This window comes from Muscardinus avellanarius, assembly GCF_963383645.1.
Source record: "Muscardinus avellanarius genome assembly, chromosome: 7".
Taxonomy (NCBI): domain Eukaryota; kingdom Metazoa; phylum Chordata; class Mammalia; order Rodentia; family Gliridae; genus Muscardinus; species Muscardinus avellanarius.
Genome location: NC_137793.1, coordinates 4,210,343 through 4,349,426, shown reverse-complemented (window position 1 = coordinate 4,349,426; position 139,084 = coordinate 4,210,343). Strand labels below are relative to the sequence as shown.

Below are 139,084 nucleotides of genomic sequence, written 5' to 3'. Positions count from 1 at the left end.
AGGAGGAGAGAAAAGCACCTCATGGCGACAACAGCCGCACAGGGCCAGACAGAGCCCAGGACAAAGCTCGATACTCCCCACGCGGGTTCCAGGAGTCCCCGGCACTGGAGAGCCTGTCGCTGGCGATGGTGCCAGAGAAGCATCCGCTCCCCGCCCGCCTTCCGCTCTTAGATCCCGACCCCGCCCGCCTTCCTCTGCAGGACCCCGTCTGTCCCCTGCCCACCCCGCCCGCCTTCCTCTCTAGGATCCCGGCTCAGCCTGGGCCACAGTAAGCGGCTTCATTCATCCATCCCTCAGCTGGGTCACGGAGCCCTTCCCAGGCCGAGCTCTGCGGCCCTGGCAGCCCAGAGCTTTTTTTTTTTTTTTTTTTTTTTGGCACTAGGGGGTTGAACCCAGGAACATTCTACCTCTAAGCTACATGAGCTACACCCCCAGCCCGATTTTTACTTCTTTTCCTTTGCAGTACTGGGGGTCGAGCCCAGAGGCATTCTGCCTCTGGAGCCATGCCCCCACTATTTTTTATTCTTTATTTTGAAACTGCGTCTCACTAAGTTGCTGAGAACTCACTCAGTAGCTGAGGCTGGCTACAAACCTGCGATCCTCCTGCCTCAGCCTCCCAAGTGCCGGGATGACAAGCGCGCGCCCCATGCCCGGCTCCCACGTAGCCTTCTTGTTCGTATTTATTTGTTTTATTTGTGACACAGCCCCTGTACCCCGCGCAGTCAGGAGGGGAGCGGGGCTTTCCGAGGCCCCTCGCAAAGCGCCCACTCTGGAGAAACACTTTCTTGTTCTTCCAGCCGTCCTGGAAGCTGATACTGCCTGTGCTTTTCTGGTGGCTGGGCTGAGACACACAAAAGGGTTTGGAGGTAAAACGCCCCAGCGCACTGGCCTGTCTTCCTGGTCATTTATTCATGTGACCGTGACACGAGTCTTTGGTTGGGCTCTGAGCAAGGGACAGTCGGCTACCCGCTCTCAGGATACTGGCGTTTACCCGGGGTGGGGCTTCCTAAGGAGTGTCACAGGCTCCGGCCAGCCAGGGCTGACGCAGGCAGAGCCCCCGACCCTGCTCCCTGAGCTGCTTGCAAGGTGCCCTGGTCTGCGTACTTGGCCCGTGTTACTCTTTCCTTCTCGGCCCAGGGGTGCGATCAGGTTGCAGGGGATTGACGGATGGCGGGAAGAAGGCAGTGTTCTTTCTGGTCACCCGCCCTGACCGGGCTTTAAATAGCAGCCCGCGCCCACGCGTGCATACCTCGGAGGCGTGCGCCAGCCTCCGCGGACACAAACCCAGGAGCTGCAGGTGCCTGGCTGGCCCCGGGGACTCGAGGGACGGTCGGTGGCTCACCCTGGGCCTGTCCAGGGTCACTCCCTGTTCTTAAGGTTTTTTTTTTTTTTTTTTCTGTACTGGGTTTGAAATCCAGGAGCATTCTCCCTCTAAGCGGCACCCCCAGCCCTATTTTTTATTCTTTATTTTGAAACAGGGTCTCACTGAGTTGCAAAGGGCCTCACTAAGTAGCTGAGGCTGGCCTCAAACTGTGATCCTCCTGTCTCAGCCTCCCAGATGCTGGGATGACAAGCGTGTGCCACCATACCTGGCTTCTTAAGGAATTTATCACAAGCTTTATGTTAACTTGTCTGCTCATCTAGCTATGCTAGATGAGCACTGGGCTGGGAGCTCAGGAAAGTCAGGGCTGGGGTTCGCTGGCTCCTTGAGCCTCCAGCTCCCAGCTCTGCCCAGCGACAGCCCTGCAGCCTGGGCTCACAGTGTCTTTCGGGGACTCTAGACTCCTCAGCTGCTGACCCACATCTGACTCCTCTGTGAAGCAGCCATTGTGCATTGAGGTTTAGATCCAATGTCTGAGATCCCCTGGCTCACCGCCCTCCGCTCCCTGCCTGCGAGGACCTGCCAGCTTGTCCTCAGACGCCGGTTCACAGCTCGGTTTACGGGACCCGGAGGGGCAGCCCCTTGTCTTGGCGTTGGACCCAAGATGGGGCAACAGTAGCTGTTGGTGGGGGGGGGGGGCCCGGGGCGAGGCCACTTCCTAGGGGGCGTTCTTTCTTGGTGCCTGACTGCCTGGTCTGTGATCATCTGAAACTGACCCCTACGGTTGCCCCTTCACCCAATAGAGGAGGTGAAAGGCTTTGCAAACTGTGAAGTGCCGTGAATTGGGAGGGGCACTGCTGCTCTTAGGAGCCATTTCCATCAGAGTGACAGGCTGCGGCCGCGGCCCAGCCGCCCTCCTGGGATTTCCCACAGCAGGTGTCAGCGGTGGTCGGTGGTCGATGGTTGGGCCCAGGGTCAATTCTCTGGGGAAGGAAGGGCCTGAGGCAGGGTCAGGTGTCTGACCCGAGCTGGCTCTGGGCCCTCAGTCCAAGTCCAAGGGCACCTCACCCTCTGCTCTTCTCTCCACAGGGTGCTAAGTACCGGGGCTCTGTCCGTGACTTCCCAGACTTCGACCCTGGCCAGGATGCTGAGACTCTGTACAACGCCATGAAGGGCTTCGGTGGGTCCTGCGGGAGAGGAGCCGGGAGGCTGAGCGGGCTCCCGAGTGGGCACGGCCAGGGCTTTCTGGTGTTGGGAGGCCTGGGAGATGGTGGATAGATTTTTCTTTTTTCGGGAATAGGACTCTGGGCCTCATGCTTGATAGGCAAGTGCTTCCTGGCTGAGCGACATCCCTGGCCTGCCTATCTGTCTATTTATTCATTCATTCATTCATTTATTTATCTACTCTTTTTACTCTTTGTAATTTTATTTTATTTTATTTTTTAGTGGTACTGGGGTTGATTCCAGGGAACTTCTACCCCTGAGCCACACCCTTAGCCCTATATTTTAATTTTTATTTTGAAACAGTGTCTCATTAGGCTGATGAGAGTCCTACTACTTACTGAGGCTGTCTTTGAACCTGCGATCCTCCTGTCTCAGCCTCCCAAGTACTGAGATTATCAGTGTGCACCTCCACACGCGGCTGCGAGACCCTATTTCAAAATAAAATACAGTCAAAAGGGCTGGAGGTGTGGTTTGAGAGTAAAATGCCCCTAGGTTCAATCCCCAGTACCAAAAAAGATAGATAGATAGATAGATAGATAGATAGATAGATAGGGAGAGAAAGGAGCGTGGAAATCCTCTGAGGACAGCCCCACCTTCCTGGGGCGACCGCCACCCTGTCTGTGGTGCTTAGTGGTGTTTTTGCCTGTTCCGTGACTAAGAGCACCTGCTCCAGATGTTAAGACACCTGGACTTGTACATGGGGCTGCTCATGAGACCCGGTGAGCGCTGGCCTCTCTGGGCCTCCGTCTCCTTACTCATGCAGTAAGGAGCTAAACCCAGGCCCTCTGAGCTCAGATATTTTGTGTTCCGTGACCTCTCCCAGTGGGGACTTAGGAAGCCCCATTAAGTACCCCCCTTCCTCCCCTGTGAGCTGAAGGCGCACACTGGCGTCTGCAGGGCCACGAGGCTGGACCAGAATGGAAGCGGCCCTGGAGGGCTTCCTGGAGGCAGGGCGGGTAGGGTGACCAGCATCCTCCCTTCCAGGCAGCGACAAGGAGGCCATTCTGGAGCTGATCACCTCCCGGAGCAACCGGCAGAGGCAGGAGATCTGCCAGAGCTACAAGTCCCTCTACGGCAAGGTACGGCGGCAGCTGGCGCGAGGGACGCGGCAGGAAGGAAGCGTGACCCCGGGCAGGTGAGCTTACCAAGTGTTACTTCTTGTTCTAACGGCGCTCCCCCGCCCCAGGACCTCATCGCTGACCTGAAGTACGAGCTGACCGGGAAGTTCGAGCGGCTGATCGTGGGCCTGATGAGACCACTGGCCTATTGCGACGCCAAAGAAATTAAAGATGCCATCGCGGTAAGACGCGCGGTGTGGGTTTGGGGACAGGGACACGGGTGATGGGGAGATTCGGGGTCTACAGCGAGAGTCTGATGAGCCCTGCACCCTCCCCAGGCAGCCTGCTTCAAGAGGCAGCTTGCAGCCGGGTGTGCTGGCACGCACTGTAATCCCAGTACTTGGGAGGCTGAGACAGGAGGATGGCAGGTTTGCAGCCATGCTCAACAATTTTGTAGGCCCTCTACAACTTAGTGAGACCCTATTTCAAAATAAGGAATAAAAAAAAAAAAAAAGCTGGGAGTGTAGGTCAGAGGTAGAATGCTCCTGGGTTTAATTTCTTTGATATTGACCAAAGAAAAAGAAATAAAAGAAAAAGAAACAGGGTCTCATTAAGTTGTAGAGGCCCTCACTAAGTAGCTAAGGCTGGACTTAAACCTGCAATCCTCCTGTCTCAGCCTCCCAAGTACAGGGATTCCAAGCATGTGCTACGACACCTAGCTGAAGAGGCCATGTTTCAAAGTAAAAAATAAAACAGGCTGGTGGTGTAATTTGGAGGTAGAATGCCCCTGGGTTCAATCCCCAGGCCCACAAAAAAAAAAAAAAAAAATTAAAAAACCTCTTAATTGTACCTGGCACTTAGCTTTTAGAGTTTATAAAGTGCTATGATGTGTGCTACCAATAAGCAATCAAGCATGAAATCATTTAAGAAACTGATACTTGGCTACCTGAGAGGCTGTGACCATCTCAGCCACCCTTAGCATGGCCCAGTCATGAACACCATCTCCATCTTGCAGATGAGAAAACTGAAGCCCAGAAAGACAGTCCTTTTCTCTCTCTCTCTCTCTCTCTCTCTCTCTCTCTCTCTCTCTCTCTCTCTCTCCCTCTCGTGCTGAGGATTGAACCCAAGTGCCAAGTGTTCTACCTCTAAGCTACATCTCTAGCCCTTTTTATTTTTTACATTAACACAAGGTATTACAAGCCAGGCGTGGTGGCGCACCCTTGTAATCCCCGCTCTTGGGAGGCTGAGACAGGAGGTTCAAAGCCAGCCTCAGCTGGCTTAAGAGACCCTGTTTCCAAATAAAATATAAAAAATAGGTCTGGGAGTGCAGCCCGGAGGTAGAAGGCCCCAGGGTACCATCCCCAGTACCAAAAAAAATAAACAAGGTATCACTGAATTAAATCTGCACTCTTTCTTATTTAGTTTACCAAGTGCTGGGGTTACAGGTATGGGCCACCACACCTGGGTGTGTGCGCGTGTGTGTGTGTGTGTGTGTGTGTTTTCTTTTTTGGTACTGGGGATTGAATCCAGGAGCATTCTACCCCTGAGTTACACACCAGCTTTTTTTTTTAAACAGGGTCTTGCTAAATTGCTGAAGCTGTCCTCAAACCTGCAATCCTCCTATTTCAGCCTCCAGTGGACTACAGATGTGGGCCAGTATGCCTGGCTCTTTGGAGGCTTTTAAATTTTTATTTTATGCACAAAGAGTTAGTATGGATTCTTCCATTGGGTGGATGATGTCTTGGATAACCCATTCACGGAAAATCACATTGTCCAGCTTATTAACGCCTGTATCCTCCTCACACTAAGAAGCAAGATGGAATTCCTTAATAAGTCACAGCTGGGCATGGTGGTACACACCTGTAATCCCAGCATTTGGGAGAATGAGACAGGAAGACCTCAAATTCAAGACCAGCCTCAGCAACTTAGTGCAACTTTGACTCGGAATAAAAAGGCTGGCCAAACTTGGTGGTGCACGCTTATAATCCCGGTATTTGAGACACTGAAACAGGAGGATCGCAGTTCGTGGACAGCCTCAGGTACTTAGCGAGGCCCTTTGCAATTCAGTGAGACCCTGTTTTAAAATAAAGAATAAGCCAGGCGTGGTGGCGCACGCTTGTAATCCCCGCGCTTGGGAGGCGGAGACAAGAGGATCGCACAGGTTCAAAGCCAGCTGCGCTGTCTTAAGAGACCCTGTTTCCAAATAAAAATATAAAATAGGTCTGGGAGTGTAGCCTGGAGGTAGAAGGGCTTCCAGGAACCCCAGTACCACCAAAAAGAAAGGAAAGAAAGAAAGAAAGAAAGAAAAGAAAGAAAGAAAGAAAGAAAGAAAGAAAGAAAGAAAGAAAGAAAGAAAGAAAGAAGTGAAAAATAGGGCTCGAAAGCCGGGCATTGTGGCGCACACTTGTAATCCCAGCATTGGGGAGGCTGAGACTGGAGCATCGCCGTTCGCAGGCAGCCTCAACTACTTAGTGAGGCCCTTTACAACTCAGTGAGACCCAGTTTCAAAAAAAGAATAAAAACAGGGCTGGGGGTGTAGCTCAAAGGTAGAATGCCCCCGTGTTCCATCCCTAGTACCACAAAAATAAATAATAATAAATAAAATTAAGGCTGGAAATGTGGCTCAGAGGTAGAACACCCCTGGGTTCAATCCTTAGTAACACAAAAAGGGTGAGCTGGAGATGTAGCTCAGAGGTAGAGCACCCCTGGGTTAAAAAAAAAAAAAAATCCCACCAGGCATGGCGGCACATGCTTGTAATCCCAGTGCTTGGGAGGCTGAGACAGAAGGATCCCACCGGTTCAAAATCAGCCTCAGCTACTTATTGAGGCTCTCAGCAACTTAGTGAGATCCTGTTTCCAAATAAAGTATAAAAAAGGTCTGGGAGTATAGCCTGGAGGTAGAAAGCCCCTGGGTTCCACCCCCAGTACCACACACACACAAAAAAAAATAGTCCCAATGCAAGTTACTGACAGGTAGGACTAGAATTGTCTTTTGAGCCCCAGGACTTTGAACTCGTGTCCAGCCACCAGTCCACACTGCTGAGGCGGGAGCCCCTGAGTGGCTCGTGGCCCCCCACTCCCCTGACCCTGCGCTCCCCTCCCCAGGGCGCGGGCACCGATGAGAAGTGCCTCATTGAGATCTTGGCTTCCCGGACCAATGAGCAGATCCACCAGCTGGTGGCCGCCTACAAAGACGGTGAGCTGGTGGGTGGGCAGGCGGGCGGGCGGGGGCAGCTCGGACAGTCCCAGAAAGGAGATGGATTCAAGGGTGGAGCTGCCAGACTCTGCCTCCTCTCCTCCCTCCCTCTGCTCCGCCCATCCACCTACCCAGCTAGCCAGTGAGTTTCAAAATAAAGGATGGGCTTTAAGTCACTGACCCCCGTCACTGGGGAGAGTCTTAACCGCTGTCCAGGTGGAGATGCTGGTCCACGTTAGGGCGGTGCAGGGATGGAGGGAAATGGATAGATTCCGTTTTATCAAGTTACGGCACCAACAACTAAAAGAATGCACCCTGGGTCTGGCCACGGCGGTCACATGGACTGGATGTGGGGGGCAGTGAGAGACCTCGATCCTGGATCCCGAGTCCTTGGGGTGAGGCTAGAGCTTGTTCATTTCTTCCTGCAGCCTACGAGCGAGACCTGGAGGCTGACATCATCGGCGACACCTCTGGCCACTTCCAGAAGATGCTCGTGGTCCTGCTCCAGGTTAGCCCCGCCGGCCCGAGCCCTCCCTCCTGAGGACCACGGCCTGCCGCCTGCTCCTCACGCAGCAGCCTGAGGGGGCAGGAATAAGGCCCTCTGCAGCCTGCCGTGGCTTCTCAGGCTCAGAGAAAGCTCTCAGGAGGCACGAGCATAGGAGCCTAAGCGCAACTTAGGGCCTTGCTCCTTCTGCAGCCGACTGCGTTTCTCTTGGCACCGACTCCTGTCTTGTGACCAGGATTCTCCTCTTCCTCCTCTGTTGCATTTCTCGGCCAGGGTGCGTGCTCAGCTCACCCGGAACAGGGGGATGGATGGCAGGGGCTGCCCGGCCCACCTGAGCGGTCCATCACAGAGACGAAGGCCGCACGCCATGTCCACGGCCGAATCCAACCTGCCGAGTTGGAACTTTTTTTAATATATATTTTTAAAATATATATATTTTTTATTTTATTTTTTTGCAGGTCTGGGGATGGAACCCAGAGGCATTTGACCTCCAAGCTACACCCCCTGCCCAATTTTTTATTCTTTATTTTGAAACAGGGTCTGAGTTGCGGTGGTTCTCACTAAGTAGCTGAGGCTGGCCGCAAACCGCAATCCTCCAGTCTCAGCCTCCTGAATGCTGGGATTACAAGCGTGCGCCACCACACCCGGCTTTAATATTTTAAATATATAATATATCACTTAAAAGAAGAAGCAAAATAACAAAACACAAAAAAGTGTTAATTGCTGACATTCAAAATAGAAAAATGTTGGCCAAAAACTAGATTTCTGAGCCAGGTGTGGTGATCTATACACCTGTAATCCCAGTACTTAGGAGACTGAGACAGAAGCATTACAAGTTCAAACCAGCCTCAGCAACTTGACAAGACCCTATTTCCAAATAAAAATAAAATTAAAAAAATAAGGCTGGGAGCCAGGCATGGCAGCACACACTTGTAATCTCGGTACTTGGGAGGCCGAGACAGGCAGATCGCAGGTCCAAGGCCAGCTTCGGCTATTAGTGAGGCCCTTTGCAACTTAGTGAACCCTGTTTCAAAATAAAGAATAAAAAATAGGGCTGGGATGTTGCTCAGAGTTAGAATGCCCCTAGGTTTAATCTCCAGCACCACAATAATAAATAAATAATTTTGAAAAGGGCCAGGGGTAGAGTTTAAAGGTAAAATGACCCTGAGTTCCATCTGCAGTGATACAAAAACAATTTTTTTTCAATTTCCAGCCCTATTTTTTATTCTTTATTTTGAAACAGGGTCTCACTAAGTTGCAGAGGACTAAGTAGTGTCACTAAGTAGCTGACACTGGCCGCGAACCTGCGATCCTCCAGTTTCAGCCTCCCTAGTACTGGGATTACAAGCAGCACGCACCACCACACCCAGCTCAATTAAAATTTTATTTAAAAATTAGAGCCAGAGCCGGGCGTGGTGGCTCATGCTTGTAACCCCAGCATTTGGGAGGCTGAGACGGGAGGATTGCAGTTCATGGACAGCCTCAGCCTTAGTGAGGCCCTCTTCAACTCAGTGAGTCCCGGTTTCAAAATAAAGAATAAAAAATAGGGCAGGAGGTGTAGCTCCGATGCCCCTGGGTTCCATCCCCAGACCTGCAAAATAAAAAATAAAAATTAGAGCCAGAACTTTGCCCCCTTTCCCACTCTTTTCCCTTCCTGTTTCATTTCCGCCCTTCCCGGCTCTCCTCCTGTCATCTTAGCTCCCCATCCCCCTGTCTGAACAGTGTTTAAGCCAGCTGGGGATTCCCAGGAGGAAGGCCAGGATCGGGAAGCATGGCCCATGCCCCATTCAGAGCTGCTCTCTGGGCAGGGGGTTCCTGCTCCCACCCCCGCCCGGGTCTTAGAATCACGAATGTTGCTTCCTCCACACCTGACAAGCGGCCCTGATTGTAGCGGCCCCGATTGTAGCGGGCCAGCTGCCTCAGGGCCAGTCCCAAAGAGACCCCAGCAGGGGAGCTCTGCGCGAGGTGGAGCCGGTGTGTGCCCTGTTCTCCTGCAGAGCGTCCTGTTTCTAAACTTGGGGGAGGCCACAGGGCTTGGGCGGAGCAGTGGGAGCACCAGGAGGATGTACGACCTTGGCAGCTTGAGCTCAGATCCTGGAGCCCGAATCCTCACTGGTGTGTTCTCTGGGCCAAGGCACGGGAGCCCCTGGTAATAGAATGTAGGTACACGGAGCCGGGCGTGGTGGCGCACGCTGGCAATCCCAGCATTCGGGAGGCTGAGACTGGAGGATTCGGGTTTGTGGACAGCCTCAGCTACTTAGGAGGCCCTGTGCAACTCAGTGAGACCCTGTTTCAAAATAAAGAATAAAATATAGGGCTGGGGGGTGTAGCTCAGAGGTAGAATGGCCCTGGGTTCCATCCCCAGTACTGCAAAAAATAAAAATAAAAATAAAAATAAATAAATAAATAATAATAATAATGTATATGTGCAGCCTCCCGCTCCCACGCTGGGCTATGTCGTGGCAGGGCCGTCCTGAGCCAAGTCTGAAGCCATCTTTGGAGAGGGCGTTAGTATAAGGCTGTATGCTTGCTTCCTTTGGGACGGGGCACCTAGAGAAACCGTGGTTACTCTCAGGATCCCCCTTCTTGGTCCCAGGCCCAAGGATGAAGGGAGGAGAGGTGAAGGCGAGGGCCCCGGGATTCCCCACGAGGAGATGCTGCAGGCCTGGCCCACCAGCAGCTCCTGGATATTTCTGGACCACGGCTCCCCTGACCTTGCCTGGCCCCACCTCTGGCACCGGGGCTCCTGGTTCAGTGGTATTTGAAACACCTGTTTCCTGTGTCTATTCAGGGAACCAGGGAGGAGGACGATGTGGTGAGCGAGGACTTGGTACAACAGGATGTCCAGGTAAAGAGGCACCGATGGCGGTCCCCAAGGCCCAGCAGAGGAGCCTGGAGAGCGGAGACGCGGGGCCCGGGGAGGGCCGGAGGGGAAGTCGTTGGAATCAGTCCCCGAGATACCCAATCACAGCCGTCAGCCATAGTGCTTTATTGAAGAAGAGATAAGCTATCTTTCCAAGGCACACAGCCTGCAAAATTAGTGAGGTATATTTCAGACCTTTAATTGTTTATTCATGCAATTATAGGCATAGAAGGAAAACACTGACTGTGCTGGGCACTCTGCCAGGCATTGGGTAATCACCAGTGAGCAAATCAGACAGTCCTGAGCCAGGCGTGGTGGCACGCACTCGTAATTCCAGTACTGGGAGGCTGAGAAAAGAGGATTGCAGGTTTGTGGCAGCCTCAGCTGCTTCATGAGGTCCTCTACAACCTGGTGAGACCCTGTTTCAGAAATAAAGAAAAAAACTAGGGCTGAGTGGAGCTCAGAGGTAGAATGCCCCTGGGCTCAACCCCCAGTACTGCAAAAAAAAAAAAATATATATACAATCAGACAGTACTGGGAGAGACTCCCGTCTGTTAATCCTGCACACACCTTCTCCATCAATATCCCACACGGTCCAGGTGTTTTAAGCACTCAGTGTGTGTCAGTAACACCACAAGTGCAGCTGCTGAGAGTGCCAAGACACTGCCCCTGTCCTTGAAGAGCCCAGCGACAGATCAAAGCAATAAAGAAGCAGAAAGTCGGAGGAGCGGGAAGGGTGGGTAAAAGAACTGCGCCTGGTCCAACGGGGAGAACATTGAAAGAAAAGGGGACATCTGCCGGCCACACCCATAATCCCAGTACTTGGGAGGCTGAGGCAGGGGGATCGCGGTTCGCAGCCAGCCTCCTCTGCTTAGTGAGGACCTCCACGATTAGTGAGACCCTGTTTTAAAAACAAAGAATAAAAAAATAGGGTTGGAGTTGTAGCTCAGAGGTGGAATGCCCATGGACACACAGAGAGAGGGAAAGAGAGAGAATATGAATGGGACATTTAATCTGGGTCATGAAGATCCGGTAGGGGCTTCTTCCAAAGGAAAAAAAGAGAGAGGGAGGGAGGGAGGGAGGGAGGGAGGGAGACAGGGTGGCATCCGGGTGTGCGCAAAGGCCCAGAAGCTTCCAGAAGGCTCAGTTCCTGATACATTTTTTTAGGTTCATTGCTAGAGAAAACTCAATTTGAAAAATTGTTTTACAAAATAATCCCAGCATTTGGGAGGCTGAGACAGGAGGATCGTGCAGGTTCAAAGCCAGCCTTGGCTACTTAGTGAGGCCCTTTGCAACTCAGTGAAACCCTGTTTCAAAATAAAGAATAAAAAAATAGAGCTGGAGGTGTACCTCGGAGGTAGACGATCCCTGTGTTCCATCCCCAGTACCGCAAAAAAAAAAAAATTTATTTTACTACAGACCAGGTATGGTGGTCCATGCCTGTAATGGCAGTATTTGGGAAGCTGGGACAGGAAGATCACAGGTTCAAGCACAGCCACAGCAACTGAGGGGATCAGGAACAGTGCTGGGACGGGCCAGCGGCTCCTCCTGTGTCCTGGGGTTGCTTCTTTCTGCTGAGACCCACCTCTTCCTCTTTAGGACCTGTACGAGGCCGGGGAGCTGAAGTGGGGCACGGACGAGGCGCAGTTCATTTACATCCTGGGAAATCGCAGCAAGCAGCACCTGCGGCTGGGTGAGCTCAGAAGAGCCCCCCGCTGCCCCCGCGGGGCTGCCCCAGCCCCGTCTCCTCCTTCTCCTCTTCTGCTGATGAGCGCTATTGCCACTTCATCCCGAAGGCTAGCCCCAATTTGATCGGACAGTGGTTTGTGTAGCCCCTCTCCCAAACCAATAAATGACGCTCCGCCCTTCCACCTAAGTACCAGTCCAGGCTCCACCTCGGAGACCGCGGCACACACAGTCCTTCCCAACGTACTGTGGCTGGTGAGGCCTTCACCTCCCGGCACCAAAGCCCCAGTCCCGGCTCACCCTGGGCAGCCAGGTCCGGCCACCGCAGCCTCCCCTCGTGAAGTCCCTGCTTCTTCTCGGTGCTCGGCGCACTCTGAGACCTCCTGTCTCTCGTCACTCAGTGTTTGATGAGTACCTGCGGACCACTGGGAAGCCGATCGAAGCCAGCATCCGCGGGGAGCTGTCCGGCGACTTCGAGAAGCTCATGCTGGCCGTGGGTACGTCTGATGTTGCTTCCCCGGGGCCTCTGGGGGCTCTGGGAGACCAGCCCGGGAACAAAGGGCGGGGATGGGAAAAGGGAAGCAACTGTGGAGCTGGGAAGAAGAAAACCAGATGGTTACGAATTCTAAAGGTTTAGCCAGGGCTGCGGAAACAAGGAGGCCGAGTCGGCCGGACTTCCTCCGCTCCATCGCTGATGGGGGAGGGGTGAGAGTGCTGGACTTGGGGAGGGGTCTGATCATGGCCAAGGGCTTTTGTGGACAGGCTACTGAACCACGCACCACGCTGAGTGTCTAGGCTTTAAAAGGAGCCTAGGGACGGTCACCATCACCCCAGCAGAGGAAACTGAGTGTCAGAGGCTGAGACACTCGCCAGTTTTGTTATGAGCCGGGTGCTCTGAATGTGAGCTGTCTGGTCAGTGGTGGAGCCCAGATGCAAACCCAGGACTTGTCACAGATTTGCGCTGGACCTGGGTGCTAAGTCCCTTAGACACGTGGATTGCTAGGCCTCAGTTTCTCTACCTGTTACTTGGGGCAGGGAGGATGGCTCAGCCGACCCGAGTCTCGCACAAGTGTGGCAGGACGGGGTTACAGCAGGCTGGGCGTGGTGGGGCACGCTTGTAATCCCAGCATCTGGGAGGCTGAGACAGGAGGACCGTGGTTCGCAGACAGCCTCAGCCACATAGCGAGGCCCTCTGCGACTCGAGCCCCTGTTTTAAGATAAAGAATAAAGCAAAATAGGGCTGGGGGTGTAGCTCAGAGGTAGAATGCCCCTGGGTTCCATCCCTAGTACCACACACACACAAAAAAAAAAAAAACAGGTCTTTGACATTGACTGCTCACATGTCAACAGGCTCCTTTTCTTCTTTTTTTTTTTTTTTTTTTTTTTGCCAAACTGAGGATGGAACCCAGGGGCATTCTACCTCTGAACTACACCCCCAGCCCCACTTTTTATTCTTGATTTTGAAACAGGGTCTCGCTGAGTTGTGGATGGCCTCAATCTGTAGCTGAGGCTGGCCACAAACCGCCATCCTCCTATGTCAGCCTCCCAAATGCTGGGATTACAAGTGTGTGCCCCCACACCCAGCAACAGGCTCCTTTTCTGATGTCCTTATCCCCTGAGTTTGTGATAAAGGCAGGTGGGAGCCGGGCATGGTGGTGCACGCCTGCAATCCCAGTACCTGGAAGGCTGAGACAGGAGGATCGCGGGTTCGCAGCCAGCCTCAACAACTGAGCGAGGCCCCCTCCAATTTAGTGAGACCCTATTTCAAAATTAAAAAATAAGCCGGGCGTGGTGACACATGCCTATAATCCCAGCATTCGGGAGGCTGAGACAGGAGGATGGCACAGGTTCAAAGCCAGCCCTTTGCAACTCAGTGAGACCCTGTTTCAAAATAAAGAATACAAAATAGAGCTGGCAGTGTCGCTCAGAGGTAGACTGCCCCTGAGTTCCATCCCCAGTACCGCAAAATAAAATAAAATAAAAAATATAATAGAGCTAGAGTGTAGCTCAGAGGCAGAGTGCCCTGAGTGAGCTCAGTCCCCAGTACCAAACCCACCTAACCAGACCAAAGGCGGGGAGCCAAGGACCACCAGAGGCAGGACGTAAAGTAGTTGACCCCTACTTTAAGGAGATGGAGACCAGAGGCTGGGATATGGCTCGGTGGTAGCGCGCTTTCCTAGCATGCATGAGGCCCTAGGTTCAAGCCCCAGCACTGCAAAAAAAAAAAAAAGAGAAAAGACAGGCTTGTGCAAAAAGGGGGTGGGGGAGGAAAAAGGGACTAGAAACCCCAAAGGGCCCCAGGCACCCTTCCGCGTCCGAGCACCGAGTGACCTGTTCCTCCCCACAGTGAAGTGCGTGCGGAGCACCTCCGAGTACTTTGCCGAGCGCCTCTTCAAAGCCATGAAGGTACGTGGGGGCTGGTGGGCCCCAGGGGAGGGCGGAGCCTCTGGCGAGTCATTCACCAACCCAGGAGGGTCCTTTGGGGATCGGCACAGGACTGACCCTGGCGATGGCACTGTCCTGAGGGAGCCCCGGAGCCTGCGACGCCGCCTGGTCACGTGTCCTACCACCGTGGACCTGCTCTGACCTCGTGCTCAATCACGGGGCTCAGCAGCAGCCTGCATCCAGTCCAGACAGCAAAAGGCTTGGCAGCTCCTGCTTCTAAAAAATAGTGAAAAGCTGGGCGTGGTGACGCCTGCCTGTCATCCCAGTACTGGGGAGGCTGAGACAGGAGGACCAGAGGTTCAAGGCCAACCTCAACAACTTAGAAACTCAGCAACGAAGACCCTGTTTCAAAATAATAAATGAAATAGGGCTGAGGGTGTAGCTCAGAGGTAAAATGCCCTGGTTCAGTCTCCAGTACCACAAAATATAAGTATTAGTTAAACAGAATGCTTATGTCCAGTGTACATAGGTAAGAACACTTCAGCATCACCCGCCAAGGCTCGAGATGCCCACGCTCAGGACCGGCAGCTCCGCTCCACGTTCCTGGGAGCGCTGCCTCCTGCGTGCTTGCACGCAGGGCACGCGGGAACGGACAGTATCTCCAGGCACACCAGAGTGTGTGCATGGAGCCCCTGGCGACCCGAGGCCCAAGGCCTGCAGCTGCGGCAGCCTGCCCCGCTGGGCCATCCTGTCTACCTGTGTCCACGGTGGGGGCAGCTCAGTCCTAGAGATGTTTGCCTGTACACACATGTGTTCCCAAGGATGCTCACGACAGGCCACGTGTGGTAGCACACGCCTGTAATCCTGGTACTTAGGAGGCTGAGACAGAAAGATCAAAGGTTCGAGAACGGCCTCAGTGACTTAGACCCTTGGCAATTCAGTGAGACACTGTTTTAAAAGAAAAGAAAATATTGGAAGGCTGAGACAGGAGGATCACAGTTCGTGGCCAGGCTCAGCTACTTAATGAGGCCCTTTGCAACTCAATGAGACCCTGTTTCAAAATAAAGAATTAACCAGGCATGGTGGCGCACGCTTGTAATCCCAGCGCTTGGGAGGCTGAGACAGGAGGATCACCCAGGTTGGAAGCCAGCCTCAGCTACTTAGTGAGGCTCTCAGCAACTCAGTGAGACCCTGTTTCCAAATAAAATATAAAATAGGTCTGGGAGTATAGCCCGGAGGTAGGAAGCCTCTGGGTTCCACCCCCAGTACCACTAAATAAATAAATAAATACGTAAATAAATAAATAAAAATAGTGCTGGGGCGTAGCTAAGAAATAGAATGCCCCTGGGTTCCATCCTCAGTACCAAAACAATAAATAAAAGTACAAAATAAATAAGTTTAAATATAAATAAGTAAAAAGAGCTGGAATTTGGAGGTAGAATGCCCCTGGATTCAATCCCCAATACCAAACCAAACAAAAAACCCAACTGAGATGCTTACGATAGTTATTGTCTGTATTAGAAAGAAACTGGCCCCGGCTGTCCAGAGCAGCATAGAAAAATGCACAGTGGTGTATTTGCAAGATTGCAAAATGCACACATCTAATATGTCACTTGGAGTTACAACCTTGTGGTAGAATTATAGGTAAATCAACATAACAGATGCACGAGGGCGAAGACAGGTTGGTCAACTAACAGAAAGGAGCGCACCCGCGGCTTCCGTGGACGTCAGTGCCTCGTTTGTTCTTATTTTCACTTTTTTTGTGCAGATAGTGCTTTTGCGTACGCCGGGGGCTGTCAGCCTTCCAGCCTCCTCTCAAGGCTCTGCTAACTCAAACCCTTCCAGGGCCTGGGCACGCGGGACAACACGCTGATCCGCATCATGGTCACCCGGAGTGAGCTGGACATGCTGGACATCCGGGAGATCTTCCGGACCAAGTACGAGAAGTCGCTGTACAACATGATCAAGGTGGGCAGGCGCGAGGGGGCCGGGGAGCGTCTGCCAGGTCAGGAGGTGGCACTGCGCCCACGAGAACGGGGCTGCCTGGGAGAGTCGGGAGTGTCGGAAATTCCAGGAGCCCTGGTTTTAGGCCGTTTTCAAGGAAATTGAAGCATCTGGGCAGCTTGTGAGAGGTGAGGCTAAAATGAAGAGTAGGGCTGGAGCGTCGGGGGCTGCAGTTAGATGTCGGGGTGTGGACTCTGGCCCAGGACAGTGGGAGCTCAGATCTGATGGGAGGAAGGGGCCATTGAAGAACACACGTGAGCCAGGTGCACCCTGTAACCCCGGTACTTGGGGCACTGAGCAGTAGACAGCAAGTTTCGGGTTCATCCTTTTTTGTGTTCCCTGAGCATGTTTCCAAAGAGGAATTATCAGAGGTATTTTGTGCAACACATTCCATCAGAAAATGAGTTGAGAAAAAACTAGAATAAGCAAAGATAAGTATCTTTACCTCAGAATTCCCCACAGCCTCAAATACGTTGAAGTGTATTATGAAGCCCCAATAGGGCTGCGGAATATGACACCTCTGTCAGTGTATGTCTTTATAAAGTATAAAGACCCGGGAGTGGTGGTGCACACCTGTAATCCCAGTACTTAGGAGGCTGAGACAGGAGGATCGCAGGTTCAAGGCCAGACTCGGCAACAAAGGAAGCGTCTAAGCCACCATGCCCGGCTCTTCCTCTCTCTTTCTCTGCTCACACCCATTTGGTGGCTTCATCTGCCTGCAGAAAGGGGTGTCGGGCCACCGTGTGTGCAGGGCTTTCCGCTCTTTCGGGCTGAGTGGAACCTTCCCTCCTGTGTGAGAAGCCCCCGGGCTGGTACGAGCCCTCCGTCCTCTCTTTTTCTCCCCAGAACGACACCTCTGGCGAGTACAAGAAGGCGCTGCTGAAGTTGTGCGGGGGCGATGATGAGTAAGTGACCCTCGCCCGGCCGGGGGGCCTGGGACCCTCCTGGCTCTTGACCCGATGGGGGTCAGTTGAGCTGGGAACCACACGGCGGGAAGGTGGCCTTGGCCAGTCCTGGTGTGTGTGTGTGTGTGTGTGTGTGTGTGTGTGTGTGCGTGCGTGCGAGAGAGAGAGAGAGAGAGAGAGAGAGAGAGAGAGAGAGAGAGAGAGGGAGAGAGAGAATGTGGTGTGGCCTTTGGACAGTCAGTCTGGGGTTTGGTCCAGCCGGGTGTCGATGGCTCATGCAAACTCCAGCTAGTGGGGAGGCTGAGGCAGGAGGATTACAAATTGGAGGCCGGCCTGGGCAACTCAGTGAGACCCTATATCAAAACCAAAAAGGTCTGGGGATGTAGCTCAGTGAGAGAGTGCCTAGCATGGGGAGACCCTGGGTCCAATCCCCGGCGCCCCCAAAAATAAGGGCAGGAGGAGGGTCCCAGCCAGGGAGGAGGGTCCCAGCCAGGGAGGAGGGTCCCAGCCAGGGAGGAGGGTCCCAGCCCTTCTCTGTAGCTGCTTCCCGCTTTTGTCCTGTTTTATAGGAAAACTCCAAGTCCCTCTCTGCCTGCTCAATAATTAGGATATTGCCCTAATACCTCCCATGCGGGCCACTGTAGAGGCTCCCGGGAGGCCCACAGCCTAGAAGGGCAGACACGCCCGTGTGCACCCCACTGCGGGGGGGGGCAGACACGCCCGTGTGCACCCCACTGTGGGGGGGGCAGACACGCCCGTGTGCACCCCACTGCGGGGCAGCCTGCGCGGGGAGCGGGCACCACGTCCCTAGCCGAGATGGAGGCAGGTTCGGGTGTGCTGACCCACACCAGGAAGCCTCCACCAAGGAGGCCGAGACGCAGGGAGGAGAGAGGAGGTCGCCTCAGCGACCGTGTTCTGGGCAGAACTCGCACACAGAGAGGCCAGGAGATGAGACGGGATGGCCTGGTTTGCTTCCATGTCTGAGGTCGCGCTTCTCTGCCGCACTGGAGGGAGAAGTGGACCAGAGAGGTGTGGCGGGGCCCCAGGGCCGCTTAGGGCTTGAGAAAGTTGTAGGAAGGGAATTCTGGGTGCTCCAGCTTCCTTCTCTGGGGCCCTTACGGGTCAGTTCAGGACAGAAGAGCCTCCCGTTCGCTTTTCTGGGAGCCATCGGGCCCCCGCTCTATGCACCAGGCGTTTGCTGGCCCCTGGTACATCTGGTACTTTGCAGGAGGCGACAGGGACATCGTGGCCACATCCCACCTCTGCCTGTTTGAGAGGCACGGGGTGGACAGAGTCGCTCAGGTTATAAAGGGGAAGGGAAGCGGGCGTGGGGCGCACACTTGTAATCCCTGTTCTTAGAGGCTGAGGCAGGGAGGGAGAGAGGCAGGGAGATCGGAGGTTCACAGCCAGCCCCAGCTACTTAGTGAAGTCCTCCACAGCCTAGTGAGACTCTGTTTCAAAATAAAAAGATAAAATAGGGCTGGAGATGTAGATCAGGAGCAGAATGCTCCGGTTCAATCCCCTACACCACCAAAAAAAAAAAAAAGAAAAAAAGCAATAGAAAAGAGGAGGAGCCAGCCCGTGGTGCACACCTGTAATCCCAGGGTTTGGTTGTCTGAGAAAGGAGGAGCGCAGGTTCGAGACCAGTCTTAGCAATTTAACAAGATTCTTAGTAACATAGCAAGACGCTATTTCAAAACAAAATAACAGCCGGGCGTGGTGGTGCAGGCTTGTAATCCCAGCATTTGGGAGGCTGAGACAGGAGGATTGCCGTTTGTGGACAGTCTCAGCTACTTAGTGAGGCCCTCTGCAACTCAGTGAGACTCTGTTTCAAAAAATAAAGAATAAAATACAGGGCTGGTGGTATAGCTCTGACGTAAAATGCCCCTGGGTTCCATCCCCAGTACCACCAAAAAAATCAATCAATCAATCAATAAATAAAAAGGGCTGGGGGGGTGTAGATCACAGGTAGAATGCCCCAGGGTTCAATCCCCAGGACCCCCCCCCAAAAAAGAAAGAAAGAAAGAAAGAAAGAAAGAAAGAAAGAAAGAAAGAAAGAAAGAAAGAGGAGGAAAGGGGAGATGGAGGGGTGGGGAAATACTAGCCCATGAGCCTGAAGCCAGGAAGGCTCTGGGCAGAGCAGGATTTCAGGAAGCAGGAGCGGGGCGTGAAGACTGGGGAGCGCCAGGGCTCTGCGGAAGGGTGAGCCCTGAGCGTGTGTGTGCGTGTGTGTGTGTGCGTGTGTGTGTGTGTGTGTGTGTGTGTGTGTGTGTGTGTGTACACATGGGGCGCTGCCTATAACGACCTCCCTCCTCCCCTCCCCGCCCGTCCTGTCCATTCCAGCGCCGCCGGCCAGTTCTTCCCGGAGGCAGCGCAGGTGGCCTATCAGATGTGGGAACTTAGCGCAGTGTCCCGCGTAGAGGTCAGAGCCTCCCCGCCGCCTGCTTGACCTCCCGACTGCAGCCTCCACTCTCCCGCTTGCCCTCTCCGCGGCTCGGGCCGGCTCCCGGCTGCCCCCTGGTGGCCAGCCCGAGACGCGCTTCTCACGTCTGGAGCTTTCCTTCCTTGGAGTGAGGACGGGTGGGGCGCCTGCTTCCTGCTCTCACCTCTAACTCCCCGGGTGTGCTACTAACAGGGCTGGCTCAGCGGAGGCCTGGCTGGATCCATGGCGGCCTTGTGTCATCCTGGACCCGGCAGTTAGGCTTCACAGGCATGCATGCCGAGAAGAGATGGGTACCCCTGGGTGCCTGGAGGAGTCAGGCATCCTCAGACCGGGTCCACGAAGGACAGGGGTGAAAAGCTCACAGAGAAGCCGGGTGTGGTGGCGCACACTTGTAATCCCAGCATTTGGGAGGCTGAGACAGGAGGACAGCGGATGATGGACAGCCTCGGCTACTTAGTGAGGCTCTTTGCAACTCAGTGAGACCTGTTTTAAAATAAGGAAGGAAAAAATGGGCTGGGGATGTAACTAGGAGGTAGAATGCCCCTAGCTTCCATCCCCAGTACCACAAAAAAAAAGAAAAAAAAACCTCCTCACAGAGGCACCTGGGGCACGCCATCCCAGAGACCAATAACCCTTGGTCCACGCAAACATTCAGAACCTTGGAGTCTCTGGTCCTGGCTGACCTACTTTTGGCAGATCCCCACCTCTCTCTGGGCTCTGGGCCTGTGTATCTAAAATGAAAGGCCGTCTTGGTGACCAAGGACTCACGAGTTCTTGCTATAAGCAGCTGATCTTAAGTCACATGAGAAATGAGCTTGGTTTTAGCTTGCCCGTAGCGGGCCCTCCCTGCCACGAAATAGCACTGAGCCCCACAGAGTGGGCGAGATGCTTCTCGGCCAGGCCCAACCGCCGATGAGGGCAGAGGCCCGGCTCGGTGCCCTGTCGCCCCAGCGTTCGCGGAGTGTCCTTATCCACCAAAGAAGAGAGGGAAGGCCTCAGGCTTGGAGCTTGTCAAACGTCCACATCTTGTGGAATTCGAGGATCCGTAACAGATTTTTTATTGTCTTTATTTTCGTGGATTATTGTCTGTGTGGCCTATGATACTGACTTCCTAATTCATGGTAGTCATAAAAACTTTTTCATCCATTGATTTATTTAGCAACTAATTTCTGAGCAACTCGTGTCAGACACTGTTGTGGGTACAGCAGGCTATATCTAAGGACAAACAGACAAAAATCCTTGCCCTTGAAGAGTATTTAAATGCACGTCAAGCTGGGTGTGGCGGTGCACGCCTGTAATCCCAGTACTTGGGAGGCTGAGACAGGAGGACCACAGGTTCGAGGCCAGCCCCAGCAACTTAGCAAGGCCCTTCCAACTTAGTGAGACCCTATTTCAAAGTAAAAAATAAAATAGGTCTGGGAATGTAGCTCAGAGGTCGAATTCCCCTGGATCCAACCTGCAGTACCACAAAAAGAAATGCACCTTAAAACAGATGTGTTGGGTCTGGGGTTGTGACTCAGTGGTGGAACATGTGCTTAGCATGTGTGAAGCCCTGGGTTCCATCGCCAGCACCAAAATAACAAAACAAAACAAAACAAAAAACTCTCTCCAAGACAGAAGTGTCTAAGTAAAAAAAAAAAGAGAGAGAGAAGTTGAATTAGAAAACATTTTTTAGAATAGCCTCGGGTGTATACAAGTAGGGGACAGAACAAGATCCTGAGATTCCAGAACATTCTGGCAACCTTTCAGGGCATTGGCTCTAACAGGCTGCGGAGCCCCAGAGACAGGCTGAGGTTCTGAAGTATGGGGGCCCCCAATAGAATAAGCAGCCCTGGGGACTGGACAGTGTGGAGTCCTGCAGCAGGAGTCCCTACCTGTCCCTTGGCCAGCTCCCACCTGCTCCTGGCCCGAGGCCCGCGCCCTCCTGGCTCCGGGGCGGGTCTTCTCTGCTGGGCCTTCTCTCAGCCTCTCTCCCCCAAGCTGCTTGGTGTGGGGCTCCTGGAGATGCCTCTCCACTCCGCATGCGCCTCTCCTGGCCCCTGGGGGCCTCCAGACACCTGCTGATGCCCTTTCTGCATCCCACAGCTGAAGGGCACCGTGCGCCCGGTGGATGACTTCAACCCCGACGCAGACGCCAAAGCCCTGCGGAAAGCCATGAAGGGAATTGGTGAGGGGCAGGGCGGGGCCGCCTCCTGGGCAGCAGCTGGGCAGGGGAGGGTCCACAGGGAGAGAGGGATGCTGCCCCGAGTCTTCACCCCTCTGGGGGCCTCCTGGAGCCCAAGAGAGCTTGTAAGGAACTTACTTGGCAGGCATCTTTCCTGGAGACCCAGGTCGGCCCCCCCAACCCCGACCCCACAGACCCTGCCGGGCAGTATTAAATATAAGATCATAAAACCCAGGCTCTTGGCTCGGCTTTGCTGCTGGCTTGCACTGTGACGCTGGGCACGTCCTTCAGTGATTCTGGATTTCAATGCCTGCTGTGTACAAATGTGGGCCAATGATCCTGTAGCCCAAGAACCCTGGTGCTGGGCTGGGGGCGCCCCCTGCCGGTCTGCCTTCCCGGCCAGCCTCTGCCCGCAGTGGAGGGAGCCTTCCTGGTGGGTGGACTTCACCCTGCGTCCAGCTGGGGACTGAGCGGCTAGGGCTCGGCTCCCTGGCTTTTCCTCCTCCCACCTGCCCAACAGCAGCTCCCAGGGGCCTTTAGGACGAGTTGAACTCGATATCCACACCTCCTGGGCCCCATTTCCATTTGCCTCATGGGAATGATAAGACCCACCAAGCGGATCTAAGACTATTAGATGAAAATGTAAAGCGGTAGAGTCCTGTGCCAGATCTGAGGTTGATAGCACAAATCTGAGCCACGCCAAGAACTCAGCGTCCCTGACTCCCAACACAGTGCTCTCTCCCGTCCTAGAGACACCCCATTTGCTCTACCAGTGACATGACAGAAGGAAACAGGGAGAAATCCAGGGGTGTCGTGGCTTGGGCCAGAGGCGAGGAGCCTGCAGGGCTCCGGAGCACACGGCCGCCCAGCCAGATTTCCACCCTGACAGAATTTGATGGGGACCATCACTGGGGGGCCATGGGCAGCCGGGCTCCAGGCCTTCCTCTGAGGTATGTGGCTTTGGTGACGCAGGAACCGACGAAGCCACCATCATCGATATCATCACGCATCGCAGCAATGAGCAGCGGCAGCAGATCCGGCAGACCTTCAAGTCTCACTTTGGCCGGGTAGGTTTTCCTCCTGAGCCCCAGGCCGTCTGCACATCTCCCTTGATGAAGCGCGGCCCACCACCACGAGCCCTTCCCCGTTGGGCACCAGGGTGGCAGGAGGATGCCATGTGGTCTTGAGACCTTGGAATGCTTCCAGCGCTGGGTGTGGGCCGTTGAGACATGCCTCTTGGTTTCCTTGGGCTCAGCGACACTGCGCAAGTTGGCCGCGTGGAGTCGGAGGCTCACCGTGGGGCCAGCATCGGGGACAGGAGTTGTCTGGGGACAGTGTTTAGGGAGACTTGCCGTTCCTCCGCACAGAAAGTGTGAGCTAAAGCCCCAAGGCAGTCATGACAATTGTACCTTGGCGGCAGCTGGCTTGGGCTGATGAGTTTGCCCCAGGGGGGAAGTGGAGCCCGTCAGCAGCCACCTCAGAGAGCAGGTCCACCTCTTGGCTGCTTTTCCTCCCCCGTCTTTGGCTTCATCTGAATGTTAAGTTCAACATCAGCAAACACACACACACACACACACACACACACACACACACACACACACACACACAGGCTCCCTGTTTCCTCTCTGTATCTCCTACGGGTCCTGGGTCGCGTGTGGCAAGGACATGACCCTGGCCCTGCACCTTGCAGGACCTGATGGCTGACCTGAAGTCTGAGATCTCTGGAGACCTGGCGAGGCTGATCCTGGGGCTCATGATGCCACCGGCCCATTACGATGCCAAGCAGTTGAAGAAGGCCATGGAGGTACAGTGTGGGCGCCGAAGGTTGGGTCCAGTCTATGCTGGCAGGGACACCACGGGTGGGGACGGGAACTGTGCTAAACTTATCTCTGGTCATTCTAGGGAGCCGGCACTGATGAAATGACACTTATTGAAATCCTGGCCACTCGGAACAATGCTGAAATCCGGGCCATTAATGAAGCCTACAAAGAGGGTAAGTTTGGGTGGGCTGGGTGCCCAGCTTTCACCCTCAACACCCAGCTCTGCCTGGCTCCTTTCAGTCCATGAGGCTTTTAAAAGGCCTGCAGAGCTGGGCATAGTGGCGCATGCTTGTAATCCCCATACTTGGGAGGCTGAGACAGGAGGATTGCGGGTTCAAGGACAGCCTCAGCAAGTAGTGAGACTCTTAACCTAGTGAGACCCTGTTTCAAAATAAAAATAAAATGGGACTGGGGTTGTAGCTTGAAGGTAGAATGCCCTCAGTTCAATCCCCAGTACCATAAAAAATAAATAAAACTTAAAAATAAAAAGGTTTAGGGATGTAGTTCAGAGGTAGAATGCCCCTGAATTCAATCCTCACCACCAAAAATAAAATAAAATAAATAAAAAGGGCTGGGGATAGCCAGGCGTGATGGTGCATGCTTGTAATCCCAGCATTCAGGAGGCTGAGACAGGAGGATCGTGGTTCAAGGACAGCCTTAGCTACTACTTAGTAAAGCCCTTTGCAACTCAGTGAGACCCAGTTTCAAAATAAAGAATAAAAATATAGATATACAAGTGTGGTGGCGCACACTTGTAATCCCAGCATTTGGGAGGCTGAGACCCCGATTCACGGCCAGCCTCAGCTACCTAGTGAGGCCCTCTGCAACTCAGGGAGACCTGGTTTCAAAATAAAGAATAAAAAGTAGGGTACAGGGTGTAGCTTGGAGGTCGAATGCCCCTGGATTCCATCCCCAGACCTGCAAAAAAAAAATAATAATAAAAATTTTAAAATAGGGCTGAGGGTATATAGCTTGGAGGTAGAAATACCCCCTGGGTTCCATTCCCAGGACCACAAAAATAAATAAATAAATAAAAAGCCTGGGGGCATAGCTCAGAGGTTGGTCGAACACCCCTGGGTTCAGTCCCCGGTACCCCCCCTCCCCCCCGCCAAAATAAAAAAGAAAAGGTGGAATTTTTGAGTAGGAGAGTGACGTGGTCAGATCTGTGCTTTGGGGCCCAAAGAGAAGAAAGACGGGAGGTTTTTCAGAAAAAGTTGGCAGGCCGGATGGGACGCGTCCTCCGCCAGGACACAGAGGGTGCGGCCGGGGGGGTGGAGGGGACACCAGTTGTCTGACAGGTGGCTGCCTGGATGCCCCTGAAACCAGTGCAGTCCCCGCCCTCCCCACCAACGCCGCCCTGGCTCAATTCTGAGCTTAGGGCTCCCCCCAAATCCCGCCGGCAGCTGCCCACACCCCTCTCTCTGTCTAGACTATAACAAGTCGCTGGAGGATGCCCTGAGCTCAGACACATCCGGCCACTTCAAGAGGATCCTCATTTCGCTGGCCACGGTGCGTAGACCCGTGGGTGACCCGCGGGTGCTCGCCTGTCTGGAGGCCGGGGGTAGGGGAAGAGTCGCCGAGCGCAAGAGGGGATGTCTCCCCACCTGCCTGCCCAGGGTCCCACCGCCTGCCCCCATCGCCAACTTTCCAGAGCTGGAAAGTGCCGCGTGCTCCCGGCCGCCCTCCTCAGGGGCCCTCAGCCTGGCTCTTTGGACCCCCGCTCACAGGACAAAGCCACGTGGGTGACCCGACCTGTGTTGCCTGGTTACGCCCTCCACTCTCCCTGAATCCCCAAACCCAGGCTCTTGCTCCCAGGCATCGTTGGTTGGGCGGGGGGTCGCCATACCCTATGCTATAGATGCGGACTTGGCTGAGCGGGATCTGGGGGCCGAGGGGCAGGGAGCGTGAACTTTGTGGGGCTGACTTTTCTCGCTGGTCCTGCTGCAGGGAAACCGTGAGGAGGGAGGAGAAGACCGAGACAAGGCCCGGGAGGATGCCCAGGTGAGCCCCCAGCCCCGCCCGCGGCTGCCCCGCAAGGCGGCTCCCGGCGGTGTCTGTCCATGCCAGGCTCTGGCTATGTAGGGGAGGGGCAGGCTACGGCAGGGCCATGGCCGGCTTGATTGGCGGATTCTTAGGCTCTGGGCCCTCTACATCCCCCTGAGAAGTGAGACTCTGAGGATTCTGAGTGAGATTTAAGAGCGTGGTGCCAGGTTTACTGACATTTCCTGTATGAATAATAGGATCCTCAAAACCAGTAGGGACTTAGGGGCCACTCAGGTCCAACCCTCAGGTTGCCATGGAAAGGCAAAGGTGAGAGAGGGTAGGGACTCCTGGGAGTCACACAGCAGGCCAGTGATGGCCCAGGCAGACTGACCCCGAGCGCTCAGTCCTTGCTGGGAGAGCTCTGAGCGCTAAAAGCCTGGGCGTACCATGTATAAAACGTGACCAAGCGTGCCGGGCATGGGGGTGCACACCTGTAATCCCAGTACTTGGGAGGCTGAGACAGGAGGATTGCAGGCTCAAGGCCAGCCTCTAGCAACTTAGCAAGACTTTGTTTCAAAATAACAAAAAGGACTGAGGATGTAGCTGGAAGGTAGAATCCCTCTGGGTTCAACCCCCAGCATCAAAAAAGAAAAAAAATAAAAGGACCAAGCTTAAAGAGGGCGTCCTTAGAGAAACTCCTCCGGGGCTGGCACCTGTGTGCTCGTGACGTACCCAGAGCGGCGCATGCTCAGAACGCCATAAGTAGCTGTGGCGCCTGCGCCTACTCCATTCGTAGCTGTTGAAGGTTGTGAGAGCGGGTGGGCTGATCGGCTGCCTGGCTCCTTAGACTGGGAGCTGAGGTCTGGAAATGGTTTCTCCGAGTCTGGACAGCCCTAAACTCATTTCCCCTGAGGTAATCCTCAGGAGAAGGCTTCCTGGTCCCTACTGAAGCATCCGCACTGTGCCTACTTTTTTGTATGTGATACCAGGAATTGAACCCCAGGACATTCTACCTCCAAGCTACACCCCAAACCCTAGTTCTTTTAATTTGGAAACAGTCTCCCTAAGTTGCTGAGAGCCTTGCTAAGTTGCTGAGGCTGGTTTTGAACCTGTGATTCTCCTGTCTCGGCCTCCCAAGAACTGGGACTGCAGGTGTGCGCCATCTTGCCCAGCTGGCCAGCATCCGCTGGCCGGGCCCAGAGTCAGCTGTCCATCACTCCTGCCTGCCCCAACCCCACGAAAGCTTTGTGTCCAAGGGTTGGGCTCAAGACTGTGAATCCAGCCCCCTTATTTTGTAGTTGGTGGGTAGCAAAGAGGTGTAATGAAAATAAAAAGGACCAAGGTTAAAGAGGGCTCCTGAGAGCAGCTCCCCCAGGGCTCGCCCTTGTGTGCTCGTGACGTCACCAGAGGCGCGCATGCTCAGTACAGCGCACAAAGCTGCGGCGCGGGCTCAGTACAGCGCATGCTCAGTACAGCGCACATAGCTGCGGCGCATGCTCGGTACTGCACACGTAGCTGCGGCGCATGCTCGGTACAGCGCACGTAGCTGCGGCGCATGCTCGGTACAGCGCACATAGCTGCGGCGCATGCTCAGTACTGCACACGTAGCTGTTGAATGGCGGTGAGCGAGGACGCGGTCCCGGCTCCCCGGCAGACCCATGGTGTGTCGCAGTAGCATCTGAACCGGAAAAGTCTTTAGCCTTCACCCCTGACAGATGCAGAACTGTGATGGCGATGATCGGACCGCGTGCCCGTACGAGCGTGGCGCGCAGAGTGTTCCACGCTCTTCTGCCCTGTGTTTACTGGAGGGACTGACGCTCCTAACTGCCCCGGGGTCGTTTCTGAGCGGTGCTGGCTGGATTCGGACTCAGGCTTGCCCGACACCAAAGGCCATCCTTGTTACCAGCTAATATCCCAGGCCCCAGTGCCGTCATTCCCCTGCAGACGACAGGTCAGGTGTCTGCCGTCCACTCGTCCAGCCCTTGCTATGGAGCCCAGGGATCCGGGTTCCAGTGCGGGGCGCCAGGTGCATTTCAGGCTCATTTCTGGGGCTGGCCGGGGAGCCCAGCCAGACCGAGTGTGGCCTGGGGAGATCACATTTTTTTAGTACTGGGGCTTGAGCTCAGGGGCAGCCCTACTTTTTATTTGAAACAAGATTTCACTAGTTGATGAACGTCTCCCTACTTGCCGAGGCTGTCCTCGAACTTGCGATTTTCCTGGCTCAGCCTTACTGGTACTGGGCCTCCAGGTCTTGCCAGCTCTCCCGGCTGGTGAGATCACATTTCATTCACTCACTCAGGAGAGGAAGTAAACATACTTGATAAACTACTACACAAGGAGCCGCCTCTTTGTGCTGTGGGGGGCTTTGGGATGGAACCCAGGGGCGTTCTACCTCTGAGCGACACCCCCAGCCGTATATATATCCCCAAAAGAAGCCCTGCACACGTCAGCGGTCACTCGGGCTCCCTGCCAACCACCAGCCCCAGGCCACCGCTGGTCTCTGTCTCTTCAAGCTTGCTTATTCTGGACGTGGACGGGAGTAGACCTGAACAGTGTGTTCACTGTTCAGCCGTGACCGTCTTCCTTCGCTTGACCCTCCCCCGCCGCGTTCCCAAGGACATTCCATGTTGCAGCCTGCGTCAAAAGCCACTCCTCTTCATGGCTCCATTGTCTGCAAACACCACGGTTGTTCATTCATCCACTGACACACACCTAGGTTGCTTCCTCTCCCGGCTGTAATGAGTAAGGCTGCTACCAACATGTTTTGGGGTGCACATATGTTTTCTTTTTCCTGGGGTACCCACCTACAATACCCCAAGAGTTGCTTGGTCTTAATGATCGGTCTATGTTTAACCTTTTAAGAACCTGCCCAGATTTTTTTTTTTAGCAGGTCTGGGGATGGAACCCAGGGGCATTCGATCTCCGAGCTACACCCCCTGCCCTATTTTTTTAGTCTTTATTTTGAAACAGAGTCTCACTGAGTTGCGGAGGGCTTTACTAAGTAGCTTAGGCCATCCGCAAACCTGGATCCTCCTGTCTCAGCCTCTCAAATACTGGGATTATAAACGTGCACCACCACGCCTGGCCTTTATTCTTTATTTTGAAACAGGACCTCGCCGAGTTTCAAAGGGCCTCACTAAGAAGCCGAGGCTGTCCACAAACCCTGATTCATCTGTCTCAGCCTCCCAAATGCTAGGATTACAAGCGTGACTCACCCCACGCTTTTATTTTATTTATAAAATAAAAACCTTGGGTCTCGCTAGGTTGCTGAGAGTCTATTTGCCGAGGCTGTCCTCGAACCTGCAACCCTCCTGCCCCAGCCTCCCAAGTGCTGGGATTACAGGCTTGCGCCCCTACACCCGGCTGGACAACTGAAATCTGAGCCTGCTAACCAGTAGCTCCCCGCTTCCCCTTCCCAGCCCCTCACAGCCACCAATCTCCTTCCTGCCCTGAGAACTCGGCTGCTCTAGGTCCTCGCACAGTGGCAGCACGCGGTGTTCGCTCTTTTATGACTGGCTTCCTTCAGTTCTCAGGATATCTCAAGGTTCACTAGGTTGTTTTTCATACAGAAACATTTTTGAGTTTTTTTGTTTTTGTTTTTGTTTTTTTTTGCAGTACTGAGAGTTGAGCCCTGAGCATTCTACCTCCAAGCTACACCCCCATCCCTATTTTTTTTTTTGAAAACAGGGTCTCACTAGGTTGCTAAGAGTCTCACTACTTGCTGAGGCTGGCCGCAAACGTGTGATCCTCCTGTCTCAGCCTCCCAAGTACTGGGATTACAAGCCTGCGCCACCATGTCCAGCTGAGAAACAATTTTACAGAACAGAAGCAGCCCATAATCCCGGAAACCCTGATAGCACCTGTTTGACATTAAACATAAAGTGAAATGATGCACCTGCGGGTCGGGAGTGTGATGTCAGAGTTCAGGGTGAACAGAGGAGAATGCAGGCCGGGCGCGGTGGCCACGCTGGTCATCCCAGCACTCGGGAGACTGAGACCGGAGGGTCGCGGTTCGTGGACAGCCTCAGCTACTTAGTGAGGCCCTCCGCAACTCAGTGAGACCCGGTTTCAAAACAAAGAATAGCCGGGCGTGGTGGCGCGCGCTTGTAATCCCCTTGCTTGGGAGGCGGAGACAGGAGGATGGCGCAGGTTCGAAGCCAGCCGCGCGCGCTGGCTTAGGAGACCCTGTTTCTAAATAAGAAAAATATAAAATAGGTCTGGGAGTGTAGCCCGGAGGTAGAAAGGTTTCCAGGAACCCCAGTACCACCAAAAAAACAAAACAAAACAAAAAAAAGACTAAAATTTGGACGGGGTGTAGCTTGGAGTTCGAATGCCTCTGGGTTCCATCCCCAGACCCGCAAAAACAAACAAACAAACAAACAAAGCAGAGGAGAATGCGCAGGTTGCCCCGGCCCTCCTCAGGGGTAACCAGTGTCCACTGGGCTTGGCCCCATCTCATGTCCTTCCTAGAGGCTTCGAAGGTGAGTGTTCATTTTTCTGCATCTAGATAAAAGGAACAATAGCCAGGCCTGGTGGCACTGGGCTGCGGGGCTGAGACAGGAAGATCGCAGGTTCAAGGACGGCCCCAGCAACTTAGCGAGGCTCCTAGCAACCTAGCAAGATCCTATCTCGAAACCCAAAACAAAGGACTGGGGTCAGCCGGGCGTGGCGGCGCACACTCATACCAGCAGCTTGTCATCCCAACATTTAGGAGGCTGAGACAGGAGGATCACGGTTCACAGCCAGCCTCAACTACTTAGTGAGGCCCATTGCAACTGAGACCCAGTTTCAAAATAAAGAATGAAAACTAGGGCTGGGGGTGCAGCTCGGAGGTAGAATGCCTCTGGGTTCCATCCCCAGTACCGCAAAAAAGAAAAAAAGAAAAATAACAAGGGCTGGGGGTAGAATGCCCCTGAGTTCAGTCCCCAATACCACACATACACGTGCACACACACACACACACACACACACACACACACACACACATACACACACGTTTAGGCTGCTGTGAAATTGATATAGACCAGGGTGTCATTCTGTCCAAAAGGGTAAGTGGCCGGCAGGGCTAGGGAAGAAGGAGAAGGTGACGTCCCCTCTGGGCACTCGAGGGCCGTAGCGTTTGGTTCCCAGGCACCCCAAGCCACAACTATTTCCCTAACAAAATCAAATCTTTTTTTTTTTTTTTTTTTTTGGTGGTACTGGGGTTCCTGGAAGCCCTTCTACCTCCGGCTATACTCCCACAGGCTACACTCCCAGACCCTATTTTTATACTTTTTTATTTGGAAACAGGGTCTCTTAAGCCAGCACAGCTGGCTTCGAACCTACGCGATCCTCCTGTCTCCGCCTCCCAAGCGCGGGGATTACAAGCGTGCGCCACCGCGCCCAGCAACAAAATCAAATCTTAGCCGGGGAACACTGCATTCCGCTTTACAGAATGCCATGATTAAAGCAGACCCGTGTCAATCTGCCCACCCCAGCTGCTGGGCTGTGCGCCCCACGGTGAGCCACCCCGCCGGGCCTCAGCGCACCTGTCAAAATGAGCGCCTCCGACCCCCCCACTCTGAGCGCACTTGTGGGCACAGAGAAGTTCGCACCCCGCACATTTTCCCTGCTCAGTGGCTCTGCAGGGAAGGGATGGGGTTTCTTCCCATTTTCAGACAGGTAAACTGAGGCCTGGAGCCTGCTCGAGGATCTTGAGAATGAGGGGCACCCTCCCCGCTTCTGTGTCTTTCTCGTCCCTCAGGTGACTGGGTTTTTAATTATTCTCGAACTTAATGAGCCGGCCATTCTGTGGCCCCTGCCCCTAGTGATCCAGGGGGCTCAGGACCCCCAAAGCCCACCTCGGTGGCCTCCTCTGACTCTTGCCTCCCTCCCTCTCTCTCTCTCTCCCTCCCGCTCGCAGGTGGCTGCTGAGATCTTGGTGAGTGCCTTGTTCCCCACGTGGATATTAATAGTCTCTCCGGGGAAAGACGGGCTGTCCCTCTGGGCCGGGCTGAGGGGGCCGAATCCGACCACACCGGGGCACTTGCCCTGTGGCTTCTCGCTCCCTTCAGGGCCCCTTGAGGACCCTGCAGGGAAAAAGGGCCCAGCCGAGTGTTTCCCCGGCTTCAGATTCATCCCTGGCGTGACCTGTGCTACATAACCACCAGCTGCTATGGCTTCTCCTTTAAACCAATTCTCTTTATTCTTTTTTTAACTGATGAGTTATTTTAAAGGGAATGTAATGAGCTGGGCGTGGTGGCGCACGCTTGTAATCCCAGCATTCGGGAGGCTGAGACAGGAGGATCAGGGTTTGCGGCCAGCCTCAGCTACTTAGTGAGGCCCTCTGCAACTCAGTGGGACCCGGTTTCAAAATAAAGAATAAGAAATAGGGCTGGGGTGTCACTTGGACATAAATGCTTCTGGGTTCCATTCCTAGTAATCAAAAGAAATAAAAATTTAAAAATAAAGGGAATGTAAATGGATGGAGCCAGGCCTGGCGGCGCTCACCTGTAATCCCAGTACTTGGAGGGCTGAGTCAGGAGGATCACAGGTTTGAGGCCAGCCTCAGCAACCTAGCGAGACTCTTACTCCAAAGACAAAAAATTAAATGAAATATAAAGGACTTGGGATGTAACTCAGAGGTAGAAATCTCCTGAATTCAATCCCTAGTACCACAAAAAATAAGATAAAGACTCCAAAGTGATATAAAAAAAATAAATAGACTCCTAATGGCTATAAATAGACGTGTAGCTGGCTGGAAGAGAACTGTAGAGACATGTATGTGGTGTGTTCCGGTCTGTTTGCCCATGCCCACTTGGAGAAACTCAGGCCAGGCCGTTCTCCTTCACGTGTGCTTGTCCGCATCCCCCAGAAGGGCTCTCGGGGGCTGGAGGAGGAGGAGAACCAAGTCTTCATGCCCAGTGCCAGCTTGGCCCCTTGGGCGGGCCCCAGTCCCCGAGGCCAGGGTGCAAGTCCCCGCACCAAGCCCAGCCACACGTGGCCAGGGGGTCTGGAAGCTGGCCAGAGCCAGGGAGGAAGGGGCCACTCTCAGCCCCCAGAGGGCTGCGGCGCCCACAGGAGGCGGGATGGTAACCGGGCTCTCTTCGTCTCCCTTGCCCACCCCGCCCCACCTGCACTCTCAGGAGATAGCAGACACTCCCAGCGGAGACAAAACGTCCTTGGAGACCCGGTTCATGATGATCCTGTGCACGCGGAGCTACCCGCATCTGCGGAGAGGTGAGGCTGCCCCCTCCCGTTCCCGTTCTGTAGGAAGACCTACAGGTCTGAGGAGGGCCTCTCACCCCTCCGTCAAGAGCCTCTAGTTCCCCTCCACCCCAGCGATGGCCGCCGCAAGCCCTGGTGGCCCTGGACAATCGCCAGCCTCCAGCCAACTCCCTTCTCCCCCTTAGGGAAGCAGGCGGGGTGCTCAGGTGCAGGATGGCAAGTGGATTTCACCCCAGGGCCCGACTCTGGTGGCTTGTGAGGAGCTGCCCAGACTGCTGTGTTGAGAAGGATTCTGAGGCTCACTGTCACAGCTTGTCTGCGATGCTTGGTAGGAGCCAGGCAGCGAGGGGTGGCGATGGCACAAGACCACAGGCCACCACACAAGACCACAGTGGCCCTGACCTTGGGAGATCATGAAGTGCCCTTCACACTGAGACATTACAGTTTAACCTGCCTTCACCTGGCACTTTTCTTATCTTTCTTTTTTTTTTTTTTTTTTTGTGGGTCTGGGGGTGGAACCCAGGGGCATTCGACCTCCAAGCTACACCCCCTGCCTAATTTTTATTCTTTATTTTGAAACAGGATCTCACTGAGTTGTAAGGGGCCTCACTAAGTAGCTGAGGCTGGCCAAGAACCACGATCCTCCTGTCTCAGCCTCCCGAGCGCTGGGATGACAAGCGTGCGCCACCGCGCCCGGCTCCACTTGCGCTTTTCAGTACATGACGTCTCTTTACTGTAATGGCTGAAAGGATGGACTTGGACCCCGTGATTCACATCCTCAGCCACGGCACATGGGCAAGCGCCGAATCCGAGCCTGCGCGCTCTTTCCAGGAGCGGGGATTCGCGTTCTACGCCCATGATTGTGTGAGCATATCAAAAATATAAGACACAAGCCAGGCAAGGTGGCGCACGCTTGTAATCCCAGCATTCTGGAGGCTGTCACAGTTCCTGAATAGCCTCAGCTACTTAGTGAGGCCCTTCACAACTCAGTGAGACTAAAAAATATCCATCCCCAATACCTCAAAAAAAGGAAGAAAATAATACTCCTGGGTTCCATTCCCAGTACACCACCACCACCACCACTACTACTAATACTAATACTAATAATACTAATATGTGGTGGTGCATGCTCAGAATCCAGCATTCAGGAGCCTGAAACGGGAGGGTGGCATTTTGCGGATAGCCTCAGTTCCTTAGTGAGGCTTCTTGCAACCCAGACCCTGTTTCAAAACCAAAGAATAAAAATTAGGGCTGGAGTCGGGCGCGGTGGCGCACGCTTGTCATCCCAGCACTCGGGAGGCTGAGACCGGAGGATCGCGGTTCACGGCCAGCCTCAGCTACTTAGTGAGGCCCTCTGCAACTCAGTGAGACCCTGTTTCAAAGTAAAGAATAAACAATAGGGCAGGGGGTGTAGCTCAGAGGGTGAATGCCCCTGGGTTCCATCCCCAGTACCACAATAATAAGCAAATAAATAAATAAAAAGACACAAAGCCCTGGGCACCCACCACACCTCGCCATGGCACCTCCTCTGAACCACGTCACCCTCATCCCCTTTAGCACCCTCGATCCCACTCGACGCAGCAGGCCCAGGAGGCTCAGGTCACTCAGCCGGGGCAGAGCTGTGGCCAGGACTCCGGCCCCCTCACTACCCAGCCTCAGTCCTCAGAGCTTGTCAAGACCCGGGGCTCCTGGTGGCTGGAGGCTCCGGCATGGCCCGACCTGGCTGAGCCCAGGCCACCGCGGTCAGCCTCCCCATCCCAGTGGTCCAGTGCCACGTGTCTGCTGGGCTGCGGCCACGCCTGCCCTGCGTCTGTCCATTGCCTGCAGGGCCTGGGGCGGAGGGCAGCGGCACCCTCTGGACCCGGCCCACTGCTCACCTCGGCGTCTCTCGCTAGTCTTCCAGGAGTTCATCAAGATGACCAACTACGACGTGGAGCACATCATCAGGAAGGAGATGTCTGGGGACGTCAGGGACGCGTTCGTGGCCATCGGTAACTGGCGGGGACCCGGGGAGGGCCAGGGCCGGGGGTATGGCCGGGTTCCCTGCGAGAGGACAGCCTTAGCAGCTGCCTGCGCTTCTGGTCAGCGAGCGAAGACCGCCACAGGTCGCCTCTGGGGTCCCACGTGTGTGGCTACTGGACTAGCATGGCCACTGTTCCGGGCTGCAGGGCACAAAGCGCCGCTGCACCTGTGCGATAGATGTGTGTGTGCTCACACACCTGGTACTAGACACGCCCCCACCTAGCACACTTTATTTATTTATTTATTTATTTATTTATTTATTTATTTATTTATTGTGGTACTGGGGATGGAACCCAGAGGCTTTCCTACCTCCTGGCTATTCTCCCAGACCTATTTTCTATTTTATTTGGAAACAGGGTCTCACTAAGTTGCTGAGAGCCTCACTAAGTAGCTGAGGCTGGCTTTGAACCTGCGATCCTCCTGTCTCAGCCTCCCTAGAATTAGGATTAGCAGGCGTGCACCACCACGCTGACTTGAACTTGTTTTATTAGTATTTTGTTACTGGTATCTTATTACTACTATGGAGTCGATTGGACTGATGCACACGCTCTCTTTGTCTTACCAGGAAGTGTCAGTGTGAGGCTAAGGTTTCCATCCATTATAAATAGCATCTCAAGCCGGGCGTGGTGGATGGCTCATGCTTGTAATCCCCGCGCTTGGGAGGCTGAGACAGGAGGATGGCACAGGTTCAAAGCCAGCCTCAGCTACTGAGTGAGGCTCTCAGCAACTTAGTGAGACCCTGTTTCCAAATAAAGTATAAAATAGGTTGGAGGTATAGCCCAAAGGTAGAAGGCCCCTGGGTTCCATCCCCAATACCACACACAAAAAAATTAATTAATTAATTAATTAATTAATAGCATCTCGGCTGGGCACTGTGGCGCACACTTGTAATCCCAGTTCTTGGAAGGCTGAGACAGGAGGATCACAGGTTCACGGCCAGCCTCAGCTACTTAGTGAGAGTCTCATCGGCCTAGCAAAGACCCTGTTTCAAGATGAAAATAAAAATAGGGCCCCACCCCGCTACTAAGGCCTGCCTCCTGGCCCCAGAGAGGGAGGGAGAGAGAGAGAAGTAGAGAGAATCCTGCCCCGGGGAGACAGACATTCAGGAAAGAAAAGAGATGGCCATCCTGAGAGCAGAAAGGCCAGCGGGAGGGAGGTCCTCTTAAGGGGGTAGAATGCCCCTGGGTTCAATCCCCAGCACCGCCAAAAACTAACTAAATAAGCAAACAAACAAATCAACGCAGTGGATTCCAGAGATAGGAAGATATCTAGACGAAGATGTGTAGAGGGGAATGGCTGGGGAGGGTGCCTGCTGTTGTCACTCTGTGCCCCCAGGAGCAGCCCCAGGGGGCCAGGGGGCTGTGATTAGAAGCAGGGACCCCCACTGCCCCACTCTCTAGCGTCTGTGTCCTTGGGCAAGCCATCACCCCGCGTCTCGGTTTCCTCTGTAAGTAGTACTACCAGCAGTAGTACCCAGCCCCATAGGGCGACTCCGTAAGACGTAAATTAGTTAAGGGTACGTAAAGCACTTGAAATAGCGCCTCCCGGCACACATACACCTTTCTTGTTTTATTTTGTTTTTTGTACTGAGAATTTAACACAGGGGCATTCTAACTCACAGCTATACCCCAAGTCCAGCCTTTTTATTTTATTTTAAGTAATTAATTTATTATGTTTGTGCTACTAAGGACTGAACCCAGGGCCATTCTCTCTCTGAGCCACACCCCCCAGCCCTATTTTGTTTTTTTATTTTTTTTATTTATTTATTTTTTTTTTTGGTGGTACTGGGGTTCCTGTAAGCCCTGCTACCTCTGGGCTACACTCCCAGACCTATTTTTACATTTTTATTTGGAAACAGGGTCTCTTAAGCCAGTGCGCGCAGCTGGCTTCGAACCTGCGCGATCCTCCTGTCTCTGCCTCCCAAGCGCGGGGATGACAAGCGTGCGCCACCACGCCCGGCTGTTTTTTTATTTTGAAACAAGGTCTCACTAAGTTGTTGAGGCTGACCTCAAACCCGCAGTCCTCCTGTCTTAGCCTCCCAAGTACTGGGATTACAGGTGTGCTCCACCACACCCAGTTTATTGGCTGCCTTCACAGAGGAAGACTCAGGTTCAGAAAGTTTATTGCTAGTCATGGAACCAGGGGCTGCTTGAAGAAGCCCACGCTCTTAACACCAGAATAATCAGCCTTTGCAAGCTGGACGTGGAGGCACACCCCTGTAATACTAGTATTTGGGAGGCTGAGAAAGGAGGATCACAGGTTTGAGGACAGCCCAGCAGGTAAGAAGACCTAGCAAGATCCTGTCTCAAAATAAAAATAAACCCAGGCATGGCGGCACACGCTTATAATCCCAGTACTTGGGAGGCTGAGACAGGAGAATTGTAGATTTGCAACCAGCCTGAGTTACGTAGTGAGGTCCTCTGCAACTTAGCAAGATGCTGTTTCAAAATAAAGAATAAAAAAATAGGGCTAGGAGTATAGCTTGGAGGTCTAATGCCCCTGAGTTCAATCCCCAGTACTACAAAAAAGAAAGAGAATGAGAGGGAGCGTGTGTTTTAAGTGAGCCCTTCGCCCTGGCTTCTCATGCATCGGGAAGGTCGCGGCTCGGTGTCCTGGGTCCTGAGGGCCTGGGTCCCTGCGATTCCTACACCAGCCTGGCTTAGCTCAAGCAGGCACGCAGGGGGGCAGACCAGCAGACCATGAGGAGCTGGGAGCAGCCAAAGGGCAGCGCTGGGAGGGGACACGAAGGAGCCAGCCCCGGAACGTGACCCGGGCTTGGCCACGACCCGCGGACCCGGGCTGAGGGCAGAGGAGGTGGGGGCAAGCCGGCCCGAGCCTGGGGTGCCGCCTCTGACCAAGCTCCCTGCCTCTCTCCCCTCTCCCCCGCAGTTCAGAGTGTCAAGAACAAGCCTCTCTTCTTTGCCGACAAGCTTTACAAATCCATGAAGGTAAGACATCTTGCTAGTTTACCCCTTTGCCTTCAAGCGCTGACTTTTATGCACCCAGAGACACAGGTGCACCCTCCCTGGGTGGAGATTCTGCCCTCTGAGCCTTCCTTCTGTGATTTATCCGCGTCGGCCCTGGTCTGGCTCTGGGCTTAAAGTCCTCAGTCAGGAGCCACCTTGGTTCCCAGGGAGTATTCAGCAGAGGCGACATATTTTCGGTTGTCGCAGTCACAGAGGGGAGTGTTGCTGTGGGCATCCAGTGGGAGGAAGAGGCAGCTGTCAGACACCCTTCAAGCCTCAGGGCAGCTCCCCTCAAAGGATTACCTGGCTGCAGGTGCTGGAGTCGAGACGCTGGCTCTGGAGACACAGCACTGAGCTGACAAGGTCCCTGCCCTCTCTGAGCTCAGGACACATGGCCGTCCAAGGTCACAAGTGCTCAGCCCTGTTGTTCTGAAAAATCACAAGCCACTCCCTGGCTGCCCCCCAGCCCCGCTGCTGATGGCGATGGGAAGGACCCGGGGGCCCCTCAGCTCAGTCCCCAGCCGCAGCAGCTGGTCATTAGGTAATTGCCCCTGCGGCCAGGGTCCGCCTCTGCGACGCGGCCATCGCGTGAGCTCACGGCAGCGTCCTCCTTTGATGGAGCCCATAATCCGGAACAACTGACCACGCCATTTAGAGGGAGGAGGACTTATTTGCTCGGTGTTTGGAGATGTAGAGGTTGAGTCCACGTCGGGCTGGGTTTGCAGAGCACAAGGGCTCTGCTCTCACACCATGGAGCCAGAGAGAAAGCGGGGGAGGAGGAAGGGTGCACAGTCCCAAGGCCAGCCCCAGGAACCCCAGCCGAGCCCCGCTTCCAGCACTGCTGCCTTGTCTCCAGGAGAGCCAGGAGGACATTGGAAATCCAGACCGTTTTACCCGGTTATGCTAAACTTCACCCACACTGGCATGGCCCCTCAGCAGCAGAGCTGGGGCAGAGGCGGCCCGGCGGCCTAGTGTGCCACGCCCTGCGCCCGCTCCTCATGCCTGTGTTTGTTTCCTGGCACTGCTGTAGCAGAGCACTACTACGACAGGTGACGACGGAGACACCGTCTCACATTGGGTCTGCAACCCCAAGTCGATGTTTCCGCAGGGTCGACCCCCTCCGGAGGCCTCGAGAGAAGACCTGTCCCAGGCCTCTCTCCCGGCCTCTGGCGGTGGCCGCGGATCCTTGCTGTTTGTGGCTTGTGGTGCATGGCTGCCATCTCTCCTCTGACCGCACATGGTTCCTCTGTGTGGGTGCCCAGGTCCCTTCTCTTCTTAGGGCCATACCTGGTCCAATATGACTTCATCCTAACAAGTGGCCATGCCAAGACTCTCTTTCCAAATCAGATCTCGTTCTGAGGTTGTGCCTGGACGTGAGTTTAGTACGGCTCACGGGCAGCCCACGCAGGCCCCTGCCTCTCCAGCTGGCAGTCCTAGGCACAGGAGAGTTGGGTCAGGAGATCGAGGCGGAATATCCCACCCTGGTTTGGGAGGACACATACTATTTTTTGCCTGACACTGCTCTGTCTTTCCTCTGCCCCGTGTCTCCCTCTTTCTCGGCTCCAACAGGGTGCTGGCACAGACGAGAAGACCCTCACCAGGATCATGGTTTCCCGGAGTGAGATCGACCTACTCAACATCCGGCGGGAATTCATTGAAAAATACGACAAGTCCCTCCACCAAGCCATCGAGGTAAGGGAGAGGTGGCCAGGAGGGTCCTTTTCTTAGTGGGTCACCTTGTAGAACAGACAGGGTGTTGCTAAATGAAGGGAGGCCTGCCTTATTGTTTATGCTAACATACATTCCAAAAGAACTCAAAGTTTACAACTAAAAATAGCTAAATAAAACAAGAGCCTGAAGCCGGGCGTGGTGGCGCAGGCTTGTAATCCCAGCATTCGGGAGGCTGAGAAAGGAGGATCGTGATTCACGGCCAGCCTCAGCTACTACTTAGTGAGGCCCTCTGCAACTCAGTGAGACCCTGTTTCAAAATAAAGAATAAAAAATAGGGCTGAGGTTGTCGCTCGGAGCTAAAATGCTCCTGGGTTCCATCCCAGTACCAAAAATAAATAAATAAAACAAGAGCCTACTTCTTAGTGTTTAAAAAGAACTTTATTGGGAGCCAGGCATGGTGGCACACACCTATAATCTTAGTCCTTGGGAGACTGAAACGGGAGGATTGCAGGTGCAGAGCCAGCCTCAGCAACTTAGCGAGAACCTGTTTCTAAATAAAATAATAATACTAAAATGGGGCTGGGAGCCTTAAGGGAGAACAGAATTACGGCATTTACAGTGAAATGTCACACACGCAAAAAAAGAAATCAGATGCTTTTCCTAATGTGCAAAAATTAGGGAGAAATGGGTAACAGGAGGAACTCTAGATGAAGAAGGGACCCTCTAGAGGAGAAATTAAGGTGACATACCTGAGGGGAGAAGAGGGAGGACGAGGGAAACTCTTTAAAGCACATGATGTACTTAGACATATCAGAGTCAACCAGGAAGCCAAGCGTGGGGAGGAGGGCAGGGGAGGAAGGGTTAGGGATTGGGTAGGGGCTGATTGGGTGTGTGCATGCATGTCTCCACAAGTTTTTATCCCATTAAGATGTATGACTATTGCCGGGCGTGGTGGCGCACGCTTGTAATCCCCGCGGTTGGGAGGCAGAGACAGGAGGATCGCGCAGGTTCGAAGCTAGCCCCGCGCGCTGGCTTAGGAGACCCTGTTTCCAAATAAAAATGCAAAAATAGGTCTGGGAGTGTAGCCCAGAGGTAGAAGGGCTTCCAGGAACCCCAGTACCACCAAAAAAAAAAAAAAAAGATGTATGACTACAATGCACCAATAAAAATTTATTAAAAAAATAAAAAATAAGCCGGGCATGGTGGCGTAAGCTTGTAATCCCCGCGCTTGGGAGGCTGAGACAGGAGGATCGCACAGGTTCGAAGCCAGCCTCAGCTACTTAGTGAGGCTCTCAGCGACTTAGTGAGACCCTGTTTCCAAATAAAATATAAAAACAGGTCTGGGAGTGTAGCCTGGAGGTAGAAAGCCCCTCGGTTCCACCCCCAGTACCACCAAATAAAAAATAAAAATCTGGAAGAAAAAAAAAAAACGGGGCTGGGAGTATAGCTCAGAGGCAGAATGCCCCTGGGTCTGACCCAAAAAAGAGAATTTTTTAAATTAAAACATAAGTTACATAAAATTCACCTGTTTTATGGTAACAGTAAACTTCCTGAGTTGGGCAACAAGCACAAGAATACAGTTTCTAAACTTTCCTTCATCCACTAGGATGTCTCTGGTGACCCATTTTCGCCGGGCTGTAGGCAGCCCTCAGGTGACTCTGTCTCTAAACACTTGCCTTTTCGAAGCGTTTCATGTAAATGGGCTCGTGTCCCGTGGTGCGGGACCTTTTGTGTCTGGCTTCTTTGACTAATGGAGCCCTGTCTTTGGTCTTCGAGACTGGGAAGATCCTAAAGCTTGCGGGGGAATCTAAACCGGTAGCGCCTCATAGACGGGAAACTTGGCAGTTTCAAGTTTCCACGTAGCCGGGCGTGGTGGCGCACACTTGTCATCTCAGCGCTTGGGAGGCTGACAAAGGAGGATCGCAGGTTTGCAGCCAGCCTCAGCAACTTGGTGAGGCCCTCTGCAACTTAATGAGACCCTGCTTCAAAATAAAGGATAAAAAATAGGGATGGAGATGTAGCTCAGAAGTAGAATGCCCCTGGGTTCCATCCCTAGTACCACAAAAAATAAATACAATAAAATCAAGAGGCCAGAGCTGCCCCTGGAGGGAGGGAGGCCCTGCCGTGCAGAGCCCCAGCAGCATGAAGAGCCCAGGAGCCAGGCGGCACGCTGGCTCTGTGTGTACGGGAGGCCTCGCTGGCCTCTGGAGCTCCCTCTGTGGCCCGGAGAAGCCCAGGAGAGAGGCCCAAGCTAGGAGGGAGGGGCGTGGCGACCGGGACAGCTGTTACTCACTCTGTTCTCCTTCCTCCCCACCAGGGCGACACCTCTGGAGACTTCCTGAAGGCCTTGCTGGCCCTCTGTGGCGGTGAGGACTAGGGCCGCCCCTCTGCCAAGAAGCGGTCAGCACATCGCTGCCACAGCCACGCCGGTGTTCCAGCTCCAGAGACTAGGGGGGTGGGGGGCGGGGGGCTCTTGTCTTCAACCCAGCTCAAGATGGCCCAGGGGCACTCCGGGGCCTACACGGTCACTCCTGCTCGCGACAAGCACTGAAGGACCGTAGATGGTGCCCCCCTGCTCCGTCTCCCTCCTCTCCAGCCCTCCCCTGCCCTGTCCCTTGCACCCTGCCCTGGGTTGGGCTTTGTCAAATCCTACAACATAATGAACCTCTGTCTCTAAAACGAGTGATGTGTGTGCTTTGAATGGCGGAGGGGAGAGGGTGGTGGGTGCCAACTGAGTGTGCTGGGGGTAGAGAGGTAGGAATCAATGAGTTTGGGCAAACTGGCAATCCCTCCCATGTGCCCCACCCAGCGCTGTGCAGGCCCAGGGGTCAGGGCCCAGGCTCCTTAGCATCAACACACTCCGCTTTCTGGGGCCGTGCGCTCTGTATTCTTATCTACAAATTCAGAGAACTGAGTCAGGCATGCGATGCACACCTGTAATCCCAGGGCTTGAGAGGCTGAGACAGGAGGGTCACAGGTTTAAAAGCAGCTTCAGCAATGTAGAGAGGCAACCCAGTGAGACCCCGTTTCAAATAAAAACTTAAAGCTGGGCGTGGTGGCGCACGCTTGTCATCCCAGCATTCGGGAGGCTGAGACAGGAGGATCTCGGTTCGCAGCCAGCCTTGGCTACAATAGGAGCCTCTGCCTTCTGCCTGGGACCTGGGGCCCAGCAGGCGTCTGAACTGCCTACACCTGGGAGGTGCCCTGCCCGCTCTGGGTCTCAGTCCCCTCTCTCCGTTCTACTTCCTCCTCATCCATTGCAGCCAAGCTTCCTTTTCTGAGCTCTGCAGGGGTGCCATGCTAATCTGGGTGCGAGGCTAATCTGGGGAGGAGCCCTCGAAAGTTTCCACTTGGCTGGGGTGGCGATAAGAGGACAGGCTCAGCGGCACTTTCTGTCTTCCCGTCCCCATCCTGCATCTACTTGTGACTTGGACCTCAGATCGTCCCGTGATGGTGGCGTGGGGCTGCCAGCTGACTCCAGGGCTCCGCTCCCAGCCGGCTGGCCAGGCCCCTTTGCTGCAGCCCAGCATGCATACTCCGGCGGTCTGCCCTCGTCCTTCCCTTGCTGTGTGGCCTGGGGCAGGTCATCCTGGTCTTCACAGGCCTAAGGTTCCCCCTTGCTACAGTGAGGGGTGGATCACACAGGCATCCAGAACCAAAAAGGATAGTACAGTAAGATAGAGAGCAAGGCGTGGTGGCTGAGACAGGAGGATCACAGGTTCAAAGCTAGCCTGGACAACTTAGCGAGGCCCTCCACAACTTAGACCCTGTTTCCAAATAAATAAATAAATTGGGCTGAGGGTTTTGCTCAGAGGTAAAATGCCTCTGGGTTCAATCCCTGTTACCACCAAAAATAAAAAAAGATAGGAAGGTAGGCAGGCAGGCAGGCAGGAAGGAAGGAAGGAAGGAAGGAATACAGAGTACCCGGTGCACACTTGTCATCCAGTACTTGGGAGGCCGAGAAAGGAGGATCACAGGTTCGCTGCCAGCCTCAGCTACTTAGGCCCAAGTCAGTTTAGTGAGACTTTGTTTGTTCGTTTGTTTTGCAGTACTGGGGATTGAACCCAGGGGCATTCTGCCTCTGAATTACACCCCTAGTCCCGTTTTTTATTCTTTATTGTGAAATAGGGTCTCACTAAGTTTCAGAGGCCTAAGTAGCTAAGGCTGGAACCTGCAATCCTCCTGCTTCAGCCTCCCAAGAACTAGGATTACAAGCGTGCGCCACCACGCCTGGCTTATTCTTTATTTTTGAAGCAGGGTCTCACTAAGTTGCAGAGGGCCTCTTTAAGTAGTTGAGGCTGGCCGCAAGCCTGTGATTCTGCTGTCTCAGCCTCCCAAGTACTGGAATTAACAAGTGTGCACCACCACGCCCGGCTAAGTGAGACCCTATTTCAAGATAAAGAATAAAATAGGGCAGGGGGGAGGGGGGGCTCAGAGGGAGACTGCCCTGAGTTCCATCCCCAGTGCCCCCCCCCCACACACACACACACAACGAAGGCAGGGTGGCCCTTTGGGAGGGATTGTGGCCACCCCGCTGGCTGTCACACCTACACAACAATACTTTTTCTTGGAGTTGGAGGAGAGGAGGCAGCAGACACCTTCCGCTTTCTGAACCTGTGCCTTGTGCCCCGCGGCGAGCTAGATGCTACAAACCTGAGCCCGGGTCCCGAGTCCCTCCCACCCGCTCTCTCCAAAACAGCCCTGGAGATTGCTTCTGCCTGCCAAGTTCAGCTGGGAGAAGGGCGGGGAGGGGAGTTTCACAAAACGGAAAGAGAAAGCGGAAGCTCAAACCGCGGCCGGCTCAGAGGGAGAGGAGGAGGCTGGAAGGGGCCTTAGAGTCTTGGCTCCCTCTGCGCTAGGATGAGACAGCTGTCACTTCCAGGAGAGAGAGGTGGGGCCCAAGGTCACGGCGAGGTCACCGGGAGGGCCAGGAACTGCAGTCCAGGCTCCCGGAACTTTATAAGCACCCGGTACTTTCTGCAATGGCGACACCCTCTGAGGTGAGCACCAAGGCCAGTGCTCCCCACCGCAGGCTGGAAATCTCTTCTTCTTCTTCTTTTTGTTTTTTTTTTTTTTTTTTTGCAGTACTGGGGTACTGGGGATGGAACTCAGGGGCATTCTACCCCCAAGCTACACCCTCAGCCCTATTTTTTGAAACAGGTCTCGCTGAGTTGCAAAGGGGCTCACTAAGTAGCAGAGGCTGTCTATGAACTGCGATCCTCCTGTCTCAGCCTCCCCAATGCTGGGATAACATGCATGCACCCTCACGCTGGGCCCCTGGAAATCACTTCTGAAGTTCCTGGTACGGAGGGGCCACCCTTGGTCTTGGGGCCGCAAGGGGGCAGCTGCTTAGGAGGGGCTGCTTTTTAATTTTATTTATTGATTGATTGATTATTTTGTATGTGGTAGTGGGAATTGAACTCAGGGGCATTCTTACCCTGACCTACACCCCCAGCCCTATTTATTTATTTATTTATTTATTTATTTATTTATTTATTTATATCTGTGGTACTGGGGATGGAACCCAGGGGCATTTAAGCTATACCCCCAGCCGAATGCTGGGATTACAAGCTTGTACCACCACGCCCGGCTCCTTTTATCTTTTGAAACAGGATCTCATGCCAGGCCTGGTGGCGCACGCTTGTCCCCGCGCTTGGGAGGCAGAGACAGGAGGATCGCACAGGTTCGAAGCCAGCCTGGCTGGCTTAAGAGACCCTGTTTCCAAATAAAAAATATAAAATAGGTCTGGGAGTGTAGCCTGGAGGCAGAAGGGTTCCATCCCCAGTACCATCAAAAAATAAAAAGAAAGAAAAGAAAGAGGATCTCACTAAGTTGCTGAAGCTGGCCTCAAACCTGCAATCCTCCTGCCTCAGTCTCCTAAGTGCTCGGATGACAAACCTGGACCACCATGCCCGGCCCCTCCTCTGCGCAGTGCCAAGTGGCCTAACCTGAGCTTTAGAACCTCTCCTTTCCCTGCCAGGCCTCAGGTCTCCTGAGGAGACTTCCCCATTTTACAGCTGGTGTGAAGCCAGTGGGAATTCTACTCGCTTAGCGGCTCACACAGTGGTAGATCTTTTGCAGCAGGCAGGCCTGGGATCAAATCCCAGCTGGCCCCTGGTGACTGTCGATTTTATACCTTGCTTTTTTTTTTTTTTTTGCAGGTCTGGGGTTGGAACCCAGGAGCATTTGACCTCCGAGCTACACCCCCTGCCCTATTTTTTCTTTTATTCTTTATTTTGAAACAGGGTCTCACTGAGTTGCAGAGGGCCTCACTGAATAGCTGAGGTTGTCCGTGAACCGCGATCCTCTGGTCTCAGTCTCCCGAATGCTGGGATGACAAGCGTGGCCACCACGCCCGACTTATACCTTGCTTTTATCATCTGCAAAAGGGGAATGTTTGGTGGCCCATACCTGTGACCCCAGTACTTGGGAGGCTGAGACAGGAGGATCATGGGTTCAAGGCCAGCCTCAGCTACTTTACTTAGGGAGGCACTCTGCAACTTAAGGGGACTTTGTTTCACAATAAAAAAAATATGGCTGAGGGTGTAGCTCAGAGGTAAAATGCCCCTGGCTTCAATCCCTAGTACCGCAAAAAAAAATAAATAAATAAAATAAAATAAAATAAAATGAAGGAAGGAAAGAGAGATTCCCTTGGGAGGCGTGGACCCCCTTCCCCCCACCTTTCCCAGGGTGCTCAGGAGGCTGGCGGTGAAAGGGTTAACGGTGCCAGCCTATCGCTGGCCCCTGCCCCTGAGGGGCCTTGAAGAACCAGAGTGCTGGGATTTGCCCGAAGTGAGTCAGGGTCTGTCCCCAAGACAGAATTCCCCCAGCGAGCAGGACAGGAAGCTGAAATGAAACTGCTAGACTTCTCCGGAGCCCCCTGGCTATCGCCGACACCAGCAAGAGGTCACTGTCCCCCGGGCCGACCCCTCGGGGCTGGAACTCTGCTTCCTCCCTGGCCATGGAGCCTCTTCTTGCGGGCTGTATGAGTTTCCCACACTGAAGGATGGGACAGGACCCGTGTGCCAGGGGGCCTGGCAGGACACCAGGAGAGCGTTCAGGCCCTGCTAGCTCCCCTCACTCCTCTGTCCCTCTGCGATGGGTCCCGGAGATCCGGGGAGGGAGGGAGGCCGAGTTAACTGGGGTGCTGTATTTGCATAGACGTGAGACCTCCTCCACCCGGGGAAATTCCCCCTGGTGACCAGACTTCCTTCTGAGGTTGGGCCACACGGTGGGGCTGCGCCTTCCTCTCCACACCCCAGCCCCAGCCCTGCCAGGTGCAGAGCTAGGCACAAGCCCGAAACCGGTCCTTTGGGCCTGGGCGCTGCCCAGAGGCACAAGCTAGGGGCTGACCAAGGACCAGGCACCGGGATGGCCGGCGCTGAGGACCGGAAGTGAAGGGCAGGAGGCCAGGAAGCCAGGAACTAAGGGCGCCCTCGGGCCGCCTCAGACGGGCACCTGCCTCCCCGGGCTGGCCTAGCTAACCCTTCTGTCCAGAGAGCGGTCAAGCAATCTGCACGCGCGTCCCAGGTCTGCCAGTAAGAGGCGCTCCCTTGACAGCTCAGTCTTGCACCATCTGTTCTTGGATCCTCTTCCTCTGACAAGAATCTTGCAACATACCACCGGTTATCTGCTTCCTTGGAAAGCACGATTTTGCAAAACGCGTTCCTGAATCCCAGTTTTCAGATGCTGGCAGAATGACACGAGCCTTCTTTCCACTTCGTGACTCCGAATTTTTTGTTTGTCATTTTACTTTCTTGATTTCTTACTGGGAATTGAACCCACAGGGCATTCTACTCCTGAGCTACAATCCCAGTCCTATTTACTGATGTGTGTGTGTGTGTGTGTGTGTGTGTGTGTGTGTGTGTGTGTGTATAGTACTGGAGATTGAACCCAGGGGCATTCTACCTCCAAGTTACACCCCCAGCCCTATTTTTTATTTCTTTTTTTTTTTTTTTTTTTTTTTTGATGGTGGTACTGTGGATGGAACCCTTCTACCTCCAGGCTATACTCCCAGCCCTATTTTATATTTTATTTGGAAACAGGGTCTCTTAAGCCAGGCTGGCTTGAACCTGCGCAATCCTCCTGTCTCCACCTCCCAAGCATGGGGATTACAAGTGTGCGCCTCCACACCTGGCTTTATTTCTTATTTTGAAACAGACTCTCACTAAGTTGTGGAGGGCCTCACAAGATGCTGAGGCTGGCCACGAACCTGGGATCCTCCTGTCTCAGCTTCCCAAGAACTGAGATTACAAGTGTGCGCCACCACACTGGCTTATTTATTGATTTTTTTATTTTTATTGTTTTTGGTACTGGATATTGAGTCCAGGGGCATTCTACCTCCGAGCTATACCCCTAGCCCTATTTTATGTTTTTTTTGTTTTTTGTTTTTGTTGTTGTTGTTTTGCATGTCTGGGGATGGAACCCAGGGGCATTCGACCTCCGAGCTACACCCCCTGCCCTATTTTCTATTCTTATTTTGAAACAGGGTCTCACTGAGTTGCAGAGGGCCTCACTAAGTAGCTGAGGCTGTCCACGAACAGCGATCCTCCTGTCTCAGCCTCCCGAATGCTGGGATTACAAGCGTGCCCACCACGCCCGGCTCCTATGTTATGTTTAGTTTGAAACAGGCTCACCAAGTTGCTAAGAGTCTCACTAAATTGCCCAGGCTGGCCTCAGACCTGCCATCCTCCTGTCTCAGCCTCCCATATACTGGGATTACAGGAGTTTAAATTTTTTTTCTTTTGCATGCACCATATATTATGTTCTGTGACCCAGAAAAACAAAAAAAGGGAAAGCGCCCTCCACCCTCCAGATTCTAAGCTTTGTTGTTATCCGCTGTCTGACCTGGTTCTGAACGGAACCTTCCTTAGTACAAAATGGGACAAGTTGAGAAAACAAATGAGCCCAAGGACAGTAAAGTCCTCAAACTACCTACATCAGAACTGACCAATAAAGAAGAGCTTCTAAACTACCTACATCAGAACTGACCAATAAAGAAGAGCTTCTAAACTACCCACATCAGAACTGACCAATAAAGAAGAGCTTCTAAACTACCTACATCAGAACTGACCAGCACTTCCAGGAAGATGGCGACCGAGAAAAGCGAGGCTTAAGAGCCCCGCTAACAACTAATCTCCATTACCACAAAATCAGCGCCTTTCATAGCCAGAAAACACCATCACCAGAGAAACAAAAAAATCACCAGGCTCCAGAGAGAAAGCGGACTGAGAACAGAGCTCAGAGCCACAGAGGAGATACACCGGCCTCACGCCCGAGACCGGGGCAGCAGCGCCATACTGCTAGCGGCAGCGGCAACTTCACCGGACGGCTACAGCAAGCCGAGGTGAGCCGCTGCGGAACAGACAGGCAGGATTTCTCGCCGCAGGTAAAATCTAAAGCTCCCAGTGGCTGAGCTCAGCACACGCTGCAGGGATTCAGAGTGGAAATCAAAACCAAGAAGAAATACGCCAGCCTCACGGCCGAGGGAGTAGCAGCGGCGCCATATTGCCACCGGCGGCAGCAGCAGTGAATTCACCGAATCCAGTACAGCTACATCTGCGTACTCAAGAACAGTGAGTCAAATTGCGGGCCACAGAGGAGAAATCCCAGTATTGTGCCTCCTGGGACTTGACCCAGTGAGGGAGTGGCGGTGGCAGAGATATCACACCATAGGAGAACGTGCAACCTGGCACCCCCCACAGTCTAAAGCAGCCTCTATCGACTCTCTGGGTCGGAGACTCTGTGATACAACCCAGTAAAGGAGTAGTGGGGTCTGAGATACTACAGACTCGAGATCCAGAACACCTTAAGTGAAGTCATAGTGACCCAAGGGAAGAACCCAGAGAAGGCACAAACTTCCTGAATCATGGGAAAGAGAAATAATACTGGAGCAATGAATTCCCACAACCCCACAACATCAGAACCCGATAAAACAGAAAATCAGAGATTTCTAGAAGATCAAATCAGGAAAATAACTGTAGAAATAATAGAGGTGCTTCGAAAAGAACTCAGAGAGAGCCAAAAAGAGATAAAGGATGCAATTAATGAAGTAAAGGCCTCAATTCAAAGCACAAGCAACCGATTAGACCACATGGAGAACAGAATCTCGCTCTTAGAAGATGATCATTCCAAAAATGAACGCATAGTTTCTAATCTAGGAAAAAATATCCGACAGCAGGAATCTGATATTGAAGAAATATGGGCCCATTTTAAGAGAGCTAACCTAAGAATAATTGGAATAGAGGAGGGAAAAGAATGTGAAACCAAAGGGATCAACAATCTCTTCAAGGAAGTAATAGCAGAAAATTTTCCAAACATAGAGCAAGAGGTTGATACACAGATCCAGGAAACTTATAGAACTCCCTTTAGACAGGATCGGAGAAGAGGATCCCCACGCCACATAATTGTCAAAATGACCAATGTGGAAGCCAAGCAGAGAATCTTAAAGGCAACAAAAACAAAGGGCCAAGTGACATTCAGAGGCAAACCAATTAGAATCACTCCAGACTTCCCAAACCAAGTCATGAGAGCCAGAAGGGCTTGGAGTAACATATTCCAAACTCTGAAAGAAAACAACTTCCAGCCAAAAATTGCCTACCCAGCAAAACTTTCTATCAAATTAGATGGAGAAATAAGAAGCTTCCATGACAAACAGAAACTGAAGGAATTTATGTCTTCAAAACCAGCGCTAGAGAAAATACTCAAAGAGATTAACTACAAAGAAGAAATAGGTAACACACACCAGAACCAGAGAAACAAGAGTTTCCATCCAACAGACAACTAAGACTGGTTATCTGTGGAGATTCATTATTTATGTTAGTCTTTTACCTATCTCTAAATGGTATTGTTTGCCTTTATTGTTGTTAATTTTTAGGATTTCTAGTTGGAATATTAATATACCTTCAGATAGAGCATTTGGAAATATTTTATCCCATTCTATTAGTAACTTTTAACTCTGTTTACATTGTCTTTGGATATACAATATTTTTTTTTTTTTTAGGGAGTTTGTATACTCTTCTGTTGCCTGTGCCATTGAAATCATATCCAAGAAATCACTGCCAATTTCAGTGTTGTGAGGTTTATGACCCAGATTTTCTCCTAAAAGTTTATAGTCTTAAGATTTATATTTAGGTCTTTTATCTATTTTGAGTTAATATTTGTATATGGGATTAGGTAAGGGTCCAACTTTACTCTTTTCCATGTAATTATTATGTTTCAACAATATTTAGTTAAAAGATTATTATTTCCACCACCAAATGTTCGTGGAAACCTTATCAAAAATAACTTGACAATATAGGGAAGAATTTAGCTCTAGGCTTTTATTTAACTCCAATGGTTTATATATCTGCCTTTAGAATAGTACTACACTGTTTCAATTATTGTAGCTTTATATGGTTTGAAATCAGAAGATATATATCTTCTAGCTTTGTTCTTTTTCAAGATCGTTTTGGGTATCTAGAGTCCATTTTCCATATTAGAATAGATTTTTTTTTCTGAAAAATAAATATATAAATAGATGATAGTTTCACCTAAAAAAATAGAAAAAAAATATTCTCTGGTAAGAAAGAAAATAAAAAGAAATATTGAAATGTTATCTTTAAGTCATCAAAAGCTTGGTATCAGACAAATGAAACTGTTATGTGAGATTATCATTTTTAATTTTGGATAAATTGCTATAATACTAGATGTCAACCACTAAGCCAAGCATGAGAGGGAGGGATGGGGAGAGAATGGGGTGGGGATCAGGTGGGGGCTGACTGGGCGATGTGTGCATGTATGTCTACAAAAGTTTGTATCCCACTATGATGTATGAATACAGTGCACCAATAAAAAAAAAAGAAAGAAAAAAAAGAACTGACCAATAAAGAAGAGCTTCTAAACTACCTACATCAGAACTGACCAATAAAGAGCTTCTAAACTACCTATATCAGAACTGACCAATAAAGAAGAGCTTCTAAGAACTACCTACATCAGAACTGACCAATAAAGAAGAGCTTCTAAGGACTACCTATATCAGAACTGACCAATAAAGACCTTCTTCTTCTTCTTTTTTTTTTTTTTTTTTTTGGTGGTACTGGAGGTGGAACCCAGAGGCTTTCTACCTCCAGGCTATACTCCCAGACCCATTTTATACTTTGTTTGGAAACAGGGTCTCACTAAGTTGCTGAGAGCCTAAGTAGCTGAGGCTGGCTTCGAACCTACGTGATCCTCCTGTCTCAGCCTCCCAAGCGCCAGGATTACAAGCGTGCGCCACCACGCCCAGCTAAAGAAGACCTTCTAAGAACTACCTACATCAGAACTGACCAATAACGAAGACCTAAACTGGCTGAGGTGGCCAAGCCTATAATCCCAGTATCTGGGAGGCTGAGACAGGAGGATCGCAGGCTCAAGGTCAGCCTCAGCAACTTAGTGAGACCCTGTTTCAAAGTTAAAAAAAAAATAGCCAGGCGTGGGGGGACACACCTGTAGTCCCAGTACTTGGGGGGCTGAGAGAGGAGGATCGTAGGTTTGAGGACAGCCTCAGCAAGTAGTGAGACGCATCAACCTAATGAGACCCTGTTTGCAAGTAAGAAAAAAAATTGGGGCTGGGGGGTACAGCTCAAAGGTAGAATGTCCCTGGGTTCAATCCCTAGTAACACACACACACACACACACACACACACACACACACACACGCAGTCAGCTTCTAGGGCAGAGGTAAGAATTTTGACTACACCTTAGAATTACCTAGGAGCTTTATAAGCACTTATACCTGGCCACACCCACAGAGAATCTGAGCTAATTAGTCTGGGGTGGGGCCTGGACATCTGTATTTTTACAAAGCTCCCCAGGCAACTCTAGTGTGCGGCTGACGTGAGGCCCCACTGGAGACCAGCGGGGTCAGATAAAACTGACAGTTCCCTGGCTGATGACAGTCCAGTGTGGTGTGTGTGTGTGTGTGTGTGTGTGTGTGTGTGTGTGTGTGTATGTGTGTGTAGATTGAACCCAGGAGTGCTCTATCTCTGAGCTAATCCCCCCAGCCCTGTTTTGTGTTTTTCGTTTGGAAACAGGGTCCTGCTAAGTCGCTCAGAGCCTTGCTAAGTTACTGAGGCTGGCTTCAAACCTGTGATCCTTCAGCCGCAGTCCCCCAGTGGCGTGTGCCACCATGCCCGGATTAATAATATTCTTTTTCTTTTTCTTTTTTCTTTTTTGGTGTGTGTGTGTATAGTCCTGGAGATTGAACCTAGGGACAGTCTACCTCCAAGTTACAACCCCGGCCCTTTTTATTTTTTGTTTCAAACAGGGTCTCACTAAGTTGTAAAGAGCCTCTCTATGTTGCTAAGTCTGTCTTTGAACCTATGATCCTTCTGTCTCAGTCTCCCAAGTACTGGGATTACAAGTAGCAAGACCCTATTTCAAATTAAAAACAAAAAATAGGGCTGGAGTTGTAGCTCAGAAGTAGAATGCCCCTGGGTTCGATCTTCAGTACCAAAAAAAAAAAAAAGAAAAGAAAAGAAAAGAAAAATATATAAAGTGCTCAGGGTGCAGCTCAGAAGTAGAGTGTCCCTCGGGTTTAACTCTTAGTACCTCCCAAAAAAGCTTAGTATTGTAGCTCGCACGTGAAAAGTTTAATATTAGCCATGTTTAGTGTTACTGTTTTCTATTGCTGTGGGTTGCCTGCCCTGATTTCTCCTTTCTCTAAACCTTCGGGCTCCTTACCGGGTCAGACTGGAGGTCCCCAGTGCCCATCCTCCATGTTGGACTGAAGCCAAGGAGGAGAGGGGAAGGTACTTGCCCAGGGCCACATGGCGGAGCCAGAATGCAAACTTGCTGTCCTGAAGCCCAGCGGAAGGGCCTCTTCTGGGTTTCTATCTCCCGGCCTCAAAGGGAAGACGATTTCAGGAGTCCCTGGCTGGAAGGGGGGAGAGGCGGAGACGCTGATGGCCTCCAGTCCAGCAGGGGAGCCCTGAGCAGACCTTCCCCAGCGTGTGCCAGCCACGTGCTCCTACCTCTGACCCCTGTGCGCGGGGTCTGCTCCCAGTTGAGCCCTTCCAGCCCCCAGACACTTCCAACTCCCTGAGCAGAAGCGGTCGGACGGGCTCTGTGGGCCCACAGAGGGTCGATTGCTGTGGCCTCGTGTATAGAGAGAATATCACAGCCCAGGAACATCAGGCCTGGGTGGCACAGATTTTTTACTCCCTGCGAGAAGAGTCTACCCGCGGGGGCGCACCATCCTTTGCCCTGGTCAAGGTTCAAGGGTTGGAGTCGCTGGTCCAACAGACGGTTCCCCGATGTTGAAAGTATCAGCGTAACCAGGCACAGCAGCCGCTCCTGGCTTCTGAGCCCTTGAAAGGTGGCTGGTGTTGTGAGCCACTGAGCGTGGTGTGGGTGAGCGCTGGGCTGGGAGTCAGGAAGCGCGGCTATTACACGCAGGGAAGTCATTCCCCTGGCCTGGTCTTTACTTCCTCACCCCTGAAGTGAAACGTTGGTCCAGGAAGTTTCTGGCACGCCCATGCAATCCCGGTCTGAAGGGCACAGAGGGCTTGGAATGAGAGGACCCCGCCCCAACGCTCCCTTCCCTGGTACATGCAGCCCCTGTGACAGGCCTGCCTAGCCATCCAGGCCATGTTGTCCCCCTTGTCTACTTCAAACCCCAGGACGGCCCAGACCAACGCGACCTCCTGGAGCACTCTCCCTCCCTCCCGTCTGCCTGTCGGGCCTCCCTTTGCTGAGAGCAGTCTGCCTCCCGGTCTTTCTTCGCTGTGTAGGTGAAGGGTCCTGGGGATTGAGCCCAGCAGGGTTCTGCTCTGAGCTCTACCCCACTCCCACCCCCGCCCTTTTGTGTTTGTTTGTTTTTTGAAACAGGGTCTAAGTTGCTAAGGCTGGCCTTGAACCTGGAATCCTCCTGTCTCAGCCTCCAGGTACTGGGATTACTAAATTGTAAAGAGCCTCTCTATGTCTCTCTATGCCACCACGCCCAGCCAGCCTTAAGCTCCCGCTTGGCTACTTTCAGGTCTCAGCTGAGAAGTCCCTTCTTCCAGGAAGATTTACCAGGTCCCCAAACCATTGGCCCTAGCATTTCCCCTGCCAAGACCCATCTCTACCGCTCCTTCCTGTAATCGCCTATGCATTGTGCAGCCCCCAGAGCAGTGCTACCCCACAGAACTTTCTTTTCTTTTCTTTTTCCTTTTCTTTCTTTCTCTCTCTCTCTCTCTTTTATGGTACTAGGGAATGAACCCAGAACCATTCCAGTCCCGAGTTGCACCCCAGCCCTATATTATTTTTATCTTGAAACAGTGTCTTGCTAGGTTGATAAGAGTCTCACTTGAGCTGGGAGTGATGGCGCACACGTGTAATCCCAGCATTCAGGAGGCTGAGACAGGAGGATAGCGGTTTGCAGACAGCCTCAGCTACTTACGCCCTTTGTGACTCAGTAAGACCCTGTTTCAAAATAAAGAATAAAAACTAGGGCTGGGAGTGTCTCTCTGAGGTAGAATGCCCTGGGCTTCATCCCCAGTATCACCAAAAAAAAAAAAAAAAGTCTCACTACTTGCTGAGGCTGTCCTTGAACCTTCAATCCTCCTGTCTTAGCCTCTCAAATACTGGGATCACAAACTTGTACCATCATACCAAACTCCTTTTTTTGGTACTGAGGATTAAACCCAGGGATGTTCTACGTCTGAGCTACACCCACAGCCCTTGTTGATGTTTTATTTTGAAACAGGTCTCACTAAGTTGCTGAAGGCCTTGCTAAGTTGCTAGGGTTGCAATCCACCTGCCCACGATCCTCCTGTCCCTGCCTCCCAAGTACTGGGATTACAAGCATGTGCCGCCACGCCCGACACAACAGGACTTTTCGCAATGGTGGAAGCATCATGAATACAAGCAGTGTACCGCAGTCACCGTACACAGCTCGTGTGTACCGAGTCACCGTACGCAGCTCGTGTGTACCGAGTCACCGTACGCAGCTCGTGTGTACCGAGTCACCGTACGCAGCTCGTGGGCACCCGGTAGTGGCTATTGCTACAGAAGACTCCACAGCTGCCTCTGTTTAATTTGAATTAATGTATATTTGTTTATTTATTGCGGTACTGGGGATGGAACCCAGGAGCATTCTACCTCTGAACTACACTCCCAGCACTATTTTTTATTCTTTATTTTGAAACAGAGTCTCACTAAATTGTAGGTGGCTTCACTAAGTAGCTGAGGCCGGCTAAGAACCTGTGATCCTCCTGTCTCAGCCTCCCAAGTACTGGGATACAAGTGTATGCCACCGTGCCCGGCTTACATTCATTTATTTACCTATTTACTTTTGGTACTGGGGATTGAAGCTCCACTCCCAGCCTCTTATATATATTTTTCAAAACTTTGGAACGGGATCTTCCCAAATGCTGAATTGCACTGAATTGCCGAGGCTCCCCCTCAAACTGCGGTCCTCCTGCCTCAGTCTCCCAAGCAGCGGGATCACAGGTGTGTGCCACCACATCTAGCGATTTAATTTGTATTTAACTCTCCACGTGTGGCTGAGGGCTACTCTACTGAACAGTGTCTGTGAGCCTAGAGCGTGCCCAGGCAGGTCTGGCTGGCCCATTCCTGTGGCCCCAGTGGACTGTAAGCGTTGCTGTGGGGAATGGGGTTCCGGGCCGGGAAGGATCAAGGACGTCCAGTCTGTCCAGAGGCCTCCCCGCCCCTCCCCAGGCATCCGGGCAGCGCGCAGGGAGCGGGGCCTTCCGTCTACTCGGCAGTTCACAAAGGGCGCCTGCAAAGCATCAGCTCACTTCAGTGGACTGCAGAGGTTCCGAAAGCAGACGCCTCAGCCCCGCTAAGCGGGGTTGACAGGGGCCGCGGAGGCTGGGACGAGGTGACGTCTGTCCTTCTGTCCGTCCGGCTGGGCTGCCCCTTGGGCTGCAGGCTTCGCTGGACGGGCAGGAGGGATGGCCTGGGCTCTTTCTTCTCTGCAAAGGATGCGCAGAAGGTAAGTGGACACAGATGGGGCAGGACCGGGGCCAGAGGATGTGGGCTGGGGATCTGCAATTTCCTCGGGCCGACGCCCTGGAATCCCCCACCTCAGGGGAAGGAGGAAATAGAGGTCCTGGGGAGATGGTGGCAGGCCAGCCGTCCCAAGTCAGCTCCCAGCCTGTGGAAGGCTCCCGTCTTCTTCCCTGACACACACCCCGCCCCCTGGAATTCACAGCCAGTCTGCAAAGTAACAGGTGGAGGCCGGCCAGCTCCCACTCGGGAGGGGCCCTGCGCCCTGCCCGAGGGCAGGACGGGGCCTCAGCTGGGCGCTGTGGGTCGGCTGGCTCCTCCATCTGGGGAATTCCCCTCCTGCCTAAAAGTCAGCCCAGCCCAGCCTCCTCCCCGCCCAGGCTCACTGAGCCCAGGAGCTTCTCCTGAGCAGCCGGCCTGCCGCAGCCCCTCCGCAGCCCCTCCGTGCACACCCTCGGGTTTTCCTGCTCTTCCCAGGTGAGTGGAACCAGGGGGCAGACAGACGGCCAGGACCGGGGGAGGGCTCAGCGCCCACAGGGAGCAGGACCGCCAAGAGCAGCCTGGCCCCCCTTTCCTGCCAGCTGGGGCAGCTGCTCCCCAGCCCAGCTCCTCTGCCCACCCTGGCCTCCAGCTCCGGGCCTCTGCCCTTGCTTGGCCTCCTCCCCTCTGCCTCCTCTCCTCATTTCCGTTCCTCTTTCTGCCCTGCTTTCTCTCCATAGTTGTCGTCAGCTTTTCTAAAGGGAAGGAAAAGAAAGGCCTATTTTTTTATCCCCCCACCCCAAAAGAAGTATATTTACAAGTATGAACGTGAGGTCCGACTGCGTGGGGGAGAACTTGGGTCAGATCTAGCCCTGTGTGTGTAGGTCCCGGTGAGTGTACATTTGGGACCCTGTTTGCGTGGGAGAATGTGTCTCTGGGTAACAGTCTGTGTGGGGGGTCTGTCTGTGGCTGTGAGTTTTTGAGGATGAGGGGTGAGGGATGTGGGCATTTCAGAAGTCTACAACCAGACTGGAGAGGGTGAGGTGGGAGCTGCCCTGGCCCCTGGGGAGGGGATGGAGCCTGGGACCCCCCTTTGCCCTACAGCTGCTGGACCTTCTGGGGCTGAGCCTTTAACCCAGCGCTCCAGGGGCTGGGAGGGAGCAAGGTCTGCAGGACACTTGTGGTATCTCCTCTGTGATCACAAACAGCCCAGATTTTCCAAAGTTGGTCAGAGGCCCAGCCCAGGGAAGTCCCTGGCTAGGAGAGGAGAGTGAGTCCCTGCGGCTTCTGAGCTGGAGATGGTGGGCAGTGGGGAGGGGCCCTCGAGGAGGCGGGAGGGAGAGCCAGAGGGCTGCTCCCAGAGGCCCGCAGGGCTTCCCAAGGCTCTGGCCCATTGGTCCGGGGGTCTGCTTCCAAAGGGCCGCGAACCTCTTCCCCCTTCCAGAGGGTTGGCAAGGGGCAAGCCTGGGTCCCAGCGCAAACCTAGCTTGACACCAGGTACAGAGGCGGGGAGAGGCGCCGCGGCAGGGAGACCCGGGAGTCCCAGGGGCTGTGGGAGGGGCCTGGCTGGGCCTCCGAGGTGACAAGGCTGGGAATTCCCCCCAGTGTCCTAGAAACGGAAGAGCAACAGGCAGGCTGGCCCGGGATGCAGGGAAAGAGCGGGGTGAAGGAGGAGGAAGCTTGGGATGGAGCTGCAGGAAGACTCCGTCCATCCTGCTGCTCAGAGCACCCTGGGGCAGGCTAGGCTGTCACTGCAAGTCCTCTGGCACTTAATTACCACTGACCCAGCCCTCCCGCAGACCTGAGGTAGCTGGGCTCACAACGCCCACACCGCACCACGGGGTTCTTGGGAAGGGGGCGAGTTGTGGCTATAGGTGGTTCCATCCACCTAAGGTACTAAATGTACCTGGAAAGGGTCAGGCACCCTGCCACCCCCTCGTGAAGGTGGTAGTGAGGATTTCAAAGTAACTTAAGTACATTCCAGGGCTTGGGAGGCCATGAGAGGAGGTTTGCAGGTTCTTGGCCAGCCTCAGGAACCCGTCGAGGCCCTCTGCAACTTAGCGAGGCCTTGTTTCAAAAAGAGAATAAAATAGGGCTGGGGGTGTAGCTCCGAGGTAGGACGCCCTGTATCAACAACAACAATGTCGGGGAGGGGAAGCTGGGAACATAGACTGTGCTCCTTTATTTCTTTTTTTCCGTTTTTTCCTTTTTTGGCGGTACTAGGGATTGAACTCAGGGGCATTCTACCTCCAAGCTACACCCCCCAGCCCTTTTATTTTTCTTTATTTTAAAACAGGGTCTCACTAAGTAGCTGAGGCTGGCCACGAACCTGCGACCCTCCAGTCTCAGCCTCCCAAGTACTGGGATTACAAGCATGTGCCACTACCCCCAGCTTCATTTATTTTTTATATAAAAAGATGCCATGATTACCTGATACCCTTTATCTCATTTAGCTATCACCCAAATGCATATATATATATATATATATATATATATATATCAAACTCCAAAAAGTACCTAGCATCCGCTACAGGGGTTTACACTCGGGGTTTCCCTCCTAAGGGAAGGGGCACAGCAGCTTGACTTTGAAGCTCTTTCCCATCAGTGGGATGTGTGACAATCGTGTGCACTGGGAGCGGGAGCCTTGGTTTCTGGTCTTAAGCGTTCACCATAAACTCTGTGCACACCAGGTGCGGCAGTGCACCCGTATGATTCCAGCTACCCAGGAGACTGAGGCCGGAGGAACGCCAAATTTGAGGCCAGCCTGGGTAACTTTGCAAGGCCCCATCTCAAAATAAAAAGTTTTTAAAGGGCTAGAGAAAACCAGGTATGGTACTGTGTGCCTGGAGGCTGAGATAGGAGGATCATAAGTTCAAAGCCATCTCCAGCAACTTGTTTCCAAATAAAAAATAAAAAAAGAGTCAGGTGTGGTGGCATATACTTGTAATCCCTAGCATTCAAGAGGCTGACAGCCTCAGCTACTTAGTGAGGCCCTTTGCAACTCAGTGAGACCCTGCTTCAAAATAAAGAAAAAAAAAAAATAGGGCCAGGAGCAGGGCGTGTTGGTGCATGCTTGCAATCCCAGCATTTGGGAGGCTGAGACTGGAGGATCAGGGTTCATAGACAGTCTCAGCCACTTAGTGAGGCCCTCTGCAACTCAGTGAGACCCTGTTTCAAAGAATAAACAATAAAACATAGGTCTGGGGGTATGGCTTGGAGGTAGAATGCCCTGGGTCCAATCCCCAGTACTAAAGAAAGAAAGAAAGAAAGGAAGAAAGGAAGAAAGAAAGAAAGAAAGAAAGAAGGAAGCTGAGGCTGTCTGTGAACTGCGATCCTCCTGTCTCAGCCTCCCAAGCGCGGGGATTAACGAGCGTGCCCACCACGCCTGGCTTTAGGTGGGTGTTTTGAATGCTTTTCATTTCTTTCAAATGTGTACCTGGAAGCACCCTGGTAGGAGGGAGGGAGTGGCAGAAAGATCACGAAGCTGCTTTAAAACAAAACAATATAAAAGCAAACCCAGGCAGCTGGCCGCTCCTACCCGGTGGGCTCTGCAGATCGCTGCCCGGCTCTGGACCAGCAAGAGGTCACCACCTGCTCCCAGCGGCAGGCCCAGCTTCCTGACCGGGAAATCCCCTTCCAGGCCCAAGGGTGGCAGGCGGTGGCAGGCTGGGAGCCTGTCTCTCCTTCCCGCCGTGCCCCATGAGTCTAGGGTCTCTTCAGGGAAGTGGATGGTGGGACGGAACCTGGAGAGACGGCGGCCCTGCTGGGCTTACTGTGAAATTCTCCACTTGCACGCTTTCTCGTGCCCCATCTGTGCCCCAGGCCGCGTCTCAAGTGCCCCGTGGTGTAGAGCCTCCGCTGTGTTTACATTCTCATGCTCAGGATCACCTGAGAGGCGAGTGCAATTATCCCGTTTTTTTTCAGAAAGGAACGGAGTCTGAGGCCACCCAGGGAGTAAGAGGCTGAGTAGGAGTTGGAGGCCCGTATTGTGTTTCTGGAAGTAAACCAGGTGAATGGAGACAGACACAGGGCCCAAGGCAGAGCACCAAGGACTGGGATCCCCGGACCTGGGTTCCTGCCCTGGCGGTGTCACTTCACGTGTGGCTTTGAGCAAGCCCTCTTCCAGGCAGAGGACTTACTTATCTGTCAATAGGGGGTTGTGGGCAAGGGTCTCCACACCCGGGGTGACACTGCAATGCTCTGAATTAGGATGGAAGGACTGGGGCATCATGACCTGGACAGATGAATTTTTGGGGTGTGTGTGTGTGTGTGTGTGTGTGTGTGTGTGTGTGTAGGGGTACTGGGGATGGAAACCAGGAGACTTCTACCTCTATTTAGTTTTTTTTTTTTAATTTGAAAATGGGTTGCTGGGCGTGGTGGCGCACGCTTGTAATCCCAATATTTGGGAGGATGAGACAGGAGTATTGCAGGTTCAAAGCTAGCCTCAGCAGCTTAGTGAGGCTCTCAGCAACTTAGTGAGACTCTGTTTCCAAATAAAATATAAAAATAGGGCGGAAGGCCCCTGGGTTCCATCCCCAGTGCCTAAATAAATAAATAAATAAATTTGGAAATAGGTCTAAGTTTCCGAGAGCCTCGCTAAATTGGTGAGGCTGTCTTCAAATTTGCAATCCTCCTGTCTCAGCCTCCCAAGTACTGGGATTAGGGGTGTGAGCTATTATTTATTTATTTATTTATTGTGGTACTAGGGGTGGAACCCAGGAGCCTTTACCTACGTGCTACACCTACAGCCCTATTTTATTTGAAAACAGAGTCTTGCTAAGTTGTTGATGCTGACTCTGAGCCTGCGATCCTCCTGTTTCAGCTTCCTAGGTATTAGCATTACAGTATGCACCACCATGCCCTGTGGCTATTTTTATTATTTATTTATTTATTTTTGTGGTGATGGGGGTTGGACCCAGGGGGCATTCTACCTCCTAGCTACACCCTCAGCCTTATTTTATTATTTATTTTGAAACAGGTCTCATTAAGTTATGGAGGGCCTCACAAGTTGCTGAGGCTGGCTGAGAATCAGCAATCCTCCTGTCTTAACCTCCCAACTACTGGGATTACAAGCATTCGCCACCACGCCCGGCTGGCTATTTTAATTTTTGAAACCCAGTCTCACTTCATCGCTAAAGGCCTTGCTAAATTGCGGAGGTTGGTCTCAAACTTGTAATCCTCCTGTTTCAGTCTCCCTTTCTCCTTTTTTGGAATTAAAACTTACTTTTTCTTTTCTTTTTTACAGTACTGGGGTTGAAACCCAGGGGTATTCTATCTCAGAGCTACACCCCCAGCCCTATTTTTTATTCTTTATTTTGAAACAGTCTCACTGAGTTGCAAAGGGCCTCACTAAGTAGCTGAGGCTATCCTCAAACCGTGATCCTCCTGTCTCAGCCTCCCAAATGCTGGGATTACAAGCGTGCACCACCAAGCCTAGTTTACTTTTTCTTTTAAATAATAGGATGGGTTTAAAAAAAAAAAAAAGTGGGCCAGGCGTGGTGGTGCACGCTTGTAATCCCCGCGCTTGGGAGGCAGAGACAGGAGGATCACGCAGGTTCGAAGCCAGCCGCGGTGGCTTAAGAGACCCTGTTTCCAAATTTTTTTTAAAAAAAGTATAAAATAGGTCTGGGAGTGTAGCCCTGAGGTAGAAGGGTTTCCAGGAACCCCAGTACCACCAAAAATAAAAATTTAAAAAAGTGTTGCTAACCTAAAGCAAGTTACTGCTTCTAACTGGCCTAGGAAACCCCACCGCTGCTAGGGATTGGCCATCGTAAAGGTCGATGGACCGACGGTGCCTCGGGATTTGCCCACTTGGGTCTGGATTTGGGTTCTGCCCCTTTTGAGGTCATCTTCGCTCTTTGTGTTTAGTATTTTATTGATGGCTAAAAAGGCAGGGTGGAGCCAGGCACGGTGGTGCTCGCCTGAATTCCCAGTCCTTGGGAAGCCAAGACAGAAGTTCGTGGGTTCCAGGACAGCATCAGCAACGTAGCAAGGCGACCTAGCGAGAGTGTTTCAAAAATAATAGAGCTGGCTGTGCGGCTCATGGGTTCAATTCCCAGGAGCTCCCATCACACACACGGGAGGGGGAGCGAAAACTCCCCCACTCGGGTGACTGCACGCAGTGACGCAATGTTTGCAATGTCTGGGGCAGCAAGTGCGCAAAATGGTTGGCCGTAAACCAGCCGCGGCGGCGGCGCGCTTGTTCTCCCAGGACTTGGGAGTCTGAGACGGAGGCCCGGAGGCTCGCCGCCAGCTTCAGCAACTCAGTGAGACCCTGCTTCAAAATAAAAAATAAAATAGGTCTGGGGGCGGATCTCAGAAGTAGAATGCTCCTGGGGTTCAATCCTCAGTACCACAAGAAGAAAAATAAAAATGTTAGCAGTCATGACCGGCTTCTCTGGGCTGGAAATGCCTACCGCCTCGCTAAGCATCCAAGCGCCGGCACCCAGCCCTGCAGCCCCGGCTGGCGCCAAACGCTTACGTGCCTTTCGGCAAGTCTCACGGCCGGGGCCGCGTCCCCGCCCGCACCCGGGAGGGCCCGGGGGTCCGCCGGCGGGGACGTCGCGAGGGGCGGCGGGGAGGCGGGCGCGGCGCCGAGGGGACGCGGAGACCCCCACGCCCGCACTGGCTCCGGCGCGCCGCGCCCGCCGCTGTTTACCTCGCCGCGCCCCGCCCCGCGGCCGAGGGCGCCGCGCGATTGGGCGAGCGGCCTGTCAATCGCCGGGGACTTTCCCAGGGGCGTGGCCGCGCCCCCCGCACTTCCGGGTCCGCGGCCGAGCCCGGCTGTCCGGCGCCGAGCCCGAGGAGCGCGGCCGCGCAGGAGGCTGGGCGCGGCGGGCCGGGGTCCGTCTCCCCCCACCCCGCGTCCTCAAGTAAGCCGGCCCGGCCGCGGCGAGGGCGGGCGGCGGGTGGGCGGGACGCCGGGGCCGGGTCGTCCGGAGCCTCGCGGGGCCGGGTGCGGGCGGGGTCGGGCCGCGGCGGGGGTCGGGCCCGGGCCGGAGGAGCTGGGGGCCGCGGGTCTTCGCCGCGGTCCGCGGCGTGGTCGGCGGCGCGCGTGCGCACTGCGCGGGGAGCGCCGGCCGGGCCGGGGCCGGTGGCCTGCGCCGCGCAGATCTATGGGCGCGGGTCCGCACCGCGGCTGCTTCTGTAGTTGGGGCTGAAGTTTTGGAAGCCGCGTGCGGGTGCCACGACGGGAGAACTCTTGGTTGGGCGCTTCCAGATAAGTGCCGGTGGAAGCCTTCGCCTGGGCTGTGAGCATCGTGACCCCCGCCCTGGACGAGAATGCCATCCCTGGGCCCTCTGACTGGGGGAGAGCCGGGTTCGCTCGGCGGGCGAGGGCGTTGCAGAGAGGGTCGGCCCCAGGCCTTGCTCCCCGGGAGCCGAGCCCTAGTGTTGCTGGTGGGCTCGCACACCGTCGGACACGCTTCTGAACCCGTGCGGCCGGAGGTCGTGAGGTTCTGGGAGTGATGCCGGGGCTGGGGTTTTGGCTGAGTTTTGCACCGCAGCATGTGTGTGTGCGAGATGGAGAGGATGTGAACGGAGTAATTGCAGTCTGCACTCATTAATTGTGTGTAGGGGACGGGGTGGGACTTGGGGGACCGGGTGAGGAGGAAGGGACTTTTGTGGAGGATGCAGAAGAATCGGCAATATGCATCCCCACCCCCTGGCAGAGAGAGCGGGTAGGAAAATGTGTGCATTCCCGGCACTTCATTTTATGTCACTGTAATGTCAAAATGGGATTTAATCTGCTCTTACTCATTTTCCACACCATGAGGGTGTGAAAACCCGATGAGAGGTCAGAAGAGACGCTCCGAATTATCCTCCTCATTGTTATTGTTTGGTAGTGGGGATTGAACCCAGGGTGTCCCCCCCCCCCCTTTTTTTTTTTTACTGTACTGGGAATTGAATCCAGGGACATTCTACCTCTAAGCTATACCCCAACCCTATTTTTATTCTTCATTTTGGAATAGGGTCTCACTAAGTTACTGAGGGCCTAACTAAGTAGCTGAGGCTGGCTGCGAACCTGTGATCCTCCTGTCTCAGCCTCCCAAGTACTGGGATTACAAGTGTGCATTGCCACACTAGGTGAAACCAAGGGTGTTCAACCTCCAAGCCACATCCCCAGCCATTTTAAGTTTATTGATTGATTGATTGATTGATTGATTTTTTTTTGTGTGTGTGTGGTACTGAGGGTGGAACCCAGGGGCTTTTCTACCTCCCAGCTATACTCCCAGACCTATTTTATACTTTATTTGGAAACAGGGTCTCACTAAGTTGCTGAGAGCCTCACTAAGTAGCTGAGGCTGACTTCGAACCTGTGAGATCCTCCTGTCTCAGCCTCCCAAGCGCTGGGATTACAAGCGTGTGCCACCATGCCCGGCGGGCCTTTTTTATTTTTTAAATAGGATACAGGGTCTCACTAAGTTACTGCGGCTGGCCTTAAACCTGCAATACTCCTGTCTTAGCCTCCCAAGTACTTAGATTACAGATATGTGCCAACACACCCAGCTAGAGTTACTATTATTATTCTATTTTATTTGGGTGGGTGGGTGGTACTGGGGATTGAACCCAGGGGCATTCTGTCTCTGAGCGATACCCTCAGCCTTATTATATGTTTTATTTTATTTTATTGTGCAATTGAGGATTGAACCTTGAGGCATTCTGCCTCTAAGCTACACCTTCCCCAGCCCCCAGTTTGTGTGTATGTTTGGGGGATACTGGGGGTGGAACCCAGGGGCATTCTACCTCTGAGCTATACCTTCAGCCCTATTTTATTTTTTTAAGTAAGGTCACACTAAGTTGTAGAGGCTGGCTGTGAACTTGGAATCCTCTTGTCTCAGCCTCCCAAGTACTGAGACTACAAGCATGCATTACCACACCTGACTTTGTGTGTGTGTGTGTGTGTGTGTGTAGCACCAAATGTTGAGCCCAGAGGCATTCTATCTCTGAGCTACACCTGCAGTCTAATATTTTAACTTTTATTTTGAAACAGAATCTCACTAGGTTAACGAGAGCCTCCCTATTTGCTGCAGCTGTCCTCCAATCTGCAATCCACCTGTCTCAGTCTCCCAAGCACTGGGATTACAGGCATGTGCCACCATGCCTGGCTTCCTATTTTTTATTTCTACTTTGAAACAGGGTCTCACCAAGTTGATGAGAATCTCACTACTTGCTGGCATTCCTTGAACCTGTGGTCCTCTCTCAGCCTCCCAAGGACTGAGATTACAAGCCTATTCTTTTAACTCAGATTACCACACCCTACTCTTAACTCAGCTTTCAGATAAAGAGATTAAGACCCAGAGATTAAGACTTGTGAGACTAATAAGACAGCCTTGACCCTTGGACCCTTTCCACTGACCACAGCTGCTGTCTGGGACAGTGTGACTAGGGATGGGCCCTTTATGGAAGCATTTGGTCCTGCCCTGAGAAGCCACAGGTGGGCGTGTCCTGCATTCTACACACTTATGTGGCCTGCTGTCCCCCACCCATGGGTGTCTGTGGGTGTGTATGGTACAGCATGGCTGAGGCTGGTGCCTGCCCTGGATGCCCACACCACGTCTCTGGGGCCCCAGGAAGCCATGGGGCCTGACTCATCCCCTTGCCCCTGGGGGCCCGGATGTCCTGGTTGGGTCGGCCGACCTGATTTGAGTGCAGGAGTGTCCTGCCCCTGCACCGGCTGCAGCTTCCCTCCTGCCCTGGCTGGGATTTGTCCATGACAGTGGAGTGGGAGGCTGTGCTCCGGCCTGCACCCCCGGGCTCCCCCGAGGCCTGCAGCCTGCCACCCCCAGTCCCCCGTTTTCCTCAGCCCTTCTCGCCCGCCGCTGGGTTTTCCTCATCTGTCAAGTCTCCCCTCAAATGTCACCTCCCCAGAGGGGCCTTCCCTGGCCTTTCTATGCAAAGCACCCCCTTTTCACTTTCTGTCACATTACTGTTATTTTTTCATATATTTATCAAGCTCAGGAATATATTTGTGAACAGTTAGGTATATGAGCAGAACTTGGTGGCCAGCACGCAGTCATTGGATTTATTGTCTTTTTTTTTTTTTTTTTGCTGTACTAGGGATGGAACCCAGGGGCATTCTACCTCCGAGCTACACCCCAGCCCTATTTTTTATTTTTGAAAAATAGGGTCTCACTGACCCTTTTTTTTTTTTATTTTGAAACAGAATCTCACTAGGTTAGAGTCTCACTGCTTGCTGCAGCTGTCCTTGAATCTGCGATCCACCTGTCTCAGTCTCCCAAGCAGGAGAAACAGGGCCTCACTAAGTAGCCAATACTGTCCACGAACCACGGTCCTCCTGTCTCAGCCTCCCAAATGCTGGGAGGTGGGTGCCCTTGGGACTCTGACTGGAGCTGGAAGTACTTCCAGGGCACCTTGGCTTCTGGAAAGAGGTGGCCCAAGGGTAGACCCTAGGGAGAGGACAACCTGCAGCATGCGCCTGGGCTCTCCTGGGACTTAGTGGGGCAGGCCCTGCTGCCTGGGGGCGCTGGGAGACACCCCAGAAGGCGACCCGCGGGAGGAGTCTGCTTTCCTTGTGCACCATTGGGAAGCGGCTGGAGCGCTCAGTGGGCCCAGAGCCCTGAGCCTGCGTCATGGTCACCTGGGAGGGAGGCGCAGCCCAGGCGTGACGTGAGGCTCAGCTGAGGCTCCGGAGGACCGCTGCTGTCCAGCTGCCGGGGGTCTCAGCAGGAGATGACACAGGGGCTCCACTTCCTACGCTCCCGCCCTCCACAGCCTCGGAGCGCTGTCCTCTGGCTCATCCTTTGTCTCCAGGCCTGTTCCTGTTGGCAGTGGCGGCAGTGCAGACGCAGGAGGGGCTCGGAGGGCGACTGGCTGGATGGGTACTGTGGGCCAGGGTTCTCCACCTGGCGGCAGCCCGGCCGTCTGGCCAGCGTGCTCTCTGCTCTGTGGCCATGTGGGGCTGGGGCCCAGGCCTCCCGGGGTGGGGGGGCATGCCAGGCAGCTGCTCTGCCACTGAGCCACCTAACCCCGGGACTCAGCAGGGCCGGGCGGCCCCCGAGACCCTCGCAGGAAGTTCTTGTTCCCCATGACTGGCCCAGGACAGCCCCGCTTCCCTTGGGACGGATGACTGGACAGACACAACGGCTTTGTGTCCGAGGGCTCCTCTCCCAGGGACCATCTCCTGGCGCTGCCCCCAAGAGGCAGGAGCCCTGGATCGGGAGCGCCTGTGCGGTGGGCGAGCTGGTGGCTGGGCGCCTCGGCTGTCGTGTGGCCAGGCCCAGGGCCTTGGCTGCATCTCCCCCAGCCTCACCCTCGGCCTTCGCACAGCCCCGGCCCCTGAGCCCCACATCTGCCTCCTCCAGTGGTGCCCACCCCCCGCGCCCTGGGATGCAGCAGTGGTGATGCTCAGAAAACCCTATGGGGCTTCGCGGCAGAGGGGCGCACACGGCCGCCTGGGTGCTCAGCCCGCTGCAGTTTATTTATTTATTTATTTTGCAGTACTGGAGATGGAACCCAGGCGCATCCTACCTCCAAGCGGCACCCCCAGCCCTATTTTATTCTTTATTTTGAAACAGGGTCTCACTGAGTTATAAAGGTCCTCACTAAGTAGCTGAGGCTGTCCGCGAACCTGTGGTCCTCCTGTCTCAGCCTCCCGAATGCTGGGACTACAAGCATACCCCCACTTGGCTCTTTGTTAGTTTTGATACTGGGGATTAAACCCAGGGGCATTCTTCTTCTGAGCTATACCCTAGTCCTATTTTTATATTTTTATTTTGAAACAAGGTCTCACTAAGTTGTGGAGAGCCTCACTATAAATTGCTGAGGCTGGCCGCGAACCTGCCATCCTCCTGTCTCAGTCTCCCAAGTCCTAGGATTATAGGTATTTTTATTTTGAAGCAGGGTCTTGCTAAATTGCTGAGGCTGGCCTCAAACCTGCATTCCTTCCATCTCAGCCTCCCCAAATCTAGGGGTACAGGCATGTACCACCATCCCCAGCTTAAAATGTTATTTAGATGCTACCATGCTGCCTGTACTCTTTCACAGCTTGCTTAATATTACGTGTGTACGTTTCGTCCGTGTTTATTTCATTTTTTCCTGCTGTGTAGTATCCCCCGGTGTATTTATCCATGTTCCTTTTCGTGTGGCGGCTCCAGCCCTTGTTGAAGCAGGCATGCGGGGCTTTGCTTTGAGACTTCCCGCCGCCTTCCCCTTCCTGGCCCTGGTGGAGACGTGACGCCACTTTGGGTGGCGCTGCACGTGTCCAGGGGGCTCTCTGGTTCAAAGGTGGCCCGTGCAACATTTCGACAGGGAGAGGGAAGGGAAGCCAGGACTGCCGGGTCAGCGGGCAGGGAGCCCGAAGCCCTGAAGTCCCATTTCTGCCATATTTGGTATAAGGGGAATTCTAACAAATTGGCCTCTTCCTTCTCTGAGGGGAGCTATGAGGCTGGATAAAATGGCCGTGGTGTGTCGAGGAGGGAGGGAGAGAGTCGGAACCCCATCCTGCCCAAGGTGGGCTCAGCGCCTGCTGTCCCCTCGCCGCTGGCCAAGACCGTGTGTCCCGGGCTGTGAGGCCTCTCTGGGAGGGAAGCGTGTGACAGGTCCTGCCTGGCAATCCCAGGAGCAGGAGGAGGGCCAGGCAGGAGAGTGGCCAGGGTGGGTGGCTGTTGGTAAGGGGGGGCACAGGGTTGGGCCCACGGTGTGAGGATCAGACGTAGGTCTCCTTTGTTTCTTGAGGTCAGTCTGTCCCGGACTCAGGCCCTGCCCATCTGATACACCTCCCCAGCAGGGCAGGTGTCCTCCCAGCTGTGAGCGGTGGGCAGCAGGCTACCCACAGTCTGTGTTGTGTGCTAATCTCCCGGAAGCCTGAGCCGCTCCAGGGCTCCAGGTGCAACCCTAATGACAGATGCCCCTTCTCCAAACAAACCCCTCACGTAGAAACCAGACCCTGGCGTGGTGGTGCACGTTGTAATCCCAGTACTTGGGAGGCTGAGAGAGGAGGATTCCAGGTTTGCAGCTAACACAGCTGCTTATTGAGGCCCTCTGTAATTTAGTGAGACTCTATTTCAAAATAAAGGATAAAACATAGACGTGGTGGTGCACACTTGTAATCCCCAGTACTTGGTAGACTGAGATAGGAGGATCACACAGGTTTGAAGCCAGCCTCAGCTACTTAGTGAGGCTCTCAGCAATTTAGACCCTATTTTAAAAAAAAGCATGCCAGGCGTGGTGGCACACGCTTGTAATCCCCACACTTGGGAGGCAGAGACAGGAGGATTGCACAGGTTTGAAGCCAGCCTCGCTGGCTTAAGAGACCCTGTTTCCAAATAAAAATATAAAATAGGTCTGGGAATATAGCCCAGAGGTAGAAGGGTTTCCAGGAACCCCAGTACCACCAAAAAATGAAGAAAAGAAAAAAAAAGCTGGGCGTGATGGTGCACACTTTAATCCCAGCATTGGGAGGCTGAGACAGGAGGATCGCGGTTCGTGGCCAGCCTCAGCTACTTAGTGAGGCCCTTTGCAACTCAGACCCTGTTTCAAAATAAAGAATAAAAATTAGGGCTGGGAATGTACTCGGAAGTAGAATGCCCCTGGGTTCCATCCACAGTATGCAAAAAAAAAAAATAATATATATATGTATGTATGTGTGTGTATGTGTGTATGTGATATATATTAGGTCTAGGAGTATAGCCCAAAGGTAGAAGGGCCTGGGTTCCATCCCGAGTGCCACAAACAAAGGGAGTCTAGGGTATAGTTCAAAGGTTGAATGCCCCTTGGTTCTATCTCTAGTACCATAAAAAAGAAAAGAAACTCGCCCTCGGGGGAACTATGAGGATGTAGACATCCCTCTGGCTCTGCACAGAGCAGGTGCTTAGTAAAGCCACCCTGCCCTCCCCAGCCCCATGGTGCCAAGTGGGCCTATTACCTTTACCTTGACCAGCCACTTACTTTATTTGATACTGAGGATTGAACCCAGGGCATTCCACCTCTGACCTATAACCCCAGCCCTTTTTATTTTTTATTTTGAAACAGTGTCTCACTAAGTTGCTGAGACTAGCCACAAACCTGCCATTCTCATCTCAGCCTCCCAAGTACTGGGATTACAAACATGCCTGGTTTACACCAGTATTTTTGTTGGCTGTCTAGTATTCTGTTGAATAAATAGATCACTGACTATTGAACTAGTCTCCCCTCGATGGAGGTTCAGGTAGTGTTTTTGCTATAACAAAGGATGTGGCGGTGCAGATCTTTGTCCTGCCCTTCTGTGCTGATTCAGTGGTCTCCAGATGCCTTGATAGGGGCATACTGCACCAGTTGGCGAGTTCTGGCCATTAGGTAAAGGAATCCTCTCCCCCTTCCCAAAAGTGCCATTGGCTTCCGTAGCGCTGCCCTGGGGACCCAGCCTTTAGCACATGAGCCTTGGGAGATGTCTGGGGACCCAGCCTTTAGCACGTTAGCCTTGGGGGATGTCTGGGGACCCAGCCTTTAGCACTTGAGCCTTGGGGGACATATGGGGACCCAACCTTTTACACACAAACCTTGGGGGGATGTCTGGGGACCCAGCTTTTAGCACATGAGCCTTGGGGAACTTCTGGGGACCCAGCCTTTAGCACATGAGCCTTGGGGGATGTATGGGGACCCAGCCTTTTACACACGAACCTTGGGGGGCATCTGGGGACCCAGTCTTTAGCACGTGAGCCTTGGGGGACATCAGGGGGGACAGCCTTTAACACACGAACCTTGGGGGATGTCTCGGGACCCAGCCTTTGACACACAAGCCTTGGGGGACGTATGGGGACCCAGCCTTTAACACATGAGCCTTTGGGGGATGTGTGGCAGACATTTCTCAGTGTAGGTGGCTCAGCTGCAAGAACAGCCACTGGCACCAGGGCCATGTCTACAGAATCGCAGTAGCAGAAGGTGGAGGTGGGTGTCCCCTTGTCTGGCCATGCAGGCCACACCAGAGCATTGTGTCCAGTTCCAGGACCAGCGGGGCATGGGTTGTGGCCAGTGGGGTTGGGAAGGTTGTGGGGGCGAGGCAGAGAGCAGGCCGTCAGCTACGGGAGCACCCTCAGAGAAAGGAGCATTTGTCCCTTAGCTCAGGGGACCCAGAGGGCAGGGCCGTGGTGGCCTGACCGTGGCCTGTGCTGGCGGCAGGAAGGGTCATCTCGGGGGAGAAGCTGCGGAGGAGCCAGAGCATGCCGGCTGGACCTCCCTGAGCGGCCTTCTGCCCGGTGAGCCTGCTTCTCACCTGAGGAATACGGCAGGGGACTTGGTGGGGCAGTGGCCATGGTCTCTGGGGTAACGTGCACACTGGCCATGGGGCTCAGGAGGCCGTCCAACCCTCCCGGCTTGGCCAGGGGCCGTGGCCCCCTCCCAGTCCTGGCTGCATCTGGCTTGAGCACGCGCAGACGCCGTGGTCATGGACGGTGGGCTCCCCTGTGGAGGCTCAGCAGGAAGGGGGGATGCTGCTGATTTTAGGGGTGCAGGGTCCTCACCCAGCCAGGGAGGAGGCAGGCCTGGTGAAGGGCTGGGGGCGTCCATCAGCAAGGCTGTCTGAGTACTCTGGTCTCTCAGGGGAAGTCTGGTCCTCAGTGGGGGAGGGTGCACTGGGCCCTGGGATTCAAGCTGGGGGTAATAGCAGTAAGGGAAGAAGGTCACAGAAGATGGCCTTCAAGGTGAATCTGTAATTCACCATAAGTTACAGATTCCAGGCCGGGCATGGTGGCACACACCTGTAATCCTGGTACTGTAGAGGCTGAGGCAGGAGGATCAGAGGTCCACAGCCAGCCTCAGCTGCTTAGTGAGACCTGTTTCAAAATATAGAATGAGAAATAGAGCTGGGGGCATAGCAGATGCCCCTGGGTTCAATCCTCAATACTGGGGGGGAAAAAAAAAAGATTCCAAACCGCTGGAGCCGTAGTGGGACCTAGTGGCTGTCTGGACCGATCCCCACGCGGCGTTGTTGCTCCCGCGGCTGCCCCCAGGCAACAAGAGGGGAGGTGTGTGCCCAGGCCCCTCGGCCAGGTCACGCCCTTCCTGCACTCCAGCCCCATCACACTGCACCTGCCGTCTCTGCGTCGCTGAGCTGAGGCCCAGGACTGTGTGCGTCCCGGGCTCCTCCCTGGGGAGGATGCTGGGGTGGGCTCTGCAAATCCACACCGCCCGGAGCAGGTGCTGGGCTGTCCCAGTGGGTGAGCTTGACAGCCTTCCCCAGCGGGCAGCCTGCGCTGCTGCTGCTGCTGTTTTTTTAAAAAAATTAAAGACTCAGCCAGGAGTGGATCACACTTGTGATCCCAGTACTTGGGAGGCTGAGACAGGAGGGTCACAGGTTTGAGGACAGCCTCAGCAAGTAGTGAGGCTCTCATCAACCTAGTGAGACACCTTTTCCAAATAAAAATAAAATCGGGCTGGGGGTATAGCTCGGAGGCAGAATGCCCCTTGGTTCAATCCCTAGCACCCAAAACCAAGAACAACAAAAACACAAAGACTTCATACTAGTAGAGCAGTAGGCCAAATTGAGAGGAAGCCCAGAGACTGCCCGTGTCCCCACGGCTGCTGCGCACAGCCCCCCACTCCCAGCAGCCCCGCAGCGCGCAGGGAGCATCCTTGCCAGCGGCGTCTGCTGCCTCGGCTCAGGGTCACTCCGGGTCTTGCACATCCTGTGATCTTGAACAGATGTGTAATGACACATGTCCACCATTCCTGTATCAGAGAGTGCAGGGTCCCGCCCCCAAAGGTGGCAGGCAGCCGGCCTCCTCGTGCCCCCACCTGTCCCTCACTCCCTCCCTGGCCCCGCCCACACCCTGGGTCCTTGGCCTGCGGAGGCGCCCGCCCCACGCTCTCCTGGCTCCTCAGCCTGGTGCTGGCAGCCGTGCAGCTCCCCTGCCCCGGCCCGGGTGGCTTGGCGCGCCAGGGCCGAGCTGTGCCTGGCCTTTGGGTTTCCACAGGGGTCTTTGCTGAACAGTTCCTTCTCCATGAGGCCTTTCCTGGGGGCTCCATGGGGGCCTCATCTTGTATGGCTTGATTGTCGTCCAGAGATCTAAACAGCCCAAAATACCACGTTGCCCAGCGCCACCCCTGCCTCTAGCTCTAGATTGCCAGCCCCTGGAGGACTTGTACCTCTTTTATTTGCTGAGAGCCCCCAGCAGGCAGACTGGGCCCAGGCAGCTCAGTCAGTCACTGCCAAAAGAATCAGTGGATGAGTGGGGACGCCTGAGTGAGCGGGTGGGGGCCGCAAGCCACGGAGCCGGCTTCGGGGCTCAGTCTGCAATGACTCCGTGAATAAAGGGAGGACTCTGAACAGAGTCCCACAGGGAGCCTGCTGCGCAGAGCGGCGGTGATTTGAGGGCAGAGTCCGTGTTCGCTGGAACTAGAAGGGGCAGACTGAGGGAGGAGGGTGACGGCCTCACATCCTGGGGTTTCCCTTCGCCCTGAAGAGTGCTGCAGTTGTGTGAGACAAATCCCTGCTCCCTCGGACAGGGGCTCCCGGGTCCCAGAGTTGGTGGCGGGCTAGTGGTCGCCTGGGCACCTGCTCCACAGCTAGGTGTGCTAGGCGCGAGGCTGCGCCCGCCCTGGACACCACAGATGGGTGTGGGCCCTGTGCTCCACCTCGCGCCCACCCGACACTGGCCAGCGCCATGGAACAGCCGCCACTCTTGCGGGTGTCGATGGCAGAACGTCCACGCCGGCTTGTGACCGCTGCCGGCTGCGTGCTGGGTTGTGGGGACTGCTTTTCAGCAGACTACAGCTTCCCCAGAAAGAGCTCCCCAGGGGCCCGGCCAGCCCTTGACGCGCTGCTGTTCTTCCAGCAGGCTGCACCTCGGCAGGGCCTGAGCCACCCTCATGGAAGGGAGAGGACCCTACCGGATCTACGACCCTGGGGGCAGCGCGCCTCCCGGAGAGGCCTCGGCCGCTTTCGAGCGCCTAGTGGCGGAGAACTCCCGGCTGAAGGAAAAAATGCAAGGGATAAAGATGTTAGGTAAAGCTCTCCAGCCCCTCCCGCAGCCTGGGGCCAGCCCTGCCCGCAGGGAGAGCACAGCAGGGCTCATCCTCTGCCCAGTCTGTCCTCCTCCTTCCCTCTGTGGCCAGCCCCGGCTCCACCCTCACATGCATCATCCTGCCCTTCTGTACGTGGGGACGGTGTACAGGCCTGCTCCCACTACCACCAAGGGACAGTTGGGGACCAGGAGGGACCCGGGCCGGGGAGAGGGAGCAGGAAGGCCGGTTTGTGGACCTGGAGCCGGGATGGTCTCCTCCCTCACGAGGAGGAACGGCCTGGCCAGGGAGCCGCGCTCGCTTGGAGCAAGGTGGCTTCAAGTAGGTCTCCCGCCCTTTCCCCAGCTTGCTTGAGCTGTCTCCACTGCCCTCTCCACGGGACCGGACTGTCCCCGTGCCCCGGCCCAGATGCTGCACTCCTCCCCGCAAGACCCGCTGAGTCTCCTGCACACTCTCAAGCTCGCCTTTGCCCCTGTGCCACCCACTGGTCTCCGGGCTGGGGATGGGGGCCGGGGACATAGCCCTCTGACGTTCCAAATGCGTCTCTTGGCTTGGTGGATCTCTGCTCGGTTGGCAGGCTGGAGGGAACCTGGCGCTGGGCGGTGGTCCCCATTGCCTCTGCCCTGCAGCCCCTGACTCTGGGGCTTGCCCTGGGGTACTGTGGCGGTGGCCCAGGGAACCCTGCCAGGTGTGGAGGGAGCGAGGCAGGAGGACGGTGCCCAGGACCAGCAGTTTTCCTGGTTCCTTTCCGCTCCTGTTTTCCCGATTGTTGGGCCCCCTTCCTCGCCCTGTTCCCTTTCTGGAGTGGGGTTCATGCTACGTCGTGGGTGGAGCCTGGAGGGCCAGGCTTAGGCGGGCAGAGCCGGTGCCCACCTCATCAGTGTTCGTGCTCCTCCTTCCTCCCTTGTCTCTCTAGGGGAGCTTTTGGAAGAGTCCCAGATGGAAGCCTCCCGGCTCCGGCAGAAGGCGGAGGAGCTGGTCAGGGACAGTGAGCCGCAGCCGCCAGCCTCGCCCTCCCTGGGCTCCTTTGAACACCTGACTGAACTCACGGGTAAGAGGCACTTCTGCCTTCCTCTGCACCCCCTTCTGGTCCTGAAGCCCACCTCGCCCTCCTTAGCCCCAGGTCACAGCATCTGCTACAAGGTCAGATCTAGGAGGGACCAGGCAGATGACACCTGCCTGCACCCCAGTACTTGGGAGGCTGAGACAGGCGGATCACAGGTTCAAGGCTGGCCAGGCTACTCAGCCAGACCCTGTTTCAAAGTAGAAGGGTCTGGGAGTGCGGCTCCCAGGAACAGTGGCCCTAGGTTAGGTCCAATCCCTGGTACCACACACACACAAAAGTTGTTACAAATGGCCATGACTTAGCACTCCTGAGACCCTGGCAAGCATTAGTAATCAATCAGCGGTCATTGCACCCAGGATGTGTGTGTGTTCCTGGGGATTGAACTCATGAGCACTCTGCCTCTGAGCTATACCCCACCCCCAGTCCTTTTTTCTATTTTGGGTTTTTTGTTTTGTTTGTGTGTTACCAGGAATTGAACTAAATGGCATTCTACCCCTGAGCTACATCCCCAGCCCTTTTTATTTTATTATTTGGAAACAGGGTCTCAATAAATTGCGGACAGCTTCACTAAATTGCTGAGTCTGGCTTTGAACCTTTTGACTCTCCTGTCTCAGTCTCCCAAGTACTGGGATTACAAACTTGTGCTACCTCGCCCGACTCTGTTTTTATTCTTAAAACAGGGTCTCACTGCGTTGCAGAGAGCCTCCCTAGCTACGATGCTTAGGCTGTCCTCAAACCTGATCCTCCTGTCCCAATCTCACAAGTACTGGAATTAGAGGAATCCAAACCTGGTTGTATTTTTTATTTGAAAACTGGATCTCGCTAATTTGCTGAGACTGGCCTTGATCCTCCCATCTCAGCCTTCCATCCTGCGCCATCGGCATGTCACTCAGAGTATGCGTGTAAATTGCAAGTCCTGAGGTCTGGGCCCTTTTTTTTTTTTTTTTTTTTTGTGGTACTGGGGGTGGAACCCAGAGGCTTTCTACCTCTGGGCTATACTCCCAGACCTATTTTATACTTTATTTGGAAACAGGGTCTCACTAAGTAGCTGAGGCTGGCTTCGAACCTGTGCGATCCTCCTGTCTCTGCCTCCCAAGCGCGGGGATTACTAGCGTGCGCCACCACGCCCGGCAGCCCCTTCTTTTGCTGTGCCTCTAGGGACGCTAAGGCCCAGAGAAGACTCTGGACTTGCCTGCTGTTGCCGAGCTGCCTTCAGATGCCCAGCAACATCCTTAGGAAGGGCAGGGTGCTGGGGACTAAGTGCCAACGTCCTGCGTGCAGCGCCCGCCTTGCGTCCCCATCGCCCAGGGCGGGGCAGTGACCTTGGCCCAGGCCACCGGGAGTGCAGCCTCACTCAGCTCCGGGACGTTTGTGGAAGAGCCAGATGGAGCAGAGTGGTGACCTCAGAGTCCACGGTGCCCGTGGCCACGTCCAGCTCCACTGGCCATCTGGCGGTGTTCCTGAGCCCCTGGCGCACCAGGCCACCCTGGCGCAGCCGGGCCGCCCTCCATGGAGGGAGAGGCGCAGCCCTAGTTTTGCAGTTGCCCGCAGGCAAGTTGGTGACCAAGCCAGGACTAGCTTCCTTACCTTGAAAAAGGGAATGCAGAGCTGGCCGTGTGGTGCACACCTGTCATCCCAGTCCTTGGGAGGCAGAGACTGGAAGATCAGAGGTTCAAGACCAGCCTCAGCAACCTGATGAGACCCTGTTTCAAACCAAAAAGGGCTAAGAGTATAGCTTGGGGGTAGAGTGCCCCTGTGTTCAACCTTCAGTCACATACGCACATTCTCGTTCTCCCTCCCTCCCTTCCTCTCTCTCTCTCTCTCTCTTTCTCACATACCGGGTGGGTGGAGGATGGCTCAGAGGAAACTACCTTTTGGTTCAATTCCCAGCCCCTGCCCCATACAGACACACAAGTTAAGAAAAAAAAAAAAACAATAAGAATACAGACTGTCGCGAGACTGGCCAGAAAAACAGTTAAAAGCGCTCATTCATTGTAAGCACTTGTCCTTCTCTCCATCGCAGTCTGGGGTGGCAGGGACGGTGGTCACTGGAGTTTTCCCAGCGAGCCCAGGGGCTGCTGTTCCCCAGGCTGCCATGGAGAGGGCTCTGTCAGCGCCACCCTTCCCAACCCCGCAGCCCTGCTCTCTGGGTTTTTCCAGGAAAGGACGTAAGTGTCCCAGCACCTGCCGCTGCCCCAGCGTGTCCCAGCGACAAGTCGGCGACAGCCCCCAAACCGCCATCCAGCGTAAGTTGTGTTTGGGGTCACAGCCAGAGGTGACCCCATGGTCCTGCGGGCCAATACAAGAACATGGAGGAGGCGGGGTCACGAAGCTGCATCTAGCCGCTAGCTGGCGTTGAGCGCACCAGTCTCGAGCTTCTGATGTGTCAGTTTCCCTGTGTTGAAATGAAAGTCATAGTTAAAGGTTAACCTGGAAAACCAGGTGTGCACGGGGCTTTCTCCCGTTCTCGGGTGGCCTGGTCCTCTGTACGCGCTGACTGTGCGGTACCAGGAAGAGGCTGATGTCACTGGAACTGGTCCTCGCCGAGAGGGCTGGGCGCCGTGGCCGCAGGGCCTGCCTCGGGCCCTGGAGCTGGACGGCGCCTAGGGCTGGCAGTGCAGTGTCTTCATCCTACAGTCGTGCCCGGCTGGGGGCCCTTTCTTGAGGTCATGCAGGTGACCGGGAGTGTAGGGGCAGGGGGGCAGGGCTGACACAGTCGGGTCCTGGCCCGTGGAGCCCTGCTGGAAGCCGGGTGCAGTTTCTGCTCTGTCCTGACCTGTCCCCGGCAGAGCCAGCTGAATGGTCTGCAAGTTTCACCGGGTTCCAGAGCCCGGCGCAGGCCACCTAGACCTCGGCCTGTGGCTGGGCAGCCGGCAAGCTCCACCGACAGCTCAGAGAGGCGAAAAAGAGAGGACCCAGCGCCCCGGGTTTGGATGGATCTGGAGAAGGCTCTGTATTTGCTGGGCCACCTCTGCGGCTCCTCTCAGACGGGTGCGGTCCTCTGAGGTCTCGGCTGGGGCAAGCAGGGATGGTGCTCTGCATGGCCGATGTCCCCGTCATCTGGAGGGCTAATTGGAGACATCTGCACCTCGGCGCCACTGCAGGACCCACTCCAAGGCCTCAGGTCTAGTCCCTATGACCGCAGTTCCCATGACGAGGGGGTTCAGCCCTCTGACCCACTCCATGGGCTGCCTTGAGAAATAACCGAAGTCATGACAACACTTAAAAGCCTTAAGGAAGCCGGGTGTGGTGGCGCACGCTTGTGATCCCACTATTCAGGAGGCTGAGACAGGAGGATCGCAGGTGCATGGCCAACCTCAGCTACTTAGTGAGGCCCACCACAACTTAATGAGACCCTGTTTCAAAATAAAGAATAAAATAGGGCTGAGGGTATAGCTCAGAGGTGGAATGCTCCTGGGTTCAGTCCCCAGTTCTGCAAAAAAAAAAAAAAGGCTTCAAGAAATGTCATCCTTGGGGCGTGGTGGTGCACGCTTGTAATCCCAGCATTTGGGAGGCTGAGACCAGAGGATCACGGTTCGCAGACAGCCTCAGCTACTTAGTAAGGCCTTCTGCAACTCAGTGAGACCTGATTTCAAAATAAAGAATAAAAAATAGGGCAGGAGGTATAGCCTGGAGGTCGAATGACCCTGGGTTCCACCACCAGACCCAAAAAAAAAAAAAAAAAAGAAATGTCATCCTGCTGGGCGTGGTGGCGCACGCTTGTAATCCCCACTCTTGGGAGGCGGAGACAGGAGGATTGCACTAGTTTGGAGCCAGCCTTGCTGGCTTAAGAGACCCTGTTTCCAAATAAAAAATATAAAAAAATAGGTCTGGGAGTGTGGCCCAGAGGTAGAAGGGCTTCCAGGAACCCCAGTACCACCAAAAAAAAGAAAAAAAAGAAATGTCATCCTGAGGTCAGCCACTCCTGGCAGGCAGGGTGTCAGCTCAGATGATGGCGGCTTGCGGGAGCCCACCGTGACCCCAGCCTCCAGCACAGCGGCGCCTCTGCACCATGGCCGCCCTGCCCGGCGGGGTGCAAGAAGACCTGCTGCCAGTCGGCAGCAGGGCTCCAGAAGAGGGCCGGGGTGCTCTCTTGGGCGCCCCTAACTCCCTTCTGCACAGGGTGCGTCCTCCGAATTTGAAGTGGTCCCCGCCGAGGAGCAGAGCCCTCCAGCCGAGAGTGGCGGCCACACCAGGAACGTGATGGTGAGTGGACGGCAGCCCCCCATGTCCCGCGGCCTCGCTCCGTCCCCTGCCCCCCGGAGGTGTGAGCTGCTCAGGCCCCGGGCACTCGAGTCTCATCCAGAGGGGCCGAGCAGGGCGCGCTCCTCACTCTCGTATGCAAATCCCCGGGCCTAACGATTTCCCGACTTGGGGTGCACGGGCACACGACCATTGCAAAAGCCCGGGCACCCTGCCAGCCCTGCTGGGCTCTGGGCCAGTCACCTCCACGCTGTGACTCAGCCCTCAGGATCTGTGGGTTCTTGGCTCTTGGCAAGGGGGTAGCAAGGGTCGGGGAGAACCAGGCATGATTACAGGCTCACGCCTGCAATCCCAGTACTGGCGAGGCTGAGACAGGAGGATCAGGTTGGAGGTCAGCCCAGCAACTCAGCGGGACCCTGTTTCAAAATGAAAAGGGGGGAAGCCGGGCGTGGTGGTGCACGCTTGTAATCCCCGCGCTTGGGAGGCTGAGACAGGAGGATCGCACAGGTTTAAAGCCAGCCTCAGCTACTTAGTGAGGCTCTCAGCAATTTAGTGAGACCCTGTTTCCAAATAAATATAAAATAGGTCTGGGAGTGTAGGCCGGAGGTAGAAAGCCCCTGGGTTCCACCCTCAGTACCATAAAAAAAAAATGAAAAGGGGGTTCTCCGATAGTAGTCAGCTGTCCAGACAGGACCATCCTGTGACGGTGTCACTCTGCTGGAAGAGCAGGGTCAGGGCTTCTCGGTCCAGCTGCCGTGTCGCTGTCCTGGTGGCCTGTGGCGCTGCTGTGAGGCAGGACGGTGCTTCCTGAGAGCGTGCTGAGCAGTCCTCTGGCTGCTTAGCTCCGGTTGGGAAGCAGATAGCACTTTCTCCTTGTGTTCCACTTACATGGCTGTTTCCTTCTCTTCAGTTCCGGTTTATATTCTTAATCTGATTACATTTAATATCCTAGGCATATACTCCCCTTCCCCAAAGAAAATCAAGTCAGTTCATCATAGTTCCAATGACATTTTTTACATATATCAGTATCTATATTCAGTTTCTTTATAAAATAAATTCCAACCTGTTATTAAAAAAAAATGAAAAGGGGGTGGAGGTTAGGGATATAACGTGGAGGTAAAATGCTCGTAGGTTCAATCCCTAGTACCAAAAGAAGAAAAAGAAAGGGTCGGATGGCCTGGCCCTTGAGGCAGGCGATGCAGCCGTGCATGTCGTCGTCCTGCCCTCTACTGGAGAGCGTCATAAAAGGCTGGAAGACCCTTCAGGGTTGAATCCCTGCCTCCCCACCCCTCCTCGGGCCTGGGAGTGTTGTTTGATCACCACTTTGCCAGTGGCAGTGGGCCGTCTGACCCGGCCTCGATCTCTGGGCGCCAAGACAAGACCAGCTCTGTCCCCGGAGCTTCCAGGAGAGTTAGGAGCCAGTCCGTGGGCCTTCGACCTGGAGGTCCCTGTGGTCCTGATGTCCCGGGAGCCCCACGCGTGTCCTGGGCTGGGACGTGGGCAGGCGGGGAGGGAGGAGAGGACTTGCAGGGGCAGAAGGGCGCTCGGGGGTTACCCTGGAGAAGCCCCCAGGTGTGTGAGGTCCCCGCACTGCAGGCTGTGTGCAGTGGGGCACCCCATGGGCCCTCGCGTGTGGACGAGAACTAAGGCACTGTCGTGGGTGGGGCGTTCTAGAGGGCGGGGTGGGCTCGGCTCTCCTGCTGTTCCGGGGCCCCTGGGGTCACCTAGAGCTGTGGTTCCCAGCCTGAAGCAGCTGACTGTTTGGAACTTTCCCCAGAGACTCATGGGGTCATGAGTCAGGGCTCCCTGGCCGAGTCTTCTAGCTAAGAAAGCGGGGTGCCCTTCTCTGGGGCGCTGCTCACATGTGGGTTCCTCCCTGTCGGATCCCTGCGAGGTGGATTTACCCAAGGCACTTGCGCCGCAAGGCCCCGCGTGTGGGAGGAAGGCGGCCCCAGCCCTGTCGCGCCAGCCAGGGGCCTGGGAGCCCCGGGCCCTGCCCTGTGAGTCAGCCCAGACAGGGAACCAGCGTAACTGGAGAATTTCCCTGGGCCGAGTGGGCCAGCGGGGAAACTGAGTCACGGGGCATGGGGAAGTGGTGGGCGGGTGGCCAGCATGCCGCCAGCCTGGTGAACACTGCCCCCCACCCCCGCAGGAGCTGGGCCCCCCGCCCCGCGAAGACGGCAACGTGATGCTGCACCTGCAGCGGCTGGAGAGCACGCTGAGCGTGTGCGCCGAGGAGCCCGACCGCGGCCAGCTCTTCACCCACCTGGGCCGCATGGCGCTGGAGTTCAACCGGCTGGCCGCCAAGGTGCACAAGAACGAGCAGCGCACCTCCATCCTGCAGGTGCGCCCCGCCGGCCTCTGCGCCACGCATGGAGAGGGGGTCCACTCCAAATGCCGCGTTCAGGGAGCCGGGAGCCATCCTCACCCCGCCCAAGGTCACCCTGCTGCGGGATGGGCTTGGCCTTCCACCTGCCACGTTCCAAAGCCCACGCTTGTGTGTGGTCTGGGGCTGGAACCCCGGACGTTCTCCCTGCGAGCTACACCCCAGCCCTGTTTTCTTCTTTATTTGGACACAGGGTCCCACTAAGTTGCATTACTTGTGGAGAGCCTCACAAGTTGCTGAGGCTAGCCTCAAGCCTGCATTCCTCCTGTCTCAGCCTTCCAGGTACTGGGACGAAAGTGTGTGCGCCACCACGCCAACTAGAGCCCGCACGCTTAACCACCATCCTCGCCTGCTGCCTCTTGGTCGGGCTCCCTGACCAGGCCTGGCCCTGGGTCTTGATTGCTGGGTGGCCCTGGGCCAGTCACCTCTCGTCCGTCCTCTGCTGTCCCTGTCCACAGCACGAGTAGGGTGCCCCTCCCATGGGTCACTCTGCAGGTGGAGCAGAGTGCAGGGAGTAGCTGGTGCAGCCTGGAGAAGGGGCTCCATGATGGCGGGGGGCAGGAGGATTATTTTTTCCCCAGTACTGGGGATGGAACCCAGGGGCATTGTACCTTGAGCTACACTCCCAGCCCTATTTTTTATTTTATTTATTTTTTTATTTTATTTATATATTTATTTTATTTATATTTTTATTTTATTTATTTTTTATTTTTATTTTGGTGGGGGGACCTGGGGATGGAACCCAGGGGCATTTGACCTCCAAGCTACACTCACTGCCCTATTTTTTTTTTAATTATTTTATTTTGAAACTGAGTTGCGGAGGGCCTCACTAAGTACCTGAGGCTGTCCGCGAACCTCGATCCTCCTGTCTCAGCCTCCCAGGTACTGGGATTACAAGTGTGCGTGCCCACCACGCCCAACTTACACACAATTAATTGGTGAGGCTGAGACTCCGAGAACCTGAGCACCTGTCGCCTTGGTGACGGAGCCAGAGTCTGAAGGCCCTCTGCCTCTCCGGAGACCCCTTGCCTCTCAGGTGATGGGAGGAGAGGAAGGGCCTTGTCCCTGCTAAGGGGAGACCCGGGGGGAGCAGGGAGCACCCCACTCCTCGGGGCTGGAGAAGTGGAGAGAGTGGCCTGGCTGAGGGAAGGCCACTCAGATGCCCCCAGGCCTGGAGGGGGCCAGCCACGCCCGGGGGTGAAGCTGGTGCGGCACGTGCGCCGGGCCGCTTTGAGCATCGGACTTTTCGGCTCTGAAGTAGAAGGATGGCAGGATGGCAGGCCTTCTGGCGGGTCCACCAGCCCTCCTATGTTTGTTTGTTGGTTGGTTGGTTGGTTGTGGTGCTGGGGATGGAGCCCAGGGGCTTTTCTACCTCCGGGCTCTACTCCAGACCTGTTTTATACTTTATTTGGAAACAGGGTCTCACTAAGTTGCAGAGGGCCTCACTCAGTAGCTGAGGCTGGCTTCGAGCCTCCTGTCTCGGCCTCCCAAGTGCTGGGATTACAGGCGGGCACCACCACGCCCGGGTCCCTCCTAGTTTTTATCTGGGCCTCTATCAGTGTCCCTAGCTGTTAGGTAGACCTTTTGCCGCTGCTTCTTTCTTCTTCTCCCTGCTGGGATTGAGCGTCAAGGGTCAGGCCCAGGTCGGCGCACTTGCTGCCAGATCCCGGCTGTGGCAGGTGGCACCTGAGGAGGCACAGGGAGCCCACGGCAAGCCTGGCGATGCTCCTTGGTGACCATCCTGCCTGTGCTCGTGCCCAGGGCGTTCACCCAGAGACCCCCAGGAGGAGCCCTTTGTCCTGGAAGGGCAGGGCAGGGCCGTGGAGTTCTGGGTATTTACACCGCCTGTGGGTGGAGGCGGATCAGTCTGGTTCCTCCTCATTCATTTACTGGACTTTCTGGTTCACCTCACAAACATTCTCAAAGACAGATAAGGCACCAGGGCCTCTGCTGGGCCCTGGGAACCAGGATCAAGTTTTCTGTTTCCAGTTGTCTGGCCCGCTCCAGCGCCAGGTCTTCGTGACACCGGCAAGGAAGCCGGCAACTCTGGATCCCCAGATAACATGAGGGTCCCCCCCAAGCTCTCCCAACCCTGGCCCATCTCAGAGATGGCGCCTCCAGTTGCTTGTGCGCCCAGCCCTCCTGTCCTCAGGCAGCCCTGCGGAGGTGGCGTGGAGTTCAGCGGGGGCCATTCAGAAGGGAAGCGGAGCCACAGCGAGGGGCGGACTCCGGCCTCTGGCTTGGCGGGGGCCTCGCAGCCCACCTGCCCTTGTTCATCATGCCCCTCAGGCCACTTCGGTGAAGTTGGAGCTGGGGATGGGGGCCTGGCAGCGAGCAAGGTTCCTGTCCTCCCAGATCTCGGCCTAGTGGGGAGTAAGGGTGTGGACCTTAAGAGAACAGTGATGCGCGAGTTGGGCATGGTGGCGCGCACCTGGAGCCCCGGTACTTGGGAGGCTGAGACAGGATTGCAGTTTTGAGGCCAGCACCCAGTAACTTAGACTGGGCCACTGCCTGTCCTGAAGGGGCTTGGGTGACGCAGTGGGTACCGCGCTGGGCCCTGGAGTAGCTGTAGCCCCCGACTGGAACGCGCCCCCCTCACTTGCCCCGCTGTGTGTCTGCCCGCAGACCCTGTGCGAGCAGCTCCGGAAGGAGAACGAGGCCCTGAAGGCCAAGCTGGACCAGGGCTTGGAGCAGCGGGATCAGGCCGCAGAGAGGCTGCGGTGAGCCGGGCCCCGGGAGTGGCGAGCCGGGGGCCTCTCGCTGGTTTCTGAGGGCCCAGCAATGAGTCGGGTCCCTTGGTCCTCCTCCTTGGCACCACTGATAGCTTGTCTTTGGCCCCTTTAGTGCCTCGGAGAGTGTCTAAGCTTAGAAACTCTGAGAGCTGCAGAGGCTTGGGACAGATCCTACTCCGCCTTGGCTTCACTGCCCCGCTGGTCACCTCCCTGCTCTGTCCTGAGAGCACCAGCCATCTGGCCCTACAGCTGTCATCCCTGTACTTGGGAGGCTGAGACAGGAGGACCACAGGTTCACAGCCAGCCTCAGTACTTAGCCCTCTGCAACTTAGTGAGCCCCTGTTTCAAAATACAAAGTAAAATAGGGCTGGGACTGTACCTCAGAGGTAGAGTGGCCCTGGATTCCATCCCCGATACCTCAGAAAATTAAAACACAGTGAAAGTGAGAGGATGCAGGTCGGCAATGACTGGGCATCGCGGTCACAAGGATCTGTGTGCCCACAGCAGCTCTCCCATGTTAACTGGCACGAGCTCAGGGCCTGTGAGTACCCCCACCCTCCAGGCTTCCTCCTGCCCTGTCCTGGGCACTTGGAGGAACGAAGGAGAACAAGAATGTGGTCCAGGGTCTTGGCGCAGTGTGGAGTTGATCCTGAAGACCTCACATGTGCGCCCCACCACTGGGGAGCGCCCGCCCCGAGGACCGGCCCCCAGGGACGCCCAAGGAGCCTCGGTGCGGCCCTGGCGGCAGAGGCCTCACCAGGGCTGGCAGTGCAGCTTCTCTCTTTGCCTCCGACCAGAGAGGAGAACACGGAACTCAGGAAGCTGCTGACGAGCGGGGGCAAGGAGGCAGCCTGCGGGCGGCCTGGCTCACCGAAGATGGAGGGTGCGGGCCCAAAGGCAGCGGCCGGGCAGCAGCAGGTACGTGGCAGGACTCGGGTGCACTCCTCGTGACCGGTGTCTGGTCGGCGGGAGAAGCTTCTCTTGGGAGAGAGCGTGGCTGTGCCTCGGCCTGCGTCTGCCTCTGCCCGGCGGAGCGCCCATTCCCTGGGACCCACAAGCCCTCCCCTCCCCTCCCCTCCCCTCCCCTCCCCTCCCCTCCCCTCCCCTCCCCTCCCCTCCCCTCTCCTCCCCTCTCCTCTCCTCTCCTCTCCTCTCCTCTCCTCTCCTCTCCTCCTCTCCTGGTCGACTAGTGCAGTCTCTCCTCCCAGTGCTCATAGGAGGCGGCGCTGAGTCTTTGGCTCCGTCTGGGTACCATTTCCTAAGCGACTCCAGTCTGTCCAGGTCTCTCTTCAAAGGCAGCTCCTAAAGGTCACCTTAACATATTGGATATGTGGGTGGAACTGGGCGTTGGGCTGGGCTGCACCCCTGCGTGCGCCCCTGGAGCCTCTGCAGTGGAGAGGGGGAGCTGTGGCCCGCAGTGCGTGGTTGGTGACACCAGAGCCAGCCCCTGCTCCTTCTGCCCCGCTGATAGCCAGGTCTCAAGGGCTACCTGCCTAGCCTTCAGCATTCCGAGACCCCTGCTCTGAACTGAGGGCCACCATGCCACGGTCTCCTCCCACACTTTTTTTTGTGTGTGATACTGGAGATTGAACCTAGGGGCATTCTACCTCTGAGGTCCACCCTCAGCCCAGTTTGTGTGTGTGTGTGTGTGTGTGTGTGTGTGTGTGTGTGTGTGTGTGTGTTTTACTGAGATGGAACCCAGGGGAATTCTACCTCCGAGCTACACCCAGCCCTATTTTTTCTTCTTTCTTTCTTTCTTTCTTTTCTTTTTTTTTTTTTTTTTTTTACTTTTTTTTGTGGTACTTGGGGTGGAGCCCAGGGGCTTTTCTACCTCCAAGCTATACTCCCAGACCTATTTTCTACTTTATTTGGAAACAGGGTCTCACTAAAGTTGCTGAGAGCCTCACTCAGTAGCTGAGGCTGGCTTCGAACCTGAGATCCTCCTGTCTCAGTCCCCCAAGCGCGGGGATTACAGCATGCGCCACCACGCTTGGCTGACTTTTTTTTTTTTTTTGAGTGAGGGTCTCACTGTGATGCTGAGGCTGGCCTCCATCTGCAATCCTCCTGTCTCGACTTCTCAAACACTAGGATTACAGGCGCGCACAACCACGCCCAGCTCCGACGCTTCAGGAATACGTTTTGTGTGTGTGTCTTGAATGGGGTTTAATAGCTACAGTTGGGCTCAGTGTCTTTAGCAAACCCTCCACCTATGTAATAGTAGTAATTACTTTAATAACTTAATTCCCTGTTATATGGCAGTGTGCACTTTAAATCCATTATCCATTTGGGCCTCCTCTGTGCCGAGCCGGGCGGGGCTGGGGCTCCGCCCCCATCTTCCAGTGGCAGCAGAAGGTCAGGGACCTGCGCCACCGCAGGCCAGGGTCCTGTGTCCCCAGTGCTGGTGCGGCCCGGGTGTGGCCAGTGAACACACCGCTCCCAGCCAAGTCCGCGCACCGCCGCCTGCTGCACGCCTGCCCACGGGCCCCCCTGAGCCACCGGGTGCGGAACGCTGCTGACGGGCCTCACTGAGTGGCCGAGGCTGGCTTCAAACCTGCAATCCTCCTGTCTCAGCCTCCCAAGTCCTGGGATGACGAGTGTGCACCATCAGGCCCCACTGAGTGGCCGAGGCTGGCTTCAAACCTGCAATCCTGCTGTCTCAGCCTCCCAAGTCCTGGGATGACGAGTGTGTGCCGTCACACCCGGCTCCCCTGTTGTCTTCTGGAAGATTGGTGGCAGCAGCGAGGTCTGTTTAGCCTGAGGCTCCTTTCTTCCTCCACACCAACTCCTCTGTCTTGAGGATCAGAGTATGCCACCTAGGAGCCTAGAGCCTCTGTCCCCAGTGGCCAGCGGCCTTCTCAGCTGAGCTCAGCCAGCTCCAGGAGGCAGCCAGCTCTGAGGTCGGCCCCTCTCTCCCATGCCTCAAAGGCCGCCTTACCTGGAGAGCTCTGGTCCCCAACCTGGCTCCGGGGCTGTGGTGTATCTGCAGGTCTCAGCCAGCAGGGGGCACTCCCGTCCCACACTCCACCTCCGGGCCCCATCCCATGGCAGCTGGGGAAGGCAGGGAACCGAGAGAGGTAAGAATGGAGCTGTGACCCCAGGACAAGCTGGCAGCAGGTGGCTCCCACGGCAGAAGCCCAGATAGGCCAGGTCTGCGTCACACGCTGGGGGTGGAGCCCCTGCTCCGTGTCTGCACCTTAGCCTTGTTCTGTGGGGTTTTTTGTTTTGTTTGTTTTTGGCGGTACTGGGGTTCCTGGAAACCCTTCTACCTCCGAGCTACACTTCCAGACCTATTTTTTATATTTTTATTTGGAAATAGGGTCTCTTAAGCCAGCAAGGCTGGCTTCAAACCTGCGTGATCCTCCGGTCTCCACCTCCCAGTGCGGTGATTACAAGCGTGTACCACCACGCCCGGCTTGTTCTGTGGTTTTGCTACAGCTGTCTTTACTTGTTTTTTTATACCAAAGCTTATTATTTTGTATTTTGTACTAGGGATTGAGCCCAGGGGCATTTTACCTCCGAGTGAATCCCATAGCCCCTTTTTAAAACTCTCGCTAAGTTGCTGAGGCTGTCCTTGAACCTGTGAACCTCCTGTCTCAGCCTCCCAAGTTCTGATATTTTTATCAGAACTTTTTTTTTATTTTTTAGATAACTTTAGCCAGACATGGTGGTATGTAGTTAGCTGTAATCAAAAAAGCTAGCCTCAGCAACTTAGCAGGACCCTGTTTCAAAATAAAAATGGCTGGGGACATAGCTTGGAGGTAAAATGCCCTTGGGTTCAATCCTCGGAACCAAAAAAAGGAATTGGAGCCAGGCACGATGTTATCTGCCTATAATCCTAGTATTTGAGAAGCTGAGATAGCAAAGACAGTCTCAGCAAACTTAGCAAGGCTCTCAGCAACGTAGGGAGACCATGTTTCCAAACAGGGATCATCATGTTTTCCCATTACTGAGGAGAGAACACGGTTTCACTTGCTGGGCGAGTGCTGTACCACCGCAGTGCATTCCCAGCCACCGAGGTAACTTTGAACATAAAGTGCGGTGGCGCACGCCTGTAATCCCAGTACTTGGGAGGCTGAGACGGCAGAATCAAAGGCTCAGGACCGGCCTCACATCTTAGTGACACTCTCAGCAACCTAGGAAGAGCCTGTTTCAAAACAAAGGCAAAAAATAAAGGACTGGGGGTTTGGCTCAGGGGTAGAATGTCAATGCTTTCAATCCCCACTATGACGAAAGGAAGAAAGAGAAGAAAAAGGAAGGAAGGAAGGAAGAAAGAAGGAAAGAGAAAAGAAAAAGCGCACACGTGCACGGCGTCCAGAAAGAAAGAAAGAGAGAGAGAGGGAGGGAGGGAAAAGAAAAAGCGCACACGCGTACGGAGTCCAGAATCCAGTTCCCGCGTCCGCCCCCTCTGGTCCCCTCACGTCAGCATCTTGCATGTGGTTGTTGAGTTCTGGAAACCAGGCGTTACGTCGGTGCCGCGCTCTTGACCACACTGCAGACTTTATCCCCACGTCTCTCGTTCTTGTCCTCTTGTTCTGGGGTTGAAGCCAGGATTCTTTGTTGTCCCTGTTGTTCTTGGGATTGAAATCAGGGACAGTCTACCCCCACGCTACACCCCAGCCCTGTTGTTTTATTTTGGAACAGGGTCTCTCTAAGTTGGTGAGAGTCTCACCACCTGCTGAGGCCGTCCTCCAACCTGTGACCTCCTGTCTCGGCCTCCCAAGGTCTAGGATGGCGGCGTGCGCCCCAGCCCGGCTCGGGGTCCCGGGTGGCGTCCGGTCGTCATGCCTCCCTCTCCTTGCTCTTCACGACCCTGACACTTAGAGCTGACGGCCAGCTGCGCGATATTCCTCAGTTTGGCTCCATCTGCGTTTCCTCGTGGTTAGACCGCACTTGTGGGTTTTGACAAGACACTCCCAGCGGTGCTGTTCTGTGGACACGGTGTACAGGTTCCTGGGCGCACTCAGCACCGCGTTCTGGAGCGCGAGACGTCAGGATGTCCGTGGCTGTCCGCCTTCACCCCGGTCGCCTGGGGCGTGTGCTGTCAGCCCCGACGGCAAAGTGACTCACCCCCGCTGCCCTTTTTTGTGGAACTTGGAATTGGGCCCAGGCGTGTTCTACCTGGAGCTACACCCCCGGGTCCTATTTTCATTCTGTGTCTTGAAACAGTGTCTACTAAATTGCAGAGGGCCCACTAAATAGGTGAGGCTGGCCGCAAACCTGTAATCCTCCTGTCCCAGCCTCCCAAGAACTAGGATTACAAGCATGCGCCACCACACCCAGCTCTCATTGTCTTTGCTAATTAACAATTTTGTGTGTGTGTGTTTTTGTGTGTTACTGAGGACTGAACACAGAGGCATTTTACCTCCAAGCCACACCCTAAACCCTATGTTATTTTTACTTTGAAATAGGGTCTCACTAGGTTGATGAGATTCTCACTACTTATTGAGGCTGTCAAACTTGGATTCCTCCTGTCTCGGCCTGCCAAGTACTGGGATTACAGGCGTGTGCTACTATACCTAGCAACAAATACTTTTGAGGAGAAACTTTGACACTGCAAATATCTTTCTTAAATTTTCAGCTGGGTATGGTGGCACACGCTTGTAATCCCCGCACTTGGGAGGCTGAGACCGGAGGATCACAGTTCCTGGACAGGCTCAGCTACTTAGTGAGGCCTTAGTGAGGCCCTTTGCCACTCAGTGAGACCCTGTTTCAAAATAAAGAATAAAAAACAGGACAGGGGGTGTAGCTCGGAGGTAGAATGCCCCTGGGTTCCATCCCTAGACCCGCAAAAAAAAAAAAAAAAATTAAAAAGTAACTTTTACTCATAAGCCAGGTGTGGTGGCACTTTTAATTCCAGTATTTGGGAGGCTGAGACAGGAGGGTCACAGGTTCAAAGCCAGCTTTAGTAACTTTGCCAGGCTCTCAGCAACCTAGTGAGACTGTGTTTCTAAGTAAGAAATAAAATCAGGCTGGATGTGTGGCTTTGAAGTAGAATGCCTCTGGGTTCCATCCCCAGGACCAAAGTAAAAAGAGATGCCGATGCTCGGTGCCCACCGCGGCCTCCTCGCAGAACTTCACGGCAGTTTCCTTTTCTTTCTTCCTTTTTTTTTTTTTTTTTTTTTTTCCGATACTGGGGATGGAACCCAGGGGCATTCTACCTTGAACTACAACCCCAGCCCTATTTTCTATTCTTTATCTTGAAACAGGTCCTCACTGAGTTGCAGAGGCCTCCCTCCTGGCGCCACCACGCCCAGCTCACTGTGGTTTCTAATGGTGACTTTTGTATTTCCCTTGTTCTTTCCTCGCTTATTAAATGAAATTATTCTGTAAAAAGAGCTGCTCCTCTCCCCCCTTTTTATTTTTTTAGGAAGTTCAGACCTTAAAAACATATTTGTGTGTTAGACTTTTAAATCACAGTGTGGAGCCGGGCGTGGTGGCGCACATCTGTATTCCTGGTTCTTGGGAGGCTGAGACAAGAGGATCACGGGTTTGAGGACAGCCTCAGCAAGTAGTGAGATTGTAATCAAAACCTAGAGAGACCCTGTTTCAAAAGGGGGGGCGGGGACATCGCTGAGAGGTAGAGTGTCCCCGGGGTCAGTCCCAGCACCAAAAATAAATAAGTCCTAGTGGGATTCCAGCGGCGAGTCCGCCGCTGTCAGCGTGGCCCGAGGACTTGCACGCCCTGGCCGTCCTCAGTTCCTGTGGCTTCGGCAGAGGTGGGGGGCTCTTTGAGCCGCGTTCCCTGTGCCCCTGCTCTTTCTGTTATGCTCTTATGAGGACTCCCTTGCTCTCTGGCACAGTCCAGTGCTCCACCTCTGTTTACATCTTCTGTACCCCAGCTCTGGAGGGAACCACTTCTCTGGGGGTGCTGTTCCTTCTTGTTAGAAAGTGGCATTTAGAAGCTACGCTTGGGCACCAGGCATTCTTTAGCCCTTCCAGAGGACAGAACGCGCGCGCGTGTGTGTGTGTGTGTGTGTGTGTGTACGTACCAGCCATGCATACATACACCCATCTTTATTTCTCTTTCATTCTAAAAATGTTTTTAAAAACATAAATTTTTAATTTCTATAAGTTTTATAATTTTTCTGGGGAAAACGGAACCTTTCCTTCCAGGCCAGAGGACTTGTGGAGGCGGAGGCCACAGAGGCCGGGCCTCTGGACAGGGAGCGGGCGAGGGGCGTGCCTAGAGCTCTGGTGCCGCTGCTTTCTCTGCAGGCTGCTGCGACGGCCAGCAGGCCTCCCGAGCCAGGGCCTTTGGGGGCAGCGGAGAAGAAGGTGAAGATGCTGGAGCAGCAGCGCGTGGAGGTGAGCTGGCGCCTCTGTGACCCGGGGCAGGGAGCCCGTGGAGGGCGGGGCCGCCTCGTGACCACAGAGCCCAGCAGCTGTGCCCCCGGCTCCAGAGCTTGGGCCCTGGGCGAGCGTCCTCCCCTGCCCTCCCGGGGAGGCGCACTTCCCCAGTTGAAGCCGTGGGCCTTGGGTCCGTGCTTCTCCCCGGGCCCTTCTCCCTGCACAGGGCAGGCTCCTGTCTGCTCCTCCTGCACATCTGAAAGTTTGTTGACATGCATGTGGACCTAGGTTTTTCTTATATTGCCAGATGGATACTTTTTTTCAGATTTCAGTTTATACAATTCTCATTATAGAAAAAGAATCTCACCTCTTAGAGATAACCACAGCTGACATCAGTTCATGTGTATTCTTTAGTCTTTTTCAATGTAATAAAATAAAATTATATAAGCCAGGCATGGTGGCACGCGCCTGTAATCTCAGTACTTGGGAGGCTGAGAAAGGAGGGTCACAAGTTCAAGAGCAGCCTTAGTAACTTCAAGAGCCTCAGCAACCCAGCAAGACCCTGTTTCCCAAGCAAAAGATATGGGTGGAACCTGGAGGAGTAATATCTCTGGTTTAATCCCCAGTACCACAAAAAAAAGAAGGGAAAGAGGAGGGACAGAGGGAGAGATTTTAATCCATATTCCGGCTTGCCCTCGGAGGAGGCGCGTGTCATAGCTGTACATCAGAACAGCTGCTGTTCCCGTCCTGGCCTCAGTCTCGCTCCTTCCTGCACGTTACCCCTGCGAGGGTGAGATGCGGCGGTAGGGCCCGACCAGGCGGTGTGAGGGAGCGCCGGCCTGCTGGGCACACCTGCAGCCCAGGCCTTGGGAGGCTGAGCCAGGGAGCAATAGCGTGGTGAGGCCCTGTTCCAAAATGAGAAACAAAAATAGGGCTGGGGGTATAGATTGGAGATAGACTGTCCCTGGGTTCGATCCCCAGCACCACCCAAAATAGAAAGTGTGCGCAGCGTGGCGGAGCGCGGGGGCGCGGGCCTTTCTGCTCTCACCCCTCCCTCCCGCAGCTGCTGGAGGTGAACAGGCAGTGGGACCAGCACTTCCGCGCCATGAAGGAGCAGTACGAGCGCAAGGTAAGCACGCCCGCCTGGCCTCTGGCCCGCCTGGCCTCTGCCCCGCCTCACCCGCCTCTGCCCCCAGATCTGCCCCGCCTCACCCGCCTCTGCCCCCAGATCTGCCCCGCCTCACCCGCCTCTGCCCCCAGATCACCGAGCTGCGCCAGAAGCTGGCGGACGCGCACAAGCAGGTGGCCGGCCTGGAGGCGGAGCGCGAGCAGAAGCAGCGCGACTTTGACCGCAAGCTCCTGCTGGCCAAGTCCAAGATCGAATTGGAGGAGGTGAGTGTGGCCGCCGCGCAGGGAGGCGGGCTGGGCCGCGGGCAGAGGCGCCCTGTCCTGGCCTCGGTTTCCCTGCCTCACATGGAAGCGGGCGGATTAGCTGTTACCTTTCAGATTGTCTTGTTTCCGTTCAGAACTTTGTTAGATTAAAATCTCACAAACCGAGCCCACCGTGGTGGCGCACACTTGTAATCCCAGGACTCGGGAGGCCGAGACAGGAGGATCGCAGGTTCAGGGCCTGCCTCAGCAACTCAGTGAGGCCCTCTCCAACTTAGTGAGACCCCACTTCTCACTAATAAATAAAGCAGGGCTGGGGTGCAGCTCAGAGGTAGAACACCCTTGGGTTCAATCCCCGCAGCACCCATCTCCCTGAGGAAATCTTACAGAGCGGGAAACTGCAGGGAAGTGATGGTAGCGGAGAGATACGGGCAGCCTGGGGAGGCGCTAGCCGAGTGTCAGACGCAGATAGGTACAGCGTGCGAAGGCCGATGGAGAACACAAAGGGCGGGGCAGATTGAGCCTGGGGGCCAGGAGCAGGCCTTGGAGGAAGGCAGCTGCCGCCTCGCACCTGCGACCCGCGGCTCCTGGCCTGGCCAGGAGAGCCTTGTGGCTCTGGATTCTTTCTTTCTTTCTTTCTTTCTTTTTTTTTTTTTTTTTTTTTTTGGTGGTACTGGGGTTCCTGGAAGCCCTTCTACCTCCGGGCTACACTCCCAGACCTATTTTTATATTTTTTATGTGGAAACAAGGTCTCTTAAGCCAGAGAGGCTGGCTCCGAACCTGCATGATCCTCCTGTCTCAGCCTCCCAAGCACAGGGATTACAAGCATAATCCCAGCAATAAGGGATATTGTCTTTTTTTTTTTTTTTTTGGTGGTACTGGGGGTGGAACCCAAGGGCTTTCTACCTCCAGGCTATATTCCCAGACCTATTTTATACTTTATTTGGAAACAGGGTCTCACTAAGTTGCTGAAAGCCTCACTAAGTAGCTGAGGCTGGCTTTGAACCTGCGCGATCCTCCTGTCTCTGCCTCCCAAGCGCGGGGATGACAAGCGTGCGCCACCGCGCCCGGCAGTAAGGGATATTTTCAACGTGGATTGCATTTCAAAATGTCCTTCCGTCTGCGTGACCCTGGGCCTGTCGCCTGTGGCCGCCCCCTCCGTGCCCTGAGAGTTAGTGAGGACCGGCACGTCTCGGGCACACCCCCGGCTGCTCTGTCACTCTCAGCAGCCCTCTGGCTCTCTGCTCCTTTCCCCCTCACTTTGGTGGGTGAGAAGAACCTCTGGAATCTGCCATTCCTCCCTGTTGGCTAGAGAAAGGTGGGACATTTCCAGGCAAAGTGGCTCAGGAGATAAGAACACAGCGGAGAGAGTTTATCTCGAGCCTCTTAAGCCACTGAGCCCAGGGCTCTGCCCGGAGCTGCCTCCGGCTGGAACAGCTCACCCACCACTTGGTAGAATACTGACCACTGGTCACACAGGGCTGGACGATGAAACCCCCGCAGTCTTTCTCCTAACCTGGCGGTGTGACGGCATCTTTTTTTTTTTTTTTTTTTTTTTTTTTGCGGTACTGGGGATTGTACCCAGAGGCATTCTACCTTCAAGCTACACCCCAGCACTATTTTTGCCTCTGTGTGTGTGTGGTACTGGGGGTGGAACCCAGGGCCTTTCTACCTCCAGGCTACACTCCCAGACCTATTTTATATTTTATTTGGAAACAGGGTCTCACTAAGTTGCTGAGAGCCTCACCAAGTAGCTGAGGCTGGCTTTGAACCTGTGTGATCCTCCTGTCTCAGCCTCCCAAGGGTTAGGATTACAAGCGTGCGCCACCACACCCAGCTCCCAGCCCTATTTTTTATTCTTTTTTTTTACCCCCCTGGGAAATGGAACGCAGGGGCATTTGACCTCTGAGCTACAACCCCAGCCCTATTTTTATTTTGAAAGAGGGTCTCACTGAGTTGCAAAGGGCCTCATTAAGTAGCTGAGGCTGGCCAGGAACCGCAGTCCTCCTGTCTCAGCCTCCCAAGGACTGGTATTACAAGCGTGCCCACCACACCCGGCCCTGGATCCATCGTATAAAAATGTTGACACACCCAGACATGGCGGCGAGCGTCTGCAGTCCCAAGTCATTCTTGCCCATCTGTGAGGAGGTGTTCTGTTTAAAAGTGGAGCCGGAGTCAGGCTCGAGGACAGCCTTGGCAGATAGGGAGGCCCATCAGCCTAGTAGGACCCTGTTTCCAAATAAAAATAAAACGGGGCTGGGGTGCAACTCGGAGGTAGAATGCTTGTGGGTCCCATCCCTGGCACCAGCAAGAAAAAAGGTGTTGATGTGCTCCAGATAGAGGAAACATTTTCCGGAGCGCCTCCGCACCCGCCCGTTCCGGGAGTGCAGACGTGAGCCCGGGACGTTCTGGTGCGCCTTTTCCATCTGGCCACCTGGAATAGGGGTGATTTGGGGTGGCCTGGTCTTCCTGCCACGTGGCGCTGCTCCCCGTTGTTCAAACACTCCCCGTGGACAGAACTGGGAGACCTGGCACGGGCCGCGGCCACCGCCTCCGGTGGCCCCCTGCCCTGACAGCTGGGCGCTGGGACCCCTCGCCGGGTCTTTCTTTGACCCTCTGGTGCCTTGTGCGCTATCCACTGTGCCGCCTGGTAGTCTTTGGGCGCAGCCTCTGGCTCTACACCGTGAGACTGTACGCGCCGAGGCCATTCAGAAGTCAGCAGTCGCCCGCTGCGGGCCACAGAAGGCTCCTCCCTGTGTAGCTGCTGGAAACGGGCTTTGTTCCTGGGAAACAAAGTTTTGCATTCGGATTCGGGGTTCCCGGCACCTCCGAGACCCCTCTGTGACCCATGTCAGGGGCATTTAGGTCAGGAGATTGGGGCAGTGCTCGGGGCCTCTGCTGGTTTGTGGGGTTGCTGGTGTCAGAGTCCAGGGCCTTTCACTTTGGGCAGGACCAGGACCACCGGGCATCGCCGGCCTCCCAAGATGGCAGCCGAGAAGAGGGAGGGGGGCCTGGGGGAGAGCGGCGGGGCCGGGGGTCCAGGCCCCCACGAGGCCCCGCTCACCCCCCCCCCACTCCCTGCAGTCCAACAAGGAGCAGCTGACAGCGGAGGCCGCGGAGCTGCGCCAGAAGGTCAAACACCTGCAGGATCAGCTGAGCCCGCTCACCCGGCAGCGCGAGTGCCAGGAGAAGGAAATCCAGCGGCTCAACAAGGTGGGCGCGGCCGCACCTCGGGGGGACCCTGCTTCAAGACTAAAGTAGGACTGGGAGTGTAGCTCAGAGGTACAATGCCCTGGGTTCTAGCCCCAGTACCGCAAAAAAAAAAAAAAAAAAAAGGTGTCCGAGGCGGCCCTTCCAAGGCCTGGCTTCCAGGGCTCCTGCTGATGGTCCTGCCCCTCTCCCCACCCAGGCCCTGGAGGAAGCGCTGAGCATCCAGGCCTCCCCGCCATCCCCAGCGGCAGCTTTTGGGAGCCCAGAAGGAAGCGGAGGCCTCCTAAGGAAGCAGGAGCTGGTGACGCAGAACGAGCTGCTGAAACAACAGGTGAGGGGCCGGCCTGGCCGGTTTCTCTCTCCCAGAGCGCGCCCAGTCTCTAGCTCCTCCTCCAGGGTTCAGCCATCTGTGCCCCACTTGTTTCTTTACCTGCTCTGTAGAAAATAACATAAATGATTGTATTTGGCCGGGCACGGTAGCACACCCTTGGAACCCAGGAGGGTCTCGGTTCGTGGCCAGCCTCAGCTACTTAGGCCCTGCACAGTTCATTGAGACCCTGTTTCAAAATAAAGAATAAAAAGCCAGACATAGTGGCTCACGCCTGTAATCCTAGCAATCAGGAGGCTGAGATGGGAGGATCACAGTTTGAGGACAGCCTCAGCTACTTAGGCCCTCCGAAACTTAGTGAGACCTCGTTTCAAATTTTAAAAGAATAAAAAACAGAACAAGGTGTAGCTCGGAGGTCAAATGCCCCTGGGTTCCATCCCCAGACCCGCAAAATAAAGAATAAAAAGTAGGACTGGGAGTGTAGCGCAGAGGTAGAATGTCCCTGGGTTCCATTCCTGGTACCACAAAAATAAATTTTTTAAACGTACTTAAGGGGAACCTTTCACCACTCTTATAAATGGAAAGACGGTTTACACAACACAGATTGGAAGCACCTGTAAGGAGCGGTACAGATCAATTACGCAGCGCTCAGTCGCCAGCTTCTCCTGCCGACAGGGCTCGGGGCTCCAGTGCTCCTGCTCACAGGCAGGCAGTTCTGGAGGCAGCGGGGACCTGCTCGCGCAAGCAGACGCTTTGTCTGTTGGGGGCACGGTCTGGAAGCACCTGGGAAGGCGAAGTCTCTCCCAGTGTTCCTGTGTATTTAACCCATCCATCAGCCTCCGGGCGACCTGCAGTAAGGGTGTGGGGACCGCCGCGGGCCTCTCTCCACCCAGTCTCTGCCAGACACAGGAAGCCCTGCGACCGTGAGCAGGTCCTCCCCTACCGCCGGCAGACCCGAACTCTGGTCTGCCACCACCTGCTGGCTCTGGTCACCACTTCTCCCTGGGCACCAGCAGATGAAAGGATTGGGCTACCTTTTTTTTTTTTGGTACTAGGAATTGAACCCAGGGGCATTCTGCCTCTGACCGCACCCACAGCCCTATTTTTTTTTTTTTTTTTTAAACAGGATGTCCCTAAGTTGCCGAGGATCTCGATGAGTGGGTGGAGCTGGCCTCAAACCTGCGATCCTCCTCTCTCTGCCTCCCAAATCCTGGGATAATAGACGTGTGCCACCGTGCCTGGCCATGAATCCTTTGTTCAGAGTTCTGCCTTAAAGCCCACAATATAAGATAAAGAGGCACAGGGCTGGTCTCTTGAAGGTAGTGGAGGCAGAGGTGCCCGTTGCACGGCCGGGGCGGCCCCAGACTGGCCCTGGCATCAGTGGCTGAGGGGTGCGCGGACGCAGAGCCTCTGCCCTCTGCTTAGAGACCCGCCCGCCCCCAGGTGAAGATCTTCGAGGAGGACTTCCAGAGGGAGCGCAGCGACCGCGAGCGCATGAACGAGGAGAAGGAGGAGCTGAAGAAGCAGGTGGAGAGGCTGCAGGCCCAGCTCACCCTGTCCAGCGCCCAGGTGGGGACCGGCCTCGGGGGCGTGGCCTGGGCCCCGACCACCCAGCAGCACGCCCCGCCTCGCTCCCCCTTGGCACTGCGCGGAGGCCCGACGCCCTGGGTCTCCAGCTCTGGCTTTACCCCTCGGTGTCAATGCGTAGAGGAGCCCACTTAGGAATTGGCCCTGACACACACGCACACACGCAGGCTCACAGAACACACACGTGCACACACGCATGCGCACACACAGGTTCACAGAAGGGAACTGAAAGATGGTAATGCAGAAGCGGCGAGGCTCACGCCAGCCTCCGCCCGCACTCAGGCCTGGCCCGGGCTCCGCCCCACGGCCCTTCCCGCGGCTGACCAGGCATGGCGGCCAGAGCTCCTGTGCCAACAGGCCTCCCTCCCTCCTCCAGCTGAAAGCACTGGAAGAGGAGAAGGCGAAGGAAGCCCTCAAGCAGCACAAGAGGAAAGCAAAGGTGAGGGGCTGGGGGTCGCCGCCTCACCCCTCGGGGCACAAACGCTTAGGACAGGGCGCCGCCACCGCCGCACTGCGGCCCTGAGCTGGGCTCCAGCGCCTGGACCCCTCACACCAGCCTGCGTGCCCTGTGCCGGACCTCCCAGCCTGGAGGAAGCCAGGATTCCAGTGGAGGAGGATGGGATGGGAGACAGGCGCCCTGGGGCAGGCCGGAGCCAGATGAGAACCTCTCTCATAGGCCCCGGAGGAGCGCTACCACGCGGAGCCCCACCCGGAGCACCTCTGCGGGGCCTACCCCTACGCCTACCCGCCCGTGCCCGCCCTGCTGCCGCACCACGGCTTCGAGGACTGGTCCCAGATCCGCTACCCCCCGCCGCCCCTGGCCGTGGAGCACCCACCCCCGCTGCCTGGCTCACGCCTCTTCCATCTGGTGAGTCTGCGGCCAGAGAGGGAGGCGGGGGGAAGGGGTCAGGACTGCGGCCCTGAGCATCCCTGCAGCGGTGGCTGTGTCCAGGCCCCACTCTGGCCCGGGGCCGCTCAGGATCACAGAATGGAGCAGGCTGAGCCGGGTGCGGTGCAGTGCCGGGGTGGTTGCCCACACCTGCAATCCCAGGACTTGGGAGGCTGAGACAGGAGGATCGGAGGTTCAAGGCCAGCCTCAGCAACTTAGTGAGGCCCTGTTTTAAAATAAATGAAAAGGGCTGGGGGTGGAGCTTGGAGGTGGACGCCCCTGGGCTCGATCCCCAGCACAGTGGGCCCGGCCTGGCCAGGCCTCGGCTCTAGGCTTCAATTTTCTTACCGTTTGCACGTGCGCCAGAGCGTCACCGTGGCTCCCTCTTATTTTTTCTTTTCATTTCTCCATTTTGCTTCGTTTCCATTTCCCTTCTCATTCTTTCTCCAAAGAGCTGCGTTCTCTGGACCCTCCGCCGTGACGCCTCCTCGGTCGTCCCAGCTCTTCCCGGGCAGTCAGATCAGCTCCCCATATGCCATTCTCTGTACCCCTCTTAATAGACACCACATAGACGGGTGTGCGAAGCTGGCTCCGGTTAGACCCGGATTCCCGGCCAGCTGACCACTGTCTAAGCTGAGTGATATTTCTCAACCCATCCGAGCCTCCATTTCCTCACCCGAGAATGAGAACCTGGATACTTGTAAGGATTAAATTATACTTGGTAGCTGGGCGTGGTGACGCCTACTTGTGATCCCAGGGCTTGGGAGGCTGAGTGAGGAGGATCACAGGTTCGAGGACAGCCTCAGGCAGTAGTGAGACTCAACAACCTAGTGAGACCTGTTTCCAATTGAAAGCAAAACTGGGCTGGGGGTGTAGCTCAGGTAGAATGCCACCGGGCTCCGTCCCCAGCACCACACGCAAAAGAAAACCGTTTACACTTGGTTAGTTAACGTCTGTCCAGGGCTCTTCTGCCATCACAGCTCTTTCTGTGATTTTTGAGTGTGGTGATTGATTGTTGCAGCCAGAATACACCTGGCGCCCACCCTGCGGCGGGATGCGGAACCAGAGCTCCCAGGTGATGGACCCTTCCGCCGCCAGGCCTGCTGAACCAGGTGAGCGTGGGCCCCCGCGTGCAGCTCGCCCTCCCCGGGGGAGATGACTCCTGGTCTGCCGATGGCCGCAGTGTGATGGCTAGAGGCCCGGCTCTCTAAAGGACTGTTGAAAGGGAAGAAGAGCCGGTTTCTGAGAGCTCTCTAGGGACAGGACCTAGACCGAGGGCCTGGGAAAGATCTCCAGATGGGTGACATCTGAGCCGACACCCGCAGAATGAGTAGCATTGTCCACCGGAAGAGTAAGGGCGTCGAGGCGCACAGTTGTAATCTCAGTGTTTGGAAGGCTGAGACGGGAGGATCGCAGGTTCAAGGTCAGCGTGCGAGACCTGTTCCAAAACTAAGGAGGACTGCCAGGTATGGCGGCACGTGCCTGTAAACTCAGTATCTGGGAAGCAGAGGCAGGAGGATTGTAGGCTCAAGGCCAGCCTCAGCATTTCAGCAAGGCCCTTCAGCAATTTAGTGAGACCCTGTTTTAAAGTAAAAAAATAAAAGCGCTGAGTTTCTTAACAGGAAATTTACACGTACTTTTTTTCTGGCCAAACTGAAAGAATTTTTCATCTTTATGCTCTTGCTTTTTACTCCTAGTAAAACACAGAAAACCTAGATAAAAACAGCCAGCGATACCCGTCAGCCCCTTACTGTTAGGCTGTCCTCAGCTTGCCTCTGCTAGAGCCGGGCGTGGTGGCGCACACTTGTAATCCCCGTATGTGGGAGGTTGAGACGGGGACCGCAGGTTCACAGTCAGCCTCAGCTATTTAGTGAGGCCTTCCGAAATCTAGGAGACCTTGTTTCAGAGTAAAAAGCAACCCGGTGTGGTGGCGCACGCTTGTCATCCCAGCACTCAGGAGGCTGAGACTGGAGGATCGCGGTTCACGGGCAGCCTCAGCTACTTAGTGAGGCCCTTTGCAACTCAGTGAGACCCTGTTTCAAAGTAAAGAATAAAAACTGGGGCTGGGGTTGTAGCTTGGAAATAGAATGCCCCTGGGTTCCATCCCTAGTACCACAAAATATAAAATAAAATAAAAATAAAAAGCAAAAATAGGGCAAGCTAAGCCGGGCGTGGTGGCACACACCTGTAATTGCAGCATGTGAGAGGCTGAGAAAGGAGGATTGTGGTTCATGGACAGCCTCAGCTACTCAGTGAGGCCCTTTTTCAAAATAAAAATAGGGCTGGGGGTGTAGCTCCAGGTAGAATCCCCCTGGGTTCCATCCCCAAAAAATAGGGCAAGCCGGGCGTGATAGATAGCCTGTGCTTGTAGTCCCAGTACTCGGGAGGCTGAGACAGGAGGATCACAGGTTGAAGGGCAGCCTTAGCACGTAGTGAGACTCAGCAACCTAGGGAGACCCTGTATTAAAAAAAAAGGGGATCTAGGGTTAGAGCTCAGTGGTAGAATCCCCGGAGTTCAATCCTCAGTACAAAGAGAAACCCCACAGATTTCCTCTACTAGATGTTTGGTTTTTCCCCTTGGTGGTGGCGGTGCTGCTGCTGGGATTGAGCAGTGTCGTTCAGCCACCTCGGAGCTACGCCCCAGCCCTATTTTGTTTTGAAGCAGAATTTCACTGAGCCGCCAGGCCGGCCTCGATCCTCCTGTCTCAGCCTCCCGAGTCCTGCGGTTACACGCACCACGGAGCCCGGCTTCATAGAGCAGTTGGGGAAGCGCCCTGTGGTCGGTGTCTGCCATCGAGGCTCAAGGGACCAGGGCTGCGCTCGCCAGTTGAGGGACACTCTGGGCCTCCCGACTGCCCTCGGCCCGGGCAGGCCCCTGCGCAGTCTCGGACCACTTCACCAGTGGGCTTCTGGGAGGTGGGAGCCACGGGGAGGCCACGTCCATTCCATCCTGAAGAGAAGCTTTCTAGGAAAGGGTCACACTTGTGCGGAAGAGGAGCCGGCTGTGTGCACGCAGAGGCCACAGACAGCCCGCTGGGGCAGGTGTGATCTGGAGGATGTGGACGAAGAGACTTGGTTGCTTTCCAGGAGTCCTGGAGCCCTCGGAGGCTGCTCTGATGAGCGGTAGAGGGCGGCCCGCGGGCCCGGAGCCGGACTGACCGGTTCAAATCCCAGCTCCCTATGTCCTAGACCCGGGGCTTGGAGCGAATCTTTTTAAAAATCTCTGAGCCGAGCACAGTGCTGCACGCCTATAATTCCAGTCTTTGGAGGCTGAGTCAGGAGGACCGCAGGTTCAGGACCAGCCTCAGCCTCTTAGGCCCTCAGAAACTGAGTGACACCCTATTTTCAAGTAAAAAATAAAATAGGGCTGGGGGCGCAGCTCAGAGGTAGAAGGCCCCTCCGTTCAATCCCCAGTAATGAAAAGAAAGCAAAGCAGTGAAGGCCCTCTGGGCGCGCTGCCTCCTGCGTGCAGGGTGCTCGGCCGCGCTCGGTGGTGCGGTGAGCCGGCGCTCAGCATCCTGCCGTCACCTGTATTTTCCCGCGCCATGTTGGCTTCCCTGTGAGGCTTGGAAACTAACCATACCACGTAATTCTTATACCCTCGACATTTCTGTTTATGTAGACTCTGCAAAAGATGCCTGTGAGGGGCCCCAGTGAGACCAGACTGTCACTTGGCTCCACCTCCATCTTGCCGAGCCAGCTGACCGCAGGTTTCCCAAAACTAGAGGCCACATGTTCTGTGTGGCCAGAGCCGCGGCCGGGCAGAGGCTGAGATGTGGGCGCTGCGCCTCCGGCCCGAGCCGACTGCCAGCCTGGAGACTTCGCGAGGGCTCCTCTTCAGACAGGACCAGGGCGCACTCGCCAGCCGCCCCTGCCGCCGAGTCCGACCTTCCACCCTCTGCTGAAGCAACCGACGACCATCCTAAGAGTGGGGTGCAGCCGAGACCCCCTCCCTTTCAAAACCTCTGCAGAAGTGGCAGTGTCCAGTTCCTGTGTGTTGAATATTTGCACCGAGCTCCGCAGCAGGACGGCCCGTGCCCTCCCTGCTGCCCTGCGAGGAGCTGGGCGAGGGGCTTGTCTCCAGGGCAGAAGAGTGGACCAAGGATGGGGCTCTGATGCCGGCGCACTACCCTCCGCCCACGGCAGCCTGGCGAGCTCCCGCGCCGCAGAGGAAGGCCTGGGCCGCAGCTGCCAGGCCTGAGGGTCAGGCCCGCGGCCCCCTCCGGCCCTGAGGCCTGCACGGCGCGGCTCTGTCCCCAGGCAGCCGTTTGCACGGCTGGGACATAAACCCAAGTTGACTCTCAGCGCTCTGTGGCTGTGTTCTTTTCTGCCCCAGCTGATGTTCCTCAGTCGGGGCTGCTTTCTGGGCTCCCTCTGCGCCCCCATTTCCCTGCGTGTGATGTTGAGGACCCGGGGGCAGTTGTCAGAGCCTGGGTTGGCAGCCCAGGGCGACCTGGCGAGGCTTGGCCCCTCTGTGAGCCTCGGGGGGTGGGTGTGTGTGTGTGTGTGTGTGTGTGTGTGTGTGTGTGTGTGTGAGAGAGCCTCGGGGTGTGTGTGTGTGTGTGTGTGTGTGTGTGAGAGAGAGCCTCGGGGTGTGTGTGTGTGTGTGTGTGTGTGTGTGAGCCTGTGTGTGAGCCTCGGGGTGTGTGTGTGTGTGTGTGTGTGTGTGTGTGTGTGTGTGTGTGAGCCTCGGGGTGTGTGTGTGTGTCTGAGGATTGAACTCCGGGCCACTACCTCTGAGCTGCACCCCAGCCCTTTTTATTTGCTATTGAGCGTCTCGCCACCTTGCTGAGGCAGGTCGCAAACCTGCGGTCCTAGCTCAGCCTGAGGCCTGGGTGGGACTCCAGGCGCGCATCCCGCGCCCAGGCCCTGGTTTTGTTGTGTTGTGTTGTGTTGGTGGCGCTGAGGATTGAGCCCAGGGGAATTCTGTTTCCAAGCTATATTCTAGCCCTTCTTCTTCTTCTTCTTGATTTTTTATGGTACTGGGGACTGAACCCAGGCTCACTCCACCTCCATGCTATACCCAGCCCCATCTCGTTTGTGGTTTTGAAATGGGGTCTCCCTAGATTGACAATACTCTCACTACCTGCTGAAGCTGTCTTAGAATCTGTGACCCTCCTGTCTCAACTTCTCAAGTATTGGTATTACAGGCACATGCCCTTTTTTCTTTCTTTTCTTTTCTTTCTTCTTTTTTATTTTCAGTACTTGGGATGGAACCCAGTACTTTTTGTTTTGTTTTGTTTTGGTGGTACTGGGTGTGGGACCCAGAGGCTTTCTACCTCCGGACTATACTCTCAGACCTATTTTTTACTTTTTATATTTTATTTGGAAAGAGGGTCTCACTAAATTGCTGAGAGCCTCACTGAGTAGCTGAGGCTGACTTCGAACCTGTGCAGTCCTCCGGTTTTAGCCTCCCAAGCGCTGGGAGTACAAGCGTGCGCCACCACGCCCGGCTCTACCTCTTTTTTTGAAAACAGAATCTTACTAGGTTGCCTAAGACTCTTGCTAGATTGCGAATGCCAGCCCCGACCCATGATCGTTCTGGCTCAGCCTCCCAAGTCTGGGAGTACAAGCGTGCGCCACCACGCCTGGCTCTGGCTCTGTTTTCAAACAGAGCACCTCCCAGCCCTGGCCACCGTAGAGAGCTCCAGGCAAGGATGAGGGTTGGTGTGAACTGGTGTGTAAACTTGGGGCCGGTGAGAGAAGCAGAGGGTCTGGGGAGAAGCTGGCCTGGCTTCTCTTCCTGCCTTGGCCTGCACCCCCTCAGGCCGCCCCCCCCCCCCAGGAAGCATCACAGGAGGCTGAGCTGCTGCAGAAAAGCCTTTTTACTGGTCAGACGGGGCTTGAGGAACACCAAGGGACAGGCGAGGAGAGGACGGTCCTCCACGGGAGCGGGCTGGCATCCCTGCCCAGGGCGCAGCCTGAATGCACTAAGGGCTGGCTCTGGGACAGGCTCTGGGGGGGCCCGCCCACTAGGGCTTCGGGCCCCTCCCTCATGGAGACGCCTTGCCCACCCGCCGCGGGGCCCGTGGCCCTCCGTCTCAAGCTGCCTTGGCTGGTCTTGGGGAGCGGTGGGGGAGGGCTGGGGGCTTGGGAGGACCCTTCAGGAAGGAGGTGGGAGGCTGGGCGGAGTGGTGGTATTTGGAGGCAGTAGATACTAGCCCCGAGGCCCAGGTCCACTATAGATAGAGCAGGACAGTCAGACCTAGCGCTGGATTTTTCTTTGGGCTGAAAGCAAATTGTTATCACTGAGAATCGGAGGGAATTCTTTGGGCTGAAAGCAAATTGTTATCACTGAGAATCGGAGGGAAAGATATTTTCATCCAGCTCCACACAGCACGGCTGTGGGCACATGGTGGTCTGCATTCTCGTGTTCACACACATGTGGCTGTACACCCATGTGCACGCAAATGTGCTCACATGCCCTAAGCATGTGTGCAAACACCCACATGCATAGCAGTACAGGCACAGTTGTATGCACACATTGTGTCAGGCTGGGGCCTGGTGTAACACTGGGGTATAAAGTTGGAAGTGCGGGTTCCTCCTGAAGAGCCCCTCCCTGTGGCCGTGGCTGGCGCGGGGTGGTTACTTCCCCCTGGCACTCAGGGCCGCCTGCCGCCGCATGTAAGCCAGGATGTCCATCTTGACGTTGCTGACTGTGGTCCGGTGGTACCAGCGCATGACAGGGATGCCGTCCGGCCCCACCAGGAACTTCTCAAAGTTCCAGCGGATGTCGTGGACTTTCATGGGCTCCCAGAAGAGGCGGCCAGGTGAGCCCAGGAGCTCCGCAGTTGGGGGGCAGGAGTTCTGGAGGCGGGGAAGAGAGAGCATCGCCCTGGGGCCGCCATCTCCCTCTCCACCTTCCTGGGGGTGCAACAGCCAGGCACGGAGAGCACCAGGTTGGGATCTGGCTGCCAGTCCCAGCTGTGGCTCTAGAAGACTAACGCCCTGCCGGTGTTACTGATGAGACCCTAGGGTGTGCCAGGCTCTCTACTTGGAGTAATAGATACCAAGAAATGCAAACAGCCAGGGGTACTCTGTCCCACCCTTAATGTTAGGCGCCTTCGTTCCCTCTCCTAGAGCCGGGCGTGGTGGTGCCACTGGTATTCCCAGTACTTGGGAGGCTGAGACAGGTGGGTCTGCGTTTGCAGCCAGCCTCAGCTACTTAGTGAGGCCCTCCACAACTTAGACCCTGTTTCAAAATAAAAATTAAAAAACCACGCAGGATGGCACACACTTGTACTCCCAGCATTTGGGAAGCTGAGACAGGAGGATCGAGGTTTACGAACAGCCTCAGCTACTTAGGCCCTTTGCAACTCAGTGAGACTCTGTTTCAAAATAAAGAATAAAAACTTGGGCTGGGGTATAGCTCAGAGGTAGAATGCCCTTGGGTTCCATCCCCAGTGCCAGAAAAATATTAAAAATATATAGGGCTGGGGATGTAGTTTGAAGGCAGAATGCCCCTGGATTCAATTTCCAGTGACCCCCACCCAAAAAAAAACTCCAAGAGCCTCAGGCCGGGAGGGTTGGGCGGGCGGCCAGGCCCTCCCAGGCAGCGCTGCTCACCTTCAGGAACGTGTAGAACTTCTGCTCCTTGGCCCCATTCACGTCTCCTTTTTCAAAGAGCTGGAAATTGGGGACAAAGCCTCCACCCGGCCGGACATACCTGTAGGGATGGTCAGGGTGGGCACCAGCTCAGAGGTGAGGCGTTGGGGACAGAACCGGTGGGGCGGTGGGGAGCCGGCCTTGTCCAGGATGGGCAGTGGGAGAAGCCAGGGGCTGCCGGGTGGGCCTGGGCCCTTTGCCAGCACAGTCCCCGCCCCAAAATCCATGCTCCGTGCTCGCACCTCTGCCTCAGCCCTCGTGACTGGGCTCCGAGAGGGCGGCCGGCGAGTGTGGTAAACACCGCGGTGCCGCGCTAAGGGACCTCAGGACGGGCACTCACTTGAGGCTGGGTAGGATCTCCGAGTTCTCTCCGGGCTCCTGTTTTCCAAATTGGTTGCAGGGGAAGCCCAGGATGACCAGACCAAAGGGCCCAAGCTCTTCTTGCAGTGCATTCAGTTCTGGGCCGGGGAGAGCAGGAGGGGCTGGTGAGGGGCCGCCTCGTGCGCACCTCTCCCACTGCCCCCCATCACGGAGGCTGCGGAGGCTGTGAGGAAGCGACTGCCCGGGATGGCCCAGGGTCAGTGGCGTTGCTGGACTCAGCCCCGCCCTCCTGGCCCTGAGCTGAGTGGGCTGGAGCTTGGGGGAGTCCGGAGTACGTTCCCTCAGTCAGCAGCCACCGCCCTCTGGTGAGACCACCACGTGTGAGCTGTTGGCCAAGGGCTCCTCAGAGCTCTAGGGATTATTTCCTGGGGGCAAGAGCCATCGTCTATCCATAGGCAGGAGGCAGAGGGCTTCTGCCCAGCATGGTGGCATGTGCCTGTAATCCCAGTACTTTGGAGGCTGAAATAGGAGGATTACACATTTGAGGCCAGCCTCAGAGACTTAGCAAGACCCTGTTTCAAAATAAAAAAGGGGGCTGGGCCTGGTGGTACATGCTTATAATCTCAGTATTTGGGAGGCTGAGACAGGAGGATCACAGGTTCACAGCCAGCCTCAGCTACTTATTGCAGCTCTCTGCAACTTAGTGAGCCCCTGTTTCAAAAAATAAAGACTAGTCGGGCGTGGTGGCGCACGCTTGTAATCCGCGCGCTTGGGAGGTGGAAACAGGAGGATCGCGCAGGTTCGAAGCCAGCCGCGCTGGCTTAAGAGACCCTGTTTCCAAATAAAAAATATAAAATAGGTCTGGGTAGAAGGGCAGGTAGAAGGGCTTCCAGGAACCCCGGTACCACCAAAAAATCAGTTACTCAACTATTGGGGACAGCGAGCTCACTGCCACGGGCCATGGAGCTGCCACCCACTTCTAGAAACTGGCCCTCCGTGCCACGCAGGGCGTGGGGGGCAGGTGGCCGCGCCTCCCCTTGGCCCCAGAGCCAGCCCAGCCCTGCAGCCCAACCTGCCCAGCCCAGCTTCCTCCAGGCGGCCCTTGGCTTGTAGGGAAGACCACACCGGCCAGCCTGACTGCGGGCGGGGCAGGTGCCTATTTCTGCCACTACTAGTTTTGCAACCCTGATTAAATTGTTTTCACTTGGAGCCTTGTTGTCCCTGCCTGTAAACTGAGGCAAGAGGAAAGCCACGCTAAGTCATCTTTAGAGTTTATTTGTAAACCAAACAGACTACACTGTCTATTAGCTGTGGAGGGCTTTAAGCCAACGGCCTGTTTCCCTGAGCGCAGCCAACCAAGGCGGATGGGGCTGGGGAGGGTGAGCCATTCCGCAGACCCTTCTCCTCCGTCCCTCTGTGGCTTTGTTTTGGGGATTTTTTATTTTGTTTGTTTTTTGTTGTTTGCGGTACTAGGGATTGAACTCAGGAGCATTCTACCTCCCAACTACACCCCCAGTCCTATTTTTTATTCTTTATTTTGAGACAAGGTCTCACTGAGTTGCAGAGGGCCTCACTAAGTAGCTGAAGCTGTCTGCGAACCACGATCCTCCTGTCTCAGCCTCCCAGTGCCGGGATTGCAAGTGTGCGCCCCCACGCCCGGCTGTATCCCTGCGTTCAGGCAGTTGCGAGCTCAAGGATGAAGGAGTGGCCAGCGATCTTAAGAATGTGTCCAAAGGCGGTGAGACGTCAGGCTTCTGTGATCTTCACAAAACTGGGGCGCACCACGGAGCCGGGGTGCAGGGCGTGGGGTCCTACCGCCAGCGTCGCCCCCTCCCCTGGCCCCAGAGAAACGCCGTGATGGAAGTGTGCCCGGCAGCAGAGGCAGAGCGGGCTCTTACCGAGGTACTGGTCTGTCAGACCTCAGTAGCTGGCCACGTTGACAAAGAGGACGTATTTGCCGGAGTACTGCTTAAAGGGGATGTACTCCTCGCCGTCGATGGTGAGCGCCCCGTACTCGTAGATGGTGCCGCTCATGCCGCCATGACAGTCGGTCTGCGGGAGAAAAGACCAGCCAGGGAGGGTTAGAGCCCGAGGGGACGGGACGCTTCTCCACTGAGACGTCAGGAAGATCCCGGCGAGGAGAGTGGCTTGCCCGGCACCACACCAAACACTGGCCGTGGACTAGAGGCAAGGCCTCATTCCTTGTATAAGATAATGACGATGCCGCGCTTAGGTGTTTAATGAGCACTTAACATTAAGCACCTCGTAAGCTCTTAATAAGCGAGGCTGTGGAACCCTGAAAATGACTTTGAATTCCTTCCACATCATCTGTCGTTTTAAGGACGTTACCAGGCTGGAGGGAGCATGCCCGGGTGCTGGGCGGGGTTCCCCTGGGCTGCTGGGGCTGGGGAGGGTGGCTTGCTGCAATTGTCGGTGATGAGGCTTGAGCTCGGCTGCCGCTCTCTCTGCCCAGCCTCCGGGTGAGGAGGGACGGAGCGCCGCCCGGTGTGGGTGGGAGACCCGGGGCCCACCTACATCTCTACCAGGAACACTGTGGGGTCTTGAACTGGCCCCTTCTCTTCCCTAGAACTCACTTTGAACTGGATCTGCCAGTCTCAACCCAGATGGCCGTGAGGGGCGAGGGGAGCGGGCTCACATGCAGCCAGCCCTTCCGCCCATGACCTCTCTACCTCCTCTCCCTCCGCCCTGAAAGGCGGTCACTGAAGCTGGCACCACTGAGGGGGCACACGCCTGTGCTTGGGAGGCCGAGACGGGAGGATTGCAGGTTGGAGGCCAGCCTCAGCTACTTAGTAAAGACCCTAGCAACTTACAAGATTAAAGATTTTAACATTAAAAAATAAAAAGGGCCGGGCGTGGTGGCGCACACCTGTAATCCCTGCGCTTGGGAGGCAGAGACAGGAGGATCACGCGAGTTCGAAGCCAGCCTCGCTGGCTTAGGAGACCCTGTTTCCAAATAAAAATATAAAATAGGTCTGGGAGTGTAGCCCGGAGGTAGAAGGGCTTCCAGGAACCCCAGTACCACCAAAAAATAAATAAATAAAAATAAAAAATAAAAAGGGCTGCGGGGCATGGTGGCACACGCTTGTAATCCCAGCATTTAGGAGGCTGAGACAGAAGGGTCGTGGTTTGCAGCCAGCCTCAGCTACTTAGTGAGACCATTTCCAAACAAAAAATAAAAAATAAGGCTGGGAGTATAGCTCGGAAGTAGAAAGCCCCTGGGTTCCATCCCTAGTACCGCAAAAATAATATAAAAAGGGCTGAGAGTGTAGCTCAGAGGTAGAATGGCCCTGGGTTCAGTCCCCACTGCCACAAAAAGGGGGGGAGGGAGGGAGGGAGTCACTGCCTCAAGGGTCCAGCGGCAGCGGGTGGGTCGTGGTGGAAAGGGAAAGGCTGGCGCTCCCTAAGGGCCCTGCTAGCCTGGGGAAGGTGGGAGGGCGGTAAACAAACAGTGCCAACTGGCATGAGAGCCCAGGAGAGGAAGAGACAGGTGGTCAGAGCTCGAGAGCCCTCTCCTCTCCCTCCCCGCCTCTCTCTGCCTCTGTCTCCCTCTCCCCTCCAGTTCCGGCGCAGTCCCTGGCCTGAGCTGGCGCGGTGTGCCCGGAGAGGGGGAGCTGAGCCGGCACCAGGTGGCTGGGCGCCCCGCTCACTCCCTGGCCGCTCAGCTCGCCGCTGTCTTGGCTCTGCAAGTCCTCGGCTTCCCCAGTTGAGTATCCTGTGACTTTCACCGAGAGCCGGAGGCAGGACCAAGACCCAAGCGCAACATTCCCCCCGCCCCAACCAGGGCCACTGGCACCTTAAAGTGCGGACGCACCAGGGTACGACCAGCTGCCCAGCCGGCCACAGAGGCCTGGCAGCCAGAGGGCAGCCGCCCAGCACGCATGCCCACCTCCTGCGCTCAGCCCAACCTGAGCCATCTAAGTGGGGCTCTGGGCAGAGGAGAGAGGGCCACAGGTCGGCTAAACAGTGGCCAGGTGGGGTGGGCCGGGCCACCGCTGTCATCACGCCTAGACTTTGCAGCCGTGCAGCCCTGGGCAAACCGCCTTGACCCCCTGGGCCTGGGTCTGAGGTTAAGCCCGTCTGCCTTGTTTTTTATTAGTATTTTTTTTTTTTTTTTTTGCAGTACTGGGGATGGAACTCAGGAGCATTCTACCTCTGTGCTATACCCCCAGTACTATTTTACTATTATTATTATTATTATTATTATTATTATTAATTTTGGTGGTACTGAGGTTCTTGGAAGCCCTTCTACATCCAGGCTACACTCCCAGACCTATTTTATACTTTTTTTCTTTTTTAAACAGGGTCTCTTAAGCCAGCGTGGCTAGCTTCGAACCTGCGTGATCCTCTTGTCTCCACCTCCCAAGTACGGGGATTACAAGTGTGCACCACCACGCCCGGCTTATTCTTTATTTTGAAACAGGGTCTCGCTAAGTTGTGGAGGGCCTCACTAAGTAGCTGAGGCTGTCCGAGAACCGCGATCCTCCGGTCTCAGCCTCCCAAATGCTGGGATGACAAGTGTGCGCCGCCACGCCCAGCTCCGCCTGCCTTTTAGAACAGATGTGAGGACCCACTGGCAAGCCAGGTGTGGTGGCACACGCTTGTCATCCCAGTACTTGGGAGGCTGAGACAGGAGGATCACAGGTTCCCGGCCAGCCTCAGCTACTTAATGAGACCCTCTACAACTTAGTGAGACCTGCTTCAAAAATAATGAATAAAATATAGGGCTGGGGCTGTAGCTCAGAGGTAGAATGTCCCTGGAGTTCAACCCACAGTACTGGAAAAAAAAAAAAAAAAAAACTGCTGCCAGATCCAAGCAGGCCGGAGGGCCCCTCGGAAGGAAGCGCGTGCGCCAGACAGTGGCTATTCTGCCTGTATCGGGCAAAGGCCCTGAGGTCTCTACTTTGTCGTGATGGATCTGGAGGAGGGGGATGCGCTGGGCGGGATGGCTGGGTGCCCAGGCAGGGCGCCATGCTGGGGGCCAGAGTGACGGGTGCAGATCCAGGTGGCCCCGGGGAAAGGAGCTCAGGCTGTGCTCCCAGTGAGCACTACAGCTCAGCTTCAGAGTCCCCGCTGCCTCTGGACATGGAGGCCGGAGAAGCTGGCGGAGGAGAGAGGGGCGCGGTGCCCCGGCCCTCCCACAGCTGGCAGGGAGGAGGCTCCGAGGGCTTGAGGGCTCGTGGCTGGTCCAGGGGATGCTGGGCGCTGCTGGTCTGTGGCTTCTCTGCCCCCATCTTGCCGCTCCCTTGCCTAGCCTCCAACCGACCGATGGATGGCGTGGCCGCCACCGTCTTCTCTCTGGGGTGCGGCTGCTCCACCACGAGGCGGGATCAGATCAGATCCGTGCCTGTCTAGAGAGCCCTGACGTCAGCCAGCCTGTGGTTCTGATTCTGTCTCTCTCCCTGTCTCTCTGCCTAGTTTAGTCACCTAGAAACCAGCGGTTACTAGGATCCCAGGCTCGCCAGCAGCGGCTGCTCTTGACAGCTCAGCTCCTGCGAAGTCCTTCTGTAGAGGGGGACAGGGCAGCCTTAAGCGAGGCAGAGGAGGGCGCGCGGCGGGAAGAGGGCTGCCTCTGCTCCTGGCTCCTCCCTGCCAGCCGGGAAGAGGGAAACGTCATCTTTGGTCCCTCCGTGCCCCCCAGCCCTTTGTCCTGGGGCTGGGGGCAAGGCGATTTGGCCCTAGGAGCAGGCCCTGAGGCTCTCCGCTCCCAAGGCCCTGGGAGGAGAGATGGCCACGCCCAGACTGTCATTAGCCAGCAAGTCCCGGCTGGCTGTGTCTGATAGGATCACACCTCGCCCTAAGCCTTCTAGACCATTCTGTCCTGACTGACTCCATCCCTCGCTCCCCAGGGTGCTGCAGGACATGTGGGGTCCACACTTTGACCTCCAGCCTCCAGGAGAGACCTCCCCTTCTCTGGCTTTCCCCAAAGGCCATGGCGCTGACCCGCCCACGGCCCACCCCGCCTCTGCTCCACACCTCCTCCTCCCCACCCCTGCCTCGAAGCCGGAGGCTGTGAACAAGGCCAGACGCAGAGGGAAGCAAGGCCTCCTCGTCTTCAGACTTGACGTGAAGGACGGGCAGACGGAGGGGTTTAGGCTGAGGACGGAAAATGGAGGCGCAGCGAGACCCTGCCCTCGGAATGCGCTCCCTGACTCTCTGGACCTTTGGAAACAACCGCAGGAACCTAAAAGATCTTAGCCCGGCTCACAGGGGCGCAGCCTGTCATCCCAGCACGTGGGAAGCTGGGACCCGAGGATCGCAGGCAGGTTCAAGGACAGCCTCAGCAAGTAGGGAAGACGCATCAACCTAGCGAGACCCAGTTTCCAAATAAAAATTTAACAAATAGGGCTAGGGGTGGAGCCCAGTGGTAGAATTGCTTCTGGGGTCAACCCCCAGTACCAAAACCTCATCATCTTAGAACAAAGACCCAGAGGGGTTCAGCAGCACGGAGGCTGCACAGGCATGACGGGGTGTGTGCGTGCGTGTGTCGCAAGGTTGGAGAAAGAAGCCCTCTGGTTCTATCCCGACGCCTTGTTTCTGCCTCAACCCCCTGGGGAGGGGAGAGAGGTCTACAGGACCCACCCAGCACGTACTGACCAAGGTGAGCACGGGAGGTCTGGCTCCAGCACCCCACCCCGCCCGGCTAAGGGCCACACGCCCTGGCGGGGACAGAGGCGGCTCGGGGCGTCCTGCCCGCCCCGGCTCGGCCGCCCACAGCTTCCCCAGCCACCAGACTTGCTCGGGCAACGTGGACGGCGTGGCGGGCAGCTTCTCCACGGTGGAAGTCCTGGGTGCTTTCTCCACCCCACCATGCCCTGGAGGGAGTCACCGAGGCCTGGCTGGGGGTCAGGGCGTAGGATCCGGGGCACGCTGCACCCCTAGTCTAATGCCCCCATCACACGGCCCTGCCTCTTCTGCCAACGCCCTGGAACCCTGTGGGCGTTTCGACCCGCGTTTACAGTTCTTGGGCTAGAAAAGCCCCCACAGCAATTCTTTAGGGCCAGGACCACCCTGCTGCCACCTTCCTTCCTCCCTTCCACTAGTCTTCCTGGAAGCAGCCGGGCCCACCCAGAGCCTCAGCCTTTTTCTATGAATTGACCCCACACATCCCCTAGTGGAGGGGGGCACTTGGCACCTAGACTGATGTAACAGGGCGGCCTCCTCCCCCACAGGCAGGGAGAAAGGCAACCGAGGGGCCCCTCCCCCTATTCAAGAACCCAGGTTAAGCCAGGCGCGGTGGCGCACGCCTGTAATCCCAGCTTTCAGGAGGCTGAGACCGGAGGATCGTGGTTCAGGGACAGCCTCAGCTACTCAGTGAGGCCCTCTGCAACTTAGAGAGACCCTGTTTCAAAATAAAGAATAAAAAATAGGGCAGGGGGTGTAGCTTGGAGGTCGAATGGCCCTGGGTTCCATCCCCAGACCCACACACATCAAAAAAGAAAAAGAAAAAAAAAAAAAAACCCAGGTTAGATGGAGCTGCGAAGTGACCATGGTCACTGCTGGGGGCCCCGCAGCCCGGGAGGGGGCAAGCAGAGTTAAGGGCGCCTCTGCACCCGGGTGTCGCCCTCCTGGAGGGTACGCCTGCCCTGGACACCTGGAGGGAAGCCTCCGTCCCTGTCTCCCGCCCTGGACTTGCCACTCACCCACCTTCGACTTCTCTTGTCCCCAGCTCGGCGGGACGACGCCGGCCAGGAGCAGGGAGAGGAGGCAGGATGCCCGGAGCAGCCGGGCCATGGTGGGCAGGTGCGCGTCCCAGGCTGGCCTCGGACGCTGGCTGTCCCCGGGTCGCCGTCGGTCTGAGCTGTCCGAAGCTCCCAGCCACCTTTCAAGCCCTTGGCGCTGGCCAATCCGCGGCGGGGCCGGAGCCCTCGCGGCCAATCGCAGCGCGGCGAGGGTTTCAGGGCCCGCCCTCCTCTCTCCCCCTCCCCAGGCCCCGGCGACCGTGACATCAGCGAGTCTGGGCTGAGTCCGGAGTGAGGTCGGGGGAGGCGCGAGGCCAGCCCCCGCGCCCCAGGGCCGGGCTCAGGAGCAGGTGGGGAGCGCCGTCCCGGGAACAAGCCTCACCCCGCCAGAAGCAGCCGGCCGCGGCCCCCCTGGCATGGTGGTTAGGCCTTCAGGAACGTTTGCGATGTGGTTTCGTGTTTAAGAAACGAAGTGTGAAGCCAGGTGGGTTGGCCCACCGCCTTTTCCCTCCCAATCCAGTCCCTGAGATAGGAGGATCGCAGGTCGGAGGCAGCCTCAGCAATAGAGACTCTGCAAACTAGTGTCACCCTGTTCAAAATAAAAAATAAAATAGGCCTGGGGGTGTGGCTCAGAGGTTTCAGAACACCCCTCGGTTCAATGGGGTTCAATCCCAGCAACAAAAAGAAAATGTGGACGGGTGTGGTGGCTGTGATTTTAACCACTAGAAGACTCAGGCAGGAGGGAAGTGAGTTCCCAGCCAGGCGGGACAATCTGCTGAAACCTGTCTCAAAATAAATAAAAAGGAGCCCGGGCGCCCGCTTGCAATCCCAGTACTTGGGAGGCTGAGACAGGAGGAGCACCGTGCTCGGCCAGCCTCAGCTACTTAGTGAGGCCCTTTACAACTTAGCGAGACCCTGTTTCAAAATAAAAAATAAAAAACGGGACTAAGGGTGTTGCTCAGAGGTAGAGTGCCCCTGGGTTCCACCCCAATGCCAGAAAAAAGAAGAAGAAAAGATAGGGGTGCTGAGATTTCTCCTGTCTCTCTCTCTCTTCTCTCCCCCTCTTCCCCCCACCTCTTGGTAGCACAAGGGATTGAATCAAGGGAATCTACCCCCCAGCTACACTCCCAGCCCTATTTTATTTATATTTGGAAACTGAGTCTCACTAGGTTGATCAGAGTCTCCCTACTTGCTGAGGCCATCCTCCACCCTGCGGTCCTCCTGTCTCAGCCTCCCAAGCACTGGGATTCCAGGTGTGTGCCGCCTCTGGCTGTGTGCTGGGATTTCTAATGCACCCTCCTCCTGAGGAAGGTCATGGGGACACCTCAGCTGGTTTGGAAGCAGAAAATACATTTGTTCCCTGTGTCTCCTGGTATTTTATTTAGTTAGTTAGTATTTGTTTAGTTGTGGTACTGGGGATAGAACCCAGGGGTATTCTACTCCGGGATACACTCCTAACCCTATTTTACTTACTTATCTATTTTATTTGAAATAGGGTCTCACTGAGTTGCTGAGAGCCTCCGAAGCTGCTGAGGCTGGCCTTGAACCTGCGATCCTCCTGCCTCAGCCTCCCACCTACTGGGATTCCAGGTATGTCCCACCATGCCCTGCATCTTCTGATTTTTAAGCACTCTGCTTTCCTTCTCTGAGTCTCAGTTTCCCCAACACTGTGATGACGGGATTGGTTAATGATCTCTCAGGCCTCCTGGCCCTGGCTGCAAGTCCTGCTGGTAAGTGACCAACCTAACCAGAAATCCCTGGAGGGCAGGGCCCGGGATAGAGGTTTAATATTTGCTGAAGGAATCAATCATTAATTTTGTTCTTCTGCCTGTGCCATTTACCATTAGGACAGGCAGCTCCCGGGCTCTGCTCTCCAGACACGCTCCTACCTCGAGAGCAGAGACGGACGCTGTCTTTTTGTGTGTGTGTGGTACTAAGGATGGAACCCAGGGGCATTTTACCTCCGAGCTACCGCCCCAGCCCTATTTTATAGTCTTTATTGGAAACAGGGTCCTACTAAGTTGCCGAGGGCCTCACTAAGTAGCTGAGGCTGGCCGTGAACCTGAGATCCTCCCAAGTACTCGGATTTTAAGTGTGTGCCACCAAGCCCGGCATTTTGGCAAAAGCTCTGTCAAAAGCTGCCTTTTGACCTGTTTCGGAAATGATTCTGAAAGCCAGGCGTGGTGACGCATAACTGGAATCTCAGTACCTGAGAGGCTGAGACAGGAGGATCGCAGGTTCGCGGCCAGCCTCAGCTACTTAGTGAGTGAGGCCCTCCACAACTCAGTGAGACCCTGTTTCCAAATAAAGAATAAAAAATCGGGCCGGGGGTGTAGCTTGGAGGCAGCATGCCCTGGGTTCAATCTCCAGTATCGAAAAAAATAGGAAGAAGTGATTCTGAGGCGGGCGCCTGGCCCCTGTGTCGGTGGTGTGAGTCCCAGGACTGCGTGTGATTCAAGAACGGGGGCCCCGCGCTCATGTGGAGGCCCGCATTCTGCACGGAGCCCCCTTCCTCAACCCCCGTGCGTGGAAGTGGCCAGGACTTGGAGGCCGGAGCAGGAACTTTGTCTAGTTACTTAGTCTCCTGCTGCGAGGATAAAATCAGGAGGTGTTCTACCACCGGGCCGCACCCCATCCTTTCTTTTTCTTGTTTGTTTGTTTGTTTGTTTGTTTTGTGGTACTGGGGATGGAACCCGGGGACTTTCTACCTCTGGACTACACTCCCTGACCTATTTTTATTTAATTTGGAAACAGGGTCTCACTACATGGCTGAGAGCCTCACTAAGTAGCTGAGGCTGGCTTCCAACTGAGTGATCCTCCTGTCCTAGCCTCCCAAGTACTGGGAGCCCTTTCTATTTTATTTTATGTATGTATTATTTATTTGTTTGTTTGTTTGTTTACTTATTTATTTTTTGTGGGTCTGGGGAAGGAACCCGGGGCATTCTACCTCCGAGCTACACCCCCTGCCCTATGTGTTATTCTTTATTTTGAAAAAGGGCCTCCCTAAGTAGCCGAGGCTGTCTGAGAACCGCGATCCTCCAGTCTCAGCCTCCCAAATGCTGGGATTCCAAGCGTGCGTCTTGAAATGAGTTAAAGCAGAGGCACAAATGAACTGTGGTCAACTCAGCCCGAGGAAGCAACAGTAACCCGCACGCCCACCGCCGGAATCCGCGTCTGCAGATGTAGAGTCCAGTCCTGGGTCCTCTTCACACTGTGTGTGTGCATGTGTGCGCACGTGTGTGCAAGTATGTGCATGCATGTGTGTGCATGTGCGTGTGTGTGCATGTGTTCGCACGCGCGTGTGCGTGCATGTGTGCGTGTGCATGTGAGCGCATGTGTGTGTGCGTGTGTGTGTGTGTAGGGAATGAACCTAGGACACTGCAACCAAGCTACAGTCCCAGCTCTTTTTATTTATTTTAATTCGATGCCGGGTCTTGCTAAATTGCTGAGGCCAGCCTCACACCTGCGATCCTTCTGCCGCAGCCTCCCGAGTCACAGATCACGGGCGCGTGCCACCACTCCAGCGGCCGTGCTCCTCTGTTGTGTTACCTAAAGATGTGCACGTCTGGGTACACACCATTGTCAGAGCCACTGCTCACTTGCGTCGGCAGCCATCCGCTGACCCTGCGTGAGTGTGCCAGCAACGTGTAACACCGTGAAAGACGTCAGAGTTTCCTAAACCGAGCGTGGTGGTGCACACCACCGTCCCAGCCCTTGAGAGGGTGAGACAGGCGGGTGGCGGGTTTGAGGACAGCTGCCGCGCTTAAGGGGATCCTGATTCAAGTGAAAAATAGAAAGGGTGGAATGTCCCTGGGTTCAATCTCTAGTACAATCTCTAGGGGAGGGAGGGAGGGAAGAAGGGAAGGAAAGGAGGATAGAGGGAGGGAGAATTTCCTAGAAACTGCAGGGCACATTCAGAGGAGGTCCGACCATTGGCCAAAGAGCTCGCAGACTGGAACGGAGTCTGTTCTTTCTAGCACAATTGTTGATTTGTTCCCAGGGACCTGTGGATTTTGTTTTTTTGTTTTTTTTGTTTTTGTTTTTGGTGGTACTGGGGGTGGAACCCAGAGGCTTTCTACCTCCAGGCTACACTCCCAGACCTTTATTTTATATTTTTATTTGGAAACAGGGTCTCACTAAGTCGCTGAGAGCCTCACTAAGTAGCTGAGGCTGGCTTCGAACCCGTGCGATCCTCCTGTCTCAGCCTCCCAGGCGCGGGAATGACGAGCGTGTGTCACCACGCCCGGCTAGGGACCTGTGTTTTGAAAGATGTTCTCCATGGGGCAGCTTCCAGGTTCCCTCAGGTTAAAGTTCAAATCCCATTAACATCCATCCCCTTCACCTTCTGCCCCACATTTGTTTTCTTTCTCTCTTTCTTTCTTTCTTCCTCTCTTTCTTTCTTCCGTGGTATCAGGTATAAAACTCAGGGGCATTCTCCCTCTGAGCTCTACTCTCAGCCCAAATTTGTTATTCCTTCTTTCTTTTTTTATTTATTTTCTTGCAGTATTGGGCATGGAACCCAGGGGCAATCTACCTCCAAGCGACACCCCCAGCCCTTTTACTTTTTTGGTTGGAAATAGTTTTGCTAGGGTGCTGAGGGTCTTGGCGTGTTGCTGAAGCTGTCCTCAAACCCACGATCCTCCTATCCCAACCTCCCCAGACCTGGGACTGCAAGTGTGGCCACCACACCCAGCCCCTCCCTCCGTGTGTGTCTGTCTGTTGGTCTGTCTGTCTGTCTGTCTGTCTGTCTGTCTGTCTCTCTCTCTCTCTCTCTCACTTTTTTCCCCCTAGATGTATACTAGTAGTTCCTTACTTATTTGCTGAGTAGGTGACCAGGAACAGGATATAACTGAACAGGAGGTTTTTAAAAAGTGCTGAGGCGTTGTGTCTTTAAGGGAGATAGAACATGGGTTAATAAACAAGGTCTGTCAGAGCCAAGACCGTGACCCACAGCGGCTGAGTTAGGCCCTGGTTCTGGGCTCCATGACAGGGTTGCTGGCCCATCCACAAGCCCCACGGGGCGGCAGAAGGCTGGCCCAGCCCCCCCGTGCCCCCCCACTCTGCCGCCAGCTTCCAACAGTGACTCTGTTTTGCAATCAAGAAGGGGTTGCACAACTAGGCGTGGTGGCGCACACTTATAATCCCAGCATTTGGGAGGCTGAGACAGGAGGATCGCAGTTCACGGCCAGCCTCAGCTACTTAGTAAAGCCCTCTACAACTCAGTGAGACTCAGTTTCAGAATAAAGAATAAAAAATAGAGCTGGCAGTATAGCTTGGAGGTAGAATGCCCTTGGGTTCCATCTCTAGTAAAATAAATAAATAAATAAATAAATAAATAAATAAATAAATAGGGCTGGATGTAGCTGGGAGGTAGAATGACCCTGTACCAATCCTTAGTACCACAAATAAATAAATAAATAAAATGTAGCTACTAGAATTTATCTTATTTATTCATATATTGTGGTTCTGGCGATTGAACCCAGAGGCATTCTACCTTTGAGCTATACCACCAGCCCTATTTTTTTTTTATTCTTTATTTCCAAACAGGGTCTCACTAGGTTGCTAAGAGTCTCATTAAGTTGCTGAGGCCAGTCTTGAACCTGAAATCTTTCTGTGTCAGCCTCCTAAGTACTGGGATGACAGGTATGTGTCATCATGCCCAGCTTACAACTTTTATTTATTTTATTTTATTTGCGGGTCTTGAGGATGGAACCCAGGAGCATTTGGCCTCCGAGCCACACCCCCTGCCCTATTTTTTATTTTTTTATTTTGCAACAGGGTCTCACTAAGTTGCAAAGAGCCTCACTAAGTAGCTGAGGCTGTCCTCGAACCGTGATCCTCCGGTCTCAGCCTCCCGAGTGCTGGGATTACAAGCGTGCGCCACCATACCTGGCAGCTTACAACTTTTAAATTACACACATGCCTCATATTTTATTGGACAGCGCTGGTCTCGGCTCTGTAAACTTACGGAGTTAGTATAAAGCCACAGTTGCCTCTGAAAATCTAACTTTGTCTTTTTTTTTAAAGGCAGTGAACAGTTAACAGTTTCATGGGGGAGTCTCGGCACTAGGGATTTAACTGGGCATTCTACCTCCACGCTCCACCCCCAGCCCAATTTTTTCTTCTTTATTTTGAAACAGGATCTCACTTAATTGCAGAGGACCTCACTAAATAGCTGAGGCTGGCCTCGAACTGCGATCCCCCTGTCTCAGCCTCCCGAGTACTGGGATGACAACCGGGCGCCACCGCGCCCAGCACATACTAGAATTTAGACTCCCAGGATGAAAGTAGTATTTAGAAACTGGAATTCGGAGTAAAATTTTAGACTCCCAGGATGATAGGACAGATTCCACATTAACCAAATTGTTTTCTGCAGTGGCCACAGGGAACCACTGTTATCAATGCTGGCGACGATGGAGACCCTTTAGAAACAGAAGTTTCCAAATACCAACCAAGGGGCCCAAGGCGCAGGTCTTTGTTTTTTGTATTTGTTTTGTGTGTTGTTCATTTTTCCCCTAGTACTGGAGCCTGGACCCAGGGACATTCTATCTCTGAGCTGTCCTCCCCCTATTTTATTTTTTATTTTGAAATGACATCTCACTAAGTTGCAGAGGGCCTCACTAAGTCGCCGAGCCTGGCTGTGAACCTGCGATCCTCCAGGCTCAGCCTCCCCAGTGCTGGGATTAAGGAGTGCGCCACCATGCCCGGCTCCAGTTTTAAGATTTCAGTCAAAATATCCCTTTGCAGCCAGGCGTTATACCTCAGAGAACCCAGGTAGAAGGCACCTGGGTTCAATCCCAAGCACCAAAGAGAATCAGAGACACACAGAGACACACAGAGAGAGATGCAGAGACAGACGGACGGACAGAGGGACAGAGAGGAAAAGGAAGAGGAGGCCGTGGCGCTCTGCCCCAGCAAGGGCCGGGCCCAGGGTGGTCCTCCGGGCCAGAAGGCTCACTGGGGGATGTTTATGAGCAACCGCAGCCGGCAGCAGGAGCGTGACCGCCAGCCCGCGGGCTCCTGCCCCGTGACTGCTCTTGGCTATAAACGGCCTGTTTATTAACCCCAGGAAGCTGGCTCCTTCTCCACTCAGCTTTATCTCAGAGGTTGGGCAGTTAGGGAGATCAGAGGTGCCAGCCAAGAATTTCCCAAACTGGGAGGCGGGGCTGCTGGGAAACTCTGATCCTTCCAGCATGGCCACACGGGCATGGAGGGCACGTTCTCGCCCCGCCGGCCCTGCAAACTGGCCCAAGGCGCCTAGACGCTCAGCTGACTCAGCTGGCCATCTTTCCTAATGGCCCCGTCATTAGAGCGCTGTGGCGATGAAATCATATTCTAAGCTGAATCCCCTCCACGCCCGAGGTCCCCAGCCCAGATGGATCTCTCAGGACATGGCCACCCGCCACATCCTCAGCGCCACTTACTGGGTGTGTGACCCTAGGTCGCTCTCCCTCCCAATATCAGCTGCGAAAGGAAGGTTGTGATAGCAAGGAGCAGCCAGGTGTGGTGGAGTACACTGTAATCCCAGTACTTGGGAGGCTGAGCAGGAAGATTGCGGGTTTGAGGCCAGCCTCAACAACTTGGCAAGCCCCTCTTTCAAAATAAAAAGGGCTAGCCGGGCGTGGTGGGCACGCTTGTCATCCCCGCGCTGGGGAGGCGGAGACAGGAGGATCGCGCAGGTTCGAAGCTAGCCGCGCGCGCTGGCTTAGGAGACCCTGTTTCCAAATAAAAATGTAAAAATAGGTCTGGGAGTGTAGCCCGGAGGTAGAAGGGCTTCCAGGAACCCCAGTACCACTAAAAAAATAAATAAATAAAAATAAAATAAAAAGGGCTAAACTGGGTGTGGTGGCGCATGCTTGTAATCCCCGCGCTTGGGAGGCTAAGACAGGAGGATCGCGCAGGTTCGAAGCCAGCCTCAGCTACTTAGTGAGGCTCTCAGCAACTTAGTGAGACCCTGTTTCCAAATAAAATATAAAATGGGTCTGAGAATGTAGCCCGGAGGTAGAAAGCCCTGGGTTCCACCCCCAGTACCACCAAAAATAAATAAATAAATAAATAAATAAATAGGGCTAGAGGTGTAGCCCAGTACCCAAAATAAGTAATAAGCCGGGTGTGGTGGTGCATGCTTGTAATCCCAGTACCTGGGAGGCTGAGATAGGAGAATTGAGGGTTTGGGGCCAGTCTCAGCCACTTAGTGAAACCCTGTTTCAAAAATAAATAATAAAAAATAGAGCTAAGGGTGTAGCTTGGAGGTAGAATGCCCCTGAGTTCAGTCCCCGGTACTAAAAATATAAAAAGAGCCAAGTCTGGTGGCGCAAGTTTGTAATCCCCGCGCTTGGGAGGCTGAGACAGGAGGATCACACAGGTTCGAAGCCAGCCTCAGCTACTGAGTGAGGCTCTCAGCAACTTAGTGAGACCCTGTTTCCAAATAAAATAGGTCTGGGAGTATAGCCCGGAGGTAGAAAAGCCCCGGGTTCCACCCCTAGTACCACCAACAGAAATAAAAAATAAAAGAGAAAGAAAGAATAAGCCAGGTGTGGTGGTACACACTTGTAATCCCAGGATTTGGGAGGCTGAGACCAGAGGATCGCGGTTTGTAGACAGCCTCAGCTACTTAGTGAGGCCCTTTGCAACTCTGTGAGACCCTGTTTCAAATAAAGAATAAAAACTATTCTTTATTTGGGCTGGGGGTGTAGCTCGGAGGCAGAATGCACCTAGGTTCCATCCCCGGTACTACAAATAAATAAATAAATAAATAAATAATAAAAAGAATTTAAAAAATAATGCTGGGGGTATAGCTTGGAGGTAGACTGCCCCTGGGTTCCATCCCCAGTACCGCAAAAAAAGGAAAATTAATAATAATAATAATAATAATAATAATAATACTGACCTGCTTGGGGATGTTGGAAGAACTAAGGTGTGTGTGTGTGTGTGTGTGTGTGTGTGTGTGTGTAACTGGGGATGGAACCCAGGAACATTCTACCCCTTAGCTACACCAGCCCTTTTTGTTTCGGAATGGGGTCCAGTAGATTCCTGGAAGTCTCGCACTGCTTGCACCTTGGGTCCTCCTGTGTCAGTCTCCAAGCCCCAGCAGCACAGGCTCCGCCGCGCACTGCACAGGAGCCGACGCTTCCTAGGAAGTTAGCCAGAGCCGCACCTCCGTGCGCTCAGCACCAGCTAAGCCTATGTTGGGGATCTTGTGAGGAATTCCACAAAAGTCCCCAAGGGGCAGAAGAGGGGGTCATTCCACTCCTGCCTGGCAGAAAGGGTCACGGCCAACATACCTATAACCAAAATAGGTCAACAAGAGAGCATATAACAGACTGATACTGATTGTGGTTATTTGTTTTTATTTTGTGTGTGTGTGTGTGTTTGGTACTGAGTATCGAAACCAGGGGCTTTCTACCTTCAGTCTATATCCCCCTCCCTCCCTCCCTCCCTCCCTTCCTTCCTTCCTTCCTTCCTTTCTTTCCCAGTACCAGGATGGAACCTAGGGGCATTGCACCTCCAAGCTACATCCCCGGCCCTATTTTTTAGGCTCTTTTTTTTGGGGGGGGGCAGGTTTGGGGATGGAACTCAGGGCCATTTGACCTCTGAGCTACACCCCCCTGCCTTATTTTTTAATTCTTTATTTTGAAACAGAGTCTCACTAAGTTGCAGAGGGCCTCACTAAGTAGCTGAGGCTGTCCACAAACCGCGATCCTCTGGTCTCAGCCTCCAGAATGCCAGGATTACAAGCGTGTGCCACCACGCCCGGCTCTCTTTATTTTTGAAGCAGGGTCTCACTGAGTTGTGAAGGGTCTCACTAAGTAGCTGAGGCTGGCCACAAACCTGCGATCATCCTGTGCTGGGATTACAAGCGTGCAGCACCACGTCCAGCCTTGATCATGGTTTTACCCAACACAGGAGCCTTCAGACTGAAGCCCCGACACCGGGGTGAACTGTCCATTTTATGTTTGGGTGTGATGAAGCAGGATCAGCCATGTAAAATAGGACTAAGCAAGCCAGGTGTGCTGGTGCAAACCTGCAATCCCAGTACTCGGGAGGCCGAGGCAGGAGGATCGCAGGTCCTCATTCAGCCTCGGCAAGTAGTGAGACTCCACAAACGACTTTGTAGTGAGACCCCGTTACAAAAATAAAAATAAAATAGGGCTGGGTGTGTAGCTCAGTGGTAGAATCCCCCTGGGTTCAATCCCCAATACTACAGAGAGAGAGAAGGAAGGAAGGAAGAGAGGAAGGGAGGAAGGAAAGAAGGAAGGAAGGGAGGAAGGAAAAGAAAAGAGAAGCCAGCTGTGGTGGTGTGTGCCTGAAATCCTAGTACTTGGGAGGCTGAGACAGTAAGATCGCAGTTTTGAGGACAGCCTCAGCAACTTAGTGAGACCCTGTTTCAAAATAAAGAGTAAAAAATAAGGATAGGGGTGTAGCTCGGAGGTAGAACGCCCCTGGCTTTAAAACCCAGTACTGGGGGGGGGGGGGCAGCTATTCGCGGGCGCAGGAATGGGGAGGAAGCTGACTTCATGGACTGCAGGATTGGAATGAAAACACGAATCCCGCTGTGGAATTTGTGGGAAAGGGAAGACGTGTTCCAAGCCAGGAGTTGGATGAGAAGCCTTGGATATTTACAATCCAGAGAAGAACAGAACAAACACGTCTCCGTCCAAGGCACGTGTTGGGACAGGGTGACCTCTCAGGGCTGCGGGAGCTCGTGGCTGTAATTGAAAGGTGCTGAAAACCCGCTGAGCTCACAGGCTCCTCCTGCCGCGCTGGCTCTGTGGGGTTTTGCTGACTGCAGCGGTTCCCCACCTTGCCTTCCAGAAACTTCTCCCAGGATTCACAGTCACAGCACCCTGCCCAGAATCTTGGAATACACCATCTCTGTCTCCTCCACACTTTCTTCCCCTCATTGAACCTGTGTGAGTGTGTGTGTGTGTGTGTGTGTGTGTGTGTGTGTGTGTGTGTGTGTGTTTTGAAACAGGGTCTCACTAGGTTGATGAGTCTCACTATTTGTTGGGGCTGGCCTCGAACTTGTGATCCTCCTGTGTATGTGACAGCATTTTTGTTTGTCTTCTTTTGTTTTGCAGTCCTGGGGTTGGAATCCAGGGGCATTCGACCTCCGAGCTACACCCCCAGCCCTAGTTTTTATTCTTTATTTTGAAACCGGGTCTCACTGAGTTGCAGAGGGCCTCGCTAAGTAGCTGGGGCTGTCCGCGAACCACAATCCTGTCTCAGCCTCCTGAATGCTGGGATGACAAGCGTGCGCCACCGCGCCCGGCTTGTCTTCTTTTTTTCCTAAGTAATAATATATATTATTACTCTGCTACAGCCTGCTTTTCTCTCGTTCTGCGTTTTGGAGAGCTGACCAGGTTAATTCCTTTAGCAGGCCCTCGGTAACTGCAGTGCAACTCGCAGGGTTGATGGTTTATTACCCGCCGCTCCCTCCCCCAGCCTCCCCTTCTGCGGACACTGACCCGAGCACCCTTCCTCTGCTGTCTTGTGCGCTTGGGACTCGGAGGCCCTTGGACAAAAGCCGTTGGGGTTAAGAGGGCCAGGACCTCCCTGCCGCACCCTGCGTGCAGGCGCGCTCGGCCAGCTCCCATGTCAAAATTTTTTCATTGATCTTAGCATGGTAGCTTGCTTCCCCCTTGTGGGTAAAATTCATATTGTCTATTAATAATCCAGTAGTCAGAGGTATATCTCAGCATTGCTTTTATTATTGAAAAATTAAAAACATCTGGGCATGGTGTTATACACCTGTAATCCCAGTACTTGGGAGGTTAAGACAAGAGGATTGCAGGTTCAAGACCAGCCTTAGCAATTTAGCAAGACTCAGCAACCTAGTAAAATCTTGTTTCAAAACAAAACAAAAAAAAATACGAGCCGGGCGTGGTGGCGCACGCTTGTAATCCCCGCGCTTGGGAGGCAGAGACAGGAGGATCGCGCAGGTTCGAAGCCAGCCGCGTGCGCTGGCTTAGGAGACCCTGTTTCCAAATAAAAATGTAAAAATAGGTCTGGGAGTGTAGCCCGGAGGTAGAAGGGCTTCCAGGAACCCAGTACCACCAAAAAAAGAAAAAAAAAAAAAGCTAGGCATGGTGGCGCACGCTTGTAATGCAAGCATGTGGGAGGCGGAGACTTGGGGATCGCAGTTGGGGGTCAGCCTCAGCTACTTAGTGAAGCCCTTCACAACTCAGTGGGACCCTGTTTCAAAAAACAAAAAGACTAAAAAATAGGATTAGGGGTGTAGCTCAGAGGTGCAATCCCCCTGAGTTACATCCCTAGTACCGCAAAAAATAAAAAATAAATAAAAAGGGCTGAGGGTATAGTTCAGAGGTAGAATGTCCCTAGGTTCAATTCCCAGTAATTAACACACACACACACACACACACACACACACACACACACACACAGCCTCAAATGAGAGTTTGGGTAAATAGATCACCATACATTATCATTGATTGAGCTATTTACATATAATGAGATTGATGTCTCTGATACACTGCTAAGTAAAAACCTAATTATAAACATGTAAAGAGGTACAACTTTACACCACACATTGTGTGCCGGGGGTGGGGGGTGTACTGGGCATTCTGCCTCCGAGCTACACCCCCCAGCCCTATTTCTTTTTTTTCTTTTTTTTTTTTTTGGTGGTACTGGAGTTCCTGGTAGCCCTTCTACCTCTGGGTTACACTCCCAGACCTATTTTATATTTTTATTTAGAAACAGGGTCTCCTAAACCAGCACGGCTGGCTTCGAACCTGTGCGATCCTCCTGTCTCCACCTCCCAAGTGTGGGGATTACAAGCCTGTGCCACCTCGCCGGGCCCCAGCCCTATTTTTTTATTCTTTATTTAGAAACAGGGTCAGCTGGGCGTGGTTCCGCACACTTTTAATCCCAGAGCTTGGGGGGCTGAGATAGGAGGATCGCACAGGTTTGAAGCCAGCCCCAGCTACTTAGTGAGGCTCTCAGCAACTCAGTGAGACCCTGTTTCCAAATAAAGTATAAAATAGGTCTGGGAGTATAGCCCAGAAGTTAAAAAAAAAAAAAGCCCCTGGGTTCCACCACCAGTACCATAAAAGAAAGAAAGAAAGAAAGAAAGAAAGAAAGAAAGAAAGAAAGAAAGAAAGAAAGAAAGAAAAGGAAGGAAGACAGGGTCTCACTGAGTTGCAAAGAGCCTGAGCCTCACTAAGGAGCTAAAGCTGTCTGCTGTCCGCTAACCATGATCCTCCTGTCTCAGCCTCCCAAGTACTTGGGGTACAAGCGTGCCCCACTATGCCCAGCTAGTTAAGCCCTATTTCACTAGCATAAAATTCACCAGCATAAAATGTATTCACTAGCCAGGTGTGGTGGCGCACGCTTGTAATCCCTGCGCTTGGGAGGCAGAGACAGGAGGATTGCACAGGTTTGGAGCCAGCCTCAGCTACTTAGTGAGGCTCTCAGCAACTTAGTGAGACCCTGTATACAAATAAAGTATAAAATAGGTCTGGGAGTATAGCTTGGAGGTAGAAAACCTCTGGGTTCCACCCCCAGTACCACCCACAAAAAAAAAAAATTATTCATTAGAATAGTGAAAGAGGTAGAATGTAGCTTGGAGGTAAACCGCCCCTGGGTTCCATTCTCAGTACCAAAAAAACACAAAAACCCAGGATTGTGTTAAGTTGCTGTTGCGGGCTGGCCTCGAACCTGCCATCCTACTCTTACCCTCTCAAGTACTGGGATTACAGGTGTGGGCCACCACACCTGGCTAAACATTTAAGATTTGTTTTTATGTGTCCTTGTCTTTGAATTTATCCTATTAAAGGTGCTGTGTTCAAGCCGGGCGCTGTGGCGCACCTTTGTAATCCCAGCACTCGGGAGGCTGAGACCGGAGGATCGCGGTTCGCGGACAGCCTCGGCTACTTTGCGAGGCCCTCTGCAACTCAGTGAGACCCTGTTTCAAAATAAAGAATAAAAAAATAGGGCTGGAGTATAGCTCTGAGGCAGAATGCCCTGGGTTCCATCCCAGTACTGCAAAAAGTGCTATGTTCAAAAGTAACTTGAATTTATTTTTTGTGTTTGTTTTCAATATTTCAATATTTATACACAAGTTTACCTCCTTCGGTCCTTGTGTGTGTGTGTGTGTGTCTTAGTTACTGGGGGTTGAACCCAGGGGTGTTCTACCTCTGAGCTACACCCTTAGCACTATTTTATTTTTTATTTTGAATCAAGGTCTTGCTAAGTTTCCCCATGCTGGCCTCTAACCTGTGATCCTCCTATCTCAGTCTCCCCAGGCCTGGGTTACAGGCATGCACCATCATAGTTTGGTTCCTTTTGTACTAGATTTTAAGATTTGCCTTTTGATAATATACTTTTTTCTTTCTTTCTTTCTTTCTTCCTTTCTTCCTTTCTTTCTCTCTTTCTTTTTTGTGGTACTAGGATGGGGCCCAGGGGCATTCTCCCTCTGAGCTTCACCCCCTGCCCTATTTTTTATTCTTTATTTGGAAACAGGGTCTCACTGAGTTGCACAGGGCTTAAGTAGCTGAGGCTGGCTTCGAACCTGCGCGATCCTCCTGTCTCAGCCTCCCAAGCGGGGGGATGACAAGCGTGCGCCACCACGCCCGGCTCCTTCTTCTTTGGAGCATAGGATAAGCTGTAGCATCTAACAAAGCATAAGAAAGAAAGAAGGTCTTGAGCCGGGCATGGTGGCGCACGCTTGTCATCCCCGCGCTTGGGAGGCTGAGACAGGAGGATCGCACAGGTTCAAAGCCAGCCTCAGCTACTTAGTGAGGCTCTCAGCAACTTAGTGAGACCCTGTTTCCAATTAAATATAAAATAGGTCTGGGAGTATAGCCCAGAGGTAGAAGGCCCCTGGGTTTCATCCCCAATGACACCAAAAAAAAAAAAAAAAAAGTTATTTTATTTTATTTTGGTAATGGTAATTGGACCCAGGAGTATAGTATTCTACCTTCTACCTCTAGCCATACTCTCAGCCTGTGTGTGTGTGTGTGTGTGTGTGTGTGTGTGTGTGTGTGTGTGTTACTAGGGATTGAGCCCAGGAGTATTCTATTCCAGAGGTACATCCCCAGCCCTATTTTATTTTTATTTGAAAACAAGGAAGCCGGGCATGGTGGCGCACACTTGTAATCCCAGCATTTGGGAGGCTGAGACTGGAGGATCGCGGTTTGCGGACAGCCTCAGCTACTTAGTGAGGCCCTCCACAATTTAGTGAGACCCTGTTTCAAAATAATAAAAAATAGGGCAGGGGGTGTAGCTCGGAGGTCGAATGCCCCTGGATTCCATCCTCAGACCCACAAAAAGAAAAAAGAAAACAAGGCCTCGCTAGGTCGATGAGTCTCACTACTTGCGGAAGCTGTTCTTGAACCTATAATCCTCCTGTCTCAGCCTCCCCCACTGGGATTATAATACAAGCGCGCACCACCACACCTGGCTGACCCCTAGCCTTTTTTAAATTTTATTATTTTTTTATTTTAAAGCAGGGTCTTTCTCGCTAAGTTTCTGAGAGTCTTACTACATTGCAGATGCTGTCCTTGAAATTATAATCCTCCTGTTTTATTTATTTATTTATTTTTTTTGGTGGTACTGGGGGTGGAAACCAGAGGCTTTCTACCTCCGGGCTATACTCCCAGACCTTTTTTATATTTTATTTGGAAACAGGGTCTCACTAAGCTGCTGAGAGCCTCCCTAAGTAGCTGAGGCTGGCTTCGAACCTGTGCAATCCTCCTGTCTCAGCCTCCCAAGTGCGGGGATTACAAGCGCACGCCACCACGCCTGGCTAATCCTCCTGTTTTAGCCTCCCAAATTGTGAGATTACCAGTGTGTCCCGCCATGTCTGGCTTCCAACAGTTAATTTCTTGAAACAGTATTTAACAGATGGCTCACAAGTTCACTGGGAAAATAAGCAGGAGCTGATAGAAGGTTCTCAGACAACAGCACAATCGAAACAGATCCGCCAGCCAGCCTGGAACACAGGAGCCGCGGCTGCGCTGGTCTCCCTGCCACCCAACACTGGATCCAAGCTTGGCAACACGGTCGCTGCGCCTGCCAAGTCCACGCTGCCGCCACTGACACCAGGGACAATCTCCGCTCTGTCATTAGTTTCAAATTCAAAACCCCAGACAAGTGCATCTGATCGGCGAAGGTGAAGGGTGGCTTCCCAGCTGGCAGAGGAGCGAGAATCCAGGTGGCCCGCATCTCCACTTCTATTTGGGGAGAAAAGGAAACTCTCAAATTGAAGGGGGGTCAAGATCTGGACACCGATAATCCCGAGTGTCCATTAGATACACGATGCTCTGTGCGAACGGTATAGGGTTTACTAGGCATATGTAAACTGGGTAACTTTTTTTTTTTCAGTACTGGGGATGGAACCCAGGGGCAGTCTACCTCTGAGCTCCACCCCCAGCCCTATTTTTGATTCTTTACTTTGAAACAGGGTCTCACTGAGTTGCAAAGGGCCTAAGTAGCTGAGGCTGGCCATGAATCACAATCCTCCTGTCTCAGCTTCCTGAATGTTGGGATTAAAAGCCTGCGCCACCACGCCCAGGCTTAAATTTGGTAATTTTGTGTGTGGTACTGGGATTGAACTCAGAGGCAGAACGCCTCTGTGCTATACCCCAGCCCTATTTTAATTTTGAAACAAGGTCTCAGATTGAGACCTTACCACTGGCTGAGGCTCTACTTGAAACTGTGATTAATTACAGGTGTGGGTCACCACACCCAGCACTTTTTTTTTTTGGTGGTACTGGGGATGGAACCCAGGGGCTTTCTACCTCTAGGCTACACTCCCAGACCTATTTCTATATTTTATTAGAAACAGGGTCTCACTAACTTGCCAAGAGACTCAGTAGCTGAGGCTGGCTTCGAACCTATGCGATCCTCCTGTCTCAGCCTCCCATGCGCTGGGATTATAAGCGTGCGCCACCACATCCGGCTTCCAGCAACTTTATTTTTATTTATTTATTTATTTATTTATTTATTTATTTATTTATTTATTTTTGCGGGTCTGGGGATGGAACCCAGGGGCATTCGACCTCCAAGCTATTTTTTATTCTTTATTTTGAAACCAGGTCTCACTGAGTTGCAGAGGGCCTAAGTAGCTGAGGTTGTCTGCGAACTGCGATCCTCTAGTCTCAGCCTCCCAAACACTGGGATTACAAGCGTGCGCCACCACGCCCGGCTCTTCCAGTAACTTTTTTTAGCAATACATTATTTAATAATTGATGTTGCTAAGGATGAAATCCAGGGGTGCCTTACTGCTTAGCTACATACCAGGCCCTTTTAAATGTGTATTACTTGTAGTAGTATTAAACCAGGTACACCTCTAGCCCCATTTTATTTTGAAACAAAATCTCAATCCCTCAATTGTGGCGGGTCTCAGCATGTTACTGAAGCTGGCCACAAACCTGTGATCCTCGTTTCCGCCTCCCTAGTACTGGGATTACAAATGTGCGCCACCACATCCAGCCCTGGATTTTTTTTTTTTTTTTTTTTTGCAGTACTGGGGATGGAACCCAGGGGCATTCTACCTCTGGGCTACACCCCCAGCCCTATATTTTATTCTTTATTTGGAAACAGGGTCTCACTGATTTGCAAAGGGCCTCACTAAGTAACAGGCTGGCTGCGAACCCAGATCCTCCTGTCGCAATCTCCCGAATGCTGAGATTACAAGCGTGCGCCACCACGCCCGGCTCTTTTTTTATTTATCTTTTTTGGTGGTACTGGGGTTCCTGGAAACCCTTCTACCTCCGGGCTACACTCCCAGACCTATTTTATACTTTTTTTAAAAAAATTGGAAACAGGGTCTCTTAAGCCAGCGCAGCTAGCTTCGAACCTGCACGATCCTCCTGTCTCCACCTCCTAAGTGCAGGGATGACAAGCGTGCCCACCACATCCAACATCTTTTTAAATTTTGAAGCAGGGTTTCACTAAGTTAGTGTGTGTTGCCCTTGAACCCACGATTATGAGACCGTTTCAAAATAAAGAATAAAAAAAAAAAATAGGGCAGGGGTGTAGCTCATAGGTCAAATGCCCCTGGGTTCCATCCCCAGACTAATAATAATAATAATAATAATAATAATAATAATAATAAATCATTAAGCTGGGCACAGTGGCGCACACTTGTTATCCCAGCATTCGGGAGGCTGAGACAGGAGGATCTCCGTTCGAGAACAGCCTTAGCTACTTAGTGAGGCCCTCTACAATTCAGTGAGACCCTGTTTCAAAATAAAGAATAAAAAATAGGGCTGGGGGTGTGTAGCTCAGGGGTAGAATGTCCCTGGGTTCCATCCCCAGTATTGCAAAAATAATAATAATAATAAAATAATTTCCAAGACTGCAAACCATGCAATGAAGCTTTTTATTGAGTATAATCTTTTGAAATTATTTCTTCAATACCTCCACACACAGGCAAAAATAAACAAGCGTGCTGTTTAACATACTGCAGATTGCAACTTGACTTGCTGCCCGGGGAGGAACCGTCAGCCCAAGCTGCTTAACCCGGAGGCCAGTGCATCTGGCGGCCGCCCAGCACGTGCAGGTGGACGTGGTAGACAGACTGGCCGCCGTCCGCGCCCTCGTTCACCACCATTCGGTAGCCCCTCTCCAGGCCCAGGTCCGCGGCGCATTTCTTGCCAACGATCATCAAATGGCCGAGAAGCTGGAAAACAAGAAACAGCTTCTTAAGCACCGCAACACACTCTCCGGCCACTGCTGGGCGCGGCGGCGCACACCGGTAATCCCAGAGACGCGGAGGCTGAAGCAGGAGGACCAAATGTTCCCAGCCCACGCCAGGCGTCGTGGGCACGCTTGTCATCTCAGCATTCGGGAGGCTGAGACAGGAGGATCGCGGTTTGTGGACAGATTCAGCTACGTAGGGAGGCCGTTCGCAGCTCAGTGAGACCCTGTTTCAAAATAAAGAATAAAAAAATAGGGCTAGGGGTGTAGTTCAGAGGTAGAATGCCCCTGGGTTCCATCCCTAGTACTGGGGGAAAAAAAAAAAAAACAAAAAACATCAACTTTGCCTTAAAGAAATGAATCTGAAAGCCAGCCATTGTGGCACACGCTTGTAATCCCAGTTTCTTTGGAATCACCAGGAAGTGGGAGGGGAGAGTGAGACGGGAGGATCACAGGTTCAGAGCCAGCCTCAGCTACTTAGGCCCCTGCAATTCAGCCTCCCAAATGCTGGGATTACAAGTGTGTGTCACCATGCCCGGCTATATCAAACATTCTTTTGGCTTATATTTACTTAATTTTGTGGTCCTGGGGACTGAACCCAAGGGTGTTCTACCTCTGAGCTAAATCCAGAGCCCTCTTTTTTTTTTTTTCCTTTTTCTTTATGCAGTACTGAGGATGGATCCCAGGGGCATTCGACCTCTGAGCTACACCCCTGTCCTGTTTTTTATTCTTTATTTTGAAACAGGGTCTGACTAAGTTGCGGAGGGCCTCACGAAGTAGCTGAGGCTGTTCATGAACCACGATCCTGTGGTCTCAGCCTCCCGAATGCTGGGATTACAAGCGTACGCCACCACGCCCGGCTTTCCAGAGCCCTTTGTATTTATTTATTTATTTATTTATTTATTTATTTATTTATTTATTTTTGGTGATACTCGGAGTGGAACCCAGGGGCTTTCTACCTCCGGGCTACACTCCCAGACCTATTTTATAGTTTATTTGGAAACAGGGTCTCACTCAGTAGCTGAGGCCGTGCGATCCTCCTGTCTCAGCCTCTCAAGCACAGGGATTACAAGCATGTGCCACAAACGCCCGGCTTATTTTTTTTTGTTTAGAAACAGCCTCTCCTCGCTACTTGCTGAGGCTGGCCATGAACCTGCGCTCGTCCTGTCTCAGCCTCCCAGGTACGGTGATCCCGAGCGAGCGCCACCCCACCGGCCGCCCCCCAGTTGAAAAACCAGTCAGGTGAGCAGCCATGGACACTTCCTTACGCTTTCATCGTCGTCTTCTGCTGCAGAAATCTGGGCGATGTGCTTCTTTGGAATCACCAGGAAGTGTGTTGGCGCTTGAGGAGAAATGTCATGGAAGGCAAGACACTGGTGAGAGAAAATGGAGATCCAAGTGTTGGTATGTCATCTGGTAGGCCACGACTTTTTTTCTTGATTGCAGCACTGGGGATGGAACCCTCCGAGCTACAGCCCCAGCCCTATTTTATTTCTGTTGTTGTTGTTGTTGTTGTTTTTTGCAGTCCTGGGGATGGAACCCAGTAGATTCTACCTCCGAGCCAAAGCCCCAGCCCTATTTTTCATTCATTATTTTGACACAAGGTCTCACTGAGTTGCAAAAGGCCTAAGCAGTAGCTGAGGCTGTCTGCGGGCCGCGATCCTCCGGTCTCAGTCTCCCAAATGCTGGGATGACAAGCGTGCGCCCCCACTCCTGGCTTAATTTTTAAGTTTGAGACGGTCTCCCTAAGTTGCTGAAGCTGGCCTTGATCCCGAGATCGTGATGTCTCAGCCTTTCAAGTGCTGGGATTACAGGTGTATGGCACCAGCCCAGTTGAGGCAGTGACATGTCAACCGTGATCCAGTGGAGGAGAAATCAGCCTGTCTACCCCCCGCTTGATCGCACTTTTTATTTCTTTTGAGTCAGGGTAGTGCTAAATCACAGAGGGTCTTGCTGAGTTGCTGAGGCTGGCCACGAACCCGCAGATCTCCACTCGGCTATATGTGTAATTGATTTTCTTTTGCGGTCCTGGGGATGGAACTCAGACAATCTACCTCCGAGCTACAACCCCAGCCCTATTCCTCCTCCTCCTCCTCCTCCTCCTCCTCCTCCTCCTCCTCCTCCTCTGAGGTTCCTGGAAACCCTTCTACCTCCAGGCTACACTCCCAGGCCTATTTTATATTTTTATTTGGAAACAGGGTCTCTTAAACCAGCGCGGCTGGCTTTGAACCTGGGTGATCCTTCCGTCTCTGCCTTCCAAGCGCGGGGATTACAAGCGTGCGCCACCACGCCCAGCTTGATTCTTTATTTTGAAACAGGGTCTCACTGAGTTGCAGAGGGCCTCACTAAGTAGCTGAAGCTGGCCTTGAACCACGATCCTCCTGTCTCAGCCTCCCAAATGCTGAGATTACAAGCATGAACCACCACGCCCTGCTATATGTATAATTTCTGAAGGCAACCTTCTCCAATCCCTTTCTCCCTCCCAGCCACCCCAGATCAAAGCCCCAATTGTGGTATTTCCTCATTTTTAAAAAATAGGTATTAAGCAGCCCAGCGTGGTGGTGCACACTTGCAATCCCAGGACTTGGGAGACTGACACAGGAGGATCAAAGGTTCTTCGCCAGCCTCAGCCACTTTTCCAGGCTCTCAGGAACCTAGTGAGACCCTGTTTCTGGCAGTGTAGCTCAGAGGTATAATGCCCCTGGGTTCAATCCTCAGGACAAGAAAAAAAAAAGTAATAATCAGGTGTGTGTGTGTGTGTGTGTGTGTGTGTGTGTGTGTGCGCGCATGTGTGGTACTGAAGATAGAACCCAGGGCATTCTAACTCTGAGTCACACTCCTCAGCCCTATTTTATTTTCTATTTCTTTCTTCTTTTTTTTTTTTTAAATGTGTGTGGTATTGAGGATTGAATGTAGGGGTGTTCTACCTCCAAGGAATACCCCCCTTTTTTAAAATTTTGCAACAGAGTCCCACTAGGTTGATGAGAATCTCACTGCTGGCTGAAGCTGTCTTCACACCTGTGGTCCTCCTGTCTCAGGTCAGCTTTGTAATCATGTATTTGTCCAATATTTGATTAATACTTATTCTCACTTTACTCAACTATTTAAGAAACACACCTACATCCTTTTGCAGAAATGAACAGTACATGCGACGTTTAGACTAATAACTCGCCACACCAGAAGTGACAGCCAGAGCCAGGGGTTGGGGCCGCGCTTGTCATCCCAGCATGCGGGAGGCTGAGCCGGGAGGATCCGGGCTTGCTGACGGCCTCAGCTACTTAGTGAGGCCCCTTGCAACTCAGTGATTCCGTGTTTCCAAATAAAGACTAAACAAATGGGGGTAGGGGGGGGAGCTGGACATAGAATGCTTCTGGATTCCATCCCCAGTACAGAAAAAAAAACAAAAGTAACAGTAAGAAGTATGCAGCTTGAAGCCGGGCGTGGTGGGCACGCTTGTAATCCGCACGCTTGTCATCCCTGCGCTTGGGAGGCGGAGACAGGAGGATCGCGCAGGTTCGAAGCCAGCCGCGCGCACTGGCTTAGGAGACCCTGTTTCCAAAAATGAAAATGTAAAAATAGGTCTGGGAGTGTAGCCCCGAGGTAGAAGGGCTTCCGGGAACCCCAGTACCTCCAAAAAAAAAAGGAAGTATGCAGCTTGTCTCAGCAGTCCTGTTGCTTGGCATTCCCACAAAATATCATTTAGAATGCTTCAGCTGTTACGCTCAAGTTCAAAACCATTATTTCAACAATTCCTCCAGCAACCTCCTGAGACCCTGTTTCAAAATGAAAACTACAAAACAGCACTGGGGCTGTAACTCAGAGGTAGAAGGCCCCTGGGTTCAATTCTCAGGCCCAAACACACACACAAAAAGCAAATACAAACTTGCTACTTAGGCCCTTTGCGTCTCAGTGAGACCCTGTTTCAAAATAAAGACTAAAATATAGCGCTGGGGGTGTAGCTCAGAGGTCGAGTGCCCCTGGGTTCCATCCCCGTTACCGAAAAAATAATAATAATTGTTTTCGAACAAATGCAAAAGAAATCATTTAACAGTTGGTGCAAAATCTGCAGGAGGTGTAATCAAAGGAAGGCAAAGCGCAGACGCGGGGCCACCGCCTGGGTCTCGGGGGCGCGGGGCCAGCCCCACGCGGCGAGCACCGGGCGGGGAGCACCGAGAGGGAGCCCCCGGAGGGGAGCACTGAGAGAGGAGCACCGGGTGGGAGCCCCCGGAGGAGAGCACTGGGAGGGGAGCCCCCGGAGGGGAGCACTGGGAGGGGAGCACTAAGAGGGGAGCCACGGGGGGGGGGAAGCACTGGGAGGGGAGCCCCCGGGGGGAGCACTGGGAGGGGAGCCCCCAGAGGGGAGCACTAGGAGGGAGACCCCGGAGGGGAGCACTGGGAGGGGAGCCCCCGGAGGGGAGCACTGGGAGGGGAGCCCCCAGAGGGGAGCACTAGGAGGGAGACCCCGGAGGGGAGCACTGGGAGGGGAGCCCCCGGAGGGGAGCACTAGGAGGGAGACCCCGGAGGGGAGCACTGGGAGGGGAGCCCCCGGAGGGGAGCACTGGGAGGGGAGCCCCCAGAGGGGAGCACTAGGAGGGAGACCCCGGAGGGGAGCACTAGGAGGGAGACCCCGGAGGGGAGCACTGGGAGGGAGACCCCGGAGGGGAGCACTGGGAGGGGAGCACTGAGAGGGGAGCCCCCCGGAGGGGAGCCCCGCGCTGGCCGCACCCGGCGGCAGTCCCGGCCGGCGCGCGGGAGATCGCGGAGATGCGGCCGGGCTTCGGGTGTCGGCCGAGCCGCCAGATTGCGAGCCGCCGACCCAGGCGCGCGCCGGCCCGATCGGCAGGGCGATAATGAAACCCGAGCGCCCGGCCACGCGCCGGCCGCCACCCCGCGGAGCCCGCCGCGGCCCGCCGCCGCCTACCCGGTCGTCCTCGAAGATGATTTTGGCTGGGATTTCCTTGCGGATGATCTTGCCGAAGATCGTGTCGCCGCCGGGGCGGGCGACCTGAGCCTTGGCGATCTCGTCTGCCATCGCGGCCTCGCTCCTCCCGCGCGGCCCGGGAAGTGCGGAGCGCGGAGCCGCCGGCAGAGGGCGCACGAGGCCGCCCGCGGGCTTCTGCGCGTGCGCGCGGCGGTGGGCGGGGCCTGTGCTGGGCGGGGCCGGAGGGCGGGGCCGGAGGGCGGGGCGGCTCGTCGCCAGGGTCGGTCTCCAGGGCTGCTGGGGAGTGGGATTATTGGGATTCTTTGCTTCTGGATGTTGATTGGAAAAAGGAAAGACTGTAAAGGGGTGCTGGCCATGCTTGCTGGCTAGCACGCCAGCGCCATTCTCCTCTGCTTAATTAAAGTTTTGGCTAAAACAGCGGCGGCTGGACTGCAGCCAGGTGGCTG

At 54.3% G+C, this 139,084-nt stretch overlaps 4 protein-coding genes across 5 annotated transcripts in view; 2 read left to right on the top strand and 2 right to left on the bottom strand.

Annotated features, from left to right (window-relative positions):
• ANXA6 (annexin A6) overlaps positions 1-41,806 on the top strand; it is a gene marked incomplete at its 5' end in the record, with an annotated part of 48,660 nt that extends 6,854 nt beyond the window's left edge. The window contains 24 exons of the mRNA XM_080699363.1: positions 2,411-2,501; positions 3,530-3,624; positions 3,732-3,845; positions 6,709-6,799; positions 7,228-7,307; positions 10,096-10,152; positions 11,767-11,860; positions 12,255-12,350; positions 14,201-14,259; positions 16,084-16,206; positions 17,089-17,147; positions 19,491-19,569; positions 21,676-21,757; positions 22,727-22,821; positions 23,445-23,558; positions 23,657-23,747; positions 25,004-25,083; positions 25,522-25,575; positions 31,460-31,477; positions 32,682-32,775; positions 34,659-34,754; positions 37,675-37,733; positions 39,321-39,443; positions 41,740-41,806. Of these exons, the coding sequence (XP_080555489.1) occupies positions 2,411-2,501; positions 3,530-3,624; positions 3,732-3,845; positions 6,709-6,799; positions 7,228-7,307; positions 10,096-10,152; positions 11,767-11,860; positions 12,255-12,350; positions 14,201-14,259; positions 16,084-16,206; positions 17,089-17,147; positions 19,491-19,569; positions 21,676-21,757; positions 22,727-22,821; positions 23,445-23,558; positions 23,657-23,747; positions 25,004-25,083; positions 25,522-25,575; positions 31,460-31,477; positions 32,682-32,775; positions 34,659-34,754; positions 37,675-37,733; positions 39,321-39,443; positions 41,740-41,799 (2,004 nt within the window). The 3' untranslated portion in view covers positions 41,800-41,806. The remainder of the gene's footprint in view (positions 1-2,410; positions 2,502-3,529; positions 3,625-3,731; positions 3,846-6,708; positions 6,800-7,227; positions 7,308-10,095; positions 10,153-11,766; positions 11,861-12,254; positions 12,351-14,200; positions 14,260-16,083; positions 16,207-17,088; positions 17,148-19,490; positions 19,570-21,675; positions 21,758-22,726; positions 22,822-23,444; positions 23,559-23,656; positions 23,748-25,003; positions 25,084-25,521; positions 25,576-31,459; positions 31,478-32,681; positions 32,776-34,658; positions 34,755-37,674; positions 37,734-39,320; positions 39,444-41,739) is intronic.
• A 32,371-nt stretch (positions 41,807-74,177) lies between these two features.
• Positions 74,178-103,111, top strand: TNIP1 (TNFAIP3 interacting protein 1; the record flags this gene model as incomplete). The annotated part of the gene is given in 16 exon segments (XM_080698918.1): positions 74,178-74,313; positions 75,247-75,381; positions 77,557-77,642; positions 79,519-79,602; positions 81,752-81,943; positions 84,611-84,705; positions 85,515-85,635; positions 91,933-92,022; positions 93,068-93,133; positions 93,265-93,396; positions 96,478-96,606; positions 96,803-96,934; positions 98,375-98,500; positions 98,895-98,957; positions 103,030-103,070; positions 103,072-103,111. Coding segments are annotated over 16 exon segments (1,668 nt in total).
• A 2,881-nt stretch (positions 103,112-105,992) lies between these two features.
• GPX3 (glutathione peroxidase 3) lies at positions 105,993-115,085 on the bottom strand (the record flags this gene model as incomplete). 2 transcript variants are annotated; one of them, XM_080698258.1, is made up of 5 exons in its annotated part: positions 105,993-106,214; positions 106,974-107,073; positions 107,353-107,602; positions 109,232-109,385; positions 114,999-115,085. In XM_080698258.1, 5 exons carry the CDS (start codon positions 115,083-115,085, stop codon positions 105,993-105,995), a joined length of 813 nt encoding a protein of 270 aa, XP_080554384.1. The 2 variants fall into 2 exon arrangements, with proteins under 2 accessions (XP_080554384.1, XP_080554385.1); XM_080698259.1 differs by having other exon boundaries at positions 107,353-107,470.
• Positions 115,086-133,514: 18,429 nt separating this feature from the next.
• HINT1 (histidine triad nucleotide binding protein 1) lies at positions 133,515-138,735 on the bottom strand (the record flags this gene model as incomplete). The annotated part of the gene is made up of 3 exons (XM_080698401.1): positions 138,618-138,735; positions 134,965-135,069; positions 133,515-133,679 (listed from the first exon to the last, which is right to left on the bottom strand). The coding sequence occupies exons 1-3, from the start codon at positions 138,726-138,728 to the stop codon at positions 133,515-133,517; spliced, it is 381 nt and encodes a 126-aa protein (XP_080554527.1). The 5' UTR covers positions 138,729-138,735.
• Positions 138,736-139,084: the final 349 nt, after the last annotated feature.